The 105,260-nt window shown below is 42.0% G+C and overlaps 1 protein-coding gene across 5 annotated transcripts; it reads right to left on the reverse strand.

Annotated features, from left to right (window-relative positions):
• Window positions 1–604: 604 nt before the first annotated feature.
• On the reverse strand, window positions 605–99,443 carry PRDM10 (PR/SET domain 10). Of its 5 annotated transcripts, XM_082683364.1 has the most exons (23): window positions 99,311–99,425; window positions 86,099–86,142; window positions 64,071–64,262; window positions 61,605–61,769; window positions 59,766–59,825; window positions 47,073–47,298; window positions 44,465–44,706; window positions 42,793–42,996; window positions 38,045–38,117; window positions 35,912–36,029; window positions 32,616–32,745; window positions 31,639–31,881; window positions 26,179–26,526; window positions 24,374–24,529; window positions 19,253–19,432; window positions 18,483–18,593; window positions 16,872–17,072; window positions 16,007–16,150; window positions 15,437–15,607; window positions 13,882–14,022; window positions 11,004–11,175; window positions 6,704–6,807; window positions 605–3,561 (listed from the first exon to the last, which is right to left on the reverse strand). In XM_082683364.1, the coding sequence occupies exons 3-23, from the start codon at window positions 64,137–64,139 to the stop codon at window positions 3,361–3,363; spliced, it is 3,459 nt and encodes a 1,152-aa protein (XP_082539490.1). In that variant the 5' UTR covers window positions 64,140–64,262; window positions 86,099–86,142; window positions 99,311–99,425; the 3' UTR covers window positions 605–3,360. The 5 variants fall into 5 exon arrangements, with proteins under 5 accessions (XP_082539490.1, XP_082539489.1, XP_082539492.1 ...); XM_082683363.1 differs by lacking the exon at window positions 86,099–86,142 and having other exon boundaries at window positions 99,311–99,443; XM_082683366.1 differs by lacking the exon at window positions 59,766–59,825.
• Between the last annotated feature and the right edge of the window lie 5,817 nt (window positions 99,444–105,260).

The following is a 105,260-nucleotide window of genomic DNA, read 5'->3' on the forward strand; positions in this document are numbered from 1 at the left end:
CTCTAAGAAGGAAAAAAAAAAAAAGAATCCAGGTCCCATTCTTATTCACTGGGTCTTATTTAGAAGAGCTTCAGACTACTTAATCCACAGCTTCTCCCACAGGGTCCTGCAGAGACCGTCCTCAGGTCCCTGGATTGGATGGAAATGTGTCGGGGAAGGTGATAGGTCAAACTAAGGTTCCTCCCTTGTTGGAAAACAGTGCCCACCAGCCCTTAGTTCCTGCCTATTAGACCATTGGGAGGTTCTTCAATTAGAAAACACCAACTAGAAAGAAGGACAGGGGAACACCATTCCATAGTTGTCATCCTTGAGTTCCCTTACATATGTCTCTGACCAGACCAGAGTCAACCGAAGAGTCAAAACATTATAAATTGTAGTGAACAAAATTAGTAAAGAGATAACTCTCGATTTCGGGTCAGGTCGGATCTCAGAGCTCTGAGATAGAGCTGCACTAGGCCTCCTGGCTCAAATCCGGGCCAGCTGCCCCTTCCCCCTCTCAGCTCACTCAGGCGCGTTCTCTCTCTCTCTAGTATTAATAAAAATATTTTTTTAATTAACAATCCCAGTAGTTCTTGTAGCTTCACACATACAAACAAGGAAGATATTTATTAAAAAAAAATATTTATTAATTTTTACACCTGCTGTAGCACAAGACTATTAACACTATAACTCACTGAATGTACATTAAATGTTCACATTTAAATAACAGGACAGGGTCAATATTTTCAACCTGTGGGTCAACTTTAGCATCTCATGAAGTGCTTTTTAGCCCTAGATATCTTGAGAGTTTTTTGAAAGGATAATTCCAAATCGGAAAACAATTCAAGATCAAAGCAATAGGTTTTTCCAGAATAATAGGAATTTTACATGATGAAATGTCTATTTATGTGAGCATAAATCAAACAATAAAAATGTAAAATCTGTATGTAACCTACTCCAAAATTTTCACACTGCACTGATTGAAGTTTAGAGTGCCAATATGTCCTAAGAGAGGCCACAATATAAACATTGGCTACATACTTTTTTTTTTTTCTGTATTGATCTTCAGATGGCTTATAATCCACCACCTCTTCAAATCCAAGTCCCTTTGAAAAAATCTATTAACTTGGAATGGACGTGCAGAATACCTGATCTTAGAGAAGTGTTTGGCTTGATGGCCGCCTGCATCTCTGGTTGATAATATACAAATTGGTTTTAGATCCTTTGTTTATTCCACATAAGTACAAAAAGAGAAAAAGAAAAAACTTAGATGAGAAAGAAGCAGAGTCCTTCCAAACTATTTTCTTCTGTGTATTTTACAATTTGAAATAACTGGCATAAAATGAACATTCTGTTCAGTGATAGTTTTCTCTTGTAATCAATAAGTTATTCCTGAGGGAAGGGGTAGTACCTTGCTCGTTCAAATTAAAAAGGACCCAATAGGGCCAGATTTAAGGTATAAAAATTAAACTGGACCTTTAGCAAAGTCTAATACTCTTTGCCTAGCAAGTCTTTCTAGACTGGACACTGGGATATTTACAGTTATTATACTGCAGGACTCTGGAACCCAGAGTCTCTGTTTTGTGACTCAGGGTCAATGTTTTCTATGGAAAACATCAACATTACATCTTTGTTACCAAAGATAGAGTCCATCCTTAGCTTCTACACATTTACCAAGTAACTTTCTCAAGCTCCCTTAGTGCCCAGATTTTCAGGGATAACTAAATAAATGAGGTCTCAAAAATAAAGTGCAAAATCTACATATTAGTAAAGTTATTTCGACAGAATCGTTTCTTTTTCCAAAAGGTGTCTTTACCATAAAGAAGCTATTATACTTTCTTAGTTTATAGAACCAGTTTTTACCCAGAAATGTAAATAAAACAGAATAGCTAACTTTATTTGAAATTGAAATTAGATCTTTCTGTTCGGGAGTGATAAGTTCCATCACAGGATAATTCCTCTAAAAATGTGTTAGTATGTCACAAAAAACTGTTAAAATACATACCGATTTCTGCAATGTTTTACGTGTACAATTGGAATGCACAGTAAAAAGTAGGGAAGTATTTTCCCCCATTGAATTCATAGCCAACAAGACAGCAAACAGGAACACATATAAGAAAAGCTATCGCTGAGGCAGATTTTTCTCCTCCCAAGTGACAGTATAAAAAGCATAAAGATTGGATTTCTTTCATATCCCTTATAATTACCTTGACATATAAATGGTCCCCACATTCTTATTTTTCCCCTAAGTGTGAAGTTGGTCATCTTTCCAAAAGGTCCAGGTGAGTTACAATATGTCTAAGTTAAAAGTGTTAAAAAAAAAAAAAAAAATGAGGGCCACCTTTCCAACCAAACTTAAAGAATGTTCATTTTAAGACAGCATGAGAAGTACTAAAATACACTAAAAGATGTGAGAGTTGGATGTACACCTGATAAGAACAAGGAATTAATCCTGTTCCAATGAATGGTAAATGGATCCTGCAAGGCAGGACAAGGTTTCAGTGCTTTTCACTTTATCGATATGTAATTATCTTAGTATTTTTTCCTGGTACCGAGATCTCAAACACCTCCTTCTTAATACACCACAACCAGAGAATGGGAGGCAAAGCTTTAATGTGGGAGTTTAAATTCTGCTGACATCAAACAAACCTTTTCTCCTACAGGGAGTCTACCGTAGTGGAGTAATAAGGTAAGACCTACCAGAATAGGAGGTTCTTGCCTCAGTGGCTGAAGGCCAGCGCCTGTGCAAAGCACTACCAATAGTAGCCCAATAACAGTTTTCCCAAAGAGGCAAGTTGTTTTTGTGGTTGTTTTAAATCAGCAATAAGAAAAATCTAGACGATGGTTTTTCCTTCAGAACATCACTGTCAAACCTCTGTTTCATCATCTTTATTTTCATATTCAATAGGCTTCCCTTGTTAAATTACTGAAAAGCAAACTCAGAAGATGAAGCAGTTCTGACCGAATAAAATACCCCTCTCCTTCAGGGCCATGGCTTGGAATGAAGAAGTCCAGTGGCCATGGACTTGGCACATCCTTTCTCCACCTTTGGTACAAATGTGATACACCACTTAATGTTTCCGCAAAGGAAAAGTAAGGCCTATCAATGTGTTAAAAAACCAACTCAAGAGTAAGGTGAAGTTTCTCCACCTTGAAATCCACTTTCCCCTTAAGGATCTCCATTCCATGGCAGAAGCTCCTAGGATTTAAAGAGTCAATTTGGTAAAGATGACCTTGATAAAAGGAGCCCTGGTGTGTGGTTTCCAAATTCTTGAGCGAATGATAAATCTTAAAAAAAAAGTTCCAAGTGTTGGAAGTTTTCAGACTTATGGATGAGAAGAGACATGATGTGACTGCTGGATTCAAGCTCAAGGGTAGACATTAAGGTTTAGTGATATGCACTTCACTGCTCCCATTCCCATTGGTGGTGGTTGTAATGATATACTGCGTGGACTGCTGCTGGCTGGTGGTCTGGGGGTCCAAGTCACTGTGTGTAGCTGGCTGAACCTGGACTCCCGCGGAGAGAGCAGAAGCTTGCTTTTCCTCCAATTCTGGTTGACTTTCTGATAACACATAATGACCCTAGAATAAAAAAAGATCTTTAGAAATCTGAAGTCTTGAAGGAGTGGGGGAGGTTCTGGGTGGAGAGAAAAAGAAGGAATATGAAAGGAAACGTTATAAGGTAACACCAAAATAGGTACCTATGTGAGTACTTTGGAGGGGATGAATCAGAGTTAATAGACTGCAAAGGTATTTTAAGGGACCGCCTTAGGTGTTCTACCAAATGATACAGTGAAGAGCTCCAGGCACAGAAATTTGCATCACAATCATGACCTATGTGGCTAAGGAAACGTGGGCTATTGTACCACTCTTAAGAATTCAGATATTAATAAAGTAAGATTGCTGTCTATTATGATTTAAGAGTAATACAAAGGAGATCACAGAAGAGATATTTAAAGTTTCCTTAAAGAGGCAGAATGGCGGGGCACCTGCATGGCTCAGTTGGTTAACCAATTGTCTTTAGCTGCAGTCCTGATCCTGGAACCCCAGGATCAAGTCCCCCATTGGGCTCCCTGCTCAGCAGGGAGTCTGCCTCTCCCTCTGACCCTCTCCCCTCTCATGCTCTCTCTCACTCAAATAAATAAATAAAATCTTAAAAAAAAAGAAGAAGAAAAAGAGGCAGAATGGCTCCCAAGACAGGGAATCAAGATCAGTGGTTCCTAGACTTCAGAATTTCACAGACCAGCAAATTAAAAGTAATAATAAGTATTCCAAAATTTTATTTTGCCAAGAAAAGTCATTTTTAAGATGCTACTATCAAATCAGAGAAATTTTAACACTCAAAAGTATAAGAAGAGGGGTGCCTGGGTGGCTCAGTGGGTTAAAGCCTCTGCTTTCAGCTCAGGTCACGATCCCAGGGTCCTGGGATTGAGCCCTGCATCGGGCTCTCTGCTTGGTGGGGAGCCTGCTTCCCCCTCTCTCCCTTCTTGCCTCTCTGTCTACTTGTGATCTCTGTCTGTCAAAAAAATAAATCTGGGGCACCTGTGTGGCTCAGTGGGTTAAAGCCTCTGCCTTCGGCTCAGGTCAGAATCCCAGTGTCCTGGGATCGAGCCCCACATCGGGCTGTCTGTTCCGCAGAAAGCCTGCTTCCTCCTCTCTCTCTCTCTGCCTGCCTCTCTACCTACTTGTGATCTCTGTCTGTCAAATAAATAAATAAAATCTTTAAAAAATAAAAAATAATAAAAAATAAATCTTAAAAAATAAATAAATAAAATAAAATAAAATCTTTAAAAAAAAAGTATAAGAAGAACACGATCTTAGAACAAAGTCCCTTACCCTAAATCAATTTAGCTTTATGAAACCATGCATTACCATTATTTTTCCTCTGATCATGAAAACTTCACAGACATGGAGCTATTTCCTTAAGTTAACGTTTTTTGTTTTTTGTTTTTTTAAAGATTTTATTTATTTATTTGACAGAGAGAGAGATCACAAGTAGGCAGAGAGGCAGGCAGAGAGAGAGAGAGAGAGAGGAGGAAGCAGGCTCCCTGCCCAGCAGAGAGCCCGATGCGGGACTCGATCCCAGGACCCTGAGATCATGACCTGAGCCGAAGGCAGCGGCTTAACCCACTGAGCCACTCAGGCGCCCAAGTTAACATTTTTAAAGCAAGAATGTGTCCCTTGGCAGGGTGATCGGTCTGCTATATACGCTGAGAAAAAAGAAGTCATGGAGGAAAACCCAGGCAGTGGCCTTTTCAAGCACTGTCCAGAAAAAAACGTCAGAGACAAATACCCATTTGATTTATCTAGGGTCACACGCTCAGAGTCCACACTCACCAATCTCTGATTATGATTTACTTTCCCATGTGGGTCTTTCTCAAGCAGGAGGCGGCCAGGTTCTCAGCCTGGGGTCCGTGGACTACTAGGTGGTCCACATGTAGGCTTGAGCGATTCTATGAAGCCTGGAAAATGTACATTAAATGTGTGTGTGTGTGTGTGTGTGTGTGTGTGCATGTGTGTGTATTATGGCAGGAGGAGGGGAACATCCTTGGCTATAATCAGGTTTTCAAATGAGTTCCTGGCCCAAAAAGGTAGAGCCAATGGGTCCCACGGGGAGTAAAAATTTCACTGATTATGCCTATGAGACTCTTCCATTTCACATTAGTCATTGTTTTCACGGACAATAGTGTTCCTCTGGATTTACACATCTCTCCTAAGTCTAGTTAATGTGAGTTTGTGTGCTAAGAAATGGGTAAGCTCTCAGTATGCTTTGGGGGAAAAAATCAGGTTTTTTTGTTTTGTTTTTTTAATTTATTTGTTTGTCAGAAAGAGACAGCGCGAGCACAACAGGGGCAGCAGTAGGCAGAGGGAGAAACAGGCTCCCTGCTGAGCAAGGAGCCCGATGCGGGACTTGATCCCAGGACCATGGGATCATGACCGGAGGCAAAGCCACCCAGGTGATGCAAAAAATCAGGTTTTGGGTCCACCAGACTACCCTGCTGCTCTTTGAGACATCTTGGGAAAAAGTCTTCCCCTGGGAACATCCCAATATCCTTAGCCACTTATGAGTATGTTTCTTAATTTAAATTTACATACTGTTTTCTAATTACTTAGAGGCAGGCCAGCACAAACCAATGAAGATAAAAACAGAGGTAGCAGATACCACCAACACTGACCTGCCTAATCTAAATAGAACAAGATAATTCATGCCAATGTTTTTCCCCCAAGGGTGGTGGGGTGGGGGGGGGGGCTGACTATTTAAAATAGCTTAAAAGAGCTCCATAACAGATTCATTCTACTATTCTCTCCCAACCCAGCTGAGGACCAATAGTCATAAATACTTCCCACAAAGCACGTAAAAAAAGTGATCAACTACAACTCCGTACATGTATGCATCTAGCAGGTTCATTACAGTCATTAATTGCATAGGTATTTATTGACCATTTGCTATATACCAGCCTCCTGGGCAAGGCACTGAGAATAAAGAGGTAAAGGCCAAGCCCGGCTTTCAAGGAATTCACTGTCTGCTGGGAAAAGACAGACCAGAAACCAGTTATTAATATACACTCTAATAAGGGTTATAACATAGCTCCACAAGGAGTTATGGGAGTACAGAGGAGGTATCTCTAACTCAGGTAAGGAGAGCTGAGGAGTAGGAAATGGGAGTTCGTGGAGACTAGTGTAGTATAACGGACAGGAAAGTCCTCCGGAGCAGGTCACTTACCGGCGTAACCGCCTTTACTTGGCCAGTGGTGACCGGAGTGGCCACACCACTGTCTGTAATCACGAACTGACCTGGGGGAAGTGTCATCATTTGAATCTCCGATGCTGAAAAACAGGAAATATCCATACTTCAGTGGTTTCAGATCTTAATACAAGTTGTAGTAACAAATACCTAGCAAGGGACCACATCCCTCTTTGAGACATTTTCCATAGATTTGCTTGCCGTTAGTCATATGATATGACTTCCCCATACTCTGATAAGAATGATCATAAAAAGTTAGCCCAGAGTTAGCAAATATCAGAAACAATCAATGCATCTCACCTGAACGTGACTTCTGAATATCCATAAGACAAATATTTAATAATTTTTTTAAAACCTTGGAATAAGTTACAATGGTTTACCTGTTAGCTCAATATTTTTATCCTTTAATTTGGGATTTGAATCACTAACAGTGTACCCACTATTGCCTACTAATCACAATGTAATCTAACTTGAATTTTTATTTCACTACCAGTGTTATTAAAGAAAATTAAAATCAAAGCTCATGGGGCTCCTGGGTGGCTCAGTGGGTTAAAGCCTCTGCCTTCGGCTTAGGTCATGATCCCAGGGTCCTGCCTCTCTGCCTACTTGTGATCTCAGTCTGTCAAATAAATAAAATCTTTAAAAAAAAAAAAAAAAAACAAAGCTCACCCTACCATCCAGCTGGTCTTTATATAATATTTTATATATATAATATATAGGGTCTTTATATAATATTTCCTTCTAAAAGGAACCAGAGCTTCTGGCTTCTGTCTGATTCCAAAGCTGGTATAGGAAACATAGGATGAGCCTACGTCATAAGATGAGCTGGGATCATACCAGCACGCAAGCTGTTGTAAGAGACAAGGGGTCATGTAGAAGAGACACAGGGGCCAAGATGCTCCCGTTGGCCAATGACAGGATACTCTGAGCATCAGTAAGGGTAACGACTGCAACGGCCTGAAATATATTTACTATGATGACAATGAGACTACAATGATAGTCAGACACACACACATACCCCTCATTGTTCACCTTGGATAATACTAGGAAAGAACTCATTATTTTGAAAACTGGGAAATAAAAGAGATGAACTGGATATTTAAAGCATTTATCTTGCCCTTCTGTTCAAAATGTACCTCAGAGTAACTTATTAGTCAAGGTAAAGATTTTTTGTCTTCTTTTTTTTTTTTTTTTAATTTATTTGACAGACAGAGATCACAAGCTGGCAGAGAGAGAGGAGGAAGCAGGCTCCCTGCCGAGCGGAAAGCCTGACGCCAGGCTCAACCCCAGGACCCTGGGATCATGACCGAAGCCAAAGGCAGAGGCTTTAACCCACTGAGCCACCCAAGCGCCCCAAGATTTTTTCTTTATAGTAGTTTTCTGGGGGCACCTGGCTGGCCCAGTTGGTGGAGTGCGCAACTCTTGATCTTGGGGTGTGAGTTTTGAGCCCCATGTTGGGTGCAGAGATCACTTAAAAATAAAAACTTTAAAAAAAAAAAAAAAGAAGAAGAAGTTTTCTAAATGATGAGTGAAGAATGATAGAATCAGACTACGACAGCTCTGCAATCCGTAACGAAGCAGAGGAGCAGAGGGAGAAGGCAGACAGCAAGCGGCATGTGCCTCCTGCAGAAGTCCACACCACCAGCCACAAGTGTCTTGGAGGGGAAAAGAAAAAAAAAGAACCTAAATTTGGTCAAGTCTCCAGTCTACAGGAAAGAAAAGGGACAGAAGAAAGCATCTTAAATGATAATATAGAGATGACAACAGCAAAAACCACAACATGGGAAATTCTACAGAACAAATGACCCAGTTCCTTTAACACATAAACTGCAATTTAAAAGAGAGTATACAGGGGCGCCTGGGTGGCTCAGTGGGTTAAAGCCTCTGCCTTCGGCTCAGATCATGATCCCAGGGTCCTGAAATCAAGCCCCGCATCGGGCTCTCTGCTCACCAGGGAACCTGCTTCCTCCTCTCTCTCTCTGCCTGCCTCTCTGCCTACTTGTGATCTCTGTCTGTCAAATAAATAAATAAATAAAATCTTAAAAAAAAATAAAAATAAAAAGTAAAAGAGAGAGTATACAATAAATAAATAAATAAATGTGTCAATAGGATCTAATTAATTTTCATTAATCACTGATAAATATCACTATATTCCTAAAAAAAATAATAACAGAATACACACAAAAAAACAAAACAAACCCTCAAGGGCTGTCTGGTCAGTGGAGCACGTGACTCTTGATCTCAGGGTCATGGGTTTGAGCCCCATATTTGGTGTAAAGATTACTTAAAAAAATAAAATCTTTTTTTAAAAAATCCCTCAAAAGACATAACCAATTGCAATGCATGAGCCTTATTTAGAACTCAATTTGAAAAAAACCAACCATTAAAAAAAAATTTAAGAGGGGAGCCTGGGTGGATCACTCAGTTAAGTGACTACCTTTGGCTCAGGTCATGATCCCAGGTCCTGGGATCGAGCCCCGAATTGGAGCCTGCTTCTCCCTCTTCCTCTACCCCTCCCCTGCTTGTGCTCTCTCTCTGTCTCTGTCAAATAAATAAATAAAATCTTTAAAAAAATTTAGGAGACAATCACAGAAATACGAACAGTGGATATTTGATGGTTATTAAAGAATTACTGTCCTGTATTTTTAGGTTTGATAACTGTACTGGAGTTGCGCTTTAAAAAATATTTACCTAGGCACGTAGGTGACTCAGTCAGTTGAACATGAGACTCTTGGTTTTGGCTCCAGTCATGATCTCAGGGTTGTCAGATCGAGCCCTTCATCGGGCTCAATGCTCAGTAAGGAATCTGGTTGAGAGTCTCTCTCTCTCTCCCTCTCCCCCAACCACCCCCAAGAGTGCTCTACATAAATAAATAAATAAATAAAATATTTTAAAAGATATTTATGGATGAAATAATACAGATTATTATACAGTTGGGGAATTAGAAGAGAATGATGGGAGTACAGATGAGACAAGATTGGCCCTGAGTTGGTATAAAGTTGGATAATGGGCACAAAGGCATTCATTATACTATTCTATTTTTGTGTATTTTTAAATGTTTCCCCTAATAAACAACTTCAATTCCAGAATCTTTTCTCCAGGGTTTCTATTATTCCCATGGCAATCATTTCACCTTTCTTTCACAGGAATTAAACTTAGTATAAATGTCTACTTACCAGGATTCTCCTGGTAGTGACCATGAGTTGGAGTCTTTCCCCAACTAGAAACAAGACTCAGTCAGCATTGTGACGACCAAAATTTAAGAGAACAGATTGTAAAAATATCAAGAAGATAGAGTTTGAGCCTGATTCCATACCAGATCCACATAACACAGCCAAAGATCAAGGACAATGGAGAAAGACTCAAAGAAAGAAGTCAGTAGGAGGAGGAAGGCCAGCACTGGCCTTCCCGACTTCTCAGCCCCTACTGCTCCTACTTGCTACTATCGACATCTAGCTATTCCTCTGTTCTAGATCTTCATCATAAAGATCTCATGCCTTCCAGCTCATGTCCAAGGCTGCCATTCCCACCAAAACTGTTAACTACTAGGACCTTCAGCCGCCAACCTTTTGCTGCTTCTGTAGCACTAATCTCAGGGTTTTGAAAGCAATCCACTCATCTCTCTCTCTCTACTGGATAATGATCTATTTGAGTCAAGGACTATCTTATAAGGAGAGGCCACACTGTGTGGTGGTTTGGAGTTCCAAGCCTCTAGTTACTAGGGGGGTTCCTTGACCAGTTACTCTGAGTTTCCCTATCTGTAAAGTACAAATAACAACTGTATTTACAGGTTGTTGTGAATACTGAATGTAGTATATATGTGGCTTAGAACCATTTCCGGCACCTAGTGAGAGCTTAAAGAAAGCTGGCTAACATTACTACTGTGTGGTATTACTGACGGGAATGTCAATATTAATTTTTTGTATATCCAGGGTCTAGCACATCCGCTTACACAAAGATTCTATTCAACGAATGTTGATGGAAGAGATGACTCACCACCATCAATATACCCTAGATTCATCTATTCTGCTATCGAGTCCCTCTGCCTACACTTTCTTCGGCAGTACTCCTGATGGTTCTGAAATGGATCGCTCTCTGAGATCAGAACGCCGCCTTGAATTTGGTCATGAAACTCCTTCAAGGATATGCACCACAGAATGTAGAAAATGGCCAATGATACTTTAGCCCAGAAAATGTATTCTAAAGCTGATAAAATTATGACCCTTGACTGTAGATTTCCCACCCATGAGCTAGACCCCCATCCCTGGTTCTGACTTACAGTAGCCACGGAAGGAATTCCAAGTGTTGGGCAGGTAGGTATGTTGTACAGAGGAACCCTGCTGCTGCTGCTGGAGAGCCTGGCCTGGTGTGGAGGCCCCGCCTTGGATATGGGAGGGGCTGAGCCCTTGCTGGGACTGCTGGGAGGCAGGGCTCAAGGGCTGCCCAGCTACCTAGAGAGAAAGACAAGGCACAAGTAGAAAACTACTCACTTCCAGTATAGTTAAGACTCACAAGTAACTGAAGGAAGTAAATCTGGTTGCATAAATGATAACACTGAAAGTGCGGTTGCTAAAATAATAGTATTTTAAATAAGAAGAAGATTAATGAAAAGGAATCATAACTATCAAAACCCAATTCATTTTCTAAGGATTATCTACAAGAATATCCAAAAAATTAATTTTACTAAGCGCATTAGAAAGATAAATGAATGAAAGTCTAATTATCTTAATTACATTAAGATTTCTTAAAAATTGAGGAGCTAAAGAGCTTGCCTATGTCACAGAGCGAATCTATAACACAAACTGAAGCAGAACCCAGAAATCATCATTTCCACTGAGTACACTGGGAAATCCCACTCACTTAGTGGAGATAAACACAGGTGTGGAGGCAGACATCCAGAAAGAGGCTTATTCCTGTCCACAGGACAGAGCCCAAGCTCCACAGTTTGCCCTGCAAGCCCTCCAGATTCCAGCTCCAAACTACCTTCCCAACTTCTCTCCCAAACATCATTTCCTGTTAGTAAACTAAACAGTTTTCCATAAATGTCCCAGTTTCCCACCTCTGAGCCTTTACTCATAATGAGAGTGTATTCAGATCCTAATGCCTTGCCCAACCACCATATCAAAATCATACCCCTCCTTCAAGACCTAACTCAGATACCACTTCCACAGAAACCTCCTTGATTCCCTGCTAAATGTAATCTTTCCCTCTTCTGAAAGTCCAGAACTTACTATATAGCCACATCATCCTCAGACCCAGGCAAGACCCATCCTTAGACCATGGCCCTGGAATATGTGTCCCCTTCTACATGACACTTGGGAACCAGAGTCCCCCATTCCCTGTGGAAATGGCCTTGCACCCACTTCCAGGGCCTGCATAAGTCTCTTGCCTGGGCCTGTCATCTTGCAGGGGTCCTATCTCTTGGATGTGGGCTCCTCTAAGGGTATTTGGCCACAGAGGACCAAGGGAATAGTTGTGGGATCACCTTTGCAAGAATGAGGAAGTAGCTGGGACATGTGGCTTGGGGTGTCCACATGGGTACACAGAAGGCCCTGTGAGGTGCAGGATGGAGGCTGGGTGAGAAAAAATGGAGAGCAGTCTTGGGGAAGGTTGTCCCTGAGCCACCACCTTCTGAGAAGGAGTCCCTCCAGCATAGGGTTCCTTTGAGAAACTTAAAAGTGTGATACCTGTGGTGGTGGAAAAGATGGGCCCCTTGTTGACAGAGGTGACTGTCTGGGACGAGAAAAAGTGACAGAAACCTCACAGCCTCTGAACCTCACACTAGAAGGAAGAGAGCGGCCACAGATGGCAAGCAGCAGAGCCTCCCATCCCCAATGTTCCCCAGTAAACAGGAATGCAGAGAAAGTACATGTTTATCCTGTGGATTTCCACAGCAGCTTGAAGGGCACAGAGCCAGCAAGGGAGGGAGAAATCCTTCTATCTCTTCTTCCCGCCCCAGCCTGGCAGCTGCCAGCACCGCCCATACGTTTGGCAGGAAGGCAAGTAATTTCCAATCGGCACTAACCATGTTACTTAGTATCAATTGTTACTTAGCAGATATTTTTCAATTTTGTTATTATACAAATATATGTGTCAAGTAGGAAGGCAGAACATACATTTTTTTAAAAGTTTTTATTTAAATTCTAGTTAGTTGGGACGCCTGGGTGGCTCAGTCAGTTAAGCGTCTGACTCTTGATTTCAGTTCAGGTTGTGATCTCAGGGTGGTGAGATCGAGCCCCCTGTTAGGCTCCCTCCTCAGTGGGGAGTCTGCTTCTCCCTCTCCTTCTGCCCCTTACCCTGCTCATGCTTGCTCTCGCTCTCTCTCAAATAAATAAATAAAATCTTTAAAAAAGAGAGTTTGTTTCTAGGTTTGCCCCCTCTCTCTTTTTTTCCCTTTGCTCATGTGTTTTGATTCTTAAATTACAGATATGAGTGAAATCATATGGTATCTGTCTTTCTCTGACGGACTTATTTCACTTAGCATAATAGTCTCTAGCTCCATCCATGTAGTTGCAAAGAACATATTTTATTTAACAGTTTGTTAGCTTGATTTGAAACTTTAAACTGTCTCGACACACGGCATGCAGGCTTTCGTTTGTACTCTTGTTCTGGAACCTGTGAATATCAGAAGTGGGCCTGCAAGTGTCCTTTCCAGTTCAAATACCTTCACTTCATATCCTGTTTGCTTCTGTATATATGTCATAACCCTACTAGACTCCAAGCTTGGAGGGCAAGACCTAGAAACGTTTCCTGCAAAGGGTAAGATTGTAAGAAATATTTTTTGAATGGATGTAGCTATGCTGTCTCTATCATACAAACACAATAATACACCACAAAGTCATGGTTCCAAAATTCTATAACAACTTAGCAACTGCATGCTATCAGAGAGCCATTTAAAACAGTAAGCAAAGGCCAAGGCTATCCCTAGAATATGAGATCTCAGGGCTCCTTCTGCTCAGGGAAAGCTCATCACTTAATGCAAGTATGCCCATAATGCCAATATAAAACCCAGAGGCAAAGGCAGGACCTATAATGAAGGCCCAAAAATCATTTCAATAGCCCAGGTACCTAGGTCTGAAGATGATGTCTCTTCACTCACATGAACGTTCCCGGGTCGCCTGGACCATACTCCCTCGACAAACAGCTGGAGAACGTACCTGGGATGACGAGGGGGTAGAGGAAGTGGGCTCTGTGACTTGGATGTGTTGCACCTGGATGGCATGCTGGGTGTAGGTCTGAGGGTCGTGGAGTTGGCCAACATCCACAGTGGACTGCTGAGACTGGTGTGGGGAAGTGGCCTGAGGGATGGGAAGACAAAACGCATTCTGATTAAGGGGAAGGGGAATCCTTCCAGAGAAAACCCTCAGCTGCACCAATGCCCCAGCAGGAGAGTGGATGGAACTTCACATCTGGGGCTTCGCTCCCAGAGAGCCCACACCTAAGCCATGTTAGTAAGCATTAGCAAAGACGATTGTTTTTAAAAGTTACACTTAAAAAACATAAGTCGCTAATGCTATTTAATTCTGAAAGAAAAGGGCAGAAAGGGAAATATAGCTCATCATAAGATGAATGAGAAGCTCTCAGGAATCAAAAGTCCTTTTCCCTTAAGTTTCATTTAATTTAATGCCTTACCCTTGACAAGAGAATTTGCTTTCAGCTACTGACCCACTAGAAGAGTGGTCTCCAACCCTTTTTAGGCACCCCAGACATCTCTGAAAATCTGGCTAAAGTATAGTCCCTTTTTCCAGAATAATGTACATATACATCACACTTCACAGGCAATCCCAGAGATTCAATCTCAGAGATTCTTAACATGAAGTTAAGAAACATCCCATAAGAAAAACAAGAGAAAGCACAGTCAATGACAGTAGCAACTCCTCCTTTCCTGCTCTGATATTTGAACTAGAATTTTCAGACCAAATTAGTTCAAAGCAACAGGTTTGATCATTTGTGCCTTGAATACACTTCCTCAGCGTAATTAAATGAAACAATAGTTCTGGGAGGATTTCTTCTTTTAGCTCCCTCATCAGTGAGAATGAGCTACCAATTATCTGGTAGAAGGAACGGAATTATACCTCTGTACCAATAACGTGCTGATTCTCAAAACTCAAGATCATTTTTTTTTTTAAAAGATTTTGTTTATTTATTTGACAGAGAGGCAGGCAGAGAGAGAGAGAGAGGAGGAAGCAGGCTCCCCGGTGAGCAGAGAGCCCGACGCGGGACTCAATTCCAGGACCCTGAGATCATGACCTGAGCCGAAGGCAGCGGCTTAACCCACTGAGCCACCCAGGCGCCCCTCAAGATCGTTCTTTACAACCTCCCTTTAGATGCCCAAGTCGGCACGTACCAAACTAGTTCTCCACCAAGTAGTCAACTTTGGAGCTCAAGGACTCAAAAGAGGCTCTGAAAGATCATGGGAGACTGTCCCAGGTAGCACAGGAGGACAGTATATATGGCAGCCCGAAACGGCTAGACTGCTCTTGAGGGAAATCCCTTACACCGCTAATTCCACAGCCCTGTACAGCCCGGAGGGCAGGAGAGCTTTACAAAAAAAGCCTTAGACTCAGACCTTACATGCAAAGCAAGTGACGTGGAATCCAGCTCTAGGTCTGAGAATTGGGTGCTTTTGTTGACCACCACCCCCCATCCCAGCCCCGCCATATTGGCTAGTGGCCATATGACATTGGTGAAGGTGAAGAGAAACATGTATACCGGAGCCACTTGAACCACTTGAAGCTGTATGTGCTGAGGCTGCTGAAGACCGGATGTCGACTGAGACACGGGAATGTACTGAATTCTCTGGTAGTCCCCCTGTGACGTTCTGTAATCTGTGGTTAAGGTCTGGGACAGTTCTGTCATGGCTTGGGTTAGGAGGTCTGTTGTCTAGAAAAGTCACAAAAACCACATTAGCTGGTGACACTACTGCTTGCACAAATTAGCCCTGAGCTCAGGCAGGAGAAATCCAAAGATGAGAAGATACTGGAAGATTACCCATGCGTCTGCATCTGCCTGTCTGTGTCAGCCCCAGTGGAGCTACCAGAGAGGTTCTGACAGTCTCCCAGCACAGGAGCAGCACTGAATATTTCTTGCTGCCCCTTCTACAGAGAGCTTTGGAAAGCATCAACCAGGAGACCAACCATAAGCATAATGCCTGGGTAGAAAACTGAAGGATAATGGGCTACCTTTGCAGCCAATTACAGAGCAAGTTAGACATGGCTTTGGCATTGGAAGCCATGATAGGCGCCAAAGGGGATGAGGTGCCCTTACCAGCCACACACTTACCACCACGGTCTCCCCGGTAGCACTGTCTGTGGTTAACACAGCTGGGGTAGCACTGATCACAGCTGTTGTCAGTGGTGGATGTAAGGTGTTAGGGAGCTGGGCATACTCTGGATGCTTCTTTCGAATGTGCTGTACCATCTTGGTCTGGAAGAGTATGGCAAAACCAAGAATCATTACTAGAGTTAGTTATTTGCCATTTTTCTCAAACTCAAACCCTGCAAGAGTCCTAAAGTCTTTCTGGATTTGAAAGAAAGAAGGTATGGTACTCCTCCCAAAGCAGCACAGGGTTTACAAGAGAAAAAGAAGAGGTAGAGAAGAAACTGAACACCCATGGGACCCCACACCACCAGGCAAGGGCAGCACACCTCATTCATGGTAACCTCTCATCCCCCCAGTAACTCCAGCAACCAATCACAAGCTCCCTGCCCCCCATAACCAAGAATGACCCCCTTTTCAAGATCTATCATGTAAGTTCCTACATAGTTCCTACAGAAGTAGGAAGTTCCTAGAAGTAAACCTATAGAAGATGTAAACCTGTAGAAGTTCCGACAGAAGTAAACCTGAGCTCATAAAGCAGAAGCATAACTATTCTAACACGAAACCTTCAGCAGACCGAGGGAAAAGGAAACCAACTGAATGCTCAGGTTATGTATGAGATATACTAACTCTGGGGAAATTCCACATATCCTCTTCCCATACTGGATTTACAGTTCCTATTCTCAGGAAGTAGCTCCTTAGCCATCTGAACTAGGAAAACACCTTTGACAGCCCCCATCAATCCAGCAGAAGCCAACTGCCGCCTTCTCTTAGGAGATTCCTTCAATAATGACCTTGATTCAGATGCATTCAAAGCCCTTCCCAATACCTTGCTGCTGTACTGTTTGGAGCAGTGAGGGCAGCAGACAGGAGGGGTGGCTATTGTGCCTGTGAGCTGGGTGTGGGTGCTCAGCATGGGGTCCGGCTCTCCCGGGCCAGCTGGACGGAGTTTGCGAATGCTCGGTGGGAGCTCAGCCCCTGGATGGTTCTTCAGAATATGGGCTTTTCGCTTGCTGGCACTTTTGTAAACCTGCAAATTCAAATGCTTTGTCACAAAAGCAGCATACAGTTCTACCTTCTTACTTTAAAGCACACTCTCTAACAATTCCATTGTTAGATAGGAGAAATGAGAAAAGGTATTCAGGTAGCCCAAAATAAAATATATGAACAGCTATCCTGAAGGATATATAAAATAAGAGCATAAGGTAGATAGGCTAGGCTTCGCTCTAGAATTTGTACATCTAAGATAGTAATAACAAAAATAGCCCTTACCCTGAAGTTTAAGAGGTAGATACACAGTCAAAGAAAAAGAATGGTTTCAAAGCCCAGATCATCCCACTTAGCCTTTCTACAAAAGCTCTCAATGTTTACTAGATGCCAAAGAATCTTCCAAAATGGCAAGTCTATAAGTGACTAGTACCTCCAATGGTAAATCTATGCTTTAAAAAGTTTCCCAGGGGCGCCTGGGTGGCTCAGTGGGATAAAGCCTCTGCCTTAGGCTAAGGTCATGATCCCGGGGTCCTGGGATCAAGCCCCACATCTGGCTCTCTGCTCAGTGGGGAGCCTGCTTCCCCTTCTCGCTCTCTGCCTGCCTCTGCCTACTTGTGATCTCTGTCTGTCAAATAAATAAATAAAATCTTTAAAAAAATAATTAATAAATAAATAAAAAGTTTCCCAGTTTTAAGCTAACACAACTCCATCGTATAAGGAAACAATATTACAATGAAACAATAGGTGTATATTTGGTTTTTTTGTAACTGCACAAAAGTAAGGATGAACTAGTACAGTCTTCCATTGTAAACCTTGTCCACAAAAAATCAATTAAAAAAGAAAAAAAAAAAAAAACTTGTCCACATCCTACTCAATCTTCTAGAAATCCCAAACCCACTGTATATATTTTACAAGTAGGATGATAAACAATTTCGCTTTAGAGCCTAGGAATTTAAAATGAATTTATATACTAAGCCCTTGGTAAGCCTCTGCTTTTATTTTATTTTTTTTTATAAAGATTTTTATTTATTTATTTCACAGAGAGAGACCACAAGTAGACAGAGAGACAGGCAGAGAGAGAGAGAGAGAGAGGGAAGCAGGCTCCCTGCTGAGCAGAGAGCCGGATGCGGGACTGGATCTCAGGACCCTGAGATCATGACCTGAGCCGAAGGCAGCAGCTTAACCCACTGAGCCACCCAGGCACCCAGCCTCTGCTTTTAAAACAAAACCACAGAGAGAAGGAAAAACATTTAACACAAAGTCAACTAATGCTTAGGGAAAAAATTTTGGCTTAAAATGAGACTGAACTTGTAGCCCTTGCTCATCTGAATGGAAAACTACTGAGAGCCAGGAGACCATCTGTTAAGAGTAACTGCAAGATCCAGTATATTCATACATGCAGACAAAAGACTCCCAGAGACGCATCCCAGCGTGGATAGTTTCCTTTTACCTTATCACAATACTGACAAAAGTAGTCGCGGTTGGGCTTTATGATGGGGAGGGTTAGCTCCGGCACCTCCTCTATCTTCATGTCTGGGTGCCTCTTTGATAAGTGATTTACCTAAAGGGGAAAAAAGCAAATGAGAAAAAAGAACCCATTACAAAGAGAAGCGAACCAAATGCTCTGGTCTTGAATGCTAGAAGATGGAATCCTCTGAAGCCATGCCCCAAAACAGTAAGGCATGTGGCCAGATCCAGCATTTCCAGGCCCTTCTGACACGAAGCCTTAACAGTCATGGTTAGCAGGAGTTACCAGTCATTCAGAAGGTCACTGTGGATTCCACAATGGGAAAGGGGATAGCACGAACCCGGTGCACACACCCTGCTTTGAAGGGCAGTTTCCTACTACTGCTCTTTTGCATCCGGAAAGGGGAGGCATTAAGGGAGCCACTGGGGAGAAGGACAAACCCCACCAGAAAGGATGTTCAGGAACACAAGAAGAAGGAAATGAAATAGAAGGGCAGAGACTGAGCAGGGTAAAGCAAAAGAAACTTGTAATAAGAAGTGATAGAGAAAGACTCATCCCAAGAGGTCAGGAGAAATGAGCTGTGCCACAGGAGGGCAAAGGGAGACTGGGAAGAACTCCAAATTGGGCGTCACTTGCTTCTGGCTTTTCCCCTAGCCCCTGACAAAACCCACTGAGAATTTCGCACAGAATACTGCACAGAAGCCATCACCATAAAGAGAAGTGGGTGGGTCTGGTAGCCGCTTGGCACTGACCAGCATGCCTCGTCTCCGGAAGCCCATCATACACAGGCGGCACTTGAACGTGAAGCTGTCGTAGTCCGTGGACGTGATGCGAGGCTTGAACGTCTTGGAGCGGCTGATGCGGTCAGCCTTCTTGGCCTCCCTCTCAGGGTTATGCATTCTCTGCATATGTTCCCGTAGCTTGTCTTTCCGCTAGTTAGAGAGAATGTTTGAAAAGGCAGGGGAGGGGGGTAGCGAGGGCAGAAAATTTTTAATTGAAGGGATTATAAAAAGCAATACAAGTTACCAGTAAGCACAACCTACCAAGAGGCATCCGAGTTGCTAGGGTTCTGGAACAGACAAGGACATGGCAAAACTCTGTCTGTTAGCAAATAAGTGTGCTCCACTGAGCCTTGCCTTTTGGGAAGGAAGAAATTATGTGTATTATGGAGAAGGTCAAAGGATAATGGAATAAACTTGGTATTAAAAATTACAAGACAGGGGTGCCTGGGTGCTTCAGTCAGTTAAGCATCTGCCTTAGGCTCAGGTTATGGCCCCAAGGCCCTGGGATCAAACCCCGAATTGGACTTCCTGCTCAGTGGGAAGCCTGTTTCTCCCTCTGCCTCTGCCTGCTGCACCCCCTATCAAACAAGATCTTTAAAAAAAAAAAAACTTAGGGGCACCTGGGTGGCTCAGTGGGTTAAAGCCTCTGCCTTCGGTTCAGGTCATGATCCCAGGGTCCTGGGATCGAGCCCCACATTGGGCTCTCTGCTCAGCAGGGAGCCTGCTTCCACCTCTCTCTCTCTCTCTCTCTGCCTACTTGTGCTCTCTGCCTGTCAAATAAATAAAAAATAAAAATCTAAAAAAAAAAAAATTTACAAGATAAATTGATAATGAATGATAGGTAATACTGTATTTACAAAGCCATGTGTATGCTCAGTTCCCACACATTTTTAACAAACATTATGATGCTCCTCCAAATCCCACATAAATTTAAGTATTTCTCATCTTATGGATTTAGAAGTTCATGTAAACAATCACGCTGCCCACTATGGATGGAGCATATGGTCTAGGTCACAGGTCTTAGTCTGATGACCTAACCTAGTGATACATGTTTATACGAGTGCATAGAGAGAAAATCGGGCAGAGCCTATCCCAATGGAAAAAAAAATTCAGAAACATGCCAGCTCCCTTCTTCAGCATTTCTCTCTTCTCTTGGACATGATTAAACTCTTATTGGCCTGATAAAGATTCTGATTCTTTCCACCAGAACAGTTCTCCTCACATTTTGGTAGAAGGACTTCTATTAAACCGCTGCCCTTTTTCAGCACATTCATCTAACAAGCATTTCTCAAGTGCCCACCGAGTAGTGGGAACCATTCCAAGTTCAGAGTTCAACGCTAGGACCCCTCACTTACCTCCTTCTTCTGCTGCCATGGATAAAACACGACCACTCTCTCCTCCTACCCCACCCACCTCGTTCCCGGGAAGCCCATCAGAGAATTTCATCATCTCCTACTCTGCGGTGAAGTCTGGATTACAAGCCCTGTCCTAAATAACAGTATTTCTGAGTGTCTTTAGATAAAGCTCAACACCTCAGACTTCTGTTATATTTCTACTTTTTCCCCAGCATTGGTCTTCTCTATCTCCCCCCACCCATTCTCTTTAGAGGACCCACTTATTGTAACTGAATCATTACACAAGCCTGAAAGCCTCCTCCTCCTACTACACCCAGCTCTGCATACACATTCACTGAAGGCCATTTCTCAGCATTTTCCATCCTAACGGCCCTAAAACCAATTCATTATGCCCCACTTTCTCCTCCTGCCTAAATCCTGCTGCTGGATCAGCAATGATCCCAAATAGCTAGGCTCCCAAGCTGCACAGCCCAATTTCTCTCTGTCCACCCATCAGCCTGGCATCCAGACATGAAGTCCTACCAATTCTCCCTCAGATGTTTGTCTTGAATACGGTAGCCCTCTTCTCCATGCCCATTACCTGGGCCTTAGTTCAGCCCAGCTGTAAAATGCCCCTGGAGTGTCTTTACCCCTCTCCCTGTCCTCCTCCTGTCCCTTTCTCTAGCAGGCTCCCTCTTGCCCACCCTTAAGGGAATTCAAGGGTCACCTATACCCCAAATCAGATCAAATCCTCCTCATGGCATTTTTTTTCCCTCTATTACAGTAGCAGAAATAATTTTTTTTTAAGTTTTATTTACTGAAGTAATTTCTGCACCCAGTCTGGGTCTCAAGTTCATGACCCTGAGATCAAGAGTCGAGTGTTCTTCTGACTAAGCCAGTCAGGCCCCCCAGGAGCAGTAACGATTTTCAATGCACATGTCAGATTTCCTCTTTAAAGTGAGAGCACCTGAAAGTCAAGAGGTCCTACCTTTTGGAACTTGTAGTAGGACAATTACAATTCAGTAGAAGTGCTACAACAGGCTCACAAGTTAAGGGTTCTATGGGAATACACAGGAGAAGCACTTAATCCAGGGAGGGGGGCATCAAGAAATGCCTGTGTATAAAGTGACATCAGCCAGGCAGAAGGATGAGAGAGTCTGAAAGTGTATTTCAAGCAGTGGGTTGAGAAGAAGAACAGATGTAATGCCCCCAGGAGAGTCAGACAGCATGCCACACTGCCGTAAACCCCACAGTTAAGGAGAGCAGAGTACAAAGGGGAAGGGAGAACTGCACAGGTAACTGGGAGCCAGGTCCTGTATTCAACTAGAGTTTGGGTGACACACAATATTATATCAGTTTCAGGTGTACAACACAGTGAGTTCACAACTCTCTCTATATATTCTATTATGGAAGCCAGATCTTGTGGTGGCTTTTTTTTTTTTTTTTTTTTTTAAGTAAGCCTTTATGCCCAACGATAGGTGACCTGAGAGCAAGAGTTGCATGCTCTACTGACTGAAACACCAGGTGCCCCTTGGGGTGACTTCTAAGTGATAAGCACTTTGAAATCTATCTAAGAGGCTATTAAAATTAAAGGGTTTTTCTGAAGGCACATGACATCCAATTTGTTCTCTAGAAAAATAACTCATTATAGTCTGAAAAATGAACTGTAGATAGGTTGTGCTTTAAGACTGTGTCAACTCAGCTAAGGAGAACTAACTGTATTGACACGGATCCCCTTCCTAGTGTGGTCCTCAGTCTTCACGAGGAGACAGGCTCACACCAGACTGGAAGACGGGAAGGAAGCAGTGGCCAGGCTGCTCCGGGAGCCGGAGGTGGGTTGCCGGGATGGCCCCGCTCACCCTCGCTGGCTCCTACTGAGCCACCAGCTCTCCTGCTGAGAGCAGGCACCGCGGGCAACTCCATGTCCACCGCCACAGGCAGGAAGATTCCTCCGTAGCCAGCACCAGCTCTCTTTCATGAGCACGCTGAAGGTGCCAGGGTCCCCAGATTCCCAGGGAAGTGCTCGTTGTCCGCCCGGAACAGGGCCGCAGAAGGGTACAATAGTGACTTCTCTCCGATCCTCCAACTTCTCCTGCCAGATCCTTGCTTCTCTATCTTCTTCTATGATGTTCTTATTCCTATAAAACTCCCTTGCTACATAACTCTAGTGGGTTTGCATTCCTGTTTGAACCCTATCCTAATACATCAGGTGAGAGTGAAAGAGGAATTGAAAGGAGCAAGGTTTTTCACATGCCTGGTGCTAAAATGAGATCAGGCACAAAAGAGAGAATAAAAAAATATCAAATATCAAATGGTGGGATGGATGGATGAACAATCTGTTAACATCATAAGACATGAATCCTTTTAGATAGATTGTTGATGGTGTGTTTTCTTTTTAAGATTTTTATTTATTCATTTGACAGAGAGAGATCACAAGTAGGCAGAGAAGCAGGCAGAGAGAGAGAAGGCGGGGAAGCAGGCTCCCTGCTGAGCAGAGAGCAAGATGTAGGACTCGATCCCAGGACCCTGAGATCATGACCTGAGCTGAAGGCAGAGGCTTAACCCACTGAGCCACCCAGGCATCCCGTTGGTGGTGTTTTTTAATTAAGAAACGAAAAAGAGGGGCACCTTAGCTGCTCAGCAGGTTAAGCCTCTGCCTTCGGCTCAGGTCATGATCTCAGGGTCCTGGGATAAAGCCCCGCATCAGGCTCTCTGCTAGGTGGGGAGCCTGTTTCCACCTCTCTCTCTCTCTCTCTCTGCCTGCCTCTCTGCCTACTTGTGATCTCTGTCTGTCAAACGAATTTAAAAAATCTTTTTAAAAAATAAATAATTAATAATAATAATAATAAAAGAAATGGAAAAGAACCTACACCTATTTAGAGGTCACATTAGAGTTCTCCGCAAAGGCCCAAATGGTGCTACTGTACACTGAATGCCAGCAGGATTCTATTCCACGACATATCAAGTTAAAGCTTGAAAATTACTTCCTATATCTCTTTACCATCTCCAAATTCTATACAATGCATCTTTTTATAATTAATTTTTCCCTTCTGCAGCCTTTTCTGATTCTTTTCCAGTTTCTATGACAGCATGATCTACAGTCACACTCACTAGTGTTTCTCTATTCGGTATGAGCCATCTGATTTCCCAATGAAACGTACTTGACTATTTTCCTATTTCCTTATTTAACTCTTATCCCTGAGTCTCCTGTGAGTTTGCCCCTTGCTTCTTCTAAAGTCTAGGCAGGCCAGCAATACTTATGATGTCTTCTTTTAATCCTGGAGTCATGACCCTTTCCCCAAGTTGCCCAAGCCGTTCGGCATCCCACAGATCTCCTGCCTTCCATAGATGACAGTTCCAAGACTTTCAGGGCTCAATTGCCAGGCTCTGATACGTAATAGGTCCCCAACAAAAGTTTCTCGATTTGGTAAGTAAACGTACTGTTCTCTTGGGAATTCAAAGCAATGCAGTTCCACCTATTGTATATTTGGATTCTTTTAAGGAGATGGGTTATCACTCTATTCCACAATTATATTAATTATTTGGGGATATTAAGGTGAGCTTTTCCCCCTCATTTTATCATAATAACCAAGTCAAACGTGAGACATAAAATGCATCCCAAGTTCAGATCTTTGTAAGGAGGTGATTAACTGATGGAATGAACAGGCACCTATCCTTAGCCCCACGAAATTTCCGTGACCCTGAGAACGTTAGGCCCTTCACCCTGAGAACGTTAGGCCCTTCACTGCTTCTGTACCTTAAATTGTTTCCCGCACGTCGAACACAGGAAATCTTTGCGGTCTGAATGTCGGAGCATGTGCAGGCGCAGTTTGTCAGGGCGGCAGAACGCCTTGTCGCACTCTGTACACTGGTAGATCTTTTCTGAGTGGAAGCTCCGCACGTGTTTTTTCACCTGGCAGTTGAAGACGCGAGTCAGTCAGAGGACCCAAGGAAAGGACAAATGGCGGCTTATGAACACTAGAGGGAGCCAAACGCATTCCCATGGATTTTCATGGGCCCTGCGGCATAACCCAATCAGATGTGATTGATAAGTGGCCTCACACACAGCACCCCTGTCACAAAGAAACAAAACAAGTAGCCAGAAAGCCTTATAAATCTCAACCTCCATATAACGTGAAGAAGAGAAACAAAGAGTACTTGCTCAGTTAAAGCCCTGATCACATGAGACCCATTTTTCTTTCTCTCCTTTTTTAAGATTAAAAGCAGAATTCCTCTGGATTTAAATAAATCTTGGTAAAAAATTATCCACAGAAAGATTTAAAAAAAGATTCTTTCTCACTCTTTCCTGCTTCCAACACATATAGAAGCAATTTAGTCCCTTTCATTAATTGGTCCTTTTACATCTTTCCATCAAATCAGGTTCTGAAAGGGACACCTGGGTGACTCAGTTGCTTAAGTGTCTACCTTCAGCTCAGGTCATAATCCCAGGGTCCTAGGATGGAGCCCTATATGGTGATCCCTGCTCAGAGGGGAGTCTGCCTTTCCCTCTCCTACTCCCCTTGCTTGTGTACTCTTTCAAATAAATAAATAAAATCTTGGAATAAATAAACAAATCAGGTTCTGAAGAATAAAGACATGAATTTGATGATATAAAATACATTACCCTTTTAGGAGAACAACACAACATCAGTATCATTTCTCCTTAATCGGGACTTATTCCCCATGCTTTTGGATAATTTAAATAAAGGAATATGACCTCTGAATTTCCTTAGCCATAAATACCCAGTGAAGGTGAGCCGTGAACGACGGCTGAGTAGTGAGTCGTAGCAAACTATTCCTGTAAGACATTTTGCTTGTTTTTTGAGTCTCTTTTGCCATTAGATTCTGCCATAAGCCACTTTTCTAACTGTTGTGGAGTGACAAAATTACCAAGGCTCCCCATACTAGCAGAACTATGAGCTCCTTTTGTCTAGGTAATTTTTTTTAAGAGAGAAAATATTTTTATTAGATATTTATACTTAACTATTCGTTGACTAACATAGAACTAGCAGATCATCATTGGATGTTCAAATGAAATCATGAATATTCTGGAATTTATCCTCACCTATTTTGCTCCAGAATATAGTCCAGGGAAGGAGGTCAGTGCTTGATACAAAAGTATATTATATACCAACTCTCTTTGTCTCCTTCCAAAATGCATGACCTTAGTAAAGCAAGACAGGATACCACAGTAGTAGAGAGAAAATGTTTCCAGGCCAAGAAATGGGAGTACGTCTTCTACAGGCTCTCTACATTTTATGAGTAGAGCGTACTGGCAAAGATTAAGAAAGACTTTGTAAAAATGATAATCAGATCTGGGTATTTGCTCCTTGTAATACAACTTATATGGTTCAATGCCAATGTCTGATTTGGACAATTAAGGGTTATGATGATGTTTCGCTTATCAAAAGTAGCTTGATTGAAGAATACTGTTCTCAACGGTAAAGTTGTTTCAAGGACGGGATGAAAATGCAGGCGGTAGGCAGTCTCAATTTTCCAAACATCGAAGTTTCTTTTACCAAAGAAGAAAAGCGTACGGGAGTCTCAGGAATAGACACTCACCTGGATAAAATCTGGGAATCGTTTCTTACAAGTTGGGCACGTGAAGCAGCCATCATTGATATGAATGGCCACATGATCCTTCAACAGATCAAGGCGGTCAAAGGATTCTGGGCAAAAAATGCAAGAATAAGTCTTCTGGTCCGAATGGAGCTTCATGTGGCTCTCCAAGGACGCACTGCTGATGAAGCCCTTGTTACAGAGATCACAGGTCAGCGGGCAGTTCCCCTCCCGCCCGTGGAAACGCAAATGTTGGTCCAGTTTGTCCTTTTCCCGGAAGGCCTTCCCACATTGCAAACACTTAAAAGGCCGGAAAGACTTTCGAATAAACAGATGCTGAAGAGCTGCGTTCTGAAAGACACACACAAACGGGATCATTCAGCGAGCAGTCAGGCGGGCAAGCAGCTCGCACACCTACAGAGAAAGAGGATCGTCTCTGCAGTCAGACTTTTCATAGATATTAAACTCCAGGACACACAGTGGAAAGAAGATTTCTCTGGTGAAGACGTGAAAACTAAACCCATGCCCAGAGAAGATCCCCCTGGAAAGCAAACCTTTTTTATGTCTTACGATATTTATGGGTTTGTTTGGGTTCTTTTTTTTTTTTTTTTAAGAATTTAAGTCAGTCACAGCCAAAATAGCATTCCCAATAAAAGATCTGTATGATAAAACAAATTCCAGAGTTGAGCAGAGCAACAATTGGAGATTTAGAAGAAGTGATGTGGGATGAGTCACACATGCATGAATGAGGTTGGAGCAAGTCAGCCAAATGTGACTTGCTGAAGTTCTTGAGAAAAAGAATTCAAAGCTTGATTAAAATGTTTAGGGGAAAAAAAAAAAGATATAAAAAAATGGAAGAGTAGTACTTGCCAGGGGCTGGGGAAGGAGGCAATAGATACAAGGTTACTTTCAGAATGATGAAAATGTTCTGGAATTCTAGTGGTGATGGTTACACAACTGAGAATATTCTAAACACCGCTTGTAAAAGGGTGAATCTTATGGTCCGTGAATTATATCTCAATTTAAGAAAGAGAACTTGAAAGAGAAATGAAGGATACAGATTTATATGAACATGTTCTTTCATGAGATAAGATATATGAGCACACATTATAAATGGAATGTGTATATTTGACCACTTCCTACTTAGAAAATGCAGAAGACAAGTTCTCGGCGTAGCTACTTAGTTCCACTGGTTAAAAGGCCATGATAACAAAGTTAAGACTATCTTTTTGTTCCCTGTCTACTCAATTTTTTTTTTTTTTTTTTGCAGTCACAGATTGCACTTCTAATGCTGATTAGCCATCTTATTATAAATTCATGCACTTGTTATAGGGAATCCAAGTGAGAAAATACAGATATTCAGTGCAAATTCATTACTACAACTGGAAAAACAACTCATGCTCTACTGAGAGCAGATCAACAGAATCATCTTTCACACAGGGAATACAGAATCAATATTTTAGCTATACTATAATGAAGACTCACTCATAGGTTCATCAAAAGACCAGAGGGAAAGCTCTAAAGAGCTGTGGGGAGGAGGAGAATTCCCTCACAAAAAAATGTATCTGTGAATGGGTATGCTTACGTAACCAAGGAAATAGTAACTGAAGCATTAATGGAGACCTTGATACGTTATTGGTGCATAAAAAAAATACAATGAATCATGCTTAAACCCCAACAAGAAGCAGCTTCTAAACTAAATTAAGTGGGAAATAATCATTCAGGAAAAAAGCAGAATAACCTTTTTTTTCCTTAGTGAAAATTCTGAACACAGTTACTATATGACAGAAAACTTTCTCCTCCAGGTTCTCTCTTGGGGCCAGGAGAGAGATTTTACCTACTTGTTTATCTTGAGGCAACACTTAGAAATTCTGTTATGTTCCCCAGTGGACGGAGACTGCTTCAGGACTGCATTACATCATATTCTCCTTTATATCTAGATCCCTTCACATATAGCTTAGCTCATAGGAAGTGTTCAATAAAAACTCCAGAATTAATGAAATGCATTTCATATGAGAAACAGAAAGAATTCTTTCAAGATCCTTCTACAGCACCTGCAGAGATCTGCAGGAGCAGACCATCCTCATGTCAACCACAGAGTCTGCTTGTGCTTTATCACCCTGTTCGACAGGTACCCAATCTTTTTACTCCATCTGAACAAGTATTTATTGCACAGAAGAGCTCTCACTATTTGGGAGACTTTGAAAACTTAACGGAAATACTGCAAACAAACAAATACTATCCCGAGATTCAGACATGTAAGATTTAGAGTGCTTACAGCATGTAAGAATCATTTCCTTTATCCAAGTTCGATATGGTTTCCAAGGACAGACACAATGTACAATTGCTCTTGGTCCCACTGGGGATTCCACTCCTCTTGGGGTGCCAAATCTAGAACCCGGTTTTGTTTTGAACTATTATGCTAATAAGTCTTCTGTCATTTCTGATTAGTTTGAATATCCTCAGACACTTGATCGCTGAGCAGCCACTGGGCTCCTCAGTCTTAGTTCTGTCCACAGACCTTGTTCTTGTTGTCCTTTTAATTCCCATGGAGCCCTGAAGATCATATTCCTCTGATCCTCATGTAATCTACACAGTACAAGGCAGTGAAAGTGCTGAAACTATCCCTACCCCTTGACCCACTTGCAGGCCATTTCTACTCTAACTCTACATTCCAGTGTAGCTCAGAGCTCTGCTGGCACACATTGCTAGAAGAAACCATGAGAAGTGGCAGAGAAAGCACAGACGGATCCATTACGGATCTTCTGACCCCTGAGTTGCCATCAGCCAGGCACACGACACTATATGGTCCAGAAAATACTCTGGGTGCCAAAATGCTATGACTGCTGCCATCTGCGATGGGGGTTCAACTCACATTGACGTGAATTCTAAGACAACAGATTCTTTGCAGACAAAGACCTATAATGTTTCTGAAGTTTGATATTAATAGCTAAAGGAAATTCATTCTTCATCACTTTTCGTATTATTTTGATCTTGATACCAAAAAGAAATCAATCCTGTTTGTTTTTTGGCTTTTGTTTGTTTGTTTGTTTGTTTGTTTGTTTTAACACTCTTCTGCCTATTTCTACCAGACTTTCAAAGCCTTTAGTGGACTAGCCCTCACTCTCTGCCATCCTTCAATTGGCACCCCACACTAGGGTCAAGCTACAATGTGCAGTGTCCCAAAACCATTCCAAGCACATGCCTATGTGTTGGCCTTTGATCTTATGGCCAAGAGCCCTGGAAACAGCCCACTTCTTCCTGTCTCTCTCCCAAAACATTTAAGGCTTGCTTCCTGCACAAACTACTCCCTGACCCCTTCTCATCTTTCTTTGGCCTTTCTCACTTCCCAGTTCCTATAGCAATTACAAGCTACACTTTCAAATTTAGCCCTTGACTCTAAGATCCATTACATGAGCACTCTCTCCCTAATTAGATGGTAAGCTCCTAGCGGAGAGGACTCATGGGAAGATTGCATGGTGTCCGTAGCCAGGGCTGAGTATGCAGTCAGATCTCACTACCATTCCCTAAGTCATCCAAACTGTTGTAGAACTGGATGGGATCCTGGAGATCACTTAATCCTACCCTTCATTTGGGGTAGGAGGAATCTGCCACCCACAATGTATTCATCGGTCTACCTGAAAATAAATGGTTATTCATCGACTGATTTGCAATTACGGTAGATTCCACCAGGTTTTAGCAAATACAGGTTGCAAAGAACAGCAGGTCAGCAAACACGTCAATAACGTTCTGTTACGTGGAACACAGGAAACGAACCTACCTGCAGCTCCAACTGAGCAGGCAGCATTAGAGGAGAGAAAAATAGTTACATTACCAATGGGATTGGAAGACTTCCCTTCAGTTGGTCATTACCAATCTGGAGAGAAAAGATGAAAAAATACATAGCCCTAATTTTTAGAAGGTGTGAGAGGAAGAAACACAAGAGCTCAACTAAGACTGACCTCCAAAAGCCAAGTGCACGTGGCTTTTGCTTTGATGCAAGGAACCTCATACCCAAACCAGCCACCCAATGCACTGAAGGATACAAACACAGTTAGAGCTACACTAGGCTCGTACAACCACAACTTCACTACATGTGTGGTCTTTCATTTTGGGTTGTTTTTATGGGCTTTTTTTTTTTTTCCTGTAAAAAAAATAAATCTTGTAAGCATTTCTCTGGACTTGGTGAAAAATCAGAATGGCCAAAGCAGAAAAGAAAGTCATGGAGCAAGAGTAAAATGCAGATTGGCAAATAATGTAGAATGACGGATTAGGAAGGTATTAATTCATACCTTTTTGCCTTTCTGGTCTATATTTACATATGTTTCCACAGTCTTTGGAAAGAATATACATGGAGCCAAAAGCATTATATGTTTCCATCACAGGATCCTAATAAAGACTACTTAGCCTCAGAGCACTAACAACCTTTCAATGTTATTATATTGCTATAAATGTTTAAATGTATTTTTACAGGAAGGCATGGACTAGACTATTTTTCAAGGTCTCTTCCAGTCTACAGGCAAGTAAGAAGACCAAGAGAAATATAAGCTACATGTAGGCAAGTGAGAAGACCAAAAGAAACATGAGCAAAAACAATCACGTCTCTCAAAACTGTAAGGCCTAGAAAGGTATACAAAAAAAACCTCTTTCTAGCCACAAAATAAAAGTATATACCGCTGCCATAGACAGTGGTATAAGTCATCGTTTTCTGGATGTAAACTGGTCAGCACATACACTTATCCCACAAAACCCTATTGTTCTCCACATGCCTCTCCTCCAGGAACTAACTCAGACTCCAGTGCTATCTGTGAGGTAAGAGTAACACATCTGACCTAGAGGCCATGGAAGCTGGGTGGCCGCATGGTCTACAGTTGAGACACAGGCCACAGAAGTGTACCAATGACCAACTCCCAAATCTGGTACTAAACTTCAGGCTGTCCCGAATGTGTAAACTCTACCTGCCACAGCAATGTGGACACGGGTCCCTTTGCAATGATGAGTAATGACATTTGCCAGTCTTCCTTTGGAAACTGTAGACAACCAAATTCATGTACCCGAAATTAATCTGAGAGCTATCATTAGGCATGGAGTAGAGTGGCTTCAGTGTAAATAATTATTATAATTAAACCTACTTATTTCCCCATTTCCAATCTGTGAGGTTAGGGATCCAGAGAGCTATCCTACTCGAACTATACTAATCCAGAAGCTGCCAAAAGCCAAGCTTCTGTGTCATCACTAAATTGATGGAATCTAGGACCAGCCATTCCAGGCTGTCACAGGACACAAAGACACTGAGAAGTAGTTAATACATTCCTCCTAGATAAGGGGATCCAGTGTGTGGTAGGCTAGATGCAAGATTTCAGAGTGGATGGTGAGTGAGTTGGGAAAACATGGCACTTAGAAAGCCAGTCGACTGGAGAAAGGGCAGCACCTCGTGAAGGAGGAGCTCTACTTCCCACTTACTCGGATACGCTTGGCTCTGCGCATGTCATCGGCCGTCAGAGTGCTCTGGGTGGGCAGCACGCTCTCCTCGTGCTGGGGCTGCAGGTGTAGGCTATGAGTTTCTGGCTCATGCTCCAGAGAAGGCTGGGTTTCCTGTGGCAGCTGAGGGATGGGGAGGGTGGTCTGTTCTGGTTGATCTAGCCCATTCAGAGTAGCTGGCTCAGCCTCATCGAACTGTTCCTTGGTGGAAAAATGTAGCAAGTCCTGAAATTGCAATAACCAGGAATGATTTCCCCAGCTAGACAGAGACTCATGCTAGAGTGCCAGCTAGTATTTGGAACTGCTGCCTATTTTTTAAATCTCTAGAGTCCTAATGCTCAGAAAAAAATAGTCTCCTTCTGGGAAAACTATCCAAGACTAGGTAACTATCCACAGGATGTAAAACCAAGAGATATTCCAGACCACTTCATGAGGAAAAGACTCTGAGAGGAGAACTCATCTGGAATAAGACCATGAAACTAATTAAACATTATCCCCCAACAATATCTGGACAATTTCAACTCCTTTTTTTGGTGGCAGGGGTGAGGTGGTGATGACAGAGGGAGAGGGAGGGACAGAACCTTAAGCAGGCTCCATGCCCGGCACAGAACCCAAGATGGGGCTCGATCTCACAACCCTGAGATCATGACTTGATCTGAGATCGTGACCTGAACAAAATCAAGAGTCAGACACTTAACTGACTGAGCCACCCAAGCGCCCCCAATTTCAAATCTTGACGGCAACAAAGTTGGATTTTTGTTGTGACATTCAAGAATACGTTCAGGGTTTTTTGAGAATGCATTCTTCTCGCCTTCTGCCAGTCGTCCTCCAATTAACAAGCCACCAAGCTCGGACATGGCAGGACCATCAGCCTCCAGGAGGTATCTGTACTGAAGCCTGGTACTCGTTCCAGATCCCCAGAGCAGGCATCTAACACAGAGTTCTTCCTCCCCCGGTACCTGTGTCCCGTCGTCACACTTGTCCCCATTTTCACTGGTTATTTCCAAGCGGATAAATTTTGGAGGGCGTCCTGGTCGTCGACCAGGACCAAATCTCCTCTTGCCTCGTCCCCTTCCTCTGCCTCTTGTTCTGGGGACAGAAGATTAGGTTATAAACAACATGGTTACACAGTACTCCCTAACAAGTATTTTCCCTTGATGGTGCTGATGAGCCCCGAATCTTGATTTCCTCTCATTTTATTACTTTTCCTGATTCTTTTTTCTACTGGCAACAATCATTTTGATAATATGCACTTTCTTTTTTTTTTTTTAAGGTTTTTTTTTTTAAGATTTTAAAATTTATTTTAGAGAGCATGCTCACGCCGATTCATGAGTGGGGAAGGGGCAGAGAGAGGGACAAGCAGACTCCAGGCGCTGAGTGCAGGGTCCAACGTAGGGCTCAATTCTACACCCCAAGATCAAGAGTAGACTACTTAACTGACTGAGCCACCCAGGCGCCCTGGTAATATACACTTTCTAAATATCTCATCCCTGCCATCTATATAGCCCAGAGATATCTTAAATTATTCAGAAAAAAGGAGCTACTGAAAACTCAGAGCACTGACAACCATTTTGTTACTGAAAATTCGGAAAGCACAAACATATCTCTGAAATGATGTGAGAAATGCAGACAGGACAGAACACGCTAGGCCTTACAGTGCGTTCCTAGAGACAAGATTCCGTTCTTTCCCTCCTTCTCCCGTGCTTCACTTCCTATTCCTTCCAAGACATGTGGCTCGATTCTAAAGAACTTTCTTGTTTTGCTATAAGCTTCTGGCAGGTCAAAACAAATTTCTAACTCAACTGTGCCATAACATGCCTTGTGAACACCAAGTAAATTTTATCTTCTTTAATAGATTTCTAGCAGATAAAAATTCCTCAATAAAGGAATTCAGGAAGGGTGCCCCTAAAATCTCTTTTAGAAGATGAATGAGTGAGCGGATTAAGAGTACACTCACTTGATGAACACTGAGTATTGTATGGAACTGTTGAACCTGAAACTAACCTAACACAGTATGTTAACGATACTGGGAAGGGAAGGGAAGGGAAGAGAGGGGAGGGGAGGGGAAAATAAAAAAGATGTGTGTGAGAGGTATGTGTAAAACTGACCAGATCAGGTTTTATTTCTCCACTTATCTATTTAGCAATTTAACAAAAATTATATGTTGTTCCAGAATTTTTAAAAGACTCTTTCTTATAGAAAATTCTGAACCTAGATAAATGTAGAACCCAATGTACACAATGAACCCTATGTGCCCATTACCTGATTTCAATACTTAGCTACTCATGGCTAATTTTATTCCAATGTACCCCCACCCCTGGCTATTTCCCCCACACACTTACGCATTAGATTATTCTGAACTAAGTCTAGACATCATTTCAACTGCAAATATTTCCACAAATATGTCTCTACAATACAAGGACTCTTTTTTCTCTATTCCAGATAGATAGATAGATAGATAGATAGACACATGCATATTCCATAATACCATCATCACATCTTAAAAATCTGAGTTGTGGGGCGCCTGGGTGGCTCAGTGGGTTAAGCCTCTGCCTTTGGCTCAGGTCATGGTCTCAGGGTCCTAGGGCTCTCTGCTCAGCAGGGAGCCCATTTCCCCCTCTCTCTCTGCCTGCCTCTCTGCCTACTCGTGATCTCTCTCTCTCTGTCAAGTACATAAAATCTTTTTTAAAAAATCTGATAGTTGCTCAGTATTATTAAATCTAGTCAAAGTTCAAATTTTCCTAATGGTCTCCAATTTCTTTTTAATAGGCAGCCAACAAATGTCTTTATATACCATGTGCCACGCCCCATACTAGGCAATAAAGACAAGTTATATGTGACAGTTTTTGCCCTCAGAAGTCTAATAGCGACGGCAGGCACACAAACCAAAAAAACACAGTATAAAAAGTGTGACAACAGAGCCATGAACAGAGTTCTAGAGACACCTGACAGAGAGGGATTTCACTCTCACTATGCCCTCCACCCACCTCAGACATTTACTCCTATGGCTCCCATGGTCATATCCGAGACCAGGTTACCCTCCATAAGTATCGAGCCCCGTCCCCTTACCTCAGTTCCACGCACTGCCCACTCGAACGTTACCTCTCGCTTTCCAGCTCACACCCTCAAATCCCTGGACTCAACAATCCTTGCATCTCACCACCACCTCCAGTGTAGTCCTTCTGTCACCTGTTTGCAGTCCTACAACCTCTTGATGTTTTCTCTCCCTTCTTCCACACATAAACTCCGAAGTCATTCACTGTAACTGCTATAACTGCTCCCTCTCGACTGCCATCCCCACTGCTGCTCCGTCACTCCTGCTGTGCTGGCAAAGCCACCACACTGTGCCGTCCCACTCCCTGGCTGCTCAGCACTGGCATCATTGCAGCAAATGATACTGGACGATGACAAAGAGCCATGCTAGTGGTCTCACTTTAGCATCATGACCATGAACCTCAAGAGAGCTCTTAATGGTATGATCGGAGGAAGTCATATGTCCTTCCCTAGAACACGGATTTTCCCACTTTCCTAAACACCGTGTCATTCCATCTCCTCTCTTTTCAAATCCTGTAAAAGATGACAACCCTAATGGTGTCCCATCGGTGCCACCACATTCCAAAATACTCTCATTCTTCACCCGAACTATTAAAAAAGCCTCCAACTGGACTCCCTGTCTTCACTCTTGATCCAAAGAAAGCACAAGTGAAATTCTAATTTTCATCCAGCATGACATTTTGACATATAAATTCACATCACAGATACTCCCCGATCAGAACCCTTTAAAGACCTATCATACTTAGAATAAAATCCAAATTTCTTACCATGACCCATAGGCCTACCTGATCTGGCCCCTGCCTACCCCAACCTACAGGATTCTCACTTATCTATTTTTAATGTACTATGGAATGAAACCTATGATTTAGTTTGATGAAGGAACCCTCCTTCTGAAAAATGTTTGCACATGGCAGACTGTGTGCTATCTCAAGAATCCCCATCCCAGAATCTCTTAGAGGAGGCAACGAAGGGGGAAAGATCTCCCACTGCTGGGTACTCTGATTGTGCTAGAAAAGAAGCCAACAGTAGATGAGGATGGGGGCGGGCAAAGGGAAATGACAAACAGGAACTTTCTCTCTGCAGCCCATCTGATTACCTGTCTACACACAGAAACACCCAGAAACAAACACTCAGTAGTGGACCGACAATATGGAAATAAATCTGGACCTTTAACACCCGAATTTGCAAAACGTTCAGATACCTGCTAAACACATCCAGTTTTTCATCGTGGGAATTGAGATGCTGTTGCAACTGCTCCGAGCTTATAAATCGGCGGTTACATTCGTAGCAGGGCCAGTTCTTCTCTTGCTCACGAAGAACTGCAGTCACAGGAGAGAAATCATAATGGCTGATGACCAAGAGACAGCAATAGACCTCAAATGCCCAGTGTCCCCACCATGCTCATCTCATGTAGCCCAGTGCCCATAAGCACAGTGTCTGCTATCTGCACTATTCTTTTGTTAAGAAAATCAAAGGATAGACTTTGACAAGAGTAATTTCTAGGATCTTATTTTCTTCTATATTCATATAAGACATGAAAGAACTGAACTCTGTCATACTACCGTTTCCCATCTCCCCACACACATACCCACACAGCCTCACCACACTGGAAAGACAGAAAGCGCTACCGTGGAAAAATCTGCATCTGGATGACTTAGGGATTCTGAACCAGGGTTCATAAGCTGAAGGCCTCTTATCACAAAAAGACTTAAAAGCCAATGCCCAATATAATTACTTTAACAAAATGTTAAAGTAGCTACTAAAGCTGATTATTGGCACACCCAATCCTAGCAATGCCACTCCTGAATGTACACCAACAGAAGTACGCACATAGGTCCACTAAAAGAAAAACCTATGTAAGAATGTTCACAGTGGCACTCTTCAAAATAGTTCCAAACTAGAAACAACCCTGTTATATAAAAAAGAATTCGGCTGGCCTTTGTCCCTGGTTCCTGGCAAACAACCTCTGAATCTTTGGAATAGCTCACATAATAGGAGTGCCATTATCAATCGTGGTAGTCTTTGACGATACGTGAGATTCTCCTAAAATGACTCAAGATAGGGGGCTCCTTGTGCCAGAAAGTCAAACTGTCTGATTACAGGGTTGGAGCCTGGAGCCTTGAGCCAGTGAGCAAGAGCTGGAGGGCAAGTTCAATCATGCAGCCAACAGTTCCATCAACCATGCCTATTTCATGACACCTCAATAAAAACTCTGGACACTGCAGTTCAGGTGAGCCTCCTGGGCTGGTAACCATACATCAGTGTGCCACAGAGGCGACATGGGACATGGAAGCTTCCTATTTGGGGCCCACACAAACCTTGCCCTAAGCACTTCTTCATCTGGCTAGTCCTGATATGTATCCTTTATAATAAAACTGTAATCATAAGCATAGCACTTTTCAGAGTTCTGTGAGTCATTCTAGAAAATTATCAAGCCTCAGGAGGTTCTAGTTCCCTAAACTGTAGTTAGTTGGTCAGAAATGCAGATGACATGGGAACGCCAGAGCTTACAGCCGGTATCTGAATGAAGAAAGTCTTGTGAAAGACTCGGCCCTTAACCTGTGCAATGTGACCTAATCCAGGTTAAGTGTCAGAACTGCACTGTACAACCCAGATTTTCACCTACAGCGAAACAGATGCATTAATTATGGTCTAGCTGTACTCTAGACTACCAAAATAGCAATGAGGATGAACGCTTTACAATAACACACAATATGGATAAATCTCACAAACATGTCGAGCCAAAGATTCCCAGAACATACATAATTCTAGTTATATGAAGCCTGATATAAGCATACCATATCCATGGTATTAGAAGTCAGGATGTTAGTTACACCCAAGAGTGAAGAAGACACGAGGGACTTCCAGAGCACTGGCCACATTCTGTTTCTTCATCCGGTACAGGTTATACAGGTGTGTTCCCTTTGTGAAAATTTATCTGACTGTATGCTTATGATATGTGCACTTTTCTGTACATAAATTATACTTCATTAAATTTACATTAAAAACAAAGTCAATGCCTGCCTTGTGAATGTCCTCAGAGATGATTAAATCTAGATAGAGACTGTCCTCAGGTCTAGATTCTAATTTAGTATTTGGAGGTTTTCATTACATTAAATACTACTTTCCAGCCACCCAGGAACAAAATGTAAATATGTCACTGTCATTTGATGCCCAAATCAGACAGGGATGTGTAGCTAAAAAAAAAAAAAAAAACCTACTGGAATATCTTTTAAATATATTGAGATAGGAAAACCGGAGGTTGCATACTGATATAATATATACAATTTAGAATTCATATAGAAAGTGGAAAATAGAAAAAAAGTCCAACCACCTTTCCTTTCTTCCTCAGAAATGTCGTGAATTTTCTGGTTCACAAACTCAGCATAGGATGCAGCATACCACACCTGCAAGAACCAAGTACATCATGAAGAACTAGAGGGCACCAGCACACGTTCCTTGGGTGCTTACAGTCTTTCTCCCACTTACACAAAACAATTCAGGCTTTCCCACAACCCACGAAAAACAAACAAACAACAACAACAAAATCGCACTGTGAACCCATCTCTTTAACACCAGATGGTCAGTCAGGAAGTGTGTTTGCCAAGACACACTCACTGTGTGTTTTCTTTCTCCTTTTTAAAAAAATTGTTTTTGTTTTTAAAAAAATATTTTTGTTATTAGAACAACTTCACAAGAGATAATACTAATAGTCTCTTCATCAAAGTAAAACATAGCCTCTTCTGGTTGTTTTATGTGTATGTGAACACGAGTTTTTACACAGCTGGGATCGTCATGGCTTCCACCCAACGGCTGTCGCTGGGATCCCTGAGGATGATTTCAAATGCGAAGGTGCCCTCCTGAGTCTCTTCCTCCCTCCTACCCCACTGGCTACTTCTGCTCAATCTCATCTGGCTCTTCTTCCTCTCCCTCTTCTTCTCTAAGTTTCCTCAAAGCTTAATCCAAGTTCAGGGCCTTCTTATTTTTCCCTAAAGTGGTCACATCCATTTCCAACCAATTCTAAATGAGTATCTCCATCCCAGGCTTTCCCTTTCTGTTCCCTCTACATACCTTCTACTCCCTACCTGGTATTTTGTGTGTTTCAGAAACACTTCAAGCTTTACATGTCCAGAACTGAATTCTAGATGCTTCCATATTGCACCCCTACCCCTGCCCATCTTCCTCATCTCAGTAAATACCCTGCCTTTCCCCCAGCTGCTCAAACTTGACAACTACAAGTTATCTCAGATTTCTCAGGGCTGTTCTGCCGTCCTTCAACAAGAGGTGCTCAGATGTTCTTCATCTCTGCTTCTCCCACCAAGATCTATGCCAAGACATGCTCTTGCCTGGTTGGTTTTCTAGGGAGATTCCCCTTTTCCACTCTTGCTCCCTCCAATCCGTTCTTCACAGGAGCAGAGAGGGCTTCTTAAAACATGATCAGATTTCATCATTCTCCTGCTTAAACAGTTTCTCACTCATAAAAAAAACCTGCAATGCTCAATGATGGGCTCCAAAGGGCTCCACGATCTATTCTAGCTCTTACCACTCTCCATCACTACCTTTCAACAAGAGGGCCTGCTTGCAGTTCCTCAAATAGGCGAAGGGCTTTCCCACCCCAACCTTTGTCCTTGCAGTTCCACCATCAGGACTGTTGGGCTCTTCCCCTTTGCCTCCCTTAACCCTTCTACAGTGCTGGCCTCTCCCATCCTGTTCCATAGTCCCCAGCCTCATTACCGTCTCCTCGGCAAGGCCTTCCTTCCCCAGCATTTGTAAACTGGTCCCTTTCCTGCTACCTGCTCTTTTTGTACCATCTGCTTCTTTCAGAGCACTTAACCACTATTTGATATTACATTTGACCCTTGAACAACAGGGGTTTGAACTGCATGGGTCCACTTATACGCAGATTTTTTTTTTAGCACAGTACCATAAATGCACTTTCTCTTCCTTATGATTGTCTTAATAACATGTTCTTTATTCTGGCTTACTTTACTGTAAGAACACAGTATATAATGCATACAACATACGAAATATGTGTTAAGCAACTATTATGTTATTGGTAAGGCTTTCAGTTAATGGTGGCTATTAACAGTTACATTTTGAAGAGTCAATAGTCACGTGTAGATTTTCAACTGCACAAGGGGTTGGTGCCCCCAATCTGTTTATTCAAGCAACTGTATTTGTTCACTTTCAACCTTCTGCCCACTTCCCCTCTAGAATACGAGCTCCCTGAACACAGACACCGGTCTATCTTTTCCAAGTGTCTGAAACACAGTAGGAGTTCAATATATTAATCACTAAATGAATTAATCATGTATAATTGTTATGGAACACTATTTTAACAATGAAGAAATATTTATATGGAGAGTCCATTTTTCAGTGTGGAATAATAGTCTATGACAGAGTCTATGTTCTAATGTACTTGACTGTGACCTATAGCTGGATTTTGAGATAGTTTATCAGTTTGCTCTTATAAATTCTACCCTAGTCCATCAATTCCAAAATGTATATTTTTAATATCTTAACACCTCAAAAACCATCTCCATGGCCTTCTGCAATTGCTGTGATGTGGCTTTCTTTCACTCATTGCTCGTTGCTCCTGCACAAACCTGGCCAAGCTCTTTGCATTGTTTTCATCTCATGCAGTTAGGTGCCCCTCTGGCACTCCATGACTTGTTCACGCTTGACAAGCAGTGCAAAAGAAGATTAAAAAAAAAAGAAAGCCATCTCCCTCAGAATAAATAAAACAAATATCTAAGCAATACAAGGCTGGTGCGATCACCTTGCAAGTCCTCTGTTAATACATCAAACATCAAATTGTCAGGAACCTTCCTACTGACTTAATCGAAAGTCACTGAACTTCCAAAGACATGTGTTTTAATTGAGGAAAAAGACATATATGGGTTCAGTGGGAAAAACACAGAGTCAAAACATGCACAGAAATGCCATCAGTCATCTGGAAAAATATCCCAAAGGGACCAGTGGTTCACTTATTTTAAAAAATACTACAGCAACATCAACACCTTGATGGCACAGAAGACAACAGATATACAAAATACAAACATCCGCGACAAAGTAAAAGTGGTTTAAAAAAAAAAAAAAAAGACTATACGCAAGGCAGTTTATATGTTAACCAATTTATTTTGCTTGTATGTGCCTTTTTAAATATGCAGAATTGTGATAGGGTTTCAAAATTATCTCTAAATAAGTCTAACACAGCTCCTTGAGTAAGTAGAAAATTACTCTTTTTGGTGATAAAAATAAGCACTATAACCTAGCTTAAATAGCAGCATATTTTCTCTTAATGACGTATAAAATAATGGTTCATCTTAAAGTCACTGGTGTTTGGATCAGTGAAACACAGCATTACAAAATTAGAATGTATCTAGCCCTATCTTTGTTTATAATTATTTCCTCAGACTAATTTTCAAAAATTAGGTTTATTCAGCCAAGAACATTTTTACTTTATACTGCCAGGAATATTCTACAAAATATTGCAGTTCTTTGATAAATGTTCCTATTTTTTAAACCCTCACATTCACTCTACCGTATCCATTTCTTTGTGTTAACTTAAATTAACAAAAAATAATAACTCATAGTTGTTTTAAGGGTTTTTAAATTATTAATATTAAAACAATTTTTAACCTTTCTTTACTAGTGATTTCTCCTCCAAATAAAGCCTATTCCCAGTATTCATGTGTCCATGTGGATACCAGAGAGGTTAGAGGTGTCTTTTCTCAGCTTTCATTCTTTGTTTTTAAAGATATTATTATAAATATCAAATATTTACTTATTTGAGGGAGAGAGGGGCAGAGGAAGAGAGAATCTCAAGCAGACTCCCCACCAAGTGCAGAGCTTAACATGGGGCTTGATCCCATGACCCCTAGATCACAACCTGAGCCAAAGTCAGATAACCAACCCAACCATCTCAGATTTTATTCTTTCTTTTCTTTTTTTTTTTTTTTTTTTAAGATTTTAGTTATTTATTTGAGAGAGAGCGCGCAAGCAAGAGTAAGGGCAGACTCCATGCTGAACGTGGAGCCTGACACAAGACTTGATCTCAGGACCCAGAGATCATGTCCTGAGCTGACATCAAGAGGTGGAGGCTCAACTGACTGAGTCACCCAGGTGCCCCTCAGTTTTTATTTTTAAACCTTTTAATGTGTATTACAAAGATTTATCCCACTCTGTTGCTTCCTTTTCATGTAGTGTTTTGGCCTTTACACTCAACTGTTACATTCTTCTTTAATTGTTTCTGCCTGTCTTTACCTCTACAGTTTTAAGAGAGAAAATAATCTTCCCTCCATAGTCAAGAAGTATTCACTTTGGTATCAAGAATTTATTGGAATAGATGATGTGAGGTGTGAATCTCCTTTTACAAAGACACAGGTTTTGTGTAGCTTTTGAACAAAGTCTAGGTCTTTGTTCTCCCCCAAAGAGGTATCTATCTGCCACTTTCACCACGTCGCAGCATTGTGCAATTCAGTGTTCATGTACTGATAAAACCATTTCTTGCCTCTTTTTCAACTATATCAGGAATTTTCCCTTAGAATCACAACAGGATTTTCATTATTTCATCAATAGTTAATATTTAGACAAATTTCTACAGAGTTATCCCCAAAGAATATATTCCTGAAATCAGAAGTCAGTTCATCGAATTCCTAGGGTAAAATGAAGCATGTAGGTAAAGAAATCTAGCTGGTACCTCTAAATTCCATGTTATAAGATCTCCTGTTTCCAACTAATTCTTTTTCAGAGTATGTAAATAACATTAAGTGACCCCAACTATAATCCCAAACTCCATCATAAATACCAGTCTGCTCCCTAAACACAACCACTTCTTTACTTCTGGGCTGAATGCCTTCGTGTAGGCCTTTGACAGACCCAAAAATTAGGTACTTTTCATTGCTTTTTTATGGTATTATTGTAAATGTACTGTACATAGCAGGTACTCAACAAGTAAGTGAAGTAGAAGGAAAGGACCATTTTTGTAAGAATCCCCCTTCAGAGAAAAAAAAAGAAAAAGAGGAAAAGCATTAAATGGTGACTATTCCTAACAAAGGTACCACTGACCCAGCACTATACCTTCAGCTCTTGTTTGGGCTCTACGTTCTTTATCGTGGTGTAATATACATGGTGGCCATATTGGTAAGCCACCAGGTTCTGCTCCAGGTGGTTCTGGGCTGGACGTACAAACATCATCCAGTTACACAGGGTCTCATCAGATAATTCAAACCACAGGTCTTCATGTAAATCTCGGTCTTTTCTGTCCCCTTTATCAAGAGAAACCTACAACCAAAGAGAAAGTAAAAAGCCACAACAAAACAAAAACAAAACAAAATAAAAACAAATCTAACTTTTGATATGATATACATTAATGTAATAATATACGAAACACCACTCCTGAAATTAACCATATCCTGATTCTTCCTTTTGCATCTAGAAAGATCCAGGAATTGTGTCTTGCCAGGTGTAAAAGGAAAAGGCCACTTTTTGAAGACTCAGTTGGAGCAGAATCACCTGGCAAAATGTTCCAGTTAACAATCTCATCATATAGATTCAGCTGATCTTCATCATTAATACCTCAAAGAATACTATAAATAAGCCAGGAAATGCAAGCAAAATACTCTCTGGTTCCTTACAAGTTGCTTACTTCAGAGATGCAACTGCATTCATTAATAAGGAATAGCCTAGTGATACGTATTTCTCTTTCCAAAGTAATATTCCTTCTTGAAGATCTTGAGCGTTCACTAAGGAAAACCTCCCATGACAGCAAATGACTTCTCAAAAAAACACACCCCAAAGATTCTCCCTTCCTGCTGCCCTTTCTTGGTTTTCCAGGGTAGATCTCCAAGAAGCAGAAAGCACAAGGGCTGCTAAAGCATCAAATGGAAAGAAGAGAGATCGGTATAAATATATTTTACAATACAGGGAACTATTCTTTAGCAATAGACTCAATAGGACAGATCTGTTTCAAAAATTAATAAGGGGTTTTCCTGAAAACTTTTTTGGTACTCGGCAGATTACATGAGTCTACATCAAGTTAATTTGAAGAAGGAAAGAAAAAGCTGTCAAAGTTTCTATTACGGACTGAATTGTGCCCTCACCAAATTCATATGTTAAAGTCCTAACCCCTCAGTATGTGACCACATTTGGAAATGAGGCTTTTAAAGCATGAACTAAGTTAAAAGAGGTGATTAAGTCATTAGTGTGGGTCCCAACCCAGTTTGACTGGTGTCCTTACAAGTAAAAGAGATCAGGACACAGGGAGAGACACCAGGGACACCTGCACACACAGAGTAAAGGCATGAGGACACAGAGAGGAGGCCGTGGACAAGCTGAGGAGAGAAGCCTCAGGGGAAACCAACCCTGCTGACACCTGGATGTTGGCCTTCCAGCCTCCGGCGCTGTGAGAAAATAAATTTCTGTTCTTTAAGCTCTCCCAGTCTATGGTATTTATTACAGCAGCTCTAGCAGACTAACACAGCCCCTAAGAACACCACCTCTCAGAATGACTCACAGAATGCCTTAGGGGACTAAGACTGCGACCTCCAACTTATTGGTGAGAGAGAGAATGTTTCCATTCAAAACAAATTAAACAGAAAAAACAAAAATAAAAAAATAGAACAAAGCAAAGAAAGAAAAATACTAGCAAACAATGGTTATAGAATTGAATTAAGAGAACCCATAGGAAAACACGTGCTCTTTTAAAAGTTACTAAGAACAAGAGTGAACCATACAATAAAGCATAAATTACCTTCAGATGAATGTAACAGTCTTTCAGCTCAGACTCCCTGACGAGGGGACCCTCCACAGGGCCAAACTGGGTGCGCTTGGGGATGCGCCTTTTGGAGAACACTCCTCCGAGGAACCTGTCAATGTAGAGGACCAGGGGGAGGCTTGCTCTGGCTCTGGTGAGAACAGGCCGGTTAGGGATGGGATGCAAGGGGCCGTGCTTCGGGCACACTGAGGAATGTGCATTATTACACTCCTCACACCCTGCAAGAGAGAGAAAATCTTAAAGTCAAATTCCTCAGCGTCACTTGATCTCAGGGACAAAGTTCTAACCTAAAAAATCCCCAAACTCCAAAATTCAATTAATTCCTACAATTACACTACTCATTCAGTTGTAATTCTGCTAGCTTTCATAGACCAATAAAATCCTGTCCTGTGAGGTGCTTGAGTGGCTCAGTCAGTCTGCCTTCAGCTTAGGCCCTGATTCCAGGGTCCTGAGATCGAGTCCCGCATCAGGGTCCTTGCTCACTGGGGAGCATGCTTCTCCCTCTCCCTCTGTCTGCTGCTCTCCCTGTCAAATAAATAAATAAAATCTTTATTTAAAGAAAAGGGTGGGGATCACCTGGGTGGCACAGTGGGTTAAGCCTCTGCTTTCTGCTCAGGTCATGATCTCAGGGTCCTGGGAATGAGCCCCACATCGGGCTCTCTGCTCAGCAGGGAGCCTACTTCCCCCTCTCCACCTGCCTCTCTGCCTACTTGTGATCTCTCTCTGTCAAATAAATAAATAAAATCTTTAAAAAAAAAAAGGGGGGGGGAATGCGTGGGTGGCTAAGTTGGTTAAGTGTCTGCCTTCAGCTCAGGTCAAGCTCCCAGGGTCCTGGGATCAAGTCCTGCATGAGGCTCCTTGCGCAGCGCGCAGTCCGCTTCTCCCTCTGCCTCTGCCTGCCACTCTGACTGCTTGTGCGCTCGCTTGCTCGCTCTCTCTCTATCGCTCTGACAAATAAATAAATAAAATCTTAAAAAAAAAAAATCCTGTCCTGCTCCTCTAAACTCGGGCAGAATTAGCTTGTGCCTGCCAAAAATAATACACAGGCAGTGACTTATTTCTCTGCTGAAGATTAAGTCAAATAGTAGCTCAGTACATTTACAAATCAATTATAACAGATCTGAAAAGAAAAAAGAAGAGCTATTAGGATAAATGCTGAAAAATCTGATAAGACAGAGAGTTGAATTTTAGAGTATGTAAATTATATCTCAGTAAAGCTATTTTTAAAAAACCCTAACAATACCATTTAATCAGTTTCTTCAAAGAGAGTCATTGAAGCCTCATTGTCTAGGCATGTCTAACTCAAACAGAGGTTTGAGACTTCAGTGCATCTCGTGTGAAGGTAATGCTAAAATGAACGAATTTAGCATTCTGTCCTTCATTGTCTTGAGTGACACACTTAGCCTCGCCCAGACAGGGCTCATTTTCAGCTCCTTCTCAGAGCAATCACTGAGCACTTAGCACCCACACTCACTCCCTCTTTCCCAGGGGCACCCATCTGTAAACTAACCACCAGAACTAGGTGGAAATGGTCACAAAACAGAGAGAAGTGCCTGAACCCCAGAGGCATCATACGCATGACCTTTCACACACTTAATTAGCCAACTGCATTTTACCCAGCTGGGTGAGGACCTGGCTTAGGAAATAGGTACTTCCAATTTCTACAACTCTCCAATAATGTAAAGATAAAGTCAATGTATAGGTATTTGACTAAGGAGTTGCCTTGAAAACTCATGAATTCAAGGAAAAAAATAAAACGAGAAAGTTCCCTATCAGATACGGAGGTGAGTGCTGGCCCCATGCAAAGAGGCTTCACCATCACCATATATATAGAACGTCCCCGGAGATATGGGGAAACTGCGAAGCTCCAAACAGCGTCAGTAATTCAAATAAATGAGATAAGAACTTTGCCATATAAGCATGAAAATGGATGGAAAGAAACAATAATTTGGCAGGTGGAAGCAGGAACCCTCCCACCCTCTCCCCAAGCAGTACAGAGAGGCAGTAAGTGTTGTGGCTAATCAGCAGCACACGGGAGCCAGACCACCTGCGTTTGAACCCTGACTCACAACAACTGAGCACTACCAACCCCATCCTAAGACTCTGGAAAGCATTAAACAATGTAGAAAATGTAAACCACAGGCGCGTGTAACATAATAGGCCTGTTTAAAAGGTTACTGTGGAGAGGTGAGGCAGCAGAGCCAACTTGTTAAAGCTGAAACAGCAGAACATTCCAGGGATATTCGAGAACATTCCAGGAATATCTGAGGACCAGACAAACTTACCACACTGGCTCAGGGCTGGTGTCAGACACAGGCTCCGTGGCTGAGCCACCACTCACCCCTGTTGTGAGTGTGTGTGAAGCAAAGCAGGCAGCTCAGCCTCTTCCAACCCTCGGTTCATTCATCAGTCAAATCAGAACCCTCCCGAAAGCATCGGTGCCTCCCTCCCAGGCTGTTGTGAGGACCCAGCAAGATGGTGCGTGCAGAACAAGGAGCACAGCTTCTGCACACAGGAAGCCCCCAGCCGATGCTGACCCTGTTCCTGTGCTCACACCCCCGCCCCAGGAACAGCTCACACTTACATAAGTCATGCGGGTCAAAGGGCCTCGGGGGATCTGGTTCCCAATCATCCAGGTCCGTGTCTTCACCATCTTCCTCCTCATCTTCCTCCGTATCTTCATCCTCATCCTCGTCTTCTTCCTCTTTGGCCTCCAGTCTGCCCATAGGGTTCTGCAGAGTTGCCAAAGGGTCTGAACCATCCACACCCTCAATGGAAGGTAACACCTGGTTATGCACCGGTAATGAGGCCTGGACAAACAGTAACCATAAAGTTAGCATATGTTTGCTTTCAGTTAGCTGGTGTGCACACATACACACACACACACATGCACACACGCCCAAGGTTGGAAGAGAGTCTTCACATCAGCTCCCTTCAAGACCTTGAAGAAGACATTATTTCCTTCTCTAGGTGGCAACGGATCTGCCTTCATTTTTGCCTTACCTCTGGGAAAGCTGATAGGGACAGCCTGGGTGCTCCCTTCTTTGGTGTGTGCCCTGTCTCCCCTGAGGCTTCTAAAACCTTTCCACACCCTCTCGGTGCATGTGTGGTATTGTGTCTCAACATCTGAACCTAATTTTAAGTCGGGTGGGGTCCCTCCTGCCTTTTCAGGGTAACCACGACACTGTGTATGTGATGATCTGATCTATCTTCAACCACTTCACTTTTTTTTTTTTTAATTTTTTTTTTAAGATTTTATTTATTTATTTGACAGAGAGAGATCACAAGTAGGCAGAGAGGCAGGTAGAGAGAGAGAGAGAGAGAGAGAGAGAGAAGCAGGCTCCCTGCTGAGCAGAGAGCCAGATGTGGGACTTGATCCCAGGACCCCGACATCATAACCTGAGCCGAAGGCAGCGGCTTAACCCACTGAGACACCCAGGCGCCCCCAACCACTTCACTTTTAAAACTAAACACATGGTACAATACCCAGCTGTAAAATTTAGTGGTTAACAGCCTCCTTTTACAGACTTCAGAGAGGCTGAAGTTTCTAAGTAAATGAAAGAGATGTTTATTTGTTTCAGGCTAAAGTTAGTCTTTTAGGAATAAGAGAAGGTGTGGGGTATGTACTGGGTTACTACTACCTTACCAAATATACTAGCAAAAAAATAAATGGCACCTTAAAAAGCTCCCTGCCCGAATAAGTGTCTTGGGGTTCCATGGGACCCCAGATTAATTTATTTAATCTTCTTTCTCCTGCCTAATTAGCACCATAAATCATACTCCAGCCATGTCCCTTTCCTGTTCAATGAATAAATCAAGTTTTTTAAATGCCTACTCCATTTTTCTTTATCTTCTCCTATGTTGTCGTCCTCTCCTAGAATGTTCTTCCCTTTCCAATCTTCCAAACCCGGTGGTGGTCCAGTTTCTCCACAAACCATCCCTGACCACTCCAAGCCTCCCAACGCTTCTCTGCTCTGACCCCTGCAGCATCTGGAGTCCGGAATCCCGATCCACAACATCATTCAGCCTCTGCTCCAACATTTCATCACCTCACCGGACAGCCCGAATCATTTGGGATGATTCAGGGGCAGTTCTGCGGGGCCAAGGTCTCCCCATGTGCATCAGTGGGCGGGACCTACACCTTCCCCTTCTAGGTAGACAGAATCCGTGGAGACACGAAGGTCTTCAAATAGTTCAAGACCAAAACCCCTAATTCATTCAATCATGTTCACATGGCCCAATTGCCAGATCCCTCATCATCCTGTTGTCTTCATTCATTCCTTAATGGATTCCACATTTCTTGATGAATATGGCTTCAGATTACATTAGCATTTATGACAGCCATTGTTCTACTGCTGACCCAGTTTGAACTGGCAAATTACTAAAATCCCTGAGTACTTTCCCTCTCACACCATGCTATTAAGCCATTTTACTCCTCCTCATGACTTAAATAGCTGATTTTTTACTTAAATGTGTGCGGGTGTGGCAGGGGGGAGTTTTGCATTTATCAGCAGTGTATTTCAATTTATCACTTTTTCTGTTCTTCCAATCTGCCAAGATCTTTAAGCATCTTGATTCCGACATATCACATATTAGCTGGCCCTCATACCTTTGTACCCATTGCCAATCACCATCTAGATTTCAATTAGTATGGATTTTCCTGTGAGCCCTTCTTGCCTCTCCAATGGCACCTCAGGGAAGTAGACCATGGGCTTTGGAGCCACACAAACTTGATTCAAAATCCTGGCTCTACCACTTGGGTAGGAGCGAGGGGAACCTCAGTTTCTGAAGCTCTGAACCTCAGTTTCTTTATCTGCAAAATGGACATAGCAATGCATACAGTATCTGCTACTCTGAAGAATAAATGATACAGTACGTACGTGAGGTCAGTAGTAGAGTATCTGGCATTTAGGAAGTGTGTAATGTTAGTTAAGAATCGATGATTATTATCATAAGTCCTTGAAGGACCAAGATACCACATATGTCCTCCACAAGCTTACAAGATGGCTGAGCATGTCACAGAGATTCGATGGAGATTCATTCTAGAAATACATTTGGACCTTTAGGAAATGACATCAATCCTTTCAGGCGTATAAAGGAACTCTACTATATTCACAAAAAAATCCTTTTTCAGTTGTGCTTCTGAGAGCTTCTTCAACTCCATGAAGAAAGAGCATTGTGTGTGTTTACAGAATCCCACCTGCCCAGCAGCTGAGGACCCCCGCCAGGCATCGGAAACACTCGGGCTCTAGGAGCGGCTAGAACCAATTACCTCGAAACAAAGCACACATGTTTAAACACACATCCATTTCACCCAGGAGCCAGACTTGTATGTGACACTCCGTCTCTGGCTCGGGGCCTTTAGAGGCTTTATATACGAGGACACAGTTCTGGGAGATGCTTCAATGTCAATAAAAACAGAAAGAGCAGGAGACTTCTGGCAATGAAACCGCGGGTGCCATCGCACCCCCCGCCCCCGAACTCCCACCTGATCCTGCTGCCAAGCTATCCTGCTGTCTCAGAGCACCGTTCCATTCTCACCCCTCAATTCTAAGCCACTTAAATTTCAGGCCAGCGTTGGTGATGAATGTCACCACACCATAAACAAACTAAAGCATATATATCAACCTGGACTCCATACACATTTGTTATCCCTCTGCAGAGCCGACCAGAAAGAAGGAATTCAGGAATCCAGAGTCATTCCAGGGAAGTTGTGATGTATTTTTTTTTCTCCGACAGATGCTGCTAGAAACACTGCAGGTAGACAGGGTTACTGCTGGCTTCTCACCACTGCTGAGAAAGCTGACATGAAAACACTACCAACAACCTCCCCCCCACACACCCAGGCTGGAACTCTCTTAAAGGCTGTCGCAAAGACAAGGCTCGAACACTTCAGCATTATGTTCAAGAACTGATGCCGAAACACAGGTTGCGTGTAGACCAGAATCATGTGAGCTGCGGTTAGAAAGGGACAAAGGGGCTCATGATAATCACGACTAGGTCGCCCGCTGTGTACTTCTAGGTAGCTCAGACCTTATTAACACACAGTAGGCAAGCCTCGTGCATTTGTTTAATGAATAATTCCAATTCAACTGACATTTCTGGAGAGCAAGGCCTGGATTTAAATTTCTTTGAGGCCAGGCAAGATTACCACACTGCTTCTAAGTGACAGAGATGAATTCAAATTCTGACTCTGCCCTGCCTTTTCCTCTACATCACAGCGGCCCCTGTGGAGTTAAGTCTGTTCTGGTGGAAGAGGGAACAGGGAGGAGTAAACTTCACACACGCCTTGAATACCAGAGCAACAAGGTGACCACACCTGCCCCTGAGGCATCAGCCCCACGGGAAAGAGGTGAGCTATGTGTGCCAATTTTCACTTAGAGGAAGGGAAGAAGCAACAAGAACCTTAATCCTGTGCACTTTGTCATGCACAATAAAACACGGTAAAAGGGAGAACAAATTTGTTAAACTTACGGCATACTTTCTCCTTCCCACTTAATACCATTCTCTGTAATTATTTCTGAAATTACATAATGCATTTCAGGATACAATTTATCTGAGAAGTGGAATATGAAACTACATTGGACAGCAGCAAACACAACAGAATGCTTCTGGATTCCTACTGAGACCAATTACCAGTGTAGCATATTTCCTTCTCAGTGTGTGGGGAGTCACACATGTTCACTTTCACAAACAAAGGGGAGACTGTGCTTCTAGGTCTAGAGACTGCCAGTACCTTTCTTAAGGACAAGGGAAGGCATATATGAAAAAGGCTTCAAGTGAATTTTGCTACCACTGTAAACAGTTGAAGATAGGAAACTTGTAGCCAAGGTGGGGGGGAAGGGAAGGGCAAGGAGAGAGTGGCGGGGTGGGGGGTGGTACCCATCAACTGTGTTGAACTCTCACTCTAACTTTCTACCCAGAATTTTTCCAGGTCACAGAATAAACTGACAATCTCGGAGGTATTTATTGCAGCCAGAAATAAAAACCGTGCTGGCTGAAAGGAAACAGCAGTACGGCAAGGTATGAAGCCAACAGTTACACTCCCTTGTAATGCCAGGGTTCACAGAGCTATCTGACTACAAAATGTGAAACGAGCAGACTGTTTCTGGAGATTAAAGAAGATGAAGGGCTCTTTGAGGTGCCAGTGGCAGCAAAAGTTCTAATTAAAACCATGCCTTAATATTAAAACAACAAAATGCCTATCAGATTGGCAAAGTTTTAAAAGAATGCAAATATTTAGTGTGGCAAGGGTGAGTGGAAGCAGGTATTCTCATGTAATGTTGGTGGGAATGTAAATTTTTCCAACATCTGAAAGCCATTTAGAAAGTCTGATGAAAATAACTTTCCCATTTACAATAACAAATGTCAAACATGTGTCAACCCCAGAGACTAGCACCAATAAATTTCACGCATCGCTCGGCTTCGACAATTATCAACTCTTGGCTAACCTTATGTCAACTATTCTCCCACCCACGTCCCCCCTCACTAGATAGTTTTGAAACAAACCTCCAAACTATATTTTCATCTGTAAATGGCTTAGTAGACATCTTGAAAGGAAAAGAACTTACATATTTTATGTATTACCATATCTAAAAAAAAGTCATTCCTTAATATCATCAAATATCTAGTAGATGTTAGAATTTCCCCCAACTGTCTCATACTGCTGTTTTTAACAGTTAGTTTGCTGAAATCAGGACCTAAACAAGGTTCACATACTGCATCTGATATGTCTGTGAAGTCTCCTTGAATCTATAAATTCCCATTCCCCTTCTTTTCCTTCACAATTTACATGTGGAAGAAATAAGCCATTTGCCCCACAGTCAGACTTAGCTGATTGCATCCTTGTGGGTCTCTTATTTGTTCCATTCTGTCTACTGGGCTTCCTGCAAGCTGGAAGTGGAATCTGGAGACTCAATCGGATTCAGGTTCAGTTTTTTGGGAGGAATACTTCATATGTGATAAAAATGCAAAAGGAGGTCCACAACACCAGGAGGCGTATAATGAATGGCTCTCTCTTCTTAGTGATATTAACAACGTCCCAAGGGTTGGGCTGATCCATCCATTATAAAGTGCCTCATCAGCTTTTTCCTATGGTTTTAGGCTGTAGTTGATGATCATTGCCTAGATCCCCATTTCATTAAGAAATGAAAAATGGCGATTTTCCAAGCCAGTCATCTCCTCTTTATTTATTAGCTGGAATGCTTCTATAAAGAAATTTCCCTCATTAAGTAATTGTTTACCTAAGTAACACTCAGAGAGAAAGGCTGGATTCCTTCCCATCATTTACCAGTTTTTTTAATAATGTGGTGGTACCTCAGCATCCTCAAAGATAGATGGAGTTATTTCTCTTAATATTAGTATAAATTTATGAATTTTAAATATATTTAATGCATTTCAATATATTGTAGATATTTTCCTGTTTTTACAGGTCAAATGCCTCATTTTGGCCCTTTCAAGCCAGATCATGAGTTCTTTCCATAGGACCCCAGAAATTTTCACTAACTTCCTCGCATTCTGATAAGACATGACATTTCAGGCACATCTTGCACACTTCCTGCCCCAGAACTAGAATCTGCCATTTCCGTAAGAAGCCCTGATCTCTTTTACTGGAAAAATGTGTTGGAGACCACACTGGCACACTGCTACTGCATTGATGACTCTGGCTAAACATTTTTAGAGGCCCAAACTAGAAAATATATGTTTTAAGAGAAAATATATTATGAATTCATGCTAATATTCTAATTCAGTTTTAAGATTCTGGATTTTTATTTAACTTGTTTGATTTTTACACTTGTTTTTGTACATGTGTTGGGGGTGTTAAGATTTTATTTATTTATTTGACAGAGAGAGAGAGAGACAGCTGGAGAGGGAACACAAGCCGGGGGAAGTGGGAGAGGGAGAGACAGGCTTCCTACTGAGCCAGGAGCCAGATGCGGGGCTAGATCCCAGAACCCTAGGATCATAACCAGAGCAGAAGACAGACACTTAATGACTGAGCCACCCAGGTGCCCTGATTTTTACATTTGTATCTTTTTTCACTTTCATAAAAAATCTTGGTTCTTAAATAATTTTAAATATGAATACCTCTAGTCTCCATCATTTCTTCTTGGGGATTTATTCTAAGGAAATAAGCTGATACGACATCTATGGCAATGTTCTATATAGTAGCAGAAAAAAAAAGTAACATACATGTAAAACAATAAACAGAATATAAACAATAGTAAGCTCTTAAAATAGAATACTAGACAGTCAATGATGATAGTATAGCTTTTCAGGATGCCATTAAAAGAAAAAAATCAATCAGATGAAAGCTACCTTTGTTTTGTTTGTTTTTGTTTTATGAGATATAATTGACATGTTATATTAGTTCTGGTATACAATATATTTGATTTGATATTTGGAAGCTACTCTAAGAGAAAAAAAATTAAAAAAAGAAAAGAAAAGAAATCTAATACTCTGGCTGAAAATGCAATGGATTACTGAATAAATATGCAAAACCCTAAACACAGTATTAGCACATCAAATCCAAATTCAGACACATATGAAAAGTAGCAAGCAGCACTTATCCCAGTGCATGGCTGACTTAATTTATAAATATCAATGACTATAATTCACCATATTAACAGAAAAGGGGAAAAAAGCTTAACAGATTCAGAAAAAACATTTGACAAAACTCAATATGCATGAATAATAATCAATATCATTAATAATCAACAGTCATTAAAAAGTAGACATGGGGCGCCTCAGTGGCTCAGTGGGTTAAAGCTTCTGCCTTTGGCTCCAGTCATGATCCCAGGGTCCTGGGATGGAGCCCTGCATCGGGAATCTCTGCTCAGCAGGGAGCCCGCTTCCCCTTCTCTCTGCCTGCCTCTCTGCCTATTTATCATCTCTGTCTGTCAAATAAACAAATAAAGTCTTTTTTTAAAAAAAAAAGTAGAAATAAAGAGTACTTTCTTCAGCTGATTAAGGGTATTCTTTTTATAAAAATCCTATATTGCACATCATTCTTAATAGTGAATATCCTTGGGGCGCCTGGGTGGTTCAATGGGTTAAGCCTCTGCCTTCCACATGATCTCAGGGTTCTGGGATTGAGTCCCGCATCACATGGGGCTCTCTGCTCAGCGGGGAGCCTGCTTCCTCCTCTCTCTCTGCCTGCCTCTCTGCCTACTTGTGATCTCTGTCTGTCAAATAAATAAATAAAATCTTTAAAAAAAAAGTGAAAATCCTCTGAGAGCAGGAAGGAAAAAAAAAGAAACCTACTGGCACCACTTCTGTCCAACAATGTATTAGAGATCCCAGCCATGAGACAAAAGAGGGAACAAAAAATTAAAAGATATAAGGTTTGGGAAGGGTTGAAAACAAAGAGTATTGTCAGTATTCACAGACAACATGACTAATTATCAAAAAAATCCAGGGGTGCCTGGGTGGCTCAGTGGGTTAAGTGTCTGCCTTTGGCTCAGGTCATGATCCCAGGGTCCGCAGGTAACCTGCTTCCTCCTCTCTCTGTGCCTGTCTCTCTGCCTACTTGTGATCCCTGTCAAATAAATAAATAAAATCTTAAAAAAAAAAAAGTAATAATAAAGAGAACTTTCTTCAGCTGATTAAGGGTATTCTTTTTATAAAAATCCTATATTGCGCATCATGCAAATCATTCTTAACAGTGAAAATCCTCAAAAAAAAAAAAAAGTGAAAATCCTCTAAGAGCAGGAAGGGAAAAAAAAGAAACCTACTAGCACCACTTCTGTCTAACAATGTATTAGAGATCCCAGCCATAAGACCAAAGAGGGAACAAAAAAAGACGTAAAATTAGAAGATATAAGGTTTGGGAAGGATTGAAAACAAAGAAAATTGTCAGTATTCACAGACAACATGACTAATTATCAAGAAAATCCAAAATAAAAGTTAGAAGATGAAAATTTTTAAAAAGTATACCATTTATAATACCATCAAAACACACCAAATATCTAGGAATAAATCTATTGAAAGATGTTGTAAGGGGCGCCTGGGTGGCTCAGTGGGTTAAGCCGCTGCCTTCGGCTCAGGTCATGATCTCAGGGTCCTGGGATCGAGTCCCGCATCAGGCTCTCTGCTCAGCAGGGAGCCTGCTTCCCCCTCTCTCTCTCTCTGCCTGCCTCTATGCCTACTTGTGATCTCTCTCTGTCAAATAAATAAATAAAATCTTAAAAAAAAAATAAAAAAAAAGAAAGATGTTGTAAGACTCTACCTGAAGACAATTTTTTAACTTTTATTTTAAATGTATGGTATATCATGTTCACAGAATGGAGGTCTCAAAATTATAAACAGTTCTTCACAAACTGACTCATATATACAGTGAAATTCCAATGGAAATCCTGTAGGACGTTCATGGAAACTTCCAGGTTGATTCTAACATATTTATGGAAAAGCAATGGGCCAAGAAACTCTCAAAGAACAAAGTGGAGAAAAGATCACAGTCTTGAATGTATATTGTGGTACATTCATAAAACTCAATACTAGATTTCAGTAACACTAGAAGGAAACAAAACCCCACAGCTACACCCAACAACGGGAAGAGGTCTCCCCTAGCCAGCATCATGTTGAACAAGAGAAGCCACGAAGAAAGGAAATGGTAAGTATTTCCATTTCTAAAAAGTGAAAAACACAGCAAGAAATATGGTGAACATAAAGGAAACTACATAAATAACATGAAAAAGAATAGCTATAAAAATGACTGTTGGGGGGACGCCTGGGTGGCTCAGTTAGGTAAGTGCCTGCCTTCGGTTCAGGTTATGATCCCACCATCCTGGGATCAAATTCTGCATCTGGCTCCTTGCTCAGCCGGAAACCTGCTTCTCCCTCTGCCTGCCTCTCCCCCTGCTTGTTCTCTCTCTCTCTCTCTCTGACAAATAAATAAATAAAATATTTAAATGAAGAAAGAAAAATAAAATATTTTTTTAAATGATTATAGGGGTACCTGTGTGGCTCAGTCTGTTAAGCATCTGCCCTCGGCCCAGGTCATGATCCCAGCGTCCTGGGATGGAGCTCCTCATCAGGCTCGGGCCTCAGAGGGGAGTCTGCTTGAGATGCTCTCTCTCCCTCTCTCTTTGCCCCTCACCCTGCTCGTGCATTTGCCAGCACTCGCTCTCTCTCTCTCTCTCTCTCTCTCTCTAAAACAAATGAATCTTTAAAAAAAGAAATGATTATCAAGAATAGGTTAGGTATGGAATGCCAAGAGTCAATATACTTGGAACTGATGTTCCTGAAAAGTGAACATACCAAATGAAACTGAAAAGATTTTCAAAGGTCTGACAGATGAAAACTTCGCTGAAATAAAGTCTTAACCTATACATTTGAAGGACACATACTGTCCTAGGAAATTCTGATTCATATGCAGGCAAAATCATTAGACTTTGAAGAAAAACTTCAACAATAAAGAAAGTACCAGGGACGCCTGGGTGGCTCAGTTGGTTAAGCAGCTGCCTTTGGCTCAGGTCATGATCCCAATGCCCTGGGATCGAGTCCCACATCGGGCTCCTTGCTCAGCAGGGAGCCTGCTTCTCCCTCTGCCTGCCATTCTGTCTGCCTGTGCTCGCTCTCTCCCCCTCTCTCTCTCTGATAAATAAATAAAATATAAAAAATAAAAAAAAAAAAAAGAAAGTACCAAGCAGGCGGAGAAAAGGAGAAAAGAAATGAGGAAAATAAATTAGACTCAACATTTCTACAAATTAAATGCCAGCAGAGAATGGAGCAAAACTCTAAACAACTGTGGTTACTGAACAGGACATGAATTTATCAGTCACAATAATAATGCACCTAACAACACAACAGCGAAGAAGAGGACTGTGGGAGGAACTGTCCGGGTGCTGATGCCCTTGTCGTCACAGCCAAGGACAACACAGGACCCATCTCGAGTGCAGTTTAGAGGATATGATGACTCCAACCTCCTTCACTTTCATCTCAATTTCTTTCTTCTACTCAAGTAAATTTCAAAGTATTTAGGTTAATAACAGCATTTGGAGCACACTGCCATTTCCCCATCCTTATCTTTAGTTCTATGTCTGGAATAATAGTTCCCAGCTATTAACTTAATGAGGATATATCTGGGCAGAATTTGTTTGGGATCTATTTTATGTACTTTTTTTTTCTGTATTCCTTCAACTTTTTATGAAAAAAAAATTATTACTCCAAAAATGAGTGAATGAACTAATCATCTATGAAAGACAGACAAAGGGATTTCCTTTCATTTTTTCTTACCAAATTATCAAAACTAATTAAACCCATCCATCGCTTGGTGACAGAATCAGTAAGTATTCACAGAAATGTACATGATTTGCTTTTTCAAGCATATACCTAATGATTACAAAATTATTAAAATAAAATAACAACTCCTATACACTGTCTCTCCCCAAAATTTACATTTTGAAAGCTAATCCCCAAAGTAGAAACTAATATAACATCATATGTTAACTATACAGAGAATTAAAATAAAATTAAAATTAAAATAAAGAAATCCTCAGGGCACTTGGGTGGCTCAGTTGGTTAAGAGTTTGCTTTGGCTCAGGTCACAATCCCAGGATGGGGGGATCTGGCCTCCAGTCAGGCTTCCTGATCAGTGGACAGTGGACAGTCTGTGCCTCCCTCTCCTCCCAGTTCCTTCTCTCTCTTTCTCTGTCTCCCAAATAAATAAATGAAGTCTTTAAAAAAAGAAAAGAAAGCAAGCTAATCCTCAGTGTGACAGTATTACGTGGGGCCTCTGAGAGGCGATTAGGTATTGAAGACGGAGCCCTCATGAACAGGATTAGCATCCTTACAAAAACCCAGACTCCAAGGCTGCCTCAGTCTGGAGAGCATGTGACTCTTGATCCTGGAGTTGTAACTTGAAGCCCCATGTAGGGTGTAGAGCCTACTTAAAACTAGAAAAAAATAATAATAATAATAATCTTTAAAAAAGGAAAAAAAGAACCCCACAGAGCTCACTTGCCCCTTCAGTCATACGAGGCCTGAGCAAGAAGCCTGCTGCCTGTGATCCAGGAAGTAAGCCCTCACCAGAATCTTCGACGCCCCCCACCCCTCCAGAACTGGGAGAAATAAATTTCTATTGTTCATAAGCCATCCAGTGTTTTGGATTCTATTACAGCAGCCTAAACAGATTAAGACAAATGCTCATTCAAGTTCACAGACGCCACAAGCTTGCAGATTACTATCAATCAGGAATAAATTCAACTATAACTTATAGGACAAAGACTCCTCAGAATTCTCTCTAGATTTCATAAATAGTATTAACAGAACTACTGTCCACTTTTCAAATTTTAAAATGAAAGTATCTGAATCATCTACCAAAAAAGATTTAAAGGCACAAAGTGCTTGCTAATGGGAATTTTCTTGATAATCACTCATGACGCTCAGTTGTACAGCTAAATAGCAGTCATACTCGCCGGCAGGGAAATCAAACTTATTTGGATCCATATTCCCTTTAGAGTAAGACCAGGGGCATCTAGCTTCTATATCTTATCACTTTCACAACCCAGATGAAAACAAGGAAGAAATCCCTCCAAGTCAAATAGGAGATAGTAGAAACATGGATAAAAGGAAAAACGCTTTTTAAAAGAAAACCAAAAAGGAGGCGCCTGGGTGGCTCAGTCGGGTAAGCCTCCAACTCTTGATTTCGGCTCAGGTCATGATCTCAGGATCATTTAAGATCAAGTCCCACGTCAGGCTCCACACAGAGTCCACTGGAGATTTTCTCTCTCTCTCTCTCTCTCTCTTCCTCTGCCCACCTCCCCCCACCTCCATAGTTTGCTCACACTTTCCCTAAATCAATAAATAAAATCTTCTAAAAATTTTTAAAAATAAAAGAAAATTATGAAAAATCTCAATTTTTCAAGAAGCTAAAATGAGGAAGATTGCTATCAAATTTGTATGTCATTTAAGCAGAAATTTTTTCCTCAATATTTAAAATAGACAAACTACCCAAATGTTTCCAAATTTCCAAAAAGAGACACTTAAAACTTCAGGATTATTCTTTAGAATTTGAACCAATATCCTATTAATATACTTGTTTTTTAAATTTCCATGACAAATCATTTTTTTTTACCAGACTATTTCAGTATGTACTGATTATAATGTGTTAGTGTTGTTTTGCTTTGTTTTCATTAAAGTAAGTAAAGACCATTCTTAATACATAAGAAGTAGACAACCAGAGGACGCAGGGTGCAGAGGGCTGGGGTGGGTTGGAGGGGGGCAGTGCATTCCAGGGAATGAAAAACAATAAAAAGGCAAAAAAGCGACTCATTACCTGCTGAGCTGTAGCATCCTGTTGGACATAAGCTACCTGCCCTGGGTCTGTAAACAGAGTCTAGACAAAAGAAACAACAACAGGAAAAAAACCTATCAATAAATCTTTAGACAGTTTGCCTACACAGGAAAAATTATCCTACTGCTAAGCACTAATTCTTGGCAGACTTCATTTCCATATAGCTAGTAATAATCCTTCATTAATAAAGAAGATAAAGACAGTAATCTTACTTTTAGCTAAAACCTTTCATTCAGATGGTTCCAAAGAGATTATGTAAGTTAACCATCTCAACTGGCTAACATACTTGACAATTTTACCCTTAAGCAAAATCTCTCGTGGTTGAATGTCAGAGCTAATTAAAAAAGGTATGTCACAAAAATGTAAGACATGGCATGAACAAGGGCGCATACGTTCACACATCACACTGTGTACCACAGGAGTAGACTTGGGATTAAGTGAAAATGGATGGAGACATACAGACACACAGAAGACTAACATATACACAAGGATAGTTTTCAAATATATATAAATGTGTGCTCATTACCAAAAAAGTAGAAGGGAAATAAACTGAATTTAATGTTCCATAGATTCATTCCTGCATAAAGTTAGTAAAAATCCTAATTTTTAAAAGGTCTTACTGAAACACATAATTTGGGTCATGATACAGCAGAATTAACTAGAGAAGGAAAATCTTTGAAATCATTTTAGTCAAGGTACCACAGAAAATCACCAATCGAGAAAAATATTCTGCGCAAGCCTTTAGCAAACCCAGAGGAATAAGAACTATGGTTCAGTTCTGATTCCAGAGGTACATCTAGGAATTTCAGTCAGTTGTATGATTTCTTAGACTTGCTATTTAAAAATTATTAAAAATCAAAAGAGCATGTGACTCTTGATCTTGGGGTTGCGAATTTGAGCCCCACATTGGGCATAGATTACTAAAATAAAATAAATTTTAAAATTATCAAAAATCAGACATTCAGTAACACAATAATAAGTTGCCTACAGGACATTCTTTACATAAACTATCCGAACTTGTTTTAATATAGTCAGGGGATTAAAAGTAGAGACATCCTAAAAGTACCATCTGACTACTTGGTGACTTTCATTGATACAGATTTAGAAGTTTTCAATTAGATGGGCCCCATTTCTTCTTGGGAGTGATTTGAGCCCCTTGATTAAATACTCCATGAGGGCAAATTTTTATTACCAAGATTCCACTACAAAAGTATGAAACTTGTTTTTGTTTGTTTGTTTGTTTTAGTATATTTAAAAGTGCTCTTTACATTCTAAAGCGCTAACATGCAAACTGACATTTACATATTTGTTTGTGTCGCGTATTTGGAAACTAACACGCCAAGTCACTGAGAAAAAAATAAAAGAAAGCAGTTCTAACTGCAAAGCTTTTACCTTTGCTTCTATTATAGTTCTACAAATCAGTCAATTATTAATAAGCCAATAGGACTTTTTGCTTACACCTTTCACTGAAATAATCTGTATGTTTTTATTGATCCATCTGTGATTAAGCTATACAGAACTAAATGCCATTTTTGACTTGGTTCTTGATACTTCAGAAAAGTAACAAGTTGGTAAGCTAGTCCACGGTTGCTGGGACAAGAACTCAGAGGAGGCTAGCACTCTAACCTCCTACTATATTTAATTTAAATAAAGCGTATCTTCCTCTGCCAAGTTTGTTATAAGCTCCTGAAAAGCACAGATTGTATCTGAATCATATCTTGCATCACCAGCACCTAGCCCAGGGAGGACAGAAAATAAACATAAGTCAGTGGGGAGTTAACCAATTAACAAACAAACTAGAAACAGTAACCCTTCACATGCCTGTGCGGCTTCCACAGGATGGATGTACACCAGTGTGTGCTCAGGCCCGTCCACTGAAGTGTAGGAGGCACCATCTGCCGTGTACACCACCTGCTGGGGCGGACGAACCTGGTCATCGGTGTAGACAATCTGAGCCACAGTTCCAGCGTCAGGAACAAAGTGCACCTGGGGCAGAAAGCAGCAAGTATATAGCAAGTGTCCTTGTAGAACAAAACCAATCTCACAAAGATACCTGGCTGACCAAGCACAGTCCACAGTTGTATCTCTAAAATATTCCCAATGAAAGGAGGATGAGAACTGATACACCCTAGTCATCTACACTGTTAGAGACTTGGGGACAGGATGCAAGGAAGGAATCCTTGTCACTGATTTGCTAGTTAATATCAGGCAACTGATATAAATTCTTCTTGGCCCCAAATGTCCAGTGCAGACATCTCTTTTGGGGAATCATGAGGGGGCAGTCACCTGATCCTGGAAATGTGACTGAAGATTTCTGGTTGACCACATAACCAAAATACGAAATACAAATTATTATGCAATGTAAAACAATGTCAACTCAAAAGCCAATTGCCCTCAACACATGATTAATATTCTGCTTTATAATTAATAGTGCCTTCCTTCAGAAATATTAAAACAAGGTCACTTTCTTTCCTACATGTTTTTTTCACATTCCAAGGCTATACTGGAGGCATGGCAGTAAGCGTATGCTGAGTCAATGAATGTTACAGACCTCTTCCTTGCCAGTAAGATAAAGACACAGAAAATTCTAGTCTAGTACTTTTAAAGGGTTTTGGAAAACCATTTCAGTTGTCACCAGGGTAAATAATTTTCTACCTACCAAGAATGAAAGCAGAAACTAAATTCTATAAAATGCTTTCTGGATAGTCCGCTTAGGAGGTTTGACTTCTTGAAGGCTAGAGCTTGGCACACAGCCTGATACCTGATATTGAAGGTATGGAAGCAGATGGCCAAAGCACACACTTGGGAGAGAAATAATTTATGTGCTGATATCAACGTTAGTTGGAATCTTTACTCTTATGCTTTCCTGGCTTTGGACCTAACTTTTTTTATTTCAGTTTTATTCCAGCGGGAAGCAGTAGATTCCAAAAACGATAGGAGGAAATTTAATCCCCAGAAAGAAACCCGGAGACCAAATGCAATCAAACAGAAATAAAACAAACTTCCACTTTTAAACTAAGTATATTGTCCAACTTCTACACAAATTTGATTTGTCCATGAAGATACAGTTTGTATATTGCAAGAATTGGACTTCTAACAATTGGCACAGCTTGAAGTGCTGCAAGATAACTTTTTGGCTTTAGATCTGTGCATTAACATTGAAACTTGGTCTCCATCGCACAGTATCTTGCTAAATCAGAGTTCCTGTCTAAGAAAAGAAACAACTGGGAAGAGGGAGGGCAATGAGGGGGGTTGAGCTCTGCTGTTTACTATCCAATTACCTACAAAATGGTGACCCTGTTTTTTGAATGGACTACATTTTCACTCATAAACAAAATACACCAAAATACACAGCTACATGAAAGTTGTCTTCACCTGGTTTCTATGAGAATCAGAACAGCATTCTCAGTTACCCTGCTGGAAGCATCACTAGAACATTTTTTTTTTTTAAGTATTCAGACTCAAACTTTAAATCATACCAGAAAACTAATTTTACTTATTGCAATATTTGCCATATTACTTAAGTAAATGTGTATATTTAAGTCTTTAGTGTTAACATCCTGATTTTGGTAATAATACTAAGGTTATGTAAGTTAATGAAAAACTAACTTAAAATTGCATATTTATTACAATGCTTAAAAATTAAGTTTTATACTTTGGCCACACTGGATTCCATATGACTGTGAACTGTTCCCAGAATTCAAATCCACATCAAAAAAGCAGGCATTTGTCTTTGCTAAGAATAGTCAAAATAACACGCTGCTGGTTATGACCACAGTCCAAAAGGCCGTGATCATCCATCACAGCAGCATTTGGATACGTGACTGGCCTTCCAGGTGGCTGACTCAATGGGACAGCTTGCCATTAGACCTTTACATTCTGAATTTGAAAGAAAAGAAAAAGCCACTCAGTAGACATACTTTGTACTTCATTAAAGATAAAGAATCAAAACCTTATACTAGGTAACAGGAAAGAAACACTCCAGTTGGAGGCTTTCAGCGCTAAGAATATAAAATAAAACCAGGCAGTGAAACAAACATGACAGTAAGTTGCAAAAGTGGCAGAGAAGCCTGTGGGTGGTCCCTGAGCCCTTGTAAATCATAGTGACCCATACTTGTGGAGCATTCGAAGTGCCAAAACCCTCCGTATTCCGCCTGTGCTGGTCCTGCACATCCCCTCCCTCCCAGCTACTCTCACTACAGCGAAGCTGGTATTTCTTTAGCTGTCAGCAAACCAACCCAACTGAAATACCGATCCCAGCCCCACACTGGAAAGACCGCTCTTCACCTGTGCGGCATTCTCTTCGTGCTCGGCAGATGTGGGCCACACATGTGAGCTCTCATCTTTGGAATCCATCCTTCCCCCTGCTGGACAGCTCCGCGTCCGTCCGGGGCACCTAGAGCAGCACCGGGCAGAGGACAGTCATCTGTCGACCACGTGTGGGTTCATGAAGGACAGAAAGACCTCTCTGCAACGTGCCTGAAGAAAAAGAGAAAGTGAACCAAGTTCTTTAATAGATGAATACATTTTAATAAATTATAGTTTCAACCACAAAGGGAAAAAAATAACACATCTGGACAAAAAGGTGAAAATGGAGAAATTATTTGTAATGATAATACAATGTATTGCATGCTTGCTATGTTCTAGACACTCATCAGGTAGGTGTAACCCTCACTAAAAATACTAAGGGTCTGGGGCTCCTGGCTGGGTCAGTCAGAGCACATGACTATTAATCTCAGGGTCATGAGTTCAAACCTCATGTTGGGGGTAAAGTTTACTTAAAAAGTAAATGAATGATGGGGCGCCTGGGTGGCTCAGTGGGTTAAAGCCTCTGCCTTCAGCTCAGGTCATGTTCTCAGGGTCCTGGGATCGAGCCCCACATTAGGCTCTATGCTCAGCTGCGAGCCTGCTTCCCCTGCTCGCTCTCTCTGCTTCTCTGCCTACTTGTGATCTCTGTCTCTCTAATAAATAAATAAAATATTTTTTTTAAAAAGTAAATAAATGAATAAATACTGAAGGTCAACAACATAGACTAAAATAGAAAAAAAAAATGCTGCAGGTATATCTCTGAGTTCTGCTGATGAGGAGAACAAGGTTTCTAGGCAGTAAATGTAGGTAAGTGATGGGTTCATCCCCAAGCCTGACTGTTGCACAGCCCAGCTCAGCTGTCCCCTGCACACTTGCTTAGACACTGACTTCCTACACCACCTACGCGAAATGAACAGCAGAATAATAAAAGTCACAAAAACAGGAAAATGGCAGGCAGAGAAGACTGAATTTTGGGGGCCACAATCTGGTGAATATAAATGTAATTCTGTTTCCCATTTGGTTAATGCAGGATCAATTAATGAACAAATCACAAACCTTAATAAACATCAACCTGCACTAAATCTACATCTTGAAATCTTTTCCAAGATAGGTGGTTTTTTTCCTTTTTTTTTTTTAATTTTTCCAAAATAGTATTTTAAGAAAATCAATCTTCCCTTCTGATGGTGATAAATCATGGACATGTTAAGACTCATGTGAGATTTTGCTGTTTAATGGAGCAGCCACACCTGATATACCTCCTCCCGACATCCCATTAAAGCAGCATGCATAAACGGGAAAGGTAAAACCGCTCAGAACACCACTACACCAAAGGTAAGGAAGACCACTGGCCCAGATCCAGTCAGAATTTTTCCCATTATTAATGGAAATAAGCCAAAAAGCATATTCTTTTTTTTTTTTAAGATTTATTTATTTATTTATTTATTTGACAGAGAACACAAGTAGACAGAAGCAAGCAGATAGAGAGGAAGGGAAGCAGGCCCCCTGCTGAGCAGAGAGCCCGATGCAGGACTCGGGGGTCCCAGGACCCTGAGATCATGACCTGAGCCGAAGGCAGCGGCTTAACCCACTGAACCACCCAGGCGCCCCCAAAAAGCATATTCTTAGACTGCACATGCTCCAATGTCTAAACCAGAATAAGACTCAAAGAAGAAAGAAAGGAGGGGCGCCTGGGTGGCTCAGTGGGTTAAGCCTCTGCCTTCGGCTCAGGTCATGATCCCAGGGTCCTGGGATGGAGCCCTGCATTGGGTTCTCTGCTCAAAGAGGAGCCTGCTTCCCACACCTCTCTGTCTGGGGCTCTGCCTGCTTGTGCGTTCTCTCTCTCTCTGTCAAATAAATAAATAAAATCTTTTAAAAAAGGAGGAAGAAGAAGAAAGAAAGGACTAGAGGGGCTCCTGAGTAGGGTAGGCAGTTAAGTAACCGACTCTTGGTTCTGGCTCAGGTCATGATCTCAGGGCTATGGGATGGAGCCCTGCATTGGGCTCAGGGCTCAGTGTGGAGTCTGCTGGGGATTCTCTCTCCCTGCCCTCTCTGTCCCTCCTCTCACTCTAAAATAAATAAAATCTTTCATAAAAAAAGAAAGAAAGAAAAGACTGTAATAAAAGAAAAGACTACAGGGGCGCCTGGGTGGCTCAGTGGATTAAGCCGCTGCCTTCAGCTCAGGTCATGATCTCAGGGTCCTGGGATCGAGTCCCACATCGGGCTCTCTGCTCAGCAGGGAGCCTGCTTCCCTCTCTCTCTGCCTGCCTCTCTCCCTACTTGTGATCTCTGTCTGTCAAATAAATAAATAAAATCTTTAAAAAAAAAAAAAAAGAAATTCCTTTCCTTCTCTCCTTTTCTATTAATAAATAAATAAATAAATAAAAGAAAAGAAAAGACTACAATATCCAATGTCTGGCCCTTACTCTGGAAAACAGGAACTGCCACATCACGCTGCCTGGGAGACTCTCCTGAGCCGCTGAGGAGCCTGTCCCCACTTCACCTCAGCATTGTCATCCTTACCCCCACCCAAAATCACCCCTGCATACACTCACCCTGCATACATACACCTGACTCTTCTCCTCTCCGTCAGAGGATGCTGGAAACAAAGCCCATGTCTACCAACAGGTGAATGCATAAACAAAGAGTTATAGGGGAACTTTCTGGATAAGTGGTAGTGTTTTATACCTTGTATCCAGACTGGGGTTGTGGTTACATGGGGAATACATGTATCAAAAGTCATCAAGCTATTCAATTAAAATATGTGTAAATTAGGGGCACCTGGGGGCTTAGTGTATTGAGCAGCAGGCTCTTGATTTCAGCTTGGGTTGTGATCTCAAAGTCCTGTGATGCAGCCCCCTGTCAGGAACCCGTGCTCAGTGGAGAGTGCCTGAGTACTTGAGAGTCTCGCTCCCATTCTCTCTGTCCCTCCCCTCACTTGCATGTCACATGCATGCGTCCTCTCTAAAATAAATAAAGCTTTCTGGGGTGCCTGGGTGGCTCAGTCCTTGGACGTCTGCCTTCAGCTTGGGTCATGATCCCAGAGTCCTGGGATCGGGCCCTGCATCCAGCTCTCTGCTCAGCAGGAAGCCTACTTCTCCCTCTCCCACTCCCCCACCTGCGTTCCCTCTCTCGCTGTGTCTCTCTCTGCCAAATAATAAATAAAATCTTTTAAAAAATAAAATAAGGGCGCCTGGGTGGCTCAGTGGGTTAAGCCACTGCCTTCAGCTCAGGTCATGATCTCAGGGTCTTGGGATCGAGTCCCGCATCGGACTCTCTGCTCAGCAGGGAGCCTGCTTCCCTCTCTCTCTCTCTCTGCCTGCCTCTCCATCTACTTGTGATTTCTCTCTGTCAAATAAATAAATAAAATCTTAAAAAAAAAATCTAAAAAAAAATAAAATAAAATAAAATAAAGCTTTTTAAAATTAATTAATTACGTAATTACACCCTAATGAAGTTGGTTATTTTAAAAAAAAGGATACCTTTCTTACATAAGAATACTATTCAAGCATGTATAAAAAGATATTTAGGGCGAGCTGCATACTATGTGAATTATATGTGAACAAAGCTATTATTTTTTTTTTAGAGGAACAAATATATTAAGAAATCTAGGAATAAATGTCACCAAAAACATTAAGATACTCATGAAGAAAACTACTAAATTGTACAACAGGACATACAAGGTTCAATATTATGAAATCACAAGATGTTCCATATAAGAAGTGGTTTGTTTGTTTGTTTGTTTAATTTTGAAATAGTTTGAGAGAATAGCTACAAAATGGTAGAAATAATACCTGTATTTCTTCAGATTTACCAAATGTTAGCATTCTACATGTTTACTTTATTTTGTCATCTCCCTCTTTCTCCCTCTTGCTATTTGAGAGTAAGTTGCAGACACGTGCCCCTTTATTACTAAATTCCTAAGTACCTATTTCCTAAAAACAGTACTTTTTCTCAAATTACTCGGAACAAACCAGAAAGTTACAATGAAACGGTGCTATTATCTAATTTACAGACCTTATTCGTGTTTTGCCAACTATCTAATTAATATCCTTCATAGAGAAAGAAACAACTTTTTTTTTTTAAGATTTTATTTATTTATTTATTTGACAGAGAGAGACACAGAGAGAGAGGGAACACAAGCAGGGGGAATGGCAGAGGGAGAAGCAGGATTCCCCCGATCAAGGAGCCCAGTGCAGGGCTTGATCCCATGACCTGAGCCCAAGGCAGACGCTTAACAGCTGAGCCACCCAGGCACCCCTCAACTTTTTTTTCTGGCCCTGGATCCAGTCTGGCATTTCATCCAGTTGTCGTATCCCTCCATCCCCTCTGCTCTGGAACGGTCTCCTAGTCTTTCTTAGTCATCCATGACCTTGACATTTTTAAAATACACAGGCCATTTATTTTTCAGACTGTTCCTCAATTTGAATTTGTCCAATATTTCTTCACGGTTAGATTCAGGATGTGTTTTTTTAGCAAGAATACCACAAAAAAGATGTTGTATCTTTCCTATATAGGAATTTGAGACTGTTTTTTTCAACTTGGTGCATACTCAAGTGCATAAATACTGCATACTCTGCCAGGCACTGGGATGGGACAAGGACCAAGGCAGGCTTATCCCACACACCCATGAAACATACACAGCTCTGAGTGTCATTCTGTATTTGTTTTCATTTCTAGGAAGCTGCTTATTATTTCAAATTCAAATTCAAAAGGCATAAGAAGGTATGGACAATCTCTGTACCTGGAATCCCTTAACCACCCTTCAGAAGCCACCTATATTATCAATTTTTTGTCTGCACTTCCAGAGATATGCTACACATATACATGCAAAAATACAGGGCCATGTGACTGGCTCAATTGGTAGAGCACATGATTCTTGATCCCTGGGTCATGAGTTCAAACCCCAGCCTGGGCGCAGAACTTGCATGCATATATACATACATAATACATACATACATACATAATACATACATACTCTGTCTCTCCCACCACAAATGGCAGCATACTATTGATTCTATACAAAGTAACATCTCAGGGCACCTGGGTGGCTCAGTGGGTTAAGCCGCTGCCTTCAGCTCGAGTCATGATCTCAGGGTCCTGGGATCAAGCCCTGCATCAGGCTCTTTGCTCAGTGGGGAGCCTGCTTCTCTCTCTGCCTCTGCCTGCCTCTCTGCCTGCTTGTGCTCTCTCGCTCTCTCTGTCAAATAAATAATAAATAAATAAATAAAATCTTTAAAAAAAAAAAGTAACATCTCTGCTGAGCCATGTTTATTCTACAAAACACCATACCTTCTACATTGTTACCTATCCATTATTTCATTTCCTCCCACTGCATCGTTTCACTGTGTATACATACACACTAATTTATTTAATCTCCTGTGGATAAACATTTAGGTTATTTCTAGTCTTTTCATATTACAAGCAACACTGTGATGAATAACTTGGAGGGCGTTTTACATTTGTTGGTATCTTGAATTCTTTTGAAGTCTCTAAGGGAAGATGTTGAATCACTTACAGCCACCGTCTGACTGGTAGGTCATTATTAGTTCTCAAACTCCAACAGTGGCACCCACCTCCCTGTGCCTAGTGCATGAGGGCATAGGGGACACACAGGGAGAAGCGCTCTGACCTGTGAAAACACATCAGTCAGTCCAAAGCATAGTGGTTAAGAGCTTGGGCTCTGGAGGTGCCTGGGCAGCTCAGTCTTTGTTAAATGTCTGTCTTTGGCTCAGGTCATGATCTCCAGGTCCTGGGATGAAGCCCTGCCTTGGGCTCCCAGCTCAGTGGGGCCTCTGCTTCTCCCTCACCCTCTGTCTCACCCCCTGCTTGTGCTCTCTCTGTCCCTCTCTCTCTCAAGTGAATAAATAAAACCTTAAAAAAAAAAAAAAGAGTTTGGGCTCTGGACCTGGATTTGGATAGCAATTCTGAAACACAACTGGCCTCGCACAAAACACAGATGTTCTCTAAATTCCTGTTACTTCTCTAGAAAATGGGGATCATAAGCTTATTGAGAGACTGACATGAAAAATGCATGTGAGGTGCTTAGTACAATGGCTGTTACGTAACAAACACTCATATATTAGCTTTTTTTTTTTTTAAAGATTTATTTATTTATTTATTTGAGAGAGAGACAGTGAGAGAGCATGAGCAAGGAGAAGGTCAAAGAGAGAAGAAGACTCCCCGTGGAGCTGGGAGCCCGATTGTGGGACTCGATCCCGGGACTCCAGGATCATGACCTGAGCCGAAGGCAGTCGTCCAACCAACTGAGCCACGTAGGCGTCCCTATATTAGCTTTTTAAAAAAGGTATTCAATCACATTGCATTTTTGTGTCAAACTGGCTCTCCATCTCAACTGTAAGTTCCTACATGCCAAGGAATGTGTGTGTTCACAAAAGTAACTCTAGATCTGGCACGTGGCAAGTACTCAATAACGTGTAGGGAGTGTTTAAAAAGCTATCACAGGGATGCCCGGGCGGCTCAGTCAATGAAGCATCTCATAATCCCAGGGTTCTCAGATGAGTCCCGCATCAGGCTCCCTGATCCACGGGGAGTCTGCTCGTCCCTCTGCCCCTCCACCCGCTCACTCTCTCAAACTCTCTCTCTCTCTCAAATAAATAAATAAAATCTTTTAAAAAAAAAAAAAAAGAAAAGAAAAAGCTATCACAGTAGCCAGGGTAAAAGAGGACACCTAATGCCAACTGGATGCTCAGGGCTGGTCTCCGAGAAGAGGACACCTGAAGGAAGGTAGGAGCAAATAAGCAGAAACAGGAAGGAATGGGACATTTGCCCCAGACTGAAATACCTTGTTCCTAATCTTTCCCAAATAAGGACACAGACACTACATCTGGCATAAAATACCAGTAAACCATAGAAAACAAGATTAAAGAGAAGAAAAAAGGAGATAACTACTTAGCAGATGTGGAATAAAACAAAAGAACGTTAATCTACACATAGAAAAGTTTGCAAGACACGTTTAGCAATCAGGATGTCAAGTACCGCCCAGCCACAGCTCTAAAAATTTTAGAATACCAATAGCAAATAAAGAAACCCAAGATGGTGAAAACTCTTTCATTCAGATAGTGTCTGGAATCCAAAGCAGTGCTACCGATTATCCACTTGGTAGTTCTTGAAGATAGAGTCATAAAACCTATTGAGTTTCTCTCCCTATGAAACTACTTAAACACCAGTGTGACATTCCGCAATTATTTATTATTTAATAAATTGCTCAAGAAAACTCAAGTCTAAGGGCCACCTGCCTGGTTCAGTCAGTAGAGAATGCGACTCTTGATCTTGGGGTTGTGGGTTCGAGCCCCACAATGGATACAGAAGTCACTTAAAAATAAAATCCTTACTGGGGTGCCTGGGTGGCACAGTAGGGTAAGACTCTTGATTTCAGTTCAGGACGTGATCTCAGGATCATGAGATGGAGCCCCACACAGGGATCTGCACTCAGCAGGGAGTCTGCTCTCTCTCTCCCCCCCCACCTCCACAACCAACTATGCCACCCAAGCACTCCTAAATAAGTCACTTTATACCCTCTAGCATCAGTATCCTTGTTGTAAAATAAGAGGGTAGAGTGGTGGGTGCCTGGGTGGCTCAGTCAGTTAAGCGTCATCTCCTGGTTTCAGCTCAGGTCGTGATCTCACGGTTGTGAGATCGAGCCCCATGTCCAGCTCCTTGCACAGTCTGGTTGGGATTCTTTCCCTTTCTCTCCCCTCTCTGTCCCTCTCTATGCTCTCTCAAAAGAAATAAATTAAATAATTTTTTTAAAAGATTTTATTTATTTATTTGACAGACAGAGATCACAAGTAGGCAGAGAAGCAGGCAGAGAGATAGGAGGAAGCAGGCTCGCAGCTGAGCAGAGAACCCGATGCGGGGCTCGATCCCAGGACCCTGGGATCATGATCTGAGCCGAAGGCAGAGGCTTTAACCCACTGAGCCTCCCAGGCGCCCCAGTAATAATTTTTAAAAAGAGCATAAAGTGGTTTCTAAAGTCTAATTCTGCCATAAGCTTAGAGAGGAAGCAGCAGAGAACAGAAGCAAATCTGCAGATTCTCAGTTAAACACCCCGGCTCCCAGATGGCCTCTACCACTCACTAGAGTATAACTTATTCCTCAATATCATCATAGAAAATGGAGACAGTAATTACCTCCCAGAGTTACTGTAGGGATTACCTGATATATGGAGAAATTCTAGGCGCAAGATCTAGCACAAAGTAGTATTCAAATATGTTAACTTTTGTATTTTACAGATGAGCTATCAGCACGTCAGAATTTTCTAAACATTTCATATTGTTTAAAACCTAGCAACTGATCACATATAAATGTCCTGAACACAAGCTTCCTTTAGGGTAAGGCTTATCAGATTGGCTTCCTTTTTTGTTTATTTTTAACTGCACAATTTACAGAGTCCTGCTGATCTTGATTTGCAGGAGATGAGGAAGAAGAGGCCAGAAACTACCCTAGTGCTGTCCAACAGGCTAGTGCTGACATACTCTCAGCTACAGACAGACACCCTTTGATTCCTCACCATTTTGCCTCTTCTAAGACCTGGAAGAACAGGTGAACCACAAACTGCAGCTTGTCTAGAAAATAGTCACCCATCCTCCCTGCTTTTACCCCTTGTCCAAAATGTTACAGACTTCATTTCTAGGAAAAGAAGGACATGACTGCACTTCTATCTTCTCTTTAAGGGCTTTATTCAACAAATAGTTATTAAGTACTTAGTATATGCCAGGATGTTCTAGGTCCTAAAAAAATCCTTGTATAAAAAAAACTTAAAAAAAAAAAAAAGTATAAAAAAAAAATCCTTGCTTCCTTGAAGCTTCCATTCTATTTTTTCTGGGGTAATGTTATATAGATGGAAGTATGACCTTTAGAATCAGACAAATATGGATTCTACTCTCCCAAATCTACCATGTGCTTCATAGCTATGATGTTAGTAAGAAACATCCAGTCTCCTTGTCTGAAAATCCAAATTATCTGCCCAGCATGGATGTCGTTGGAATTAACAATTTGCATTTTGTCAGGCCTATAATGCATTTTTTTTTCACATTTTAAATTTCTGAACTAGGAATCTATTTTATAACTGTGGTGTCCTGTGGTTGCTGTCCTCAAGGTATCAGTCAGGACGTGGTTGCTACTGCCTGTTGTGTATGACCTTGCGCACAGCCATTTATTAGTTTTGTCCTTGCTTCACTGAGTCATGCGTATTGTCAACACTGGACACCCTGAGTCTAACTGCCATTTTAAACGTCTTCAAGGAGATTACACTATGATTTGGCATTAGAAGTGAAAGGCATGGGAACAGCAGTTGAGCATAAATCTGATTAGGGACGCAAATATCCATAACTGGGAAAATAACCTTAACAAGCAAAGGACCTGGGTATGGAAGACAGTGATATGGAGGAAGCCACAGTATGTACTGTCATTAACGAGATACGGGGAAAGACTAGCCTCCCACAGGTCGAGAAAACACCAGGATCAAAACTCCCAGAATAGATAGTAGCTGCTTGGGGGAGATTCCTGGAGACAGCAGCATTGACCTCTTTTAAGAGACACTGAAACACCAACACTCTTTTTTTTTTTTAAAGATTCATTTATTTGAGACAGAAAGAGAGCACTAGGGAGGCACAGGGAAGGGTAAAGGGAGAGGGAGGAGCAGGCTTCTCACTGAGCAAGAAGCCCAGTGTGGGGCTTGATCCCAAGACCCTGAGATCATGACCTGGGCCAAAGACGAACTGAAGCCACCCAGGTGCCCCAAGAAACACTGCATCACCAACACTCTTGGTGGCACAGAAATAAGTCAATAACTCTGAGTGAAAAGTGATTCTGAAGAGTCAGACTCTGAAAGTGATAAAGTTGGGGCAATACCTTAATCGATTTATTTCACTTACATTTTCCCTTTTATGTGTCCATAGGGTGATGTGATAAAAAAAATCTATGTCTAAATAAATCCAAAAGAGCTCTTTCAAGAAGTATATAGTAAAAATTCTAAGTGGAAAAAGCACTTGTATCAGAATTTAACTGGCTTGCCTTTTCTTCTTTAACAATACATAACGCAATTATGTATCTTACCACTCTCTCGGATTCAGTAAAACCTGGTAATACTTGGGATCACACAGCGTAATGACGAATATTCAAGAAATGGTAGCCATTTTTTTCAGGCTTTGTGAACATCAGATACACGAAAAGGTGAGTAAAAACCCTGCTCCTGCAGAACTCGCAGTCTGGTTGGGGAGATGGACAGCCCACTTCCCAGGTCACTCCAGGTGACACCTGCATGAGAAGAGTGACAGAGGAAGGAAGAGGAAAGAAGAAGGAAAGATAAATGCAGACTTTTCCAGCCAGTTCACCAATCTGGTTCGCTCTGCACAGAACAATGGAGTGTCCCTGTGCACCCAGACTCCCCAAATGCCTGCCCTCCTCCTGGTTCCTGCAGTTCCCAACACACTGCCACCCCTGAGCCATATCCCTCATCATCCACCAGCCTGGTTCCCACCACCCCGGGGCCTACAGTGCTGAAGAAAGCCACTCCTCTAAAACCACCCAGGATTAAAGTTGATGAGCTCTCCCTTCATCACCTGCACGTAGAGGTACAAAACAAGGCCCAGATCTGCCTTCAAAGGTAGATGCGTACCCCAGAAAACAGCTTGAGCTATAAATACAATTTCCCTAAAAAATGCTGTTATAGGGGCGAATGGGTGGCTCATTCGGTTAAACATCTGCCTTCGGCTCAGGTCATGATCCCAGGATCCTGGGATCGAGCCCCATGTCTGGCTCCCCACTCAGTGAGAGAGTCTGCATCTCCATTTTCCTCTGCTCTTCATCCCCACTCATGCTCTCTCTCTCTCTCTCTCTCTCTCTCCCACATGAATAAATAAAATCTTTAAAAAAAAAAAAAAAGATTATAGTGAATCCAATTCTAGGACATGGAATAACAAAATTTCAGAACAAGAAGAGAAATTCCAGGCCCGTGGTTCTTAAATATGTGTCGGAGACAGCCCCAGCAATCAATGTTCTTTGTTGAGTACAATTAAATGTTAATAGATTCGTTCATACCACAGAATAATGATAGCTGATATTTGTAAAGTACTTACTATGTGCTAGGCATGTTCTAAATACTTTCGGATGCACTGATTCATTTCATCCTCACAATAACCTATGAAGTAGGTTCGTTACTCATTACCTACACCGCACAGGTGAGCAACAGAGAGAGGGGGAGGTTCAGCGAACTTGTCCAGGAAGCTCGTCAGTCAGTCACAGAGCTGCAGTCCACACCTGAGCGACCTGGCTGCGGAGTCCGCGTGTTCGGCCACTATTCTACACAGCTTCTCATCCTACAAATTGCAAACACTTCCCCTGTGTTGTGATTCGGCACCAATAACTCCACTATGTGAACTATACAAAAAAAATCACATCCAATCTCACTTTATAACTTCCTCAAAAACTATCAAATTGAGCAGACTAGATATTCCCAAGTTTTCCTCTTTTTTCCTGGCCACTTGTTCAGTTGCCACCTCCTGGCGCTGGCTAAGATGATTGGCAGCAATAGCAACAAAGGGTTAATGACATTTCAGGTGGTAAAATGTAAGAAAATTCTATACTTTATTTTTATTTAAATAAAAGAACACCTTGGTGCAGCTGTAGAACACTATGGGGGGGGGTGCTGTTGAGAACCAGCCATCTGGAGCAAGTTCTATTTTATATACGACAAAGTCACCAACCAGAGAGAGTGAGCGAATCACTTCAAGTCAAGCAGCAAGTAAAGACAGCACAGAAGTCAGGCCTGAGACTTGTCAGGGCTCTCACCCCTCCACCACACTGGGCTGACAGTGGAAAGGATTTACATGCTTTAAAGCAGAATTTCTTACATTGCCTAAAGCTGTTTGTCTTAGCTTTCCTCTTTTTCCTTGAAGTTTATTGTCCTTGACTTCCCAGCTAAACCACCCCAGTAAAGATGAGTACAAGACAGAAAGCAATTTAGGCATGGATTACACTTCAAACGCTAAGAATTTAAATTGGTGGATAATGCTTTGTATATTTCCTCTAAAGTTATGTTGCACACTATATTTTGATTCCCTGGATAATAACAAAGTATATTTACTAATAATTCAATTGAAATAAAATAAATTTAGCTGAAATAGAAACGTAAGGAACCATCTGTTATGAGTCAGTGATTAAACAAAGCTAGAAAATAAAACTTAATGTTCTAAGGAAAATCAGTGACCTCTTTACATAATAACTTCATCAAACTGCTTTTCAATTCTATAATTCAATTTTATATATCTTTTCAGTTCTTAATCTATAATTAAAATTAAATGATATTTTTAAAATCATGGTACTTGAAAAAAGTACAGATTTAAAGAGAATAAAATAAAAGGTAAATAAAGACTCCCGTGAATATATAAGACAATGAAAAAGGACTTTGGCTGCCTCCATTTTGACCTTAAGCTTTCTGTTGGGTTCTTCATTCCAGCAAGTCTCTGGGCTCAGGCAGAAGACTCTGCAGACAAAATTACCCCCCTCAAGCAATGAGGGCTGCCCTGAGTCAGCAAGACCCCACATGACTGACCCTAAGACAATGACTGACCTGACCGTCACTACCCACCTGCACTTAGCCACCCACCTTTGCCCCACATCTTCCTTATATAAACCTGAACTATTTTCAGCACTTTGGAGACAGTCTTTGAGATGCTAGTCTGCCGTCTTCCCCATGTTGGACTCAGTGAAATAAATTCCTTTCTTGTTTCCCCACCACTTGCTTCTCTGCCTTTGGATTTTGTTAGCAGCCAGCAGTGGAACCCATCTGTTTGGGACCCAGCTGCTCTTATAGCCCTAGGCACCAGCTACAATGAGACTTCCAGATATAGCACTTCTAATGGTTTATAGTTTGGTGGGACAAGCATTTTTTATGTTTAACTTGACCTTGAACTATGCGCCCTCTGCCCTTGAGCTAGAAACTTGACCTTGAACTATGCCCCCTCTGCCCTTGAGTTAGAAAGAGCTGCATTCAGGCCAGGGAAGCGGGTCAGGGCCCAGAAGCGGAAGCCATACCTCTGGCTTTCAGTCCTGGCTCCACCCTTCACAAACGGTTAACCTTGTACAAATTACCTAGCCTCTCTGTGGCTCAGTGTCATCCACTGTAACGTGGCAACAGGAATAGGATCTTCTTCATAGAGGTGTAAAGAGGATTAAGTGAGTTAATATTTGAAAAATGCTTAGAACACTTGACTATGGTAAACACTTCAGAAGTTAAATAAGAGAAATAATCATTGGAGTGAATGTTGAGCCATAAATTAAAAATGGTATCGCAAGAAGAAACTAACTAGGGGAAAGAGAGAAGGGAATAAGAAAGGCCAGAAAAAAAGACAAGAGGAAAGCAACAAGGATACATAAGAAAATCTAAGTTTCCCAGAAGAGACTGGGTGGAAAGCAGGCAGGAGCACAAAGGAAATAACAGGGTGGAGATGAAGAGAAGTCTCAGAAGAAATTACTAAACAACGAAGTAGGAAGTAGGCGGGGGAGTGGGGCAGAGAGGACAGAGAAAAGTCCAGGAGGGAAAAAAAAGAATCTGATTGTTCTGAGGTAACAGGATAAGAATTTGTAGTGAAAGCAGAACAGGAGATTATTCCCTGATAAAGATTTCCTAAGGTAAAAGAAACAGCATTTACAGTTTGGGTTGGGGGAAGAGACACCTGATAGGCTCCCACCATTCTCCCACTCCCACAGAGACAAATGAGATCCTGATTACGAGCCCAGAACACTGCTCTAAAAAATGCCATAGATGCCATCAACAGATGAAAAGATAAATGCAATGTGGTCTACACAAAGAATAAAATATTACTTGGCTTTAAAAAGGAAGGAAATTGAAATAAAAATAAAATAAACATTATTTTAAAATAAAATAAAATAGAGGCAGTCGTTAAGCATCTGCCTTCCGCTCAGGTCATGATCCCAGGGTCCCGGAATCCATCCCTGCCTTGGGCTCTCTGCTCAGCAGGAAGCCTGCTTCTCCCTCTCCCACTCCCCCTGCTTGTGTTCCCTCACTCACCCTCTCTCTCAAATAAATAAATAATTTTTAAAATAATATTTTTTTTTAAATGAAAAGGAAGTCAATTCTGGCAGATGCTCTCAAGTGGAGGGACCTTAAAAACATGAAGCTAAGTGAAATAAACCAGGCACAAAAGGACAGCTATTGTAGTCCTCTGCTTCCAAAGAAACCTAGAGTAGACACCGGAAGTAGAACAGAAGTTCCCGGAGGCCTGGGCGCGTTATTGTTTAATGGGTAAAGTAACTAGAATGATGAAAAAGTTCTGAAAATCAATAATGGTGATGGTTGTACAACACTGTGAATGTACTCACTGCCATTGAATGGTACCCTTAAAATGGTTAAAGGGTAGATTTCATTTTATGTATATTTTACCACAAGAACAAATAAAAATTAAAATTAAAATATGGCACAGATGGCCAAGGTGGAAAGGCAGTGCTGCCGGGGTGGACCTGGGACTTGGCTGGTGCCCTTTTCCATGCAGACCATGAAGAAAGCCCATCACTCAGGGCCCCTACTCCTCCCCTTCAAAATGAACCCCGCCCTCCACGGGGTCTGCCTCTGCCCAGCCGCAGGGAACTTGCACCCCAGCGCAGCAATCATTCCCAACTCAGGTCAAAGGGGCTGACCTCCGACTCACCCCTGTCGGGAGTCCCTGACAGCCAGTCGGCCCAAGGCAGCTACCTCTCAAAGTCTCTGGCCCACCGCAGGTGAACAATAGCCGCGATTGCCTTTTTCTCTCCCCAAAGACTGACCGACTGACTGGTCTGCGATTTGAGAAAGCAAGAGAGAGACAGCGCGTGCGAGCCCAGGAGCAGGGGGAAGCGGACTCCCCACTGGTCAGGGAGCCCGAGGAGACCTAGGGCTCGAGCCCAGTGATGAGGAAGCAGAAGGCAAGCAGAGGTGAAGGAAAGCACCAGCTGACTCCCACCCCCAGCCCCGCCCCCAGCCCCTGCTCCAGGGTGGGATCTGTGATACTCCTCCGGGAAACTTCCAACTATCTTTCCGTTAGCACGTCCCTCGTCCCTCGAGGGAAAAACAACCTTAGCTTGATAAAAGCCAGTCCTCCAGTACTTCTTTAGCATATGAAAGTCCCTTTGGACACCTCCCTTCCCTACCGCAGCCCCACAGTGTATACTCCGCTCTTCCTCACAACCCCAGTGAAGCTTCTCTTTCTGCCTATGCATCGTGTTCTGAACTGTAACAAAATCACCTTTCTGCACCAGAGACATCTTAAGAATTCATTCTTGGCCGTCTGCTCCTGACCTCACCACCCTTCACCAAGACCTGAGCCCGAGGCAGACGCTTAACCATAAACTGAGCCCCCCCCAGGTGTCCTAGCAGTGATGCTGTTCCTGCCCATGTCCAGGCAAACCTCAGTCTCATACTTGCCACTTCTTTGGTACAAATAACCTGCCTGACATAAGGGACCTCCAAGACCGTTTTTTTGGGGAGAGCAGGGTGGCCAGGTCAGAGGGTACAAAGGAAGACCTTAGTCCAGTTCACTTTCCTGTCAAAGGCCCAGTCAGCACAAGCCACTCCGTGGACCTATTTGAACTGCTCCTTTTTGCCCCATCTCCTAATTTCCTAGCTCATAAACTCCCAGGCTCTGGTTCTGGATTTATTTCTTGGATCTCTGACTCCTGACCTGATTCGTCTTGGGTCTTACACCATACTTTTTAATGTAAGGCCTATCCCACCAGCCACAGGGGCATCTACAGTTAACCACTGCCCTCTGATTCTGCCACGGGCCCCTTGGGTGTGGCCAAGGAACAGCGGTGTGTACGGGCGGATCATGGGGACAAGCTATGTGGACAGCTAACGCGTGTTGAATGCCTTCCATGTGCCAGTCACTGGTCTAAGCAATTAACACTTAGAAATGCTCATTCATTTAATGTCACAACAACCAAATGAAGTTGGTTTTTTGGGGTTTTTTAAAAGATTTTATTTATTTAATTGACAGGCAGAGATCACAAATAGGCAGAGAGAGAGAGAGAGGAGGAAGCAGGCTCCCGGCTGACCAGAGAGCCCAATGTAGAGCTCAATCCCAGGACGCTGGGATCATGACCCGAGCTGAAGGCAGAGGCTTTAACTCACTGAGCCACCCAGACACCCCCAAATGAAGTTGTTTAAAGCCTGTATCTTTGGGGCCCCTGGGGGGCTCAGTCAGATAAGCATCTGTCTCTTGATTTCAGCTCAGGGCATGATCTCAGAGTTGTGAGATCGAGCCCCATGTTAGATTCTGCTCCAGCGTGGAGCCTGCCTGAGCTCTGGCTCTCCCTCTGTCCCTGCCCCCACTCACACGCATGCTCTCTTTCTCTCTCTCTCTCAAAATAAATAAACCATGTATCCTCACAATTCAGAAAACAATAGTACAGAATCACAAAGGAGTGCCCCAAACAGCAGCTAACCACTTCGTGACTGAGATGTAATACGAAATTTGGAAGCTACAAAATTAGGCTATATGAAATGAAAATAAAGGGCTCCTATTATGCTCACTCATTTGCAATGGCAAGTAGAAATTTCACATTTAACTGATCTCTGGACAAAACAGTTTTCGAACTCAGAAGAAAGGACAAAAAAACAGTGGACTCAGCTCTTAAAGATGAATAGGGAATTGGTGGCGGAAGTAGCAATGGACGAATAACAAAATTCTAGAAATTTCAGCACAGATTCCCAATTCTTGCTGAAAAGAAGAAGCCTAAATAATCTGTCACATAAGTTTCTCATTTTGAAAATTCACACAAATTGGTAACACTGAGAAAAACTGTAAATGAGACGCTTAAATAATACTTAACCTTGCCTAGCAAGGTGATCCAAGTGCCCTGGCAGATGCCATTGATTTGCTCTCCATCTCATCCCTGAGGAGGCTAAGGCAGTGTTGCCCTCCATTTCACAAGGCAGACGTAACCTGCCCAGGTGTGGGTCTGTCCAGCCTGAACTCCCTCCATTGGCCAACCCTGGGCGCCATCCTAGCTGCCCCTCTGCCCCAGGCTAAAGAGCTACTGGAAACCCACGAGTGAGGGTGGAGTCAGAGGATGAAAATATTATTTTTAACTCCACAAGGAAGTAAAATAAACAGTTTTAATTGGGGAAAATACGCCTATGGAACTAAAGGTTTCTGAGACAGTAAATCGTAGGGGAAACCAGACTTTCATAAAAGCTTTCAACAAATTTAAAAAATAATAACAATAAGCCTTTGACTAGGTTCCAAATTTAAAAAGTGCTTTTCATTAAGCTGTTATGGATTTGGAATATTTCCATATAAACAGAGAGGTCTCAGGGTAATTATAAAAAAAAAAAAAAAAAAAACAAGAAATTGATAACAATAGGGTCCTCCAGGTATTTCTATTGATGTCGTTCAGTTAAAATTTGCTATGTGGTTTGTTTTTTTTTTTAAGATTTTATTTATTTATTTGACAGACAGAGATCACAAGTAGGCAGAGAGGCAGGCAGAGAAGGGGGAGGGAAGCAGGCTCCCTGCTGAGCAGAGAGCCCAATGCAGGGCTCAATGCCAGGACCTTGAGATCATGACCTGAGCCGAAGGCAGAGAGGCTTATTACCCACTGAGCCAGCCAGCCTCCCCAACATTTGCTATGTGTTAACAGTGAAGCAAACAATGAAATGTTCAAGATTGCGGAAAAATTCCCCCAGATAAAAAAATTGTTTTATTGATTGGTTGGTGATTGATTGATTTTAAGTAGGATCCATGCCCAACACAGGGCTTGAACTCACAACCCTAAAATTAAGAGTCATATCCCCTACTGACTGAGCTGGCCAGGCACCTCACCAGATAAAACTTTATGCCACTGGGAAAATAAACAGAAAAAAACTTTAGAAACTCAGCAAGTGAGCAGACAATGGCAGAAAATTTTCAGAATAAGCAGCACTTTTAATGAGAGGACTAACGTGTTACAGACTAAAAACTCCTGCAGAATACATCCTAAAGAAATTTTCCTGGGGCATCTGGGAGGCTCAGTCATTAAGCATCTGCCTTAAGGTCAGGTCACAATCCCAGGGTTGTGGGATCGAGCCCCATATCAGGCTCCTTGCTCAGTGGGGATCCTGCTTCTCCCTCTCCCAATCCCTCTGTTTGTGTTCCCTCTCTCACTGTGCTTCTATCAAATAAATAAAATCTTTAAAAAAAAAAAAGAAGAAGAAGAAGAAGAAGAAGAAGAAAAGAAAAGAAATTTTCCTAATTCATTGTGGCTATCATCAAAGACAATACTGTGTAACCAGAAGAGAACTGAACTAAAGTTTAAAAGAAAAAAGAAAAAAAAAAAAAAGATTAGAAAAGAAGACTACAAAAACAAGCAAGGAATGAAGTTGATGCAAGCAGATCTGAAATGGTTCCCTTGGCTTTCTTTTCCCACTTCATTTATACGTCCCTTTGCCCTTCTACTCCCATACAGAAATCCCACCAGGCACCAAGTCCTCCTCCTTCCTCAAAGAAAAGAAAAACCTAGGTTAAGAGTCTTGTTAGGGGTCTCAGCCGGACAATTCTACATTAAAATCCTTGAGAGTTCAAAAGGAACCACCACACTCAGTGTGAGTTCTGAAGAATGAGAAACCTTGATGTTTGCCTTTTCCTTTTTTACAAAGAATAGCTGGTTGGCTGGTAAAATCTGAAGGCAATTTCAAAGAGAATCTGTCAGGAGTCCTCTATTCTCCTCTCACAAGACTTTAGAGGGAAACCTCAAAGCAGCAGAGTGTATCACAGGCCTACGGAAAAGAACACAAATCATTAGCATCCAGCTCCAGGGATGGTCACAGAGTAAACGTGGTGGATCAAAGCACAGAACACCACCAGTGCCTGAAAGCCTTATGGTGTCCTCTCCCACAGGGAACGGCCAGCTTCCTCCACAACCACCTATGCTGCAGAAGGGCAGGGCACTCAGTCCCATGGGGCTACTCCAGCCTGATTTGCAGACTGGGTCTGCTCCGTGGTCTGACCTTCTAGAAGTCACAACAGACTTTGAGATCTTTCCTGGGGAGCTTCCTCCTTGGTGGGCGCTGGATTCCAGTTTTTGTCTCTCCAGCACTGTAAGACTACTAAAGTCCCCGCTTTTCTCTTCAGTTACTTTACCCTCCTATCTCTTGACCAGGACCGTTTAGCAGCAAATGCCTCAAGAGGAAAACCAGGGCTAATCTCGGGCTCACCTCTCAGTGTCTTCTTTGCCTCTGGGATGTTGACCCTGCTGTTCTGACTACCTTCGAGTCAGATCGCTGTCTCTTCAGTCCCAAGAGATTACCTAAAGCCCTGCAGGAATCTCAGCCTCTCAGACCTTTTTGTTTAGGCCCTGGTAAGGAAAGCAGGCCTGATGGGGCGGGGCGGGGGCGAGGTGCTCTGCTAAATCAAAGATGCTGGTCAAGAAGGACCTCATATTGAATGATTTCACTTATATGAAATCTGCAGAATGGCACATGAATAGAGGCAGGAAGCAGAACACAGATGGGGAGTTAAGACAAGAGATATGGAGTTTCTTTCGGGGGTTATGAATATATTCTAGAATGATGCTGGTGACTGTTGCAGAACTCTATAAAATACACTAAAGCTCTTCAAATGAGTGCATTTATAGTATATGCATGGCACCTCAATACAGGCATTTTTTTTAAAAGAAAAAAATGGACATTTAAATCAATGCAGAATGTCTAGGAAGCAAACTGGAAATAAACATCAAGAACTTTTCAGTATGCATACTGTATAATATTTATATTATTATACAATTATGGGGTTTATATACACACACACATATATAGTATAAGCATATAAATACTCTCTATATATATTTAAACAACTTGAGAAAGTTCCAGACTCAAGAGGAATTGAGGAATTCCAGGAGCTAGTGACTGAGAGAGAAAAGTCTCAAACAGGATGAGCCGGTTAAAGCCTTCAAGTTAAAGAATTACAATGCCCAAAGTTTATGAACTGGTTTTATCAGAATCACCTAGGAAGCTAGGCAAGAAGGACAAATTCCAGAGCCTTACCCCTGAAGAAATTTTTTTTTTTTTTTTTTTTTTTTTAAAGTAAGCTCTACACTCAATGTGTGGCTTGAGCTCTGGCCCTGAGATCAAGGGTTGAACACTGTACAGACTGAGCCAGTCAGGAACCCTCCCTGAGAATTTTGATTCAATCTGTTGCAGATGTAGAGGAAAGGAGAGCGGGCATCTTTGTTTTTGTTTGTTTGTTTTTTTAAAGATTTTATTTATTTATTTGACAGAGATCACAAGCAGGCAGAGAGAGAGGAGAAAGCAGACTCCCCACGGAGCAGAGAGCCCAATGTGGGGCTCGATCCCAAGACCCTGGGATCACGACCTGAGCTGAAGGCAGAGGCTTTAACCCAATGAGCCACCCAGGCGCCCCAGGGCATCTTTATTTTTAAACGTCCCCAGGTGGTGCTCCCTTCTGCAGCACAAGTACTAAAATTGGAAAGATACAGAGAAGATGGGCATGGCCCCACACAAAGATGACAGGCACCTTCATGAAGCATTCCTTATTTTTTTAAAAAAAGAATCAAGTATCTCCAGGTGAGTCTGATGTCACCCAGATCGGGCTAACTCTTGGACAACAAGGGAAGAAAAATCTTTTATCATGACAATAAAACTTTTCAGAAAATCATTCTAGAAGTAATATGAGAGACTGATTATATAATGAGGCCAAGACCTGACTTTTTTTTTTTTTTAAGATTTTATTCACTTATTTGACAGAGATCACAAGTAGGCAGAGAGAGAGAGGAGAAAGCAGGCTCCCCGAGGAGTGGAGAGCCCGATGCGGGGCTCGATCCCAGGAACCTGGAATCATGACCTGAGCCGAAGGCAGAGGCTTTAACCCACTGAGCCACCCAGGAGCCCCAAGACCTGACTTTTAATAAGTAAGGATCAGAGCTCTGAATTCTTACTGGGACTTAGTGATATTAATAGACATTCATACACAAACTTTCAGTGCTCAAAATCATCACCTTTAAAAAAAATAATAATAAGACTTTATCACTAAATAAAAGCTTAGCAAGACTCCTGACACCTTTGCTCAAAATATACAACTTACCAGCCTCCCTAATATGCTTGTGGTATTAATGACAGAATTCTGAAAAGGCTGAGGTGATTGTTAATTTAGGTGGTCTTCCTTGCCAACCACATCACTCTCATGAGTCTGATTTTCAAGCTTCCCTTTGCCACATGCTAACAAGCAAATCTGTTCCAACCACTTATGAGAAATATTTGAAATAAACTTTGGATGTAAATATGGATTTATGAGGAACATGTGAAGACTGAAAGATTGATTCAAATGACTCATCAAGTAACATTGAGCGCCCCTGTGTTTCAACTCCAGATAGCTGTAAGCACACTACCCTAGCTCCCTCTGTGAACGGTGGCCTTGTTTCACAAGACAGCTGGCAGGGGTACACATACTAGCTGTGGCCCCTGGCACACCTGAACACAGAAAGCTATCTGGCCCAAATATCTCAAGCTCTTTTGTAGAATTAGCAATTGCAGCAAGTAAGTAGGAGACTGGCAGGTGGGTGTTCTGGAGCCCTGAAAGCCTTTCTTACAGATGGTTCTGGGTGGTAACTATGACTCAACAATCATAATCCCAACTTGCTAGGATAAAACACTGGAGAATGGAAAAAGGCACACTTTTAAGTACCAAGCTGTTTCTTTAAGTTCGTGTGCTTTACTGTTTTAGCTGAGAAAAAATATTAAAATGGGTTACAGGCAATTATTGTACAACCCAACTTTTCCTTACTTAACACTATGCATTTAACACAAGAAAAAACAGTGTAACTACCTGTTCACAATGCCTCAACGCCTGAAACACTACACAGCCTTTTTTGTTGTTGTTCAAATAGCCTGAGCCACTGTGTTGGCCCAGCACTAAGAAGCAAACTGATACTAGTTTGAAGTAATTCCTTTTATATCCAATTCACTTCCTCTGTGAACAGGTTAATGAGGGTCTCACCTGCTGTTCATTTTCAAGTTCTCCTTCTTCCACCTCAGGTCCCTCTGTTTGCAAATTTAAATATAAAACACAGAATGGTCAGAGACAAGCGTTTGATTAACAAGATAGTGAGCCCAGACAGATGACATAATGAGGCAGTCATTGCCTTCATAAAAATTCCATCTTACTGACAATTAATTAAGACTTATAATCTAGGGGCACCTGGGTGGCTCGGTCATTAGGCATCTGCCTTCGGCTCAGGTTGTGATCCCAGGGTTCTGGGACCCAACCTCGCATTAGGCTCCTTGCTGGGTGGGGAGTCTCCTTCTCCCTCTCATCTGCCTACTTGTGCTCTGTCAAGTAAATTAAAAAAAAAAAAAAAAAAAAAAAAAAAAAGGGGCGCCTGGGTGGCTCAGTGGGTTAAGCCGCTGCCTTCAGCTCGGGTCATGATCTCAGGATCCTGGGATCGAGTCCCATATTGGGCTCTCTGCTTGGCGGGGAGCCTGCTTCCCTTTCTCTCTGCCTGCCTCTCCATCTACTTGTGATTTCTCTCTGTCAAATAAATAAATAAAATCTTTAAAAAAAAAAAAAAAAAGACTTGTAATCTAAATTCAACCTTCTTCAAATTTCAAGTTCCTCCATCTTAATGAAACTAACTATAGGAGGCCAGCATCCACTGGTCTAGTATACAGAATTGCCTTCTACGAGCCAGGACATTTCTTAAAGCACAGCGCAGTGTAAAAAATATTGAATGTGGGGGGCGCCTGGGTGGCTCAGTGGGTTAAGCCGCTGCCTTCGGCTCAGGTCGTAATCTCAGGGTCCTGGGATCGAGTCCCGCATCGGACTCTCTGCTCAGCAGGGAGCCTGCTTCCTCCTCTCTCTCTCTCTGCCTGCCTCTCTGCCTACTTGTGATCTATCTCTGTAAAATAAATAAATAAAATCTTAAAAAAAATATATTGAATGTGAAGGCAAATAAAAAGTTCTCTATCTTAACAACTGAAATAACATCATCTGACTTAGCTAATTTACAGGCTTGCTGTTAAGATAGAGTGGGATATTTGTTATAATAGAGTATAACAGTATAGAGTATATTACAAATGTTAACTGTATTATGATCACCACAAGCTAAGCATCAGTTCATGAAGTTAACTTATCCAGAAAAGTCTTACTACCAATTAAAAGGTATTTTTTTTTTTTTTTTTTTTTTTTTTTTTTTTTTTTTTTTTTTTTTTTTTTTAAGATTTTATTTATTTATTTGACAGAGAGAAATTACAAGTACACTGAGAGGCAGGCAGAGAGAGAGAGAGAGAAGGAAGCAGGCTCCCTGCTGAGCAGAGAGCCCGATGCGGGACTCGATCCCAGGACCCTGAGATCATGACCTGAGCCGAAGGCAGCGGCTTAACCCACTGAGCCACCCAGGCGCCCCATTAAAAGGTATTTTAATACATTTTCATTACTAAGCAGTTGATTTGGGAATAAATACCTCATAACTATAAGCAAGGGTTCTCGCATCTGACATATGACACTAGAAAATATGTATATTTCCAGTTAAAATGGGAGGACTCTTCAAACTCTGCGATTAGCACTTTCTTCCACGGAGCGACAAACAGTGGCATCCAGAGCCTGTTCAGAAGTCTCAGTCACATCTCTTCTGCAAACTCTTGTCAGAACCACTACATCCAGAGGACATGTTAGATTCATTTGCAAATCCACTGAAGTGGTTAAGGGAGATCACAAAATTGGAGCCCCCTCATGGATGCAGTTTTTTATTTTAAAATGCAGCATAAGCACAATCCATCTTAATGAAAATGTGTACTGTGAAAATCCAATGGTACTTAAGTAAGCACCAGTGGAACAGTAACAATTATAACTACTGCCGTTTACTCAGCATCCATCACATGCCAGGCATTGTGAGATGGCCTTTAAATACTCAATTTCAGTCTTCACAACAACCAGAAATTTGTACTTGTCCAAGGTCATAATGCTCGTAAGTGGGATTTGAACCCAGATTCCTTTCACTACAAAAGCTTGATCATTTCCCTTTCTGCTGCACAGCTTTCTCCTGGGCAAAACTGCCAGAACGCAAGCGAGGCTTGGATCTGCTCCTGTTGCCCTGGCCTCCCACCAGATGATGCAATCACTAGGCTAGGCTTGATCCCAAAGGAATCCGGGGTGGTTATGATTTACCAAACCCACAGAGAGATTTAAATAGGCATATTAGTCTATAGCCAGATTAGCTGAGGAAACTACAAAGCATAGTGAAGAGTGCCCATTATAAAAATGAAATCTTTTTAAAACACAATAATATTTATTAAATGCCTATTCTATGGCCAGCATTGTTTTAGGAACTGAAGAACAGACTGGATGAAAGATTTGTATTAAAATTGTCAGCAAAGGGGCGCTTGGGTTGCTCAGTGGGTTAAGCCTCTGCCTTCAGCTCAGGTCATGATCCCGGGGTCCTGGGATCGAGCCCCGCATCGGGCTCTCTGCTCAGCAGAGAGCCTGCTTCCTCCCTCTCTCTCTGCCTGCCTCTCTGCCTACTTGTGATCTCTCTCTGTCAAATAAATAAATAAAATCTTTTAAAAACAAAATAAAATAAAATTGTCAGCAGAGAGGGAAAATATAAATAACATTAGTTCACTGTTGTAACAAGACAAAAGCTACCTGGGTGTACAGAACAGAACATAGCAGCCCTCAAACATTAACTGAGTCAACTCATATCAGGAAAATTAATTACTTCAAATACCTTTTCTGCTTATCTCATGTATATGCATTTCTCTAGCAGGGGAATTGCGGGGCTTCAGAGTCTGCATATCTTTGACTTTCTAGATAATTCCAAACTGCCTTCCAAAGTAGTCATACAAGTTATATTCCTATCCGCCAGATATGAATGTTCCTGTTGCTCAAGAGCATAGGATTCGGTATTGCCAACTGTAATTTAGGTATCAGTAATAGGGCACTGTGGTTGAAATTTGCATCTCTTTGATTATTAACAAGGCTGAACACCCTACAATGCAAATATTTAATAGACATTTTGCTATCTCCTTTTCTAAAATGCCTGTTGAAGACTTCTGCCCATTATTCTATTAGTGGAAGCAACATCTTATTTAAGATTCGTATCTAAGACCTATGCTGAGGTCATGAATATTCTCCTATATTAGCTTCTGAAGGCCTTATTGCTTTGTCTTTCATCTGCCATGCCTCTTGGGTCATAAATTAAGTGTCTGAATTCGTGTGAATCTATTTCTGTACTCCTCATGGTGTTCTACTGATCAATTAGTCTATCCTGGTGCCAATACACACTGTCTTAATTACGACACTCTTCTTGATCTCCAGTAGGGATGTTTTTCCAATTTATTTTTTCTTTTTCAAGAGTCTTTTGTCTTTTCTTGGGCATTAGCAAAAACTTTAGTATCGCCTTGTCTATTTTTTTTAAACTTGCTGGGATTACATTAGATCTATAAGTCTGTTTCCAAAGAATTAACACCTTGCAAATATCAAATCTTCCAATCCTTGAACCAGTGTATCGTCTTCGTTTATTTAGGTTTCACTTAGAGTCACTCAATAAAGTCTTAGAATTTTTTTTCTGTAAAGGTCTTTTTATACATATTTTCTTAGACATATATTTTATATACATACTCTCTTAGACTTAAAAATATGTCCAATAGTTTTTTTTTTTTCAAAGATATTGTTTTTAAGCAATCTCTACACTCAATATGGTACTCAAATCCACAACTCCAAGATGGGGTTACATACTCTACCAGCTGAGCCAGCCAGGTGTCCCATATGTTCTATAATTTATAAATGGTGAAAAAACATGGATCCTAAAAAGATATGATTGTTTCTTTTTTTTTAAGATAGAAACATTTATTCATTTTATTTTTATTCATTTGACAAAGAGACACAGTGAGAGAGAGAACACAAGCAGGGGGGGTGGGAGAGGGAGAAGCAGTCTCCCCACTGAGCAGGGAGCCCAGTGCGGGGGCTTGATTCCAGGACCCTGGGAACATGACCTGAGCTGAAGCCAGACTCTTAATGACTGTGCCACCCAGGAGCCCATTTCTAATTTTTTTTTTTATTTTTTAAGTAATCTCTACATTCAACGTAGGGCTCAAACCCACAACCCTGAGATCAAGAGTCACATGTTCCATTGACTGAGCCAACCAGGTGCCCCAAAAAGATATACATATTTTTAGTGATGTATAAAAAAATATAGTTTTTAATTAATGATGGGACACCTGGGTGGCTCAGTGGATTAAGCCTCTGCTTTCAGCTCAGGTGATGATCTCAGGGTCCTGAGATCAAGCCCCGCATGGGGCTCTCTGCTCAGCAGAGAGTCGGCTTCCCCCACACTCTATGCCTGCCTCTCTGCCTACTTGTGATCTCTGTCTGTCAAATAAATAAATAAAATCTTAAAAAAAAAGAAAAAAAAGAAATGAGAGAGCACAAGCAGGGGGAGAAGCAGACGGACAGGGAGAAAGAATTTCAAGCACATTCCCAGCTGAGCATAGAGCCCAACGCAGAGCTCAATCTCACCACCCTGAGATCATGACCTGAGCCAAAACCAAAAGTCAGAAGCCTAGGCACCCCTCAAATAAAAGATACATTTTTTTTAAATTTTATTTATTTGAGAGAGAAAGAGTGAGAGAGAGAGAGCATGAGAGGGGAGAAGGTTAGAGGGAGAAGCAGACCCCTTGGAGCTGGGAGCCTGATGTGAGACTCGATCACTGGACTCCAGGATCATGACCTGAGCTGAAGGCAGTCGCTCAACCAACTGAGTCACGCAGGTGCCCCAAAAGATACATTTTTTGAAGAGACACCAGACTTTGGGATAACTCATATATAAATATGAATGTAAGCATTCTTAAAATTTTTAATGGAACAAAGTTCTTCAAAGTACAATTTCTACTACATAATTTAGTTTAGTTTGGGGTATTTTTTTTTATTTTATTTATTTATTTTGACAGAGAGAGATCACAAGTAGGCAGAGAGGCAGGCAGAGAGAGAAGGGGAAGCAGGCTTCCGGCTGAGCAGAGACTGCCCCTCCAACATGGGTCCCGATCCCAGGACCCTGAGACCATGACCCAAGCCAAAGGCAGAGGCTCCAACCCACTGAGCCACCCAGGCACCCCAGTTTTGGGTGTATTTTTAAGTAATCTCTACCCCCAACCTGGGGATCATATTCACAAACCCAAGATCAAGAGTGACATGCCTCACCAACTAAGCCAGTCAGGCTCTCCATAATTTAGGGGGTGGGGGATTGTTGTTAAGATTTTTTTTTAAGATTTTATTTATTTATTTATTTTAGAGAGAGTGAGTGAGTGAGCAGGGAAGGGCAGAGGGGAAAGGAGAGGAAGAAAGAATTTGAAGCAGACTCAGTGCTGAGCACAGAGCCCAAAGTGGGGCTAGATCCCACCATCAGGAGATCATGACTTGAGCTTAAACCAAGAGTCGGACACTCAAGCAATGGAGCCACCCAGGTGTCCCCCCATAATTTAGTTTTAATTCTAGAATTAACATTTTATAGTTATGTCATATCTTACTTCAACAGCTTTAACGTACTTGAGAAAACTTACACGTCACATAAACAAATGTCCTAAACACTGACTGGCTGTAGATCCTTATATTTATCAATGTATGAAGTACTTAATTAAAATCCTGAATAATTTCATTCATCAACTTCAAGAGAAGATGGATAAATGAGAAAGAGACTGAAATCTAATTAATATACACACCATTGCCTGAGATTGAGAACCCCCACACATCTTGCTCCTAGCCTAGTTCCCACCACTCTTATATCACTCATTAAAATTGTCTCCTTGTTCTCATCTGTAGTTACAATAGTGTTCTGTCAATGCCACACATTAAGGATGAAATGTAAACAGATGCCTTAGAAAACACAGTGAAAAGTTTAGTAATACACAAAGCAACAATTAGCTAAAGGTGTTAGAGCTATTCCACCATCAGAAGGACATGATAATAAGGTTGCCCATAATCATGGTTTGTAGTAAGACTGAAAATAACCCCAACAGACTAGCCTTAAAATCTTCAAGTAAGAAGAGATTTGCACACAAAAAACAAAATTTTGAAGAAAAGGGAAGAAAAACCTCAGAAATCACTTTGAATATCTTAAAATTAATTACCTTCACTCCTTTATGCCTCCAAACATCTTAGAATCCAGTAGACATTCTTGTACTGCATTTCTATAACAGGAGGCTAAAATGTATCCATCACTTCTAGAAATTTACAACATATTTAGGAAATAAGAAATAAGCACAAATAATTGCTGTATGATATGAATGAAGTACCCAATAAGTTACTATTACTACAAAACAGTACAAAAGCCCTGTAGAACATTCAGAGACAAAAGGGAGCAGTTTCAAGTACAACGGTCAACAGCACCGCCATGAAGAATGTGTGCTTTCAGTCTGCTCTAATACAGGGGCTGGCAGATCACAGCCCAAGGGTGGCTCAATGCCTGTTTTGGGTATAGCCTATGAGCTAAGAGTGGTTTTTACATTTTAAAATAGTTGAAAAGACTCCAAAAAAAGAGTATTTCATAACACATGAAAATTACAGTACATCACACTTCAGGGTCCATAAATAAAGTTTAATTGGAACACAGCCATGCTTCTCATGATGGATGTGAAGGATCAGTTGTAACAGGGACCATATGGCCCACAAAACCACAAATATTTACTCCCTGGTTTTTTACCGAAAAAAAGGTTACCAACCAACTGCTGGAGAAAGATGCGCGGGATTTTGCTGGACTGAACTAGAAGAGGAGGTTGGGGGGGCAGGGGGATGACACAAACATTCCATTTGAGAAAGGAAGGTGTGAAAACATGAAGGAAAACTCCAGAATACTGCAGGGACAGTGGGAATACTGGTTTGGCTAAAGCAGAGGGTCTAAAATCGGTAGTTAACTGAGTCAGTGATCACTATGTTCTTTGTTCCTGAGACAGCTACCTTATTGTGGTCACTGATAACAAGCATTTTCATACCAAGACTATGAGACTGGTACTATTATTATCCCCATTAATAATTAAGAACTAGGGGCGCCTGGGTGGCTCAGTGGGTAAAGCCGCTGCCTTCGGCTGGGGTCATGATCTCAGGGTCCTGGGATCGAGTCTCGCATCGGGTTCTCTGCTCCGCAGGTAACCTGCTTCCTCCTCTCTCTCTCTCTGCCTGCCTCTCTGCCTACTTGTGATCTCTCTGTGTCAAATAAATAAATAAAATCTTTGAAAAAAAAATAATAATAATTAAGAACTAGTCGGGGTGCCTGTGTGGCTCAGTCTGTTAAGCAAACTGCCTTCAGCTCGCGTCATGATCCCAGGGTCCTGGGATCGAGCCCCACATCGGGCTCCCTGCTTGGCTGGAAACCTGCTTCTCCCTCTCCCATACTCCCTCCTGTGTTCCCTCCCACACTGTCTCTCTGTCAAATAAATAAAATCTTTTTAAAAATACTAATAATTAAGAATTAGTTAAATGACAGGTGCTTGGGTGGTACAGTCCATGGAGCGCTGACTCTTGGTTTCAGCCGAAGGTTTGAGACCCAGCCACGGTTGGGGCTCTGGGCTCAGCCCTCAGCACAACGCAGTCTTCTTGAGACTCTCTCCCTCTCCCTCTGCCCCTGTACACTGGCTCTTTGTCTCACTCGCTCCCTAAAATATAAATAAATCTTAAAAAAAAAAAAAAAACCAAAAAACTAGTTACATGATTTAATAAAGAAACTACTCTTTCTCTGCCATATAAATATAATCTTTAATGGGGGGGGGGGCACGTGAGTGGCTCAATCAGTTAAGCATCTGCCTTTGGCTCAGGTCATAACCCTAGTGTCCTGACAGGATCAAGCCCTGCATTGGGCTCCTTGCTCAGCGGGGAGTCTACTTCTCCCTTTCCCTCTGCCTGCTCTCCTTGCTTGTGGCTTGTGTGCTGTCAAACAAATAAATAAAATCTTAAAAAAGGGGGCGCCTGGGTGGCTCAGTGGGTTAAGCCGCTGCCTTCAGCTCAGGTCATGATCTCAGGGTCCTGGGATCGAGTCCCGCATCGGGCTCTCTACTCAGCAGGGAGCCTGCTTCCTCCTCTCTCTCTCTCTCTGCCTGCCTCTTTGCCTACTTGTGATCTCTCTCTGTCAAATATATAAATAAAATCTTAAAAAAAAAATCTTAAAAAAGAAAGGAAGGAAGGAAGGAAGGAAGAAAAACTAAGCTTACAGACTTTATGTAGAAGGCCCAAGATGAGTCGATTGAGTCTAGTCTATGAATCTAGGTTCCTTTGCCCACAGAGCCCAATGCTACAACATATCAAACCTCCATACAGGGTAGTAAAAGGAAATGTTTGTTTTCAAATACAGACATAAAAAGAACATGATTTTATCTGTAAGCTATGACTCTTGTGTGTTTAAAAGTACAGTTGCCCCCTGAGCTGGTCCAAAGTGTTCCACACTTGGAATCAAACTATCATGGCCTTTCCCTAAATCATAGGAGGGGGGAAAAAGAAAAAGTGAGCTTGATTTTCTCAGTTTTAACTTTCTCCCAGAAGTATTCCTTAAAGCTTTGAAAAAATGATACATTATAAAAATCAATGAGTAAGCAGCAGACCAAGTTTGGGAAAATTCAGCTGATTATGCTTAGCTCAACTTTTTTTAATGGATTATGTGCTCAATAAATTTTCATTTTATTATTTTAAGTTCAAATTATTGAGTATATTAATTCAATAACGGTTAACTCAATTATCTGGAAGTGGCTTTAAGGTTTTCTTCAAACGAATAATGCTTCTGTGAGATCTATCATAAGCACTAAGAAAAAAATCAGACACACCGACATATTAGCGTATCTATTAGATGAAACTATAGAAACCAAAAGATAATACATTGTATGAGGACTTACTGTTACTTGGAAACCCCACTCCTATTAAACTAAGTCTAAGACTGCAAGTTCAACAGAATTCACACAAGCCACATAGGCAGGCTACATATGTAATTTTAAATCTTCCAGTACCTCTGTTCTTTAAAAGCTGAAACAGGTGAAATTGCAATAACATATTTATTTAACCTAGTATATGTAACATATTATCATTTCAACATATAATCCATATCTTAAGAGCACCCGGCTGGCTCAGTGGGAAGAGCATGTGACTCTTGAACTCATGGTTAGGAGTTTGAGCCTAACATTGGATATAGAGATCACTTAAAAATAAATAAACTGGGATGCCTGGGTGGCTCAGTCAGTCAAGCAGCTGCCTTCAGCTCAGGTCACGATCCCAGGGTCGGAATCAAGTCCCACATCTGGCTCCCTGCCACGCTGCTTCTCCCCCGGCCTGCTGCTCTCCCAGCTTGTCTCACTTGCTCTTTCTCTCTCTCTGACAAATAAATAAAATCTTTTTCAAAAACTAAATAAATAGACTTTATAGTTAACATTTTATCAATTGTTTCTTCATACTGAATCTCAAAATCTGGCATAAAAGTATTTTACACCTACAGCACTGGCCAAATTTCAAGTGCTCCATAGCCACATGTGGCTACTGCCTACTATTTTGGACTGCACAGATCGAAGGGATAGCTCTTCTAAAGATCACAATAGTAAAAAGGCTGTGGATTGCAACCATTGAGTGAGACCTAGAAAGTACAAGACATGGGTCAAGAAAGGAGCATGTAGCTCCAATATTCTAACGTTGAAATAAGAGTTCAACTAGGAAATGAATAACAAAAACGGACCATTTTAGCAGATAATGACCTTTCAGCAATCTACTTGGGGTTCTTAAAATATTGTACAGTATTGATTTTATAATGTTTGTTTTCTCCACATTGTAACTAGCCTTGCTATAATTGTGATTTGAGATTATCCATCATCTCCCCACCGCCTCTCCATTTTTCACCACCACCTTCCACCAACCCACCCCCCACGACAGCCAAGGAATTTTCTATTTCAAAGTTATCAAAAAACAAAACATAACAAAACCTACTTCCAGATGTTTCCCACAACTTGAACAAATTTAAAACCTACACAGATAATGTGTAAACCACTGAAGGATCTGGGAAAGGGAATGGAAATAATGTTTCAGTACTGACAGTGAAGTATCAATGTCACAGAAGAAACTGGAGGAAATAAAATGGGAAGGCACCAGTCCAGAATGTTCCACAGAAATCTTGAAATAGGGTAGCCTTGAGAACAAAAAAAGGGCAGAGACCAGATTTAGCAGTGATTCAAGTAAATCAGGTAAACAGTTTAACGCCAGAAGGAGAAGGCTTCAACAGAGAAAGACCAAAACAATGAAGTCAGCAACTCCCCCTCTCCCCTTCCTCCCCCTACACAGTACTCCAGGAGAATTCTAGAGGGACCCTTCTGCAAAGATTTGCTTATAGCAAACACTTCACTTTTCTTAGCTCACTGGCTCTTTCTGGACACCAGACCAAATTCTCATTTGCTAATCTGCTAAAATGCCTATGATAAATTTAAACAATCACCAATAAATTCTGATTGTAAAAAACGTACAAATTGCTGGAGGGGTGTGTCGTTGCTCTTTGGGGAAAGAGGTGGGGTGGAGGAAGATTATGTATTGTAGGTGGTAATAGGTCAAAGTACATCAGCATTCAAATTTAAAACAAACTCTGACTAAACAATTCAAACACTGCAATGACAACATGTTTAATGGTTTGTCTTTTACCAAAAGAAAGCATGTAGTCATGATGTGCTTACTAGTGCTTGAAACATAAAATTAAGGAAACTATAATTATAGCTCAATATTTTTCAGTTCTGATCAATTCTGCTTGTTACTCAGAAACCCATCCCATTAGGACACATTTTTAAAAAGTAAAATGAGTCAACTGTTGTAATTCTTTCAGGTCAGAGGATTTCATGATGCACCCCCTCAAGTAATGGGGGAAAGTACGGACAGTACCCAATTATCAGTGAAGTCATGAGGGTACCCATCTACATGAAGAACAAAACCAGAAACAAAAACCAAATATCATGATGCCAAGTTTGTAAAAATGTTTGATACACACATTCACAACAAGATCTGAATCACACTAAAATATCAGCAAGGATTATCTCTAGTAATTTTACTTTAGGTAATTTTTATTTTATACCGTTCCTATTGTGTTTTCTACAATGATCATGTATTGTTAAAACTAGGACGAAAAAATAAATTTAGACAAGTGGGAACTGAGGCAGTACAAATCAATTTAGGATTGTATTGGATTGATAGGCTATCTCTTATACCACCACATTCTAAGCAAAAAGCATTCAGGGCCCTTGAAGACAAGAACTTTGCCTTATCTATCATACATACTTGATTATGTTCACATGCACAATATATGATGTGCACACTGATACCTGTGCTGCAAAACATTAGGAAACTAAAAATGATTCATTTAGAAAAATAGACAGCAGGTAAGCACCCTTGCAATACAAAGAGGCAAGAGTGGAATGGCCAAGGAATAAATCAGTTAAGAGGAGTCACAAATTGGTCCAAAATTTTAAAATGTACATCTACTACAAATTGTTCACGTTTTAAAAAAAATTTTGTTTATTTACTTGTTACAGAGAGAGCACACAAAGAGGGAGCCCAGAGGGAGAAGCAAGCTCCCCACTGAGCAAGGAGCTCAAGGAGGGACTGGATCCCAGCACCTGGGATCATGACCTGAGCCAAAGGCAGACAGAGGCTTAAGACTGAGCCACCCAGGCAACCCTAATTATTCACTTTAAAACGGCCCCTTTTGTAAACCTATCTCAACTCATGAAAAAAGTAATGTAGAAGTTATTTCTAAACATACAATCAATCAGCACTGCTTTAAAACGTGGGGTTGCCCCCCTCCCCCAACAAAGGCAATTTTCTCAGTTCTAGAGAAACATGTTAATAATGGTTCATCAACGGGGAAACTATTCTGGTGTTGGGGATGGAGTGGGTAGAAGAGTACCAAAAACAGGATACCTTCCGGCCTTCAAAGAGCTTATCCCAAAAGGTAGAGTGATAACAAAGGAACGGGTCGTGCAAAACAGTCGTGTTTTGTTAGTTTTAAGTACTGTTGAGGTAAAAACTTTGTGGGACAAGATTTGAACAGATGACGGTGCAGAATTAGGCACATGGCTGAGCTGGGTGGACTCATCGCACACTTAATCCTCAATGACAGCACCAAAACCAGCCCTCCCGGTGTTAAGCATACACAAACATCGATTGAAATTTGACTGAAATCCAACAAATCCGCCAAGCAAGGGCAAACACGCACGCACACAAATTTCAAGAGCGCTGCGTTCATTTCCCTTGGTCGCGTACCTAACACCTGGCTACTGACTAAAAAATGCTTAACGAAAGCTGAGGATCGCCTGGAACCTGTACACTATCCACCCGCCCCGAAGGGCCTCTGGCTCACGCCTTTGCACGCGACACCGAGCACAGGTTGGCCTCGGCCTCCGCCCTGCTCACCCGGGCCGCTGTTGACCAAGACTGACCCAAACGTGCCATCCCCGCGCCCCTCCAAGCCGGGCCTCCCCGGGTCCTGCCGACGCCAACTTGTAAATATGGGACTGGGGGAACCGGCAATCAATGGCAGGTGGGTGGCGCGGCCTCACGAGACAAAGCAGGGCGCCCCATCCGAGGGAGCCCTCCATCGCGAGGGCCCGCCTGGCCCTGAGCCCCGGGCCGCGCCGCCCCCCCACCCCGCGCCGCCCCCCGGGTACCCGGCCGGCGGAGACCGCCCGCTGCACCCCGAGCGCCGGCCCAACCGCCGCGGCAGGAGCGCGCAGGGCGCCCAACTGCCGTCCCGGCCCAACCAACGCGGGCAGGGGAGGAGAGGTGCGCGCGGCCGGCGGAGCGTGCGAGCCACTCGGGGGTCGCAGGGGGGAGGCTGCGCGCGGGGAAGGCAGGGGCCAAGAGGCGCCGAAGCCATCGCTGAACGCGGCGCCAGAAGGGGCTCCTTTAGGGGGTTTTGCCCCTTTCCCCTTAGAAGGTGCAGATGGTTTGACCCCCCACCCCGAGTAAGGTGCCTTGTCCCAGCCCCGGCTGGACTGTACCATCGGGCGGTGCCGCCGGGATTTCTCCCCCCCACCACCACCATCAGTTTCCCCCCCCACCCGGGTCCGCGGTCGGTTGGCCCCGGCCGGGCTCTGAGACGCGGAAAGAGCTTGGCGCCATTTTGGGTGGGACTAAGCAAAGACGAAACACCCTCCCAGTCGATGGGGTACTCTGGACGCTGGCTTATCCGGTTCCCTTGATCCTTTAGGTACTTACACGACGTTGGGTGAGGGGAGCTGGAAGATCAGCGGGTCCCCGATCCTCTCTCCCTAGGGGTGATGGAAATCAAACCCCCCCCGCCACCTCCAGGTGGTTCTTCCCGCCGCAGAGTGGGAGCAGCATAAAAGGCGGGGCCTTATTAGCATAATCTGCCTGGCAACCTGATCTCGACGTTATGTGATTGGTTGAACTCTGTAAACCCCATGCCCTGCCTAGAGACGAGTAACGCTGGGGCGAACTGACAGGCCCAGATTTAAGACTCATGACGAAGATCCTGAGACGCTTATTCAGGCGGCAGAGAAAGTCAAAAGGAGATTCACACAATGGCCCAATGACTGAAGGCCTCTTTATTTCGTGCTCTGCTGTTCATTTAAAACCCAATCAAAGAGCGGGTCTCAGGCAGCGCTCGCCTACGTTTGTACTCTAAGCCAATCAGAAAGGCCGACTCTTCGGATTCAGGGTCAAGCCTGGCCCGAGGGTTCCGTGGCAGCGGCGGTGGGCTAACGGCCGGCCTCGGTGGCCCAGGTAGCAGGGATGGAGTGCTCATGGGGCCCGAGCCAATACCCCACACTCGAGAGGCCCGGTGTCCTGAGACGCCGAGCCAGGGACGTGGCGGGGCGAGCGCGCCGCCGGCTTACGGGCGTGCTCCGGCTTGGCGCCTTCACAGATTTGCACCTGGAGCTGACCTGCCTGCGGAGTCTCGGCTGAACGGATGCTAACGCGCCAACCCGAAAGCAGCGCGGGCCTCGGCCGGTCGGCACGCGCCTTCCTGGGCCTCGGGTTCCAGGCTTCTGGGTGTCCAGAGCCCGCCGCGCCCTCCTCCTGCTGCTGACGGTGCCTCCACCTCTGACCCCGCGACTGTGTCTGTGCTTAGTCCTTGCCAAACCCTGGAGCGCCTCATGGCATCGCTCCTCGACCCTTTTCCCATTCTGAAAAAGGAAAGGTTTTTCCAGAAACAGAAAGCATTATTCAACAATGATTAACCAGTGACTCAGGCACTCATTTCTTAACCTCAGACTTCTACATCCCGTAAAATTCCCTTCCCAAAGGGTAGTCAGGTGCACAGAAATGAACCCAAGCTTTGGAGCAAGATCTCCAACCCTAGATAGCCACCCCTAATAGGAATGAATGGCAACTAGATCTGGAAGAGACCTTGAACCTTTGCACCTTCCCGAGGGCCGTTTTTCCATCCAAGACATCAACCTTGCTACATTGTTTTGAAGATTAAGTGAGATTTACATGTAAAAATACCTCCCACCTTGCAACTTAAAAGGCAGTGCTAATGATGATAAAGGAGATAAAACTGCTGAACTAATTGGCTAACCAAGAAAAAGTGGAATAAAGCCCAACTAAGTAGGGGCGCCTGGGTGGCTCAGTGGCTTAAGCTGCTGCCTTCGGCTCAAGTCATGATCTCAGGGTCCTGGGATCGAGTCCCGCATCGGGCTCTCTGCTCAGCGGGGAGCCTGCTTCCTCCTCTCTCTCTCTGCCTGCCTCTCTGCCTACTTGTGATCTCTCTCTGTCAAATAAATAAATAAAATCTTTAAAAAAAAAAAAAAAAAAGCCCAACTAAGTAGAAGACTTGAAAATTGAAAACATCCAAGGGTGGGAAGGGGAATTCGTAAAATCCCTTCTACAATGTCCCCCTCACTGTTTTGTTTATTTAAAGAAACTGGAAACAAAGTGGAAATAGGAGAACATTGGGTTTTTTAAAACTTCAAGACAGTTGATTACCTTGTAGTAAGTAATTTGATAACTAGACCACGTCTTGTTCCTCCACAGGGAGGGAGATGCCACAGGACTTAGAATTAGGTGATCCATAAACACTTGAATTTAATTGAGAAGGCAATGTATTGGGGACCTGATGAGGCACATGTAAGTAACTTCATTGAATGGAAGTCAGTTGCCTTAGGAAAGACTATATTGGTTAAGAAAGTCATTCCAGTGTTCCCCTTTAGCCCCATGCTTGCACAAACAATGCCAAAGGCTGGGCAGGTCCACTCCTACATCCTTTGACCTCTAGAGAAAACGTTCCCCATTTTGAGATTTGACATATCATGCTCTCTGATGGATTAGGATGGTCCCAAATGAGGTCAGCTAGACCAGAAATGTCAAGGAAACCAGAAGAGGAAATTGACATGAGAAATGGGGCTAATCTGGACTGCAGAGTACAAGATACCCTCATGGACTCTGAGAAATGGTCTGAAACTTCAGAGTGTACACATATTGCAGTTGGACACCACCCCAGTGATTTTTTTTTTATTCAGAAGGCCTTAAGTGAGCCTCAACTAATACATTTCATATATTTTTTTTAATATTGTTTTTAAGTTATCTCTATACCCAATGTTGGGCTCAAACTCATGACCCCGAGATCAAGAGGATGTACTCTCTTTTTATTTTTAAATTTATACTCAGTAAAATTCACTCCTTTGGTATACTGGTATTTATTGAATATGTACTGTATGTAGCATAGGCAACAGAAGAAAATAAGATAATTCCAGGTGATAGGTGCTATGAAGAAAGTAAAGCAGGGGCACCTGGGTGACTCAGTCGGTTAAGGGTCCTGGGATCAAACCCACGTGGCAGTCTCTGCTAAGCAGAGAACTTGCTTTTCCCCCTCCTGCTTCCCTCCTGCTCCAACTATTCCTCCTCTGACACTCACAAGCTCTCACTCAAATAAATAAACTTTTTAGAAGATTTAATTTGTTTGTTTGTTTGTTTGAGAGAGAGAGACTAAGCAGGGGAGGAGCCAAGGGGAAAGGAAGAAGCAGGCTCTGTTACAGGACCCTGGGATCATGACCTGAGCTGAAGGCAGACACTTAACTGAGCCACCCAGGTGCCCCTCAAATAAATAAAATCTTTAAAAAATAAATAAATAAAAGTAAAGCAGGAAAATACAAAGTGTGGGAAATGCTGGCAACTTAAATAGAGTGTTGAAGAAGTTTTTTTTTATTTATTTGAAAAAGAGACAGAGATGACAACAGAGAGCACAGGCACGGAGAAGAGGGAGAAGTAGGCTCCCTCCTGGGATCATGACCTGAGCTCAAGGCAGATGCTTAACCAACTGAGCCACCCAGGCACCCCCATTTTTTTACCGTCATATTTATTTGAGAAAGAGAGAACACAAGCGACAGAGCGCAAGCATGGGGGAGCAACAGAGGGAGAGAGAGAAGCAGACTTCCCACTAAGTAGGGAGCCTGCCAAGAGGCTCGATTTTAGGACCCGAGATCATGACCTGAGCCAAAGGCAGCAGCTTAACCAACTGAGTCACCCATGCGTCCCCAAAGAAGTCTTTTCTAAGATACTAACATTTGAGCTGAGACTTGAGACTTGAATAATTTTTAAAAAAAAGCACCCATTAAAATTAACAACACAGGAAACAACAGATACTGGTGAGGATGTGGAGAAAGCAGAACCCTCTTGCACTGCTGGTGGGAATGCAAACTGGTGCAGCCACTGTGGAAACAGTATGGCAGGTCCTCAAAAAATTAGAAATAGAACTGCCCTATGACCCAGCAATTGCACTAAGTATTTACCCGAAGGGTACAAAAATACTGACTTGGAGGGATACCTGCATACCTATGTTTATAGCAGCATTATCAACAATAGCTAAATTATGTTAAGAGCCCAAATGTCCATCTAAAGGGATAAAGAATATGTGATACACACACACACACACACACACACACACACACACAGGGATATTACTTGGTCATAAAAAAAGAATGAAGTTTTACCTTTTTTAGAGTGGAAGCTCATTAAGGCAAGGATTTTTGTGCTGAATCTTTTTTTTTTTTTTTTTTTCATACTAAAAACAATAACAAAGCCTGAGTTGCTGGACTATAGGGCAAGGAGTATAGTGATACAAGAAAACTTGAAGAGATAGTAAGATCATACAACCAGATCATAAAAGGTTTCGAATATTATGGTATTAGAGCTGTTATTGTATTTTAAAAGTGATTTAAAGTGGTTGGACGTTTTAAGCAGGAGTATAATGGGTTTTGTTTTTTAAGACGATCCTGGCTGCTCCAGGGTGCTTATCTTGTTGGGTGAGAGGGGAGAAATAAGAGGCGAGGAGTTAGGAGTCTGTTGCAATATATTCTAAGCAAGAAATTGGTGATCTTGACTAAAATAGTAGTGCAAATGGAGAGAAGTGTGTGGATACCAGATATGTTTTGGAGGTAAAACCACAGAACTTGCAAATAGATAAGATAATGGAAAGGAGTGGGAGTTTCTAGTGATGACAGGAAAGTGATGGAGAATGACTTGAAAATTTGAGACTTTAAAAATAAAAAAGAAAGAAAGAAAAATTGAGTCTCGTGTGACCAAGTGAATGTTGATGACTCCACTGAAATTGGGAAGACTGGGAGAGAAATGGTTAGAAAATCAAGTGTTCTGTTGTGGTCATGCTAAGTTTGAAGTATATATTTTAGAAATCCAATTAGACATACTATACTGGCAGTTAGTATTCAAGGAGAGATCAGGGCTATGATACAATTTCAGGATTATTAGGCTTTACAATTACAATTATCAGGCTATGATACAAATTCAGACTATGAATTGTATTTAAATACATATGGTTGGGGTGCTTGGCTGGCTTAGTCGGTGGAACATGCGACCCTTGATCTAGGGGTTGTGAATTCAAGTCCCATGTTGGGCATAGTACCTACTTTAAAAAAAAAAATACCCACATAAAATTAAATGAAGTCTAATTAGATAAGTTCATCTGATAAGGCTTAGGTGAGGGAGAGATTGTGTATGGAGAAGCCAAGAGGGTCCAGGATTAAGCAGTTGGGAGCTGCTGAATTTAGAGATGGAGAAAGGAGGAAGAGACAACAAAAGAGATTGTTATGGCCACTAAAACAGAACAGAAGAAGATGGTGTCTGAGAAGCCTCAAGAAGGAAGTGTTTCAAGAAGGGTGTGGTAGTCAGCTGCAGCTAATTATTACTGAATGGTAAAGAAAGATAAAGTCAGGGATGCCTGGGTGGCCAGTGAGTTGGGCATCTGCCTTCAGCTGAGGTCATGATCCTAAGGTCCTGGAATCAAGCCCCACATCAGGCTCGCTGCTCAGCGGGGAGCTTGCTTCTCCCTCTGCCCCTCTCCCTGCTCATGTTTTCTCTCTCTCTCTCAAATAAGAAAATTTTTTAAAAAGAAAGAAAAAAGATAAGTCTAATAACCTGTGGATCTGGAAAGATGGAGTGGAAGTAGCTGATAAATTGTCAACAACAGTTTCAGGGGAGGGTTAAGAAACAGAGCAGGAGTTGCCTTAAAAAAAGAAGGGAGTTGAAGACTGACACCTGTTGCCAACAGTGTAGCAGATAACTTAGGCCAACAAAAACAGCTAAAATGCTGTATATGCAGTTCGTAAAAGACCTGTCTTAAATGTATCACAGAGCTGGCAACAGAGTGAGGAGTTTACAAAGGTTAACAACAAAGTGAGTTAAAAGGGAAAGCTCATCATTATAGAGGAAAGCAAGTGAATAAAAGAGAAGGAATGCTGGAAAAAGAAAAACTGTCATTTGACAGCACCCGAAACAATTATTAAAATTTCTCAAACAAGAATTATAGGTGTAGACTGAAACCAATAGATGAATATTTGATAGCATGATGTCAACACAGTCTTGAAATATCTCCACAAAAGATACTTAATAATTATAAGGAAAAAGATAACTATATAATGGAGAAATTTGGAGATACCATCATAGTGATCAAAGTTACTATCCTCAGGGGGCATTGGGTGGCTCAGTCGGTTAAGGTTACCTTTGACTCAGATCATGACCACAGGGTTCTGGGATCAAAGTTCCAAACTGGGCTCCCTAGAGAGTCTGTTTCTCTCTCTGCCTCTCCCCTCATGCTTGCCTATGTGCCCTCTTTCTTTCTCTCTCTCAAATAAGTAAAATACTTGGGAAAAAAAAAAAAAGTAAAGTTACTATCCTCAGGAATAGGATA

This window comes from Mustela nivalis, assembly GCF_964662115.1.
Source record: "Mustela nivalis genome assembly, chromosome: 9".
Lineage (NCBI taxonomy): Eukaryota > Metazoa > Chordata > Mammalia > Carnivora > Mustelidae > Mustela > Mustela nivalis.

Bases quoted from the DNA above. Each gene is read 5' to 3' on its own strand.
- PRDM10 (XM_082683363.1), bottom strand. From the start codon at position 64,139: ATGGATTCCAAAGATGAGAGCTCACATGTGTGGCCCACATCTGCCGAG. The intron at 36,030-38,044 runs GTGGTTGGACTT...CTGTGACTGCAG, and splicing joins TTCTGAGGAAGAAAGGAAAG to TTCTTCGTGAGCAAGAGAAG. The intron at 26,527-31,638 runs GTAAGTGGGAAG...TGTGTCTTTCAG, and splicing joins GCAGAGCCAAGCGTATCCGA to AACGCAGCTCTTCAGCATCT.